The 144179-nt window shown below is 42.0% G+C and overlaps 1 long non-coding RNA gene across 1 annotated transcript; it reads right to left on the bottom strand.

The window, feature by feature from the left end:
• Positions 1–2672: 2672 nt before the first annotated feature.
• LOC309527585 lies at positions 2673–108432 on the bottom strand. The gene is made up of 5 exons (XR_014217263.1): positions 108279–108432; positions 100072–100257; positions 9746–9826; positions 7864–8007; positions 2673–3928 (listed from the first exon to the last, which is right to left on the bottom strand). It is a non-coding gene; the product is annotated as an uncharacterized lncRNA (long non-coding RNA).
• Positions 108433–144179: the final 35747 nt, after the last annotated feature.

The following is a 144179-nucleotide window of genomic DNA, read 5'->3' on the forward strand; positions in this document are numbered from 1 at the left end:
AGACTAGGGGCAATGAGCTACAGTACATAAATTTAGTAGTAATTGAGTATATGTTTCAACCCATTCCCAAATCTGGGATTCAGATACACTACAAATGCAAGTGCTTTTGTATGCACTTTGCCCAATATACACATTTTTCATTAATAGATGAATTTTAGTGTGCACTTTCTTCTGAATTATGGAATTTGGTATACATTTTTGCTTGGAGCACTGCACTGCAAAATTTGAAGAAGTATTTGAAGAAATTTTAAAGGCATAGCTATATTTCAGTTTGCCTTACTGGTTCAGAAAGTGCATATTAGGTTCTCATTAAAATGCAAACCAAATGAATTTCTCTCTATCCTTGTGACGCCAAGATGCTCCAGAGCACCACTGTCCATGAGATCTCCATAGCCATTCCAGTTAACCTCCACAGCCATATTCTCTGGACTGCGTTTGAACAAGTTTGGTTTTCTATCAAAATCTACAATTTATAGGCCAACTCCTGCTTCCCCTTTGCAGTAATTCATGGTCCTTGCACTATGTTGATATTACTCATGGCTGAGATTGTTCCAACAGCTTCTTGCCACTTTGAGGGTCATAAATTATGCTTTCACAGAGCTTTGGGGGACCCAGCTGTTATAGCTTTTTTCTAAATGACCAGCAAGCAAAGAATAAGTATTTTGTATTTGCTACTGATACCACATTTGCTTTCTTGTCCATGAATATCAACACATAACTTCTGGGATGGGGTAGGATAGAAACATGCCACATCCCCTAGAATAACGAGATGGCATCACAGCTGGTTCTGTACATTCTTTCAAACACACCAGGATGGACAATACATTGATTTAATGACATTGAAAAACTTAGGCTGAGCCATGTAATATATGTATGACCTGTACACTTCTGGTTGAGATTTGCATTAGATCTCACAGTATGAGATCCATCCCATTGTGGAATATAGGTCTTCAGATAGGGACATAAAAATGCAATAAATGGATACAATACTACTGTCTACAAAATGCTGCTGCAGCAACCAGAATATTTCATCTCCTTGGCTGGGTTTATAGTATGCTTCACTCTTGTGTAATTTGAATATTTTTAATATGTTGCTGCATATAAAATTGAATCCATCATATCTCCATAATCAACATGCTCCAATTTCTGTTTTCTCCTGTAACTGCAAGTCTCAGATTTCTGGTTCACTGGAAGGCTACTTCTATTATTTCTGAATTTATTTGTTTCCAGAGACAAATTTCAAGAGCATTAGGAAAATGCTTTTCATAGAAGAGTTTTAGAATATCCAAGTTGTTGCAAGCCCAGACATGGTGAGCCCACCACTCCTGAAGCTGGGGTGTGGGTAGAAGCAACCATCAGTAAAACCAAATGAAAAATTGTCAAGAATGGCTTAACGGAGGAGAAGGCTACAAGTCTTACATTGAAAACTGAAAAAAGCTTGGCTAAGCAGGCTCAGAATCCATTGGTGCTGAAATAATGGCGGTGTTGTCTTACCCGTAAAGGGAGGGCATTCCACAAATGAGGTGTCAGTACAAAATGTAAGCAAGCAGTACTGGCCATTACAAAATGTAGGGGTACCAGCACAAAATGTAAACAGTAGTGGGGTGGGGCAAAGATTGCTGCTGATAACTGAGTGGAAGGGAAGCAGAGGTAAAGAGGTGGGGTACAGGTACAGCATTGGGAGCAAAAGATTGTCTCTGCTGCTCTGTTGGCACCATGCCAACTGCTCCACTATCTCCTTCTCACCCTCTCAGTTACTGGCAGCAACCTCTGCTTATGATACCAGGGAGGCAATGCCACCCCATCCTGCCAGTTGCTTCTGAAGGTAAGCAGTTGTACATGTACTGTAAAAGTACAGACTTCCACTGGCTCGCTAAGGTGAAGTTAGTTCGGGAGCAATCAGTCGTCTCCTTTCACCTTTCAAACACTTATACCGCACTGTTATACTGGCAGCTCAGCTTCTTATTTTGAGTGGCCTTTTATTTTCATAGCCACATTTTGGGTTTCAGTCTCTTGAGTTCTCTCTCAGAATTCTCTGCCTCCTTCCATATTGGAGTATGACCGACAGGCTGAATGAGGTGAAGCCTGGTATTATGTGAAATATCATTTGTCTACTGGCAGCATTTCCAGATCCTTGACTGGTGATGCAACAAATAAACAGCATAGGCTGGCCTAAATAAGAACAAGGTGCACATGAAAGGCTTTCCTTCCATTCATTCTTTTACTGTTCCTCTGGTTTGCTCCACCCTTGTTCCTGCTGTTCTCCTTCTAAATTTCTGTTTAACTGAAACAATGTCTAAAATTAATTCCACAATTGGAGCGTGTTTGGTCTGTCTCAGCTTTCATTTCCTTTGCAACAATGATGATGCGACCACAGATGTAGCAGTATTGTGCTACCACACTCCGGCACATTGGCAAAACACCACAAAAAATAATAATGCTACAACTGTTTGTTTAATCACATCACGTTTGCATTTAAGCTGGTCCCCCCCCCCAGTGCATGTGCCATTTGCCTTGGTAAAATTCTGCGCAAAGGCTATGATCACATCAATACATAATAAGTCTTTTCCCAGAGGGGATAAATGACAATCAAATGAGAATAAAGGGAATAGACCATGAAGATTTATTTATTTTAATTCATTTCATTTATGAATCACTTCCCATGAAACATCCCAAAGCAATTTCACAATAAAAACACCAGCAATAAAAACACAGAGAAATACAATTTCTAGGCCAACACAGATAAGGACTGGGATAAAACATTCCACTTAAAATATTTGTTGGAAGAGAGAGGTCTTCAATAAGTACCAAAAAGGAAGTAAGATAGTGCTTGTCTGCTATGCAATGGAAGTTTCAATGCACAGGTGTCGACTAACTAAAGTTGCTTGAAGGATGACTCCAAAAATGAAGGAACTATGAAAAAGCATTACACCCTAGAACCTAAACTCTCAAGAGATGAGATGTTGACCATCCGTCTCCTGGATGTGCTTTTTCTTTTCTTTAGATGCTTGCTTTGAAGAGAGCCTTTGCCTTGGAAGTGTGGATTTACTGAAGCAATATTGGCATGTGTACTTGTGTATCTGTGCTGAAGACTTTTGGCACTGACCTTGGTTAGTCTAGTAAACAGATAGGAAACCATTTTTATTATGGGATTCCCCATTTGGTAAGCATCCTCACTGATCCTGCCTGAAGCACTTTCTTCTGCCATATGATTGTTTCTACCCACCATGTTGGAGCCCTGCAATATGTTCTATCACATTCAGAAGCATGGTTAGTTTGAATGAGAGACAGTATCTTTTCTGTTCTGGTGCTCAGGTTACAGAACTCTCTCTGTTGAGAGTTGCAGTTGATTTCCTCTCTTTTAAGCTACGATTTTTTTATTCCATCAAACTTTTAATGTGGTTAGGCTGCAAACCTATGCACATTTACCTGGAAGTAAGCTCCATTGAACACAATACTTATTTTCAAGTAAATATGCATAGGACTGCACTGTTCATCTGAAGATGTTTCCCAAGCTCCCAACTCATTTTAATCTGCTCTGATCTTACAATACCATTTTAAAGCAATTTTTGGATGTTGTTCTTGTTTTTATTTTTGGGATGTGTTTTACTCATTCCGTAAGCTGCCTGAAATTAATCTATAAAGAAAAGTGAGGGAGGAAAGTTTTAAATGAAAAAATACCTATGGGTTTTTGCTTTGTTGCCTTTTCCTGCTTTAGAACTTGTTCTCGTAAGAGCTGGCTGATAAGCGCAGAGGGCTCCTCGCATGAGTAATGTTGAAGAAAAAGCGCAGCAGCTTCTTCGGCGAAAAGGGCATGATGGAAAGCAGAAATTCCCCTTTTCTCCAATTTGCCACAAGTACCTTCTTTGACGCTACACAGCTCACGTGTGAGCAATTATTCATGCTTATCAGCCAGCTTAATAAAGTGCTGCATTTTTTTTTTAGTAGATAAAGAGCACAGGTACAGTTTCAGGTGAAGTATGAGCAATGAGCCATTGAAATTTTAGGTAATACCCATTTTTACCCGCCTCCCCATTTAAAAAAAAATGTTCCTGTTGAGAAATAAAATGAAATTGTTAGTGCCTTTCATTTCCAGATAAAGATAACAGCTCATGCATAAGATTAATGTATATTCATGAGTGGAATTATGGTTGTTCATGAAAGCACTACATTAGTGATTGGTAATCAACATCTACTTTATTTCCTTAAAGTTAGCATAGTTGCTAATCAAAGATAATTACTGCATGTCATTTACAGTGTTGATCACTCATTCTTTTGGGGAAAGAACAAACAGCGCAATTTACACTTTAACGCAAGCAGCACCAGAATGAAGGAATAACTGTGGGTGCAATGTTCTGTATTGCAACATGTTGTCAATACAGTTTAGGGATGTTTAAAATAATACTGCTAAGCAAGATGGACTCTGCGTTTTAAAAGTATTTCCCTTCCAGGATTCAGCTCCGATTAGAAATATTAATGACCTAGTTTTTACCAGCTGTGATGAAATGTGGTGAGTGGTTTACATTCTCAAAGGAAAACATGCAGTGCAAGAGAGATTTAGACTTCAATTTTATACCCACTTTCTGGGAAATGAATCCCATCAAACTCAGTTGGGCTTACTTTTGAGCAGACATCTATAGGATGTGTATTGACAGTCAGTTGTAGAAGATACAAAAATGAGACTCAAAATAGAAATGTTCTGGAAATATTGACTCCAAAATAAAAGCTTTGAAAATGTGCTTTATATCCTCAACAGCTGCACATTTGTGTCATTATCATTTAAAAGCATATCTTGTTATGGGCCTCTTATTAAACTAAACCTATGCCTTTAAAAACTTTGGGTGGTTTTCAGCAGAATAATTGCCCCAGTGGGATAACGGTGCAGCAGGCCTCTCCCCTTTCTCATGGGTGCCCCACACCACCCCCACATCTGTTCCAGGGTGTTGGGGCAATTCCCTAGAACAGGTTTAGGGGTGCATAGAATGAAAAATGGGGGGGGGAGTCCTGTTGCACAAACATAAGTTGTTGCCTGCAACCCTCCCACTAAAACAAAAGGCAGTGGCCCTCAAAGTTGGATCTCATTCTTTGTTTCCAAATTAAATCATCATGTTATATTTTCCACTGGCCTAGCTTTGCATGCCAAACCAACCAAGCCACCTGGGCCATGCAAAGCTAGCAGCTCCTAGATTGGTCGTGGTTAGGTAGCAGAGAGCTTAACCATGAGCCCAGATTGGGATGACACACTAAGCTGAACCTTGCTTTAGCTCAATGCGGCAGTGTGGGCTTGGCAAGTGATAGTTTGACTTACAGCGTCATGGGGACCAGGTAACTCATTCTTACAATGATCTGATCTCGTATAAAGTGTTGATGATGTCAAAATATATATGTTTATTTATTTATTCATTTCAGAAATGCATAAAAATAAACCAAATAGGTGCCATTTGGTAGCATCCCGGAACTAATGGTTGCTATTCTTTCCCCAAACTTCTTTTCTATGACTTTTATTTTTAACTAGCTCATCTAAGTTATGGACAAATGGAAGAAACAGCAGGAAGGGGAAATAATTTTTCTTATCTTTAGTGTAGGAAAGGGAGAGGCCTTTTCTACTTTAACAGATACTCCAGACCTAGACATCTTCTTAGACTCAGCAGCTTGTGGAAATTCTTATTTCTTCCTGCATCGGAGCCACCATCGGCTACCATTTCTCATTTTGTATACTTTCTTATCTCTAAATATTTGTCAGTGTTCCTATACCACTCTCTGCAGCGCCTACATTGAGTAAAAAGAACAGTAACAACTCTTTCTCATTTCTTGCTGACATGGGTGCCATGCTGTACTTCCGCCTAACTCTAAAAAGCCCTATTCAGGGGTATAAATAAATTATTATTATTATTATTATTATTATTATTATTATTATTATTATTCATTCAGTCACACATAACTGTCATTGTGGGGCTGTGCAACTCTACCCACCATTCGTCCCCTGTTGGCCCCTCTGCAATTCTATCCATGTGTTGATGGTATGCCTATAGTGAGGCTGCTTCTTGAACATGCATTGGCTCTTCACATGAACAACAAATGCACATTTGGGAGGCTCTCCCCCTGCACTGATAAAGCGCTGGCGCAAGGATATGAAGCTTTATGCTGCCCTGCTCTCAGGCATCACACAATGTGTGGGGATACTCCCAAATACTGAACCAAACTGCCCCATCTTTTCCTCTGACTGCTAGCTTGCCCAGGGTGTCAAGAGAAGAACCCTGTACATCATGCCGCCTTCCTTTGCTATTCACAGTATAACAATGCTGCAACTTCCTTGCCAACTCCTTCCTGGATGGGAAAATGGCAAATTAGCCTTCATTGCAAGAAAATTTGCCCGAAGAATGAAAATAATGGGGGGTTGGGGGCTGGATTCACCTAATGAGCCCTGTAAGTAGATACCATGCATAAGAACTTCTGTTTGGGCAACCGGGCTTTTCCTTGGCTCCTCCTTTTGTACCTCTCCAAATGGTGGTGGGGGGGAAGCCCCCAGAACAGCACACAGGGTAAGCAGGGGGGTTGTTCCATCTAGCAAGTTTGTGCAGATGGAAGAACTGGAAGAGCACAATGCCTAATTTCACCTTTACATGCTAAGCATTGTATCCAGTGTTTGATCTCTTCAGAGAAGGCCTATTGAAATTAATAGAAATTGCTAACTTAGATCCAGTAATTTGAATGGGTCTGCTCTGAATAGGACTTAGTTGGATACAACCCCAAGAAACTTATTAAAAGTCTGCAACATGGTAGACAAGATTTGGAGTTGTACAAAGCAGGGTATCTCTCTCTCTCTCTCTCTCTCTCTCTCTCTCTCTCTCTTTCTGTGTGTGTGTGTGTGTGTGTGTGTGTGTTAAAAATTAGCAGCATACAAATAAACCGATGATGAATGATGCTAATAATGAGTCCAGACTTTGCTGAAAGTGACCAAAGGGGTTATAGGGCAAGCAGTGGTTAGACAGAGGAGGTGGTGGGACAGAGAGAATTAACATAATAAAAAACTTCTAAAAGTTCATTTCATTATGATGCCTTTGAAAGTCTTACACATGCAACAAAGAGATGGCTATGATACTGGTATCCATGCACTTCAGTGCTCTCACCAGCTTTATGTTACAAGCAAAAGCAACATTAGCAGCCATAAGTCTTTTTAATATGCCAAGAAATAATGACATACAAAATGTATGCTATAAAATCTTAATACGGACATTCATACGACATAAATTTTGCATACATTTAAATGAGCCCGAGATACAAATGATATTGAGCCTGTACCCCAGGGCATTATCCATTGTCATCTGCAGTAATCCTAATTTGAATATATATTTTTTCTCTATTTTCGCTCATCTTAATTTATCTCCAAAATGAGGCTGTACAGTATGGGGCTGATGTTCACAGATACTAAACTGCTGAAACTCCAGCTGTCTTTAATCAGGATTAAGAGTGAATAGTGCCTCCAAAAGATATGTTTCCCCTGTGCAGAGCAATCCGCTGCCAGTGATCACATAATACATGAAAATGTACCCTGCTGGTAAGACCACTTGCCCATTCAGTCCCTTAAAGTAGCCAAAGCAATGTACAACAATGCAGCATTCTGTTCCCAGACTTTGAGCCTCTAGCCCCTGAAGGTACTTTCCTATAGATTAAAGTACTTTCCCATATATTAATAGTATATTCAAGGAATTCTTTTTGAAAAATCTAATATTTGTAATGATCAAGTGCACACCCAAAGCTGTGAATTCTGCAAGGCATTGACCTCTGTGAAAGAACCCCTGTCTGGCTATTCATTTCCCCCCAAGAGTGCTTTCATATCAGACAAAATTTCAGGATACTTACTTTTGTTTCATGTTTAATGCAATACTTCATGTCAACAACGTTGTTCCAGGCTAGCGTCCCTTTCACTATACAATTGACATGTTTCTTTTAGGGTGCCTCACAGTAGGGGTCCTTGCAGAGAACATTGCTGTGAGCTGGCTTCACCTAGCAAAATATCAAAAAGGGTGGATGGAGAGGGAGAGAAAGAGAAAGAGGTGGATAAGTTTTTCTGGGATTTGCCAGCAAAATATTTTGCACATTTACAGAACAAGATTTCAGATTGCTCTTGATAAGAAGGTAGCTTTCTTCATAGGGAAAGACTTACAGAAATAAATGGGTGGGTGGGTGAAATAAATAAAAATAGAAATAGAAAAGCAAAGCAAGATATATATTTTTAAGCAGTAGACTCATTTGCTATGGCTTACAGCTAGGAGGTGTTCATGAATATGAAAAGAAAATGCAGTCAAGATAATAAAAAAACCTTTGAGCCACAAAATTATTGTGAACAAAAGAGGATGGGTTGAATTCCTTGTGAACAATGGTGGCATTTTTATTGACGCCACTTCCTCCCAGTTTTCTATTTCTAGTTTACTGAATCAATGTGAATAATTTAGAAACAGGATAATTAGAAAAGGCACATATCTGGAAAAGGCAGTGCTGGCCCTACCATTAGTAGATACTGGTGGGTTGTGATGAGGTTTGGAAGCACTGAGCTGTGGGGCTGTGCAGCCGGTGGCAGAGGAAGGGGGTGGGGGACAGTCCGCCCCGGGTGCCATCTCTGATGGGGGTGACAAGAAGGCACCCCACCAGGGGCTCGCCCTGCCCCTCCTGGGCGCGTTGGCATGAACCACTGCCATTGCTCCACTGCAGCCGCATGCGGAGAATCCTCCGCTTGTGGCTGCACCCTCCGCCACCGTCCGCGCAGCACTCGAGCAGAACTGTCAGCAAACTGCCCAGTGGCGCATGCACGGCAATGCTACTTACTGTGCTGCGCATGCGCCCTACGTACGGCGCGCACGCATGTCCCGCCCCCCAACACCCCACACCGAGTGCCGATTCCCCTTCCTTCGCCCCTGCGTGCAGCTTGTCTTGTACCCATGAACTAGCACCAACCACCAGTTCTATCAGTTTCAGTACATGAAATGGGAGAACGAGCGTAATCTTGCCCTTCTCCTTGGGCAGCAAATTGTCTTGGGCTGGCTGCACTGTTTTGTCTGTAAACTCGGCATCACACTATCAGATGCAATGGATATCAGATGCTTTCCCCAGCCTAGTGGCCTCTAGGTGTTTTGGATTACAATTCCCATCATCCATTCCCACTACCTGGGGCTGATTGGAATTGTAGTGGAAAACATCTGGAGGGCCATAGATTCCCCATCCTTGTTTTATTTTCTGGCAAGAATTGCTAACTATTTTTTACAAAAAATATATAAATCAATAAATGTTTCCCCTACATCTTTTCTCAAGATATTATTGGGAAACTGAGAAACAGGAGAGAAGTAACAGAGAGTCCCCATTGGGGCAGCCTCCGAAAGCACAACTGCTCTCTGTATTTTAGGAAATGCTAATGCAGCTGGTTGCAAACGCCAGAAAGGCAACACAGACATCAGCCTGGGATTTGATTTCTCAATCTGGAGCTCACTGTAGATCGGTCCTGGGTGGGTTGGCTCACAAGCAGCCCTGCGGTGGTATTAGACTATGGAGAACTGTTATGTGTCAGCGTGCATTTTACACACACTCCTCATAATGAATTATGAAGCGGCAGGACAGCATCTTTGTGGGAATGGCAGCGATGAACAGAGCCGGTGTGCGCGCATTAAGAGCGAGGAGTGAGAAATGGGAATAAATATCACACCAGCTCGCTGAAACACAGCTTGATCTTCTTGAGTTTCCATTGGCTCACCTGGGAAATGAGGATTACAACAGCCTCATTTGGAACGCTGGAGTCTTCCTCAATTAAAGGAAATGGCAAAGAGCAGGAGATCTGAAAGAGAGTAAAACTTTGTCAAAGTCAGCACACTAACACCATTGCGTGTTTCGCTTCTCAAAGGTTCTGTTTTCAAACAGAACTGGCAAGAATATTAATTCTTCATGCATTACATCGCCATTGTTTCTTTTGAATGCTCGTACTTAGGATGGAATTTAATGTAGTACTAAGGAGATTATTCTGTCGGTGCAAGGATTTCTGGCTGTCTTGTGAAATAGCGGCCCTTTCCACCACCCATATGCTGTTCTGGGGTTTCTCCTTTAGAGTGTATGTTGGGGGGGGGGCGCAAATATGGGTGTGGGTAGATGAAAGCCCTATTGCATGAGTGGCAGTCCTTCTGCTGGTTCTTGCTAGCGGAACCAGGTGCATAAATAAAAATTCCATTTTAAACAGAATATATTCTGGTTCTCAGGTCTTAGTGATTTTACTGTTTAAGTCTCCCCCCCCCAATAAATATTAGTGTCTTTTAAAATCACATAAACTGCATGAGGGATTTTATTAAAGGGCGTGGTATGACTTTCTCTGACAAACAAGCAAGCATAGGTTGTGCATCATAGCGCTCTATCTGAATGTAGTCAATGGAAGGTAAAAGAGAAAGCTGCCCTCCCACCCTGCCCACAACAAAATGGCAGGGCACAAGGCGCAGCTGTTGCTTTGCCAGTATATCTCTTCTTCCCTTGTCAGAGTGCTCTGTTAGGCTGCAAGCCTGTGAATACCTTTCTGGGAGTAAACCCCATTACGTAAATCCATTGGGACTTGCTTCCAGGTAAGCATGGCTAAGATTAGACTGCACAAGGCATCTCACTGGCTTGGGGAAAACTAAATTGACTATAGATTCTTTTTTCATATCATTAATCAAATGAAGAAGTGCTTTGGCAGTGATGGATCTGTTAGGCAGGCCTCCTTACAGAGGTGAAAGCAGTTGTTACAAGAGTTGAAAGTTTTTGTTTTTTTTATCTTTATGCTGTAGATTTACTGGCTTACTCAAAATCAAAAGCTCCTATAGCTTCTAAAAACAAAAGAGTTGATTAGTTATTCTGCAGGCAAATATTTATTCAGCACTGTAAAGGTTAGGCCTACCACAGGCATGTTACACCAAGCTCCCTAATCTATCTACATTGTTCCATGCTGGGAATGGAAGTGATGTTTTCAGGCCCAGCCCTACTATTAGGCAAGGTACAGCAGTGAGACCTGATTCAGGTGGCATATTTTGCAGGGTATCATGCAAAGGCAGCAAACTACCAGCTATTTTATTCATTTATCTTCTCCTGCAACAGGTATTTGAATTTTCTGCATCATCCAGCAAAACATCTTTAGCTAACTCTGCATCCACCTTCTGAGTATTATTGTAAAAGTTTATGTTGGAATAATTTTGTTTGTCGAAGTATCTAGCATTTCACACATTGTTAGGGCCTTGTATGAAACACACTTTCTTAGCGAAAGTATGCATTTCAAAGTGCAGTGAGCTGTGCAATATGGCCATTTTAATTATGCAAGGCCGTAAGTGACTTTATGAATTACATTGCAAAAAGGCATTATAATTCCTCAGTTGCAATTATACAGCAAATGAAAAATCTCATAAGGAAAATGAGGTTCAAAGGGAGGCCAGAAGAAATATCAACATGTGTATATACTGTATAAGGACACAATCAATATTTAATTGTCTCAAATGATCACAAATGTACATAGATACCTGCTGTTTCCAGGGCTGGATGAACCACCTTCCTAAGCATTTAATAGTGCCAGGTTCTGTCTAGGTTTGTAAGGCTTTATCGAGATTTGGGCCTTTATTATAGGTTATAGGGGGCTCCAGCATAGAAAATATGCTATACTTGCTGCCCGCATAGAAAAGACAAGTGGCTTCCTTATTTCTTGCAGCATATAAATGACAACAAAATGGCACACGAAACAACATAATTGTGCTTTCTTTGCCAGAAAAACATAAGAAGCCATTTTAGGTTTTATCTCTTTGGTTGCATGCAGGGCCAGCCCAAGACATTTTGATGCCTGAGGCAAAGGAAAAAATGGCACCTTCACTCCATTCCATATAAAGAAGTCAACCAGACTGGCAGCTGAATCTTATTTCAGCAGCATCCGGGGCAGCTGAAGGGCAGTCAGCTATTAAGGAGCACATTGCTGGCCACACTGCTCTGTCCTCCAACAGAGGGAATGCTCAGGGGACTCGGAAGGAATGGCCAGGATACTGATGCTGCTGCCATTCCCATCCCCCAGCATCGGCCACCTGCCATGGCTGCTTCACTCTACTTAATGGTAGGATGGCCCTGCATGAACAGTAACAGAAGAGCTATGCGAAGTCCTTGAGGAGATACATAACTCTACATGGCTTGGCCCAATGGGTTGGGTCCCATTGTGCCCACCACTGAAGCTCTTTGAATTAGTGGAAGCTTCAGTTGGTGGGAAAGGGTGGAACCAATTTTCACTGGCTCTCCCTTTCCCATGCAGCCCCCTAGATTTGCTCTAAAGATTTGGAAGAGTGTGGCAGGTAGCACAGAGGAGTGCAGAAGGAAGGGAGAATTTACAAAGAGCACCTCCCCCATGCTTTGTTTGGCTTATGGAAGCTTCTGCTGAGCCAAAGATTCTTCCATAAGTGGATGGACAGAACCCCAGTGGGCCTGCGGTATTTTGTAACCAACTATCAATACTCAAATACAAAAAGTAGAGACTGAGAACGCCGGCTGAAGAGTTGAAAATATTCTCTGTCATTCTTCTCTCTGATTGGAAGATCTTTACATGTCAAACTTCAGCCTTCTAAAGAGATGTTAAGATGTTTGTTAATGTCATTATTGCCTAAATTTGCATATTTAACATTGACTTCGAAATGGAAATGCTTTTTAAAAGATGAGAATTTTCTTCTTCCAAAGATACTTCTGCACACCTGGTCTTCCTAAGTCAGCAAAGGGGAGAAATTAAAACAGTATGAATATGTAAAGAAATTTGCCAGAGCCATCCGTGCATGAAAGCCATGTGTTAGGAAAATGAACAAGTCTAAATGCTAAATGATGTATTTGAAAAATGTAAATGTTATAAAATATTACCTACATTATGTGAACCTCGCATCTCAGAAATGGCTGATTATCTGAATCTACCATGTGTCTCCCATCTAATTAGCCTGTGTAAATAGCACTGCTATATAAACCTCTAGTTATTAAGTTATTTGCATGTTCCACAGCCATTAAGTTAAATGATTCCCCCCTCTAAAACCAAGACGCTCCAATGGAAGTATTTAAAAGTTTCTGGGGTGTGCCTACCAAAAACTGAAAAGGAGTTGTGCTATTTCATTAACAAACAAACAAACAAACAAACAAACAAACACCATACCACCTGATCCACAGTACGACTCATGTACTTATTCATCTTACTCTCTGAGCCTGAGGGCTGGTTTAAAATGTGATTGATGGAAGTGCCCCTGTGATGCCTGTAGGTGACATCCCTTCTCCATAGGGAGATTTCTCATACTACATCATACCATTGGTTCAGCTAGCACAGAACTTTCTGCTCTTAATGACAGCAAATCCCCCGGGTTTCAGAGAAGTCTTGCTCAACCCCATTGGGGAAATGTTGGGGGTTGTGCCTGGGCCCTTTTCCATGCAAACCAGGAGTAGCACCATTGAAATGTGGCTCTTCCTGCCCTTGACCCAGCCTTGCAGAATCTAGAGTGTATGTGCTTTTCAGATCCTAGTACAAATAGAATACATTGTAATAGTGTACATTGAAATGGATGCACTGGAACTAGGCAGCTTCTGAACCAATTAGAAGAACAGCCACAGGTAAATAGCACTGCAATAACTCAGTCTTGAGGCAGCCATGACATCGGGTCCTTTGGGAGGAAAAGTGAGATATAAATTTAATAATAACAAAATAAATTAATGGATCACTGTAGCCAAGCTATCCCTATTCAAGAAAGGCTAGAAGGCATATCATAGAATCATAGAATCATAGAATCATAGAATCATAGAATCATAGAGTTGGAAGAGACCACAAGGGCCATCGAGTCCAACCCCCTGCCAAGCAGGAAACACCATCAGAGCACTCCTGACATATGGTTGTCAAGCCTCTGCTTAAAGACCTCCAAAGTAGGAGACTCCACCACACTCCTTGGCAGCAAATTCCACTGTCGAACAGCTCTTACTGTCAGGAAGTTCTTCCTAATGTTTAGGTGGAATCTTCTTTCTTGTAGTTTGGATCCATTGCTCCGTGTCCGCTTCTCTGGAGCAGCAGAAAACAACCTTTCTCCCTCCTCTATGTGACATCCTTTTATATATTTGAACATGGCTATCATATCACCCCTTAACCTCCTCTTCTCCAGGCTAAACATGCCCAGCTCCCTTAGCCGTTCCTCATAAGGCATCGTTATCAGCCTAAGCTAGTGAAAGGAATGACCTGTTGTGAAGGCCACTTGAGCTTCCATCAACCTTGCTAGATCTTTCCTTTTTCTGCTATTGCCAAGTTACATATTCAAGCAGACAACTACAGTGGCTTCCCTCTCTTTCCCCTCCCCTTCTACTTATTTAATGGCATGGAAGCCCCAAAGAAAAATGAAGCAAATAGTATATTCCATCACACTAACATGCCTCCATAAGCAGCTGCCACGTTAATCGGTTCTCTGCCGTTGACCTTTTCGGAATGGCCTTATTTTGCTACAGCATTTATCACTGGGCCAAAATGTCATTGAAGAACAGGGTAGCAGCACTTACAGCAGTTTGCATATATTTCTGGAAATATCACCTTTGCTGATGCCCCCATAAAGATTTCCTCGGACAGGAACAAATAGAAATAGGCTAGGAGCTGATTTCTTAGCCATTGTTTCCTCTGTATAAAGGCAGGCAACCTGATTAGAAAATGTCAGGGGGAAAACTATTGCAAAATATATTATCTATAAAGGCAATAAGAAAGTAGCAGGAAAGGCTAAAATAAGCTCTTTATTCAAGCAAATGCAAACGACTCTTAAAAAGGTGCAAAGTTTCTTGGCTGTTTGTTCCTGTCCTGCCAATGAACTGAGCCAGTCAAACAATTATAAACACTTGGATAAATGCTTAATTGTTTTCATCTAAAATAGCACCCCTGGCATTCAGGGCACTTTCCACAAATGGGTACTCAATTCTAAACACATTTACTTAGAATTTACTTCACGCTCCATGAAAATTACATCCAGACACAGGAGGACAGAAGCCCAGAATAGGTGACTTGTAGACAGGGACACTTTGTTTATACAGCAGCTCATTCCAAGGAAAATATAGCCACAATACACACATTTGGGGGTCAATTAAATATAACAAATCTTGGGTTTGGACCCACAAAAACTGCCCAAGTTCCCATATTTTTAATGGCCCCGCTTCTGCCTATAACAGCAGCTGAATGTGCAGAAATCTTCAGATTAACTTGGCAATGAAGTTCTTGCCAATAAAATAGCAGGAAAAGCTTCACTTGCTTATTTTATTTTTATTTTTTTACATTTGTATCACATTTTATTGTATTACATTTTTAGAAGCTGTGAAAAAGCGGAACTCTATGTTGGGGATCATTAAGAAATGGATCAAAAATAAAATGCCTGTAGTGAAATGTGATCCTGAACAGACCACAGTGGCTTATGCACTGCAGTGGTACCTCAGGTTACAAATGCTTCAGGTTACAGACGCTGCTAACCCAGAAATAGTACTTCGGGTTAAGAACTTTGCTTCCGGATGAGAAAAGAAATTGTGTGGTGGCAGCGGGAGGCCCCCTTAGCTGGTACCTCAGGTTAAGAACAGTTTCAGGTTAAGAACGGACCTCCAAAACGAATTAAGTTCTTAACCCAAGGTACCACTGTATAGGCAAGGTTTTATAGAGTGTGTGGAATGGAAAGTGAAACTAGAACGGAATGACTGAAATGCAAAGATGGTATGTGTTAGTGAGTTTATTAGAACTGTTCTGTTGTCATCATTAGACAATAACAGAGTTGGTTAAAATGTTGACGTCTCTGTCATTCATTAGAGAATCTTCATATAAATATGTGGTGCAGCCACACTTGGAATACTGTGAGCAGTTATGGGTATCTCCTCTTCTTGCTCAGTTCCAGTTTGCACTGGCTCTCTCGGTCCTACGTTGAACATGGCCCCTTAAACATGCCTTCGTTCAGTTCTGTTCTCAACAGAAGGGGTTTCAGGAGTCCAGTCCCTGGCTTGATAACACAGTGAGCGTAGTTAATTAAAAAGGATGATTTATTGTCAAACAAAGAAGTAGCTCCGGACGGCTTTTACACAGCCTCCACTCTCATCAGTCAATATGACCCTTCTGAAGACTGCTTCCGGCATGACCAGGAGCAACTGAACTTTCGCTTCATATGCCTTTTGTTTTGCTTCCTATCTTGCAGCCCTCCCATTCATCGAGACCTCGGACTGAGTGGGTCAGCTCCCGCCTCTTCCCCATTCTCTGAGAGGCTATCTCTTAACTCTTTCCCACCTGTTTGTGCTTCCGGTGAGCTTTGGAAGAAGAGTTTGGATTTGATATCCCGCTTTATCACTACCCGAAGGAGTCTCAAAGCGGCTAACATTCTTCTTTTCCTTCCTCCTCCACAACAAACACTCTGTGAGGTGAGTGAGGATGAGAGACTTCAGAGAAGTGTGACTGGCCCAAGGTCACCCAGCAGCTGCATGTGGAGGAGTGGAGACGCGAACCCGGTTCCCCAGATTACGAATCTACCGCTCTTAATCACTACACCACACTGGCTCTCATTTGACTGCGTTCTAGCTTGCTCTCCACCATTCCCTTATCAGCCGGCATTCCAAGGGGCGGGTGAGTTGGCACTAGTTGATGCTCATTCTGAATGGCAGTTAACCCTCTCTGTTCTTGGCTGCTTTCTTCAGTTAGCAGCAACCCTTCCCTGGGAGCTGGCTCATTCATATCAGGGGAGGTAAAAATAGCTTGTTTCTGTGAGTGCAGTGGTGGCTGATGTAGGTATGTTTTCCCCACTGATGGGAGTCAATGGAAGACATGCTCACATCATCTTATGAACCTCTCTCTTTTCCTGCTCTTTTAGAGGTGGTAGTCGTTTTGTCCCTAGCAGACTCAAGAAAGTTGGTGACTTCTGGCCTATACAGAGACTGAAACCATATGGAGCAGCAACACCCAAACAACAAAAATTCCCAGTTTTGTGTCACAGACCAGCAGTTTCTGACACTCCCTTGGTTCAGAACGATATTACAAATTATATTTCATATGGCAGTAGTAGTAGGTGTAATGAAAGCTTACATTAATGGTCTCAAATATATACAACACAATGCCATTTTGGAAGATAAAACAGCAAATAGGACATAACAGTGTATAAATCACACTCAGTGTGATTACCTAGTCAACATAAAATGCCATATTTTAGCTTTTTTAAAAAAAGTTTTTTTTAAGCTATAAAGAGCCATAAAATAAGAGAACTTGTAAATCAATATATCTTTTCATTTTATGCTACCATTGATCCTGTACAGTTATGGAATAATCACAAATGGCGTTTTGACTGACTAAACAATTATTAGTTCAAACTTAGCTAGTAAAATGCTTTGCTTCATATACTGCAAAATGTGATTTGCACAGCTTATTACAAAGAGCACAATGATAAACTTGATCCAAACCCTATAAAAATGTATGGGAGACATTTATGTGACTACTGGGCTATAGATGAGGCTTGTGCAGTAATAACTAGTACTGTTTAATAGCAGGAACAATAGCAGCAGCATTTTAGTACATGTATTTATCCACCCTTAATGGGGATTCATTGCAGAAATAACATGAAAAATATGGCTGAACTGAAATGTCTACCCAGCTTTACATGTAATTTTATTAGCATTTGCCTATTTTGCTTTAAATATTTATAGCCTGCCTTTCGATCTGAAGATCCTCCAGGCTAGCTTACAACAGATGATACTCCATGGTCATCCTAAGTTCTATACCACTCTCCCACAACTTTGCACCCAAAGCAACTTGTAAAACATCAAGTGAAGAGCAATAATGATTTCTAAAAATAATAAGAATCATTACAAATCATCATAATGTCAATAAATAAAAGAATCGTTTAAAAAGATCAATCCATGAAGCACTGTAAGAAACAATATGAATGAACTACCCTAATTTAACAGTTTAAAATGAAGCAGGAGAAAGACCCTCCAGAATAACATCTAACACAGAAATAATAATAAAAAGTACTATAAAAGCCCCCCCCCCACGTGCACTGTATTTCTTGTCATTTCCTATTTGCAGTTTTATCTTCCAAAAGGAAATTGTGTTGCGCGTATCTGAGACCATTTAAAATATTCTTTCATGACGCCTATTATGAATTATATCTTATATGGCAGTAGTGGTGTAGCTCTGCACCAAGGAAGTGTCAGCAGCTGTTTGTTGGGCACCTAAACTGGAATTTTTCTTTGTTTGGTTGAATAATCAATCCTTTTTCCAGGGTACTCTGGGAATTGTAACTCTGGGAGAAGAGGAGGGGTCTCCTAACAATGCTCAGCACATTTAACAAATGACAGTATACAGGATGCTTGTGGGGGAAGATCTAACTGTATAAAGTAGTCTGATACGGCTTTAAATGTATAATGCCAATGGGGTCACAAGTTCAGAAAGTGCTACTGCAACCATGTCCTGTTATGGGCTTCCCACAGACATATGGTTGTACACTGTGAAAATAGGATGCTGGTCTAGGGGGGCCACTGGCCTGATTCAATAGGCTATTCTTATGTTCTTACAGGGACGCTGGTGGCACTGTGGCTTGAACCACAGAGCCTAGGACTTGCTGATCAGAAGGTCAGCGGTTCGAATCCCCGCAACGGGGTGAGCTCCCGTTGCTCGGTCCCTGCTCCTGCCAACCTAGCAGTTCGAAAGTACATCAAAGTGCAAGTAGTTAAATAGGTACCGCTCCGGCGGGAAGGTAAACACCGTTTCCATGTGCTGCTCTGGTTTGCCAGAAGCGGCTTAGTCATGCTGGCCACATGACCCGGAAGCTGTACGCCAGCTCCCTCAGCCAATAAAGCGTGATGAGCTCCGCAACCCCAGAGTCAGTCACGATGGGACCTAATGGTCAGGGGTCCCTTTACCTTTACCTTATATTCTTACATGGTGTACAAGTTAAGGTAGGAGACATGATGAAGATTAAGATGAGGATGAGGATGATTATCCTTTTATTGCTTTCACACAATGGATGTTGCAACTTTCTAGGGAAAGCTTTTCCCTAGCTTTTAAAAAAAGTATGTGGTTAAAATGAGCACACATCAAACTGGAACTTAGGTGTACAAACAGTTGAAAATAGGCATCCTCTACTCCTGCCCAAATATTTTTCCAATATAGTTTCAACATAATCACTGTTATGAGGAACTTTATTATATGGTTAGATTATTTAAACAGTATTAGTTCAGCTTAATTAGTTTGTGTATCAAGAGATCTCTCCACTTTAAACACCAGATTAATTATGTATCAATCCTGGGCAGTTTTGTATAGATTCAGTGCTCTTTCAAGGTGAAGCAGATGTCATCTGCTGTGTCCTGGACTGAGCATATCTCTCCTGAAGACCTTGAAGGGAAATGTAGATAGCTTCTATTTTCTGAAGCAAAACTTGAGTGTTTTTGAGCCAAAGTAAGACAGAAAAAAATTAGAGTATAGAATCATAGAATTGGAAGGGACTTCTAAGGTACAACCCCCTTCAATGCAGGATTCTCAACTAAAGCATCCATGATAGATGGCCATCCAACCCCTGCTTGAAGACCTCCAAGGAAGGTGTGTCCACAACCTCCCAAGGGAGCCTGCTCCACTGTTGAACAGCTCTTACCATCAGAACGTTCTTCCTGATGTTTAGTCAAAATCTCCTTTCTTGTAACTTGAATCAATTGGTTTGGGTCCTACCCTCCAGAACAGGAAAAAAACAAGCTTGCTACATCTTCCATGTGACAGACCTTTAAATATTTGGCTATAGTATCTCTGGAGCTTTTTTTTTTGCTGCTGCATCACACTGTGGACTCACATTAAGCTGGGGGTCTACTACAACCCCTAGATCATTTTCACATCTACAACTGACAAGCCAACTGTCCCCCATCTTATATGTGTGCAGCTGGTTTTTCCTGCCCAAGTGCAGAACCTTACATTTGTCCCTACTGAAATTCATTTTGGTAGTTTTAGCCCAGTTCTCCAATCTGTTAAGGTCATCTTGAATCTCAATTCTGTCTTCTGCGGCATTAGCTACCGCTCTCAGTTTTATGTCACCTTCAAGTTTGATTAGCATCCCCTCAATTCCTTCATCCAAGACATTTATAAAGATTTTGAGCAAGAGACACTCCGCTTGTCCCTTTTTCCCAGGATGATGAGGACCATTAGTGAGCACTCTTGCGGTTCAGTCAGTCAACCAGCTACAAAACCACCTAACAGCCACCTAATTTGCTCATCAAATAGTTATCAGGTTGAATCCAGAAGCTCCAAAGGAAGGCATCTTCTTCCAAGGAACAGAACATTCCTTCCCTCAGAAGAAGCTCTTTTAACAGGAGAAAATGAAACCTTTTGATCCAACCCTGTTTGTATGTGTGCATGTGCATATGTCGATAGCGAGATAGATATGATGCTTGAAGTGTGGTCTATTTCAGCGCTGTATAGTCACTTGGGATTCTGATTTATTAGTCGTAGAACACAAAAGCTAGTTTCAAAACTTTATCTCAAAATGAGCATCTAGTTTCATGATATCAGCTCATTTTCAGACCGAAGTTCAGATCTGCAGATAAGTGACTCATCGGAAAGAGATAACATTCAGAATGTGTAATCACGGCTTGTCACTTTACCTAACAAACAGCAACATCGCTGAAATTAACATGATTTACTCACATTAATTTGTGGGTGGATAATTACACTATTTTGCTCTTCGGTGTGTCATACTTCTAGCAGGAGGAAGTAGTTTAAACAATTGAAGCTCAGATTTATCTCGCAGAGCTCTGCGCTCCCCCAACCCTTTTCCACACATCTGTGAATATGTGAAATAAAAAGGTTTAAAGAAATAGTTACATTGACAAGGTACTCCCTCCCTTAGCCCTCCCCTGCCCCCACACTGTGATGGATGTATATTAACTGTTTTCAAATGTCATGAAGATGCTTAGACGAAGCACAGTGGCGAAGAGGAGGAAATGGAGATCAGCTTCAAAAGTTAATGTTTCCAATCATGCGTGGTAATGGCTCTTAGTAAATTGATATGTTGTTATTGCTTAATTTTAGTAAACATTCTTGCTGAAAAGTATTCTCTACATCACAGCCTATCTAAAATAAGCTCATTTATGCTAATGTATTTCTCCTTGACATTCGGTAAATTTCTTCTAATGCATTAATTATGACTCCAGATAGACCAATGATTATTTCATATATGCTAATTAGGAATCATTTCATTCAGTCTGCCATACACATCAGTAAACAAGTGGAATCAATTCCCCACAGAGAGGATAAAAAGACAATGATTTCCTTTCCACCAGCAGCTCAGAGTTTACCCCACAATCAAGAAGTAATTAGAGAAGAAAATGACGAGTTAGAAAATACTCTTACAGGTGTGAGAGCCAGTGAGTAGAGCCTTCTTTCCAGCAGAAGGGATAAAGGCAGACAGCATCAGCGCTAATGAGTTTTTACCATATATGATTAAAAGCCTTCATCTCCTTTCAACAAAAGTATATAAAAATAATTATCAAATTAGTTCCATTTCTAGGAGAACAGATTGATATGAAAGAGCCTGATTTTCATTGCCGGGCTTGCAAGAGATGTTACTACAGTCTGTGAAATTCACTCATCTGCCTTCTGAACTTTGAATATTAAGGCTAGCTCTAACATTAATAGGATAATTGACAGGTTTTTTTTGTTTTGTTTTTCGTGCGCTATTCAGACCCCTGTTTAAATCCCTAGCCCACAAATTAAGGCATTTTGGTACTGCAGTCCTCTCGGACACCATATACAGGTCAGGAATCCCCCCATGTAGATTTCACCCGGTTCTCAAATCCAAAGTATGAAGTCCTATATCATCAACTACAGCAAAAATTCTACTGGTACTTTAAAATATCATTATCTCTATTAATTGAAGCATATTAATGTTGGCATATATGTGCGAGACAGAAGGCCCTATACATTTCAGGACCAGAGAGACTGCCTTATCCATTATATATCCAGTAGGTCACTGTGTTCTGTTGTCAATTTTATCCTTAAAATCCCCCAAACAACAGAAGCCTGCTCCACATTCACTTGCAGTGAATTTTGTTTTGGAAAGCATTCCCAGCTAGATGAAAAGGTCTGCACCTTAGGCATTCATTTTGTAGTATTTTTAGCCTATGTTCCGTTTTAGAACTGTTTTTAAACTATTTTCACTGTTTTTATGATATGGCTGTAAATTGCCCTGTGACATACAGTGGTGCCTCGCAAGACGAAATTAATTCGTTCTGCGAGTTTTTTCGTCTTGCAAAGCACGGTGTCGGAAAAGTTTTGGAAAAGCTTCAAAAATCACCAAAGTCTTCAAAAAACCTCAAAAAAGGCTACCACACCACGTGCTATGAGTTGCTCCTCGAAGTCAAGTCGCAACTGTATTAACGGTTTTAAGAAAATGGAAACAAACTTGCAAGACGTTTTCGTCTTGCGAAGCAAGCCCATAGGGAAAATCGTCTTGCGAAGCAACTCAAAAAACCAAAAACCCTTTCGTTTTGCGAGTTTTCCGTCTTGCGAGGCATTCGTCTTGCAAGGTACCACTGTATATGCAAAAGGTGATTCATAAATTATTATTAATCATAATCATCCCTTTTAAAAATAGTGTGCTTATATATGTGGCAGCTGTATTGAGCAAACATAAAACTCGAAGTTAGATTTCGAAACATTTGAAAAAAGGTAACCTTAACTTCCTTCTCATTTCTTTTCCAATATAGTTTCAACATAACCTCTCTCATGAAGATCTCTGCAATAGGGTTAGATCTGTTTAGGCACTGTGGGTGGTTTTCAACAGAGTGAGCAAAAGGACTTCCGCTTTCCTCAGGAAAGCAATGGGACTCCGCCTTGCTTCCCCAATGTATGACCAGTGCTATCCCCAAATCTGTCCCCAAATCCAACAGAAACTGTTTCACACATGCAAAGAGCTGTTTAGTGCCACTTTGAATACAGCTCAGTTAGGTTTTGCATCAAGAGATCTCTTGATGCAGTAATCATATTGATAATGAGCAGCTTCAGAGTTATTCAAATGGTCTTCTGAGGCAAAGTAGATGTCCTCTGTGGCAACCTGAACTGAACTGTGTTGCTCCCAAAGCTCCAGTGCCATCTCAGAGGAAAACTTGATCGGTCATCCACATCAGACGGAAGATAGCTTTTCTCTTCTGAGGCAGAATACAACTGTGATCAGACTAAAATAGCACAGAGAAATTCAGAGAAACAAAGAGCAGAACAGAATATAGTGTGGAAGGCAACTTTGAAGCTGAGAAATCCCACAGAGACAGTCTTGGACTTTCCATCTCTATAACCTTTTAATTATGGAGCAGGTAGCATTTTGAGTGACAGCTGTACTTTTTACTTCCAATCACAATGCTTCAATTGAGTAGAAAACAAGAAGAAAAGCCTCAGATTATCTTTCATTCTACCCCCCTAATATCTACCCCTCTAATATTTTGCAGGTTACTTACCTAAGGGCACATCTATGATGTATTACGCTTTCTTACAAAGTGCCTTCCCTAAAAAGCATTACAGAGTAAGTGAATCCATTTCACCTCAACATTTTAGACTATCGGTTTTAAACTTTAAGGTTCTTAGTGTTGAAACCCATCTGCCTGAAATAGGGATGGGGGAAAAATCCAAATCAGTTCCCGTTTAAAGGTGAATCTATCAAATTTGTACTTTCTGAAACAAAACAGATTTTCTTGGGAAATTGCACATATCTGAATTTTGCAATGCAGTTATGCAATGCACTTCCTGTGTATTAGATATCTTTTTCTTCAGCTGTTTTTATTTCATTTTGCAATATATAATGGACAAGGCTGTTACAAACATCTTGACCATCTTTGCATTATTCACCCATAAGAGCATACATGCCACCATGAAGGAGATGAAATACATTGTCACCCCCATAAATATAGCCTACGAAAACATACTCTAATCTACTGTAATCAAGATAATAATAATAATAATAATAATTTATTATTTATACCCCGCCCATCTGGCTGGGCCTCCCCAGCCACTCTGGGCGGCTTCCATAAAAACCAAAAATACAATAAAATATCACACGTTAAAAACTTCCCTGAACAGGGCTGCCTTAAGATGTCTCCTGAATGTCAGGTAGTTGTTTATCGCCTTGACATCTGCTGGAAGGGTGTTCCACAGGGCGGGCGCCACTACCGAGAAGGCCCTCTGCCTGGTTCCCTGTAGCTTTGCTTCTCGCAATGAGGGAACCGCCAGAAGGCCCTCGGCGCTGGACCTCAGCGTCCGGGCAGAATGATGGGGGTGGAGACGCTCCTTCAGGTATACTGGACCGAGGCCGTTTAGGGCTTTAAAGGTCAGCACCAACACTTTGAATTGTGCTCGGAAACGTACTGGGAGCCAATGCAGGTCTTTCAAGACCGGTGTTATATGGTCTCGGCGGCCGCTCCCAGTCACCAGTCTAGCTGCCGCATTCTGGATTAGTTGTAGTTTCCGAGTCACCTTCAAAGGTAGCCCCACGTAGAGTGCATTGCAGTAGTCCAAGCGGGAGATAACCAGAGCATGCACCACTCTGGCGAGACAGTCCGCAGGCAGATAGGGTCTCAGCCTACGTACCAGATGGAGCTGGTAAACAGCTGCCCTGGACACAGATTTGACCTGTGCCTCCATGGACAGCTGTGAGTCCAAAATGACTCCCAGGCTGCGCACCTGGTCCTTCAGGGGCACAGTTACCCCATTCAGGACCAGGGAATCCTCCACACCTGCCCGCCTTCTGTCCCCCAAGAACAGTACTTCTGTCTTGTCAGGATTCAACCTCAATCTGTTAGCCGCCATCCATCCTCCAACCGCCTCCAGACACTCACACAGGACCTTCACCGCCTTCACTGGTTCTGATTTAAAAGAGAGGTAGAGCTGGGTATCATCCGCATACTGATGAACACCCAGCCCAAACCTCCTGATGATCTCTCCCAGCGGCCGCATGTAGATGTTGAAAAGCATGGGGGAGAGGACAGAACCCTGAGGCACCCCACAAGTGAGAGCCCAGGGGTCTGAACACTCATCCCCCACCACCACTTTCTGAACACGGCCCAGGAGGAAGGAGCGGAACCACTGTATAACAGTGCCCCCAGCTCCCAGCCCCTCAAGACGGTCCAGAAGGATGCTATGGTCGATGGTATCGAACGCCGCTGAGAGATCCAGCAGAACTAGGAAACAGCTCTCACCTTTGTCCCTAGCCCGCCGGAGATCATCAACCAGTGCGACCAAGTGCGATCTCTGTGAAGTCTGCCATGAGACTGTGGGGGGGGGGGGAGACTTGGAAAACAAGCACATTCTGGAAGATGGGTCTGTATTTAAGTTCCCTTCAGTGTAACCTGCCAACATCCTTCCAATTGACAGCAGTTCCATGTGGAGGTCATAATAGTTTGTGCTAGTCAAAAAGATTGCAAAGGCCAGGGATGATGGGAATTGTAGTCCAGGAACATTTGGTGGGCCACAGTGTTCCACCTGCATTTAATAAGATCCACCCCCCGGTTATTGCTTTATTGTCTTTTATTATTATGCTATGTAAATTATGTTTCTAATGTTGTACACCATCCTGAGAACTTTGGATAAAGGGCAGTATATAAATTGAATGAAAGAAAGAAACAACAACAACAACAATAATACCATTAATACCATTAGTAGCCACTGTCCAGTTACCAGCCACCTTAACAGACAGATATGATGAAGGTACTGTGTATGTATCTGTGCATGAATCTATTGTAGGTAAGGAAAATCTGGGCAAATTAGGCTTCATACTTGCAGACTTTCATGTACATCTTGGGAGCTGAGGTACATAAAAACTCACAAGCTATCATGAGCTAACGTGGATTCCTGTAAGATTTGATGATTTCCTGGTTTATAGCCCAGGGAAATGGAAAAACACTTTGATTAAATATAGAAGAGGTATTATATATACAGGCACACACAAAAGAGCACATTTTAAATATTTTATACTTCCCCCCCCTTTTATACTAGTGTTCCTATTAAAAAAACAGTTCCCTCTTCTGCATAATTTGGTTCTTATCAAGTCGAGCAGGTGCCTTCTGTTATTCCTATGGGGAGAATAAAGAGATGAGCCTGGTAACTACTGTATGAAACAACCCATTTAAGACAGGAAGTCAATAACTGTCCACTTAAGATTGTTGAGGCAACCCTACTGCCAAGGAATAATGGATGCTTGCATTCAGATTCTGTTGATGCCATACTTGTAATGGATTCAAAGTGGGTAATTTTGGAAAGTGCCGTGGAAATAAGCAAGCTACAGAAGTCAAGAGTTTTCCATCCATTCACTTTTTTATGTCTAGAAGTGCAGTGATTCTCTGTTATCAGGTGTTTGTTGAGGGGATGATAATGAAAAAGCAGAAAGGTGTTGAAGAGCATTAGCCACCATGGTGCTAATAATCAGTGCAATTAGCAATTTAATTGTTTGAAAACAGAGAATGGGGGATTGATTCTAGAACACCAACAGGATACAGCCAAAATTAAGCACTTGTGTCCCATTGAGTTCAATGGGAGCACTTCAAAATTGCTTAACTCCTGGTTAAATATGTGAGACTTTAAAGCAGAATTACAGCAAAGCAACATTTAGTAGTCTTTTTCACCCCTCAATGTTGGCAGTCTTCAGTATTTGTTCCAATACAGTACTTGTTCCATTCCTGCTCTGTCAAGACTGTTCTTCTGCCTACCACATTCCCTTTCTCTACCTTTGTCCTCACAACATTTGCTCACACTGCTGTTTAATCCTAATGATGCTGGCAACTAGCTGCTCGTACTGGTGATGTCATGTCACTACAACTCATGGCACAATCCTGCAGATGTTCATAAACAAAACCATGTGGGTCACGATGGCCAATCAAACTGAACAGCTGTGTTGGTCAAAGGACTGGTCTGAGCAAAGTGAGAGCAAAGAAGAAGAAATAGCACAAAGAAGAGTCAGTAGCTAGAGCAGGGGCAGCTAGCGTATTGCTGTCCATATGTCCTTCAACTCATATTCCTGTTATCCCTGGCCATTGGGGCTGATGGGAGTTGGAGTCCAACAATATCTGGAGAGGTCCATGCTGGCTACCCCTGAGTCAGAGGAGCAAAAGGGCTTTGAACAGTGACAATGTTTGGCATGCTGATTTTGTGTGTGGAATGTGCTGCTTTCAATGCAAGTATTAAATTAGAAATTATAAGAAATTAAATCTTAATAATATAATGTTGTCCTCCATCTGTCTCAAGAGACAATGGAGTGTGCCTCCTGGGGACAAAGCCACACTACTGCATTATCAGCACTGAAGTGACCTCCCTGGGGTGAAAGCCTGGGCAGTGTGTATGGAGGTCATGGGCTGCCCAGATGACAAAATCACCCTCTTGGCCCTGCTGGTGTGGTCCAAAGGAAGGCAGAGCAATTCATTTGGTACCAGCTTGGATGCATGAGTTGCCAGAAGGAGGCATATAAGGCGCCATCCAACTGTCTTAGAGAGTAAAGCTTATACAAAAGCTTTACTCCGTAGCCTTTTCTTCCCCAAAGATATCCCACAAGGCAAAGTTTAGGATCAGAGTTTACTTCTCCTAGCTGAGCTGCCTTCACAGGTTGATGAGCCCCATCTGCCCCTCATTTCCCCCCACAGCATGAGCAGAAACCGCCTTCTTGATCACTGGATCCACTATTGGTCTTGTCTGCTCAATCCGCCAGAGCCTGTCCTTGCATGAAGGGGGACTCTCTAACTCACTGAGGGTTTGACATGTCCCCCAGCAGAAGTACTAGCCCTCCTCTAACACCCCATACACTTTTCTGGAAAAACAAGATGCAAATAGAACAAAACTACATCTCATAACTAAAGCCGAGCAGAGTGCAAAACAGAGAATTAAAAATTGAGAGTATGAGTCGAGGAAAGCATGGCTAAATGTGCATTTTAAAGACGCTCTTCTGTTGCCTTTCCTTGGGCTCTAATTGAAGTGTGGGTAGCCAGGAATGCTGCAGAGTGCAGACCACTTGGTGTGACGATTTGTAAATGAAAGAAAGGCCACTCAGAAACACTCCTTGGAATGACAAAATCCCAGCATCTCACCCATAAAAATTTCATGGAAATGTTCTGTCCACTTTGATAATTTCTGAACGCAATTCCTTTTTTCATTAATTGATGGAGAATGGTTGCAGTGGGGTGGGGAGCACAGAATAAATTTGCAGCACAGCGCTAGGGGTTGTTGTTTTTGCACTAAGAATTCCTTTAGCTAATCAAATCAAATAAAGAATATGACCCGCCTTTCCTGCTTGTTCTTCCACACACTTAGAAGAAGGGCTTCAGAGAGCTCTGTATCTCTTCCCTTTGCTTCCCCACCACGAGAAATACTTTTGGCATGCCTGACCCTCTCATAAAGCAATCTAGGAGACAGATTGTGCCCCAAGTTTCCGAGTTCTCTTAAGATTTAGAAATGAAACGGTTCACTTAATGTTTATTTGAATAAAAGTTATGATTAGTAAAAATTCAATTAGCTCACGAATAACACATGGGAAAAATGATTAAACTTTAATTACACTTTCTCCGAGGTGGTAAAAGAGTGAGATGCCTTACTTGCTGTTCAATAATATCTTCTTCTGTTTAATGTACAACTCTTGCAAAATATTTAATGGGAGCATTCGAAAATTGAAAACGCCTGCTCATTTTCTTGTGTGAGCAGCTGTGCATGCTTTGTTAGGTGCACGTTAAAAAGATGCACGGATACCTAATGAATACAGCAGTATTTAAAATATTATAATAGTTCTTTCACATTATTTTTCCTTTTATTTTGCCAGCCTAAGCCTCGTGGTGATTTCACTTTTGTTGACCCTCACTTATGTTAACCTGGATCACATAAATAACTGAGGGAAAATTGATGGATGAATCAACAAAGTCATGGTTCTTGGAACTGCAGACATCCAGAAATAAAGACATTAACAGCCACCTTGATTAACGTCATAATAATGTAAGAGCAGCTTTTTATCTATGCACACCTTGAGCTCCGCCTAAATGAGTGGCTGTGTCCTACATGTGATTTTCTAACCTGATTCAACAGCTAGGGTTATATATTCACAACTCTTTAAAGGAAACTACTGTACAGTCCTACAGCTCAGCTGTTCATAAGGGGAAAGAGGACACTTTATTTTGTCTTTCTGATTCTCCACCAAACCCTTGATCCATATAATTTTCATTTAAAGGGCTACATGAGCAGCTTTGGCACGGTTGGATCAGGGTGAAAGTCTCCATTATTTTAAGCCTCCTTTTCTCTTTGTGCCCTTTCTAATCTCACTCTTCTTCAGCCTCCCACAACACAAACCTCAGCCTGCTTTGACTTTATCCTTTCCTTTTCCAACAATTTTATTACCCATTTCTTCACAAATAGGAAAGCTTGACCCCATGCAGTATTTTTGATCCCAGGCTTGTGAAAACACACTTAAAGCAAGATATTTTGTGGTGCTAGTCGGTGGCAGGATCTCAAATAATGCGAAAGAGCCAAGAAGTCAATACAAGCTTTTTATAACATTTACAATGCAATCCAATGAATTTCTAATCAGAAATAAGCCCCGCTGCTGTCGATGATCCTTATAGCTTTAATGTTATTTAACAATTGTGCAGCTCATTTTTTTTACATATTGACTAAGGAAAAACTTCCATGAGTTCCCCAGAAAGCAGGCATATGATTCCAGCTGTTCTTGATGCATTTTAATTTTAATCCTGATAATGTAATTAATATATATTTTTTAAGATCACTAGATTTAAATCCCCAAAATGGATTTATTGCAGGGTGTGTGTGTTTGGCCAGTTGTGGTTTCTCCTCCCATCTCTGAGATGGGTGAAAGCACCACTTGAAATTCCCAGCTGTATGCAATTCTTAAAACATATATCCTATAGAGCTCAAATTGTAAGTATAATTAAGGATCTTTCCATGGGATTGTATTTGAAAACAACTGAAAGTTTCATCCTGCTGCAGAACACTAAAAGTAAAGCTTTAAGTTTCTGCCAGTAATTTAAAACATTACCCAAGCTCCTCCTTGCAACTCTGGCTCCTGTAATTGACACTGATGTTTTAGTTCAACTTTATTCTTATATGCTGCTGTTCTACTGTTCTGTAAACCACTATGGCATGGGTAGGCAAACTAAGGCCTGGGGGCTGGATCCGGCCCAATCGCCTTCTAAATCTGGCCCGCGGGTGGTCCGAGAATCAGTATGTTTTTACATGAGTAGAACGTGCCCTTTTATTTAAAATGCATCTCTGGGTTATTTGTGGGGCCTGCCTGGTGTTTTTGTTAGAATTACTGCTCCATGATTGCAGTCATGGGGTTTTGGGCTATCACATGACTTTATATGTTTTGACTCCACAGAGTGGGAAGTGACGGAAACAGGATGTTTGTGTTACTGTGTTTCCTGAAGTGGGACTATTGTCCTTTGTTTCATTTTTCTCTTTGCTGTCTGATGCTAGAGAGAGAGGGAGCCGTGTTGCAGTGCTCCATGTGTGTTTATATGTAAATAAAAATAGATTAGTGAAAATGCTGAGTTGCTGAGGTTTGTCACGCAAGTTGCAAAGACTCTGTGGATCCCTAAGTGTGCCGATGTCAGTTGGCATCGGTCGCTATGATGTTCGGGCTGAAGAAAGCTTTTGAAGCTCCCGAAAGAAAGACCAGGGGGGAGAGAACATGCCAGTCGGGCATGTGTCTCTGCCAGGGTCCTACTCGAGTGTAGGCTGCACTACTGACAGTTTTTACATGAGTAGAATGTGTGCTTTTATTTAAAATGCACCTCTGGGTTATTTGTGGGGCATAGGAATTCATTCTCCCCCCCCTTCAAAATATAGTCCGGCCCCCCACAAGGTCTGAGGGATGGTGGACCGGCCCCCTGCTGAAAAAGTTTTCTGACCCCTGCCAGCTATGGTATGTCTTTGAAATGAAAGGTGGAATTAAAATCATTTTAATAAATAAGTAAATAAATACACATTTATAGGTATGTCTGGTACTTCAAGTGAGTGTAAAATGTTACGTGATCTCCTCAAGGTTTGGATGTGTTGGTGTATAAATTTACATTACTGGCAGAGAGCTAGTCTTCTACTTGAAATGGTTTACACATGCAGAATCTTTACATTCTCTCACTCTCACACACAGAGAATTTATATGCTGCCCTTCACTCAAAGGCCATCTCATAGAAAAGCTGGGCTGATAATTTTCATAAAGATGAGCCAAAAAGATGATGGCTCTTTGAAGTTAAGCATGAACAGGCATATCAATCCAACAGATCAGCCATTTTATTTCTGTTGACAAAACTCATGTCATTTCAAAGGGCGGCAGTCCTAAAGATGCAATTTAGAGCAGGCATTTGATTTCAGAATTTGTTTGTAAAGCATGAATAGATGGGGATCAGACTAGAAGCCTGCTTTATAAACTACATGCTGTATTCACAAGCCATGAACCCGCACCACGTCTCTGAGTGAATGTGATTGGTACTGAGTACCTTTGTGCCTCTGCTGTGCTCTGGGAGAAAACCAACCAAGAAGAAAATGGATTTCTAAGTCATTTATATTTATTGTCATTGCATTTATAGTCCTGATACTCAAAACTAGAATCTTTCATTTGTTCTTGTAGATTTCTTTATTCTCTATTGCCTTTCTACTCTAAATGTCTGCCATATCTGTTTCAAATTTTGTCTTTTACATACTGGGGCTTGCAAGGATATTATGGAGATTTCTTGTTGTTGTGTTAACAAATCACCTGACTAGGGATTGCAGGACTGGGAATTATTATAAGTTTTGATTCAGTAAATCAAGTGTCTTAATTATAAGTACTGTTTGCTATTTCAGAGACAAAGACCCCTCTCTAGACAAGTGCAATAACCACGGAACAGGGGCATTTGGGGCACCTTGTGGGATGGGTAATTGTATTAATTACTTGCATAATTACCTGAGTTTCATCCCTGTAATGATTGTTTTTGCTTTTTATCCATATTAGATAACCCTTTTAAAAGAACTGTCAGGCTTTGCTGCCTTTTTCTTTTAGTTGCACGGTTAATGGAATTCCATTGTATTTTTGAGAAGAAAAATCAAAATTACAAAAGTACAGCAGGTTAAGGGGTGATATGATAGCCATGTTCAAATATATAAAAGGATGTCACATAGAGGAGGGAGAAAGGTTGTTTTCTGCTGCTCCAGAGAAGCGGACACGGAGCAATGGATCCAAACTACAAGAAAGAAGATTCCACCTAAACATTAGGAAGAACTTCCTGACAGTGAGAGCTGTTTGACAGTGGAATTTGCTGCCAAGGAGTGTGGTGGAGTCTCCTACTTTGGAGGTCTTTAAGCAGAGGCTTGACAACCATATGTCAGGAGTGCTCTGATGGTGTTTCCTGCTTGGCAGGGGGTTGGACTTGATGGCCCTTGTGGCCTCTTCCAACTCTATGATTCTATGATTCTATGACCTAAGAGCAGTCCTGTTGGATCAGGCCAAAGACCCATCTAGGCATGGCATGAGAAGGGATAGATCAAACTAGAGTCTTTTGGAATATGACCACAAATCCTTCTAATAAAAGATCCAAATGTGGCCAACAAGGCAAAACTGATGTCTTTCCAAACACAAGTGGCCATTATGTAAGGAAATTACAAAGGAGGAGGGTTTGGCCCCCCCCCATTTCATTCTGGTTTTTTTTGTTATTGCCATTTGGCATGGCCTTCTGTAGTTTCTGTTAGAACTTTCTCCACAAGCCTTATTTGTCAAAGTTATGTGATATTATTCCAGTGCTAGGAAATACTTTATGTGTACCATTGGTTTCCTGGCCAGCAAAATCCAATTTTGGGGGTGGTAAAACACTGTGGTCTCAGCAAAACACATTAAGAAAATGGGGAGGCTGATTTAGATCAAAGTTCCTTTATCTATCTAGTAAATATTCATGGACACAAGGAGTTATGCTCTTCAGAGCATAAACATATAAATTTTATTAACCCCTTTCAGTTTCTGTATATCTATCTGCATGGTTACAGATAGTTCTGCTACAAAGTTAGGAGTCACTGTCCCTGAAATTGTACATTAAAGGTTTAAAGCCAAACACAAACCTCCATATTTTATAGATCAATAAGGAAATAAAAGTTAATGAAGTGTTGCCGAGGCTGAATACAGCATTATACAGGCATTTTAAAAAGGAGGCCAATATTCTGGGCAACTCTCTGGTCTCGTGTTAAGCTTCATTTGGTACAATTGGGTGAGGAAATAGCATTAATGGCTTGGCTATAAGTTACTATCTCCTTGAGAGAGGGTGGCTTTGGATGATAAAAAATCTAGTTTATGCCACCTCTCAGTGGCCTCCTGAGATCTTCTTCTTCTTCTTTTCCCAACAGCAGCTCACCAGGCCACTCATCCTCACTGGTTCAAATGAGCACTCACTGAGCATCATCCGCAGGCGTCTTTCTGTATGCACAAGAACACAAAACAACTACACTGAAAATTCACAATAGAAGAGAAGAAGAAGTGTTTGGATTTGATATCCTGCTTTATCACTACCCTAAGGAGTCTCAAAGCAGCTAACATTCTCCTTTCCCTTCCTCCTCCACAACAAACACTCTGTGAGGTGAGTGAGGCTGAGAGACTTCAAAGAAGTGTGACTAGCCCATGGTCACCCAGCAGCTGCATGTGGAGGAGCGGAGACACGAACCCGGTTCACCAGATTACGATTCTACCACTCTTAACCACTACACCACTCAGTAGAGTAAATTGTGTACAGTAGAGCAGAAGAGCATGAAAAAAGGGGAAACAAAATCCAGAAAAGTTCTACTGCTTCTGTAAATGATTGAACAAGAGCATGCACAACCCTTTGTTCAAGCAGCACTGCCACAGAATCTATGTATTATAGTGCTGGCCATAATTACACATGTGAAACAATTTGTAGGATGGTGCCAGCAGCTATTTACCTTCTGTTCATGGTTCTTCGGATCCAGCCTGCTGATCTTGTGTACAAGCATGACTGAAGCAGCCGCCATAGATTAATCACTGCAGACTAACTTTTCACCCACTCAGTTGTAATTCAAACACAATATTTTGTGTGTGTCACACATTTGTCATCAAGCAAAAACTTGGTGATCTAGGATAGTGACTGGGAAGCTGAGCTGTGAAGGAGGAAGGCCTCAGTTCAACATTTCTGTCATGAATTCAATATGCTGCTTTATCCCTTCATTATCAGGACAAGACTTACCTTAAAACCATTTACTCAATATGGGGATGATAACACTGACTAGACATTGCATGATACTTCATGGGGGGTGGGGACTTGAAATGCATATCTGACTCTATTTCGAGTCAAGTACAGAGCCTTTCAAGATGGACCTCCTTGAAAATGGGATTTTCAGCCTGCCCCTGGTGCTATTCAACCTTGCAGCTATGTACCCCCACCTTCATGCAATTTCTAAGACAAAGCAATCTTGGTTGCAAGAAACAATGGAATGTCATTTTCTACCTGGAAAGATCTACAAGTCCCATACTCTCCATTAGGAAAAGGGCAATAGCTCAGTGCTAGAGGATGTGCATTGCATTGCATTGCACTGCATGCAAAAAGGTCCAGGTTCAGTCCCTGGTGACTCCATGTTGGGTTGGGGAGACTTCTGTCTGAATCCCTAAAGAGCTGCTACCAATTGGCATTGAGCATATTGGGGAAGATGGGCCAGTGGTATGACTTAGTTTAAGACTATGTTCCTATGCATTTTCCATTAGGAGATGATAAATTGTACAGAGCAACATTTCTCCCTAAGTAACGCCATTTCCTGTGCCTTGTACTTCCCCACAGAAAGTCAGGTTTTGCTTGGAGAAAACGGGTAGGACAGGGATGATGGGGTGCATATTTGGGGATGTTTATGCATTTTACTGGAATGCTTCAAAAGCCCATTTAGCCCATTTTATATTTCTTTGTATATTGCCTATTTCTATTTTGCTTTACAAAACCAAAGTTCTCATGGAGTGAGCCTGGTGCTTGCACTGACTTCCTTTTCATAATTCTTATATGGATTCAATCAGATCTAGTGCCTAATAAGAAAAAACAACAACTAAGCATTCAGCTAATGCAACTATACATCTGAGGAAAAGAGTCATAACTCAGTAGTAGAGCACACATTCTGCATGCAAAAGGTGCCATGTTCAAGCCCTGCCTTCTCCAGGTAGAGAATACTGAGTTAGATGGTGCAATGGTCTTGACTTGCTTGAAGGCAGCTTCCTATGTTGCATGTTCAGTCAGGCTGAAGCATTATGACCATAATTCAGCAGAGAAAAATAAGTGAATGGTGACACAGCCACAGAGAGATAGATAGATAGGTGAAACTGTGAGATTCAATTTTAAGAACACTCTGAATAGTCAAAAAAATAATAATCAAAAAAATCCTTCCAGTAGGACGTTAGAGACCAACTAAGTTTGTTATTGATATGAGCTTTCGTGTGCATGCTGCTATCTGAAGAAGTGTGCATGCACACGAAAGCTCATACCAATAACAAACTTAGTTGGTCTCTAACGTCCTACTGGAAGGAATTTTTTAATTTTGTTTTGACTACAGCAGACCAACACGGCTACCTACCTGTAACTAGAACTCTGAATAGTGTCATTCAGAGTGTGGCATGTGCAAGAGATGTTTTCTTTTGAGGAAAAGAAAAAGGCAAGATAGAAATTATCTTCCAGCAGACTGTGTGTGTATGTGTGTGTCTGTACAAACACACACACAAATTTACAGACCACATTTCAGCCAACAAGGCCCCCAAAGCACTGCACAATTAAATTAAAAATTCAATATAAAAGATAAACAAACATAATAGCATGGATATCTCATCTTGGCACATCCCATAAGAGAACCATATTAAAACCAACTACCCAGGGAAGCAGGAAAATTAGCCTCAAATCAAAAGCCTATCTGAACAATATGGGCTTGACTAGGTTCCAAAAATTAAGACACCCCAATTAGACAGATGGATGAAACAACTGAAACTTGATTTGGATGGGTTGTGTTCTCCCTGAAGAACCAGGTTCACATCCTACAGTTGTGGATGGCAAGGCAGGGCAGTGGTACTCACCTGAGCTCTGGTCAATCATGTGCCACTTCTTATCAGGAGAGAAAGGGAAAGGGGCAAGATTGCCCATGTACCAACACACTGGTAGACTCTGATGGGACACGGAATTTGTGTATCCCCAGCAGACCTCAAAGAGTAGTCAGTTTCTGTGTCATTTTGAAAGAGTAAAAAATAATTGTGTTGCAGCAGAGACACTGGATTTCTCCTCTGCTCCCCAGCCATAAACCATGTGACCAAACTTTTGTGTATTCATATGTACCTAGAGCACTCAATAAAGAAACTTTCATTACAGTTCCACCTTGCCTATCCTAATAGCTCAAGGGGATAGCTGTAAATTAAAAGACCACCCCATGTTCAAATAAATTGGAGAGCTGGGTTTTCTGCACATAGTTTCATCAAGATATGTTGGCTAACACAGAGAATTAATTGATTGGAGGATGCTGTGGATTTTAGAATAACTGGCACAATTTGATATGATCTGAGCTACTTATATTACTTGGCAGCATAGTATCAATGATCAGAATATGAAAGTGATACTAAATTATTTCACATATCTGTACAGATATAGAGATATATATGCAATCATTTACATGGATGAGGGTTCCTACCAAAAGTGCACAGCTATTATTTTGAATTAAACTCTTTTGGAAGAACCCCCACCTCTGCCCATTGCAATGATCTGGGATCCAGGTTTTATACTTTTTTGTTTTGCCCTCTACTATTTTGACTGGATTTCTATTTCCATGCCTAACATTAGTGAGCATTGACAAGAAAGTGGCACAGATAAGAGGGTCCTTGTTCACCTATTTATTAACTGGACAGTAATTCAGAGAGATGGGCTTTGCTTAATCAGTACCTCAAAGAGTCTAGTTAAGATTCTGTCTGTATCAACAAATTGCTAAAACAGTTTCCGAACCAAACGGCTTGAGCTCAGGGAGGAAAAAAAAAAAAAGTATAAATCTTCCCACTTTGCTCATCAGCTACAAAGCCCCAAAGGCAAGCAAAAATCTAAAAGGCACAGCATTCTGAGAGGTCGCCAATCACATCTTCCACCCCATGCATGGCCAAAGAATATTCCCTTTGCTCATATTGGCTTTTATAGCAATCATAGATTTGGAATGGAACATCTGACCTGACTCGTATGGTGATTAGCAGATAATTACTTTTAATTCATCGCTAATGGTGATATTAAAAAAATAAGAGAAGGTGGATGGTGTAGAAAGCTTTAATCCTTTCGAGCATGGTTTTTGGAAAGCCCAATCTTTTATATGAAGATAGAGCCTCTATTTCTGGTTACATTACACCCTATTCATAGAGTATAAATCTTTCACGGATAGTCTAGTCTATTCCTAATGAAAGTCTTAAACCTTAGAATAAGCACTCAGCTGAAGTGCTTTAGAAATAGTATCTCATTCCAAGTGTGTAGGAGGCTGGCTAAGTACCTCACTGTCCAAATGACTTAGGGAAATTAATGGCCCAAATTAAAGTAAAAAATCTTTCCTTGCCACAAAATCAGGGCAAGTAAAATGTAGAAAATTGCCAGAAAGATTATATAAGCAATCAGCTGCTAAAAATGCTTTCTTAAGTGAGCTAATATATCAACATTATGTGGAATTTCAAGAGATTTATGGGAAACTACAATTATCAGTTAAAGTTAAAGGGATTTTAGGCTGTTTAGAACTTCAAGAACTTCCATTTTGTTATGCTGTAACTTTAAAAAAGCACAAAAAACCCACCAAGAACCACTGCTACAAGGCAACTGAATTATTTAGTTGAAAGTACTGACACTCTCCTGGATATGCAAAAAACCTGACCCAGATACTTATTATTTTAGCATTTGGAAAAGTTTGGTTTAGAGATGTTCAGGACATTTTAACCAGAAAGCAACTTGTTTAATTTAGCAACAGCGTCACTTTTTGCCATCTGTTTTGCTCTTAGTTGGGAAAGACTGCCTTTTGATATATGACAGATTTATTAATGGGAAATACTCTAGAATAGAGGTTCATTTTGGTGGAATGTCTAATTTCTCCTCTATCTCCATGTTCAAAATTTTTGACCTGATAATGACAGACAGGGTAAGAGCATAATGAACTGAGCATCAGTTGCAAATTTATTAGCTTCTTATAACCTCAAGCCAGCATAATTTACTCTGTTGACCTACAGGTATTATGGTGCAAAAGAGACTCTAAAGTCCACAGAAAATGTATTAATCTAACTGAGTAATCAAAACCCCAGTCCATTTTGGAGTAAACAGCCTCTCTTTAAAGGATTGTATGCTGTTAAATGTGGCTAGATGAAAAAGGATTTACAATAAGTAAATTCAGCCTAATTTTATGTATGCTCAGAAGAAAGTCCTACTAAGCTGAATTGAATTTCTCCCCAATCAAGCGGGCATATGATGGCAGCACTTGATGCAATAATTATAAATATTATCCACTCTTATGCAATGGTTCCAATCCACAAAGTCACCCACAACTAACTGGATTGGACCAATGACCATGTTGTATTAATCAATGTTTGATGCATGTCATAAGCCCCATTCTGGGGTTTGAATATGCACAGGCAGTGCTTTTTTTTTCTAAGAAAATGTTTAGGGGTACTCTCATTTTCCTACTCATATTGAAATACTGCCCCTCAATGAGGCCTAACTTAAATTCACAAAATGTTTAGGGGTATGTGTCCCCCCAGAAAAAAGCACTGTGCATAGGCTTAAAGTGGGTACAATGCAGAAGAGCATCCACAAACTCTGTCCCAATGTCCCCGGGTGTGTAGACTCCTTTTTAGACCTTTGCATGTTTAACCCAGAGGGAATGCACTTAGAAACTCTATGCAGACATTCTCACTAAACCCAGCAAGGTCGAAAAGAGGCCCCGATGCTTGGGTATGCTGGGCATGAGACTTGAAAGCACTCACCTGGCCCATCCCTACTTTGAATCTATGCAAATTCAGGAAACTACCTGAATTGGTCTGTAGTCTTATTTGCATCAGCTCCAGCACTTCTCAGGTGGGCACCATTGCCATTTGGTTCAGAGAGAGGATGGGGTGAAGTGGGGCATGTATATCTAGAAGGAAACCTCTATATTTGTGTGGCTGGATGATAGCTTACTGGACAAAGATTAATAGTCACTTCTGTTGTTCCATTCACTTGTTACCACTGATCCCACCCACTGCTGGCATATGGCCCCATTATGGGGTAATGTGGTCCTCAGGATGGTTCTCATCCCAGGCCTAATGGAACCCTGTATCTTTTTCCTGTGTCTTTTGGTTAACTGCCAGGCCTGGCTTCTTATTTGTTCTTCACACCTGCCTCCTGATTTGTCCTTTGGTCCTGATTTTCTCTTTGATGTCGCTTCCTGACTTTGTGTCCTGCCTCACCTCAGATTGCTTCCCATGACTCAGCCTTGACAACTGGTGGTTTCCCTTTCCCAATCTCTAAAATGCTATAGTGTTACCAACAGAATCTTATTTATTTATTTAATAGCAACAGGTATGTGCCCGAGAGAACTAACAAACAACAACAACAACAATTTACTATTTATACCCCGCCTGTCTGGCTGGGTTTCCCCAGCCACTCTGGGCGGCTCCCAATAGAATATTAAAAACACTATAAAACATCAAACATTAAAAACTTCCCTAAACAGAGTCGCCTTCAGATGTCTTCTAAATGTCAGATAGTTGTTTATTTCTTTGACATCTGATGGGAGGGTGTTCCACAGGGCAGCCGCCACTACCAAGAAGGTCCTATGCCTGGTTCCCTGTAACCTCACTTCTAGCAGTGAGGGAACCTCCAGAAGGCCCTTGAAGCTGAACCTCAGTATCCGGGCTGAACGATGGGGGTAGAGACGCTCCTTCAGGTTTACTGCGCTAAGGCCATTTAAGGCCTTAAAGGTCAGCACCAACACTTTGAATTGTGCTCAGAAATGTACTGGGAGCCAATGTAGGTCTTTCAGTCCTGGTGTTATGTGGTCTCAGCGGCCACTCCCAGTCACAAGTCTAGCTGCCGCATTCTGGATTAATTGTAGTTTCTGGGTCACCTTCAAAGGTAGCCCCACACAGAGTGCATTGCAGTAGTCCAAGCAAGAGATAACTAGGGCATGCACCACTCTGGCAAGACAGTCTGCGGGCAGGTAGGGTCTCAGCCTGAGTACCAGATAGAGCTGGTAGACAGCTGCCCTAGACACAGAATTGACCTGCGCCTCCATGGATTGCTGTGAGTCCAAAATGACTCCCAGGCTGCGCACCTGGTTTTTCAGGGGCAAAGTTGCCCCCTTCAAGACCAGGACCAGGGAGTCCTCCACACCTGCCCACCCCCTGTCCTCCATTAGAATGGTAACCTCCAAATCAGTAGCACATATTGCTTCTGAGAGATAGCAAGTAATTTCAAAAGGCTTTGTAGAAGTTTGGGAATTGAGAGAGACTGAAGCAGTCAACAGAGTTGCCACATATCAAATGTTTTTCAAGTTAACCCAGACATCTGTGAAGGAACTTGTCAAAGAAGATATCACCAACCAATATATCCCTTGATACTCATTAGAGGCAATTAAGCTTTCTTGGGGGATTTAAATTTGCCAGTAGTAAGCAAGTCAGTGCTATTGAGGATGTGAGGAACCAATTCAAATGTGGAGCCAAACCAGCCATGATCACTGGAAAGGGAATGTAAGAAAAGCCTAATTAATTCCATGTGAAATGCTTGGTATATGCTTGAAAGGCTTTCAGGAGATTCCAACCTTGTCAACAGCAAAATTTCCAGCTATTCATACATTTGGGAGTAAAGCAACAACATTTGCAATAAGTTACAATGGGGGAAGCAATAGACAGAAAGGCAGCATTTTCTACCCTAACACTAACTGATCAGAGGCTTACATGAAGTAAGCCTGTACTCAAGTGGCTTTGTTTGCCAGGAGTAATAAACTTTAAGTTTCTTTAGTCTTTCAACCAGCAGCTTTACCAGATTATTTCTGCACTCAGGTCTCCTTCCCACTTTTTAAAAGTAGGCTCATAATTAATTGTTACATTTTTCATTCCTGATTTCGCTTCAGAGTCATGCACTTTTTTATATAAATATTTTATTAAATTTTCACAATAAAATAATAACAAAAAAACAAAAATTCCCTCTTTCTTAATTTCTCATCTTCAATTAACTTATTTTCCGGACTTCCTCATGCCTCCCATTCTTGTATCCCTTTTTTAAAAAATTAATTCAGCAAATTCATGTCCAATTAATTTATCTGTTATTAATCCAATCTTACATTTTACTTTGTTGCTAAAGCCCCTGCGATTCATTTCAATGTCCTCAACATTCAAAAATTTTACAGTATTTCTGCAAATAAATTTTAAATTTCTTCCAATCTTCCTCCACCGACTCCTCTCCCTGGTCTCGGATTCTGCCAGTCATTTCCGCCATCTCCATATAATCTATTAGTTGCATCAGAGTCATGCACATCCTTCTGTGAAAGATCCATGGCACTTACCTCTGAGGAACATTACCTCATTGATCTTATTTGGGCTGAGCATAAAAAATGCACGATTCTCCTTAAGTTTATATGTGTTAAGAACATGCAGGTCACTTTATCAGGATAGTCCCTGCTGTTAAATTTTGTATTTTAGGACTTCTATAGCAGTTCGAAAGCACGCCAAAAAGTGCAAGTAGATAAATAGGTGCTGCTCCGGCGGGAAGGTAAACGGTGTTTCCGTGCGCTGCTCTGGTTACGCCAGAAGAGGCCTAGTCATGCTGGCCACATGACCCGGAAAAACTGTCTGTGGACAAACACCATCTCCCTCAGCCTGCAAAGTGAGATGAGTGCTGCAACCCCAGAGTCGTCCACGACTGGACTTATCGGTAACTCTCAGGGGTCCTTTATCTTTTTATACAGAGTTACCCTTGGAACAAGTTGCACTGAACATAGTGGGGCTTATTTCTGAGGGATTAAATCTCACCTTTCCAAATATTTGTGATCTAGGTGCATGAAACAGCTAATCCTGCAGAAAACTTTCTACAACTCTCAGAAATGACTATGCTTCATATACTTAATTATGGGCTTTAATATATTACCCTTCAACTAAATTCTGAGGATGAATCATCTTTGGGTGCTAATTGATTTTAAAAATATCCAAGTAAATATTTTCCCAAGTAATGTTTGGCACAGGGAATTCTGTAAAAAGCTGTTATATAACATATATTGTTGACTTGTGTAACATTATTAATTTAAGAGTATATTTACTCTGCAGATCCCTAATTTCTCTCTTAAAGCTACACCCCCCCCCCTGGGTTCTCAAGAAAGAGACGATAGTTAAACCACTTTAAGTCTGTATACCCAAAGGGGAAGGAGATGCAGGAACCACACATTACATATAAACATTTGTAACGAAGCCCTAATGGCTGCTTAGGAAAAGCAGCCTTGGGAGGGGTGATTTGGAGTTGTGTCCCCCCTACCTGCTGCTTCTCTGTTTAAAACCCAGAGTAATATCTACCCCCTTAGAATGGCAGTGCTTGCTTTTTATGGAGAACTTCATCTCATTGATCCTATTGAAGCTGTACATCATGCACAATCCCTCAGGAGAACTGCAATAATCCCCAAGGCCATTGCAATACAATTTGAAGACTATGTGGGAGGAGGATCCCGTCAGATTTCCTGTCAGTCCAGGAGAAGTTAAACCTCCCATTATGATAAAGCTACTATATTATTAATATTAGGAAAATGGGATATTCATTTTTTTGGTAACAGAATTAAGTTTAATAGTGCATTTTCAAGATCTAAAGCCCACAGCCCCACTTTCAGTAGCATGATGGTGAACTCTAAACCTTTGCTAGAAGCATTGGAGATGACTTTATACATGTTTTGTCTTGCAGCAGGCACACACATCTTTGCCTTCCATATTCATATTCAGAGCTGCCTATACACAATATATTTTTGACAGGATGTACTTCTAGCACATACCATTTACTAACTGAATTTGAATAGATATGATCAACTAACCATCTTTCATTTTCACTTCATGGAGAATTGCTAAAAGATATTGTCAGGAGAATATATAGCTGGACTTTTCAGACTGATTCCCAAAGACTCACTCATTGTTTGAATAAAGAACTCATTTCACTGAAGAGCTATGTCAATTTTCAGAAGTGTTCACAATCAGATTTCAGATGGATGTTCACCATGGAAAACACTGTAATATATATTACTGGGAGTGGGGGAAAGAGGAGACAATTCAATGTGATAGAAACAGAAGGCCCCATTCAGGCATTGCCACATTACTCACACGAATAGGGCTGGACCTATCATTATGCAAAGTGTGGCAGCTGCCTCAGAAAGCTAATTTTTGGTGTCTTGAAATGGCTTCTTAAAGGTGCAATCCAAAGCCAATATCCACTGGGATGAGACAGTTTGGATTTAGCAGATGTTGAGTTTTCACACTGATTAAGTCCCTCATCCTAGCCAAACTGGAGATATGCTAGCATAAATCTCCCACTCATCTGATGTAAATCCCTAAAAGAAGCATGGCAGGGTAAGGATTCCAAACCCTGTTCATCTTGTTAAATCACCTAGGCATCAACCCTCAAAACTCTGGCCCATACTCAGCTGGCAGTAAGATCACCAGTGTTGAAGCAATGATTCTTCAACATCAACTTCGTTGGACTGGTCATGTTGTGCGGATGCCTGATGATCGTCTTCCAAAGCAACTACTCTATTCCGAACTTAAAAATGGAAAGCGTAATGCTGGTGGTCAACAAAAGAGGTTCTAAGACTGTCTCAAGGCAAATCTTAAAAAAATATAGTATAAACACTGACAACTGGGAAACACTGGCCTGCAATCACTCCTGTTGGAAAATAGCCTTTACCAAAGGTGTCATGGGTTTGAGGACACTCAAACTCAGGATGCAAGGGAGAAACATGCTAGGAGGAAGGGACGCTTGGCAAATCCACACCATGATCAACTCCTGCCCAGAAACCAGTGCCCCCACTGTGGAAGGATGTGTGGGTCCAGAATTGGCCTCCACAGTCACTTATGGACTCATTGTTAACACTGTGTTTATGGAAGCCAATCTTACTCGGCTATGAGTGATCTCCAAAGAAGAAGATCACCTAGGGACCAATCCTCAAAACTCAGGCCCATACTCAGCTGGCAGTAGCTCCTTCCAGAGGCTCCTGAACAGAGTTTGGAATAGGGATAATTTATGCAAGTGTAAATTTAAAAGGTAAAGGTATCCCTGACCATTAGGTCCAGTCGCGGATGACTCTGGGGTTGCGGCGCTTATCTCTCCCTATAGGTCGAGGGAGCCAGCGTTTGTCCGCAGAGAGCTTCTGGGTTATGTGGCCAGCATGACTAAGCTGCTTCTGGCAAATCAGAGCAGCGCACGGAAATGCCGTTTACCTTCCCGCCGGAGTGGTACCTATTTATCTACTTGCACTTGATGTGCTTTCGAACTGCTAGGTAGGCAGGAGCTGGGATCAAGCAACGGGAGCTCACCCCGCCGCAGGGATTCGAACTGCCGACCTTCCGATCGGCAAGCCCTAGGCTCTGTGGTTTAGACCACAGCGCCATGTTAGCCTAAACTGGGCTGACTTCCTAAAGTTTGGATTGCGATGTTAATTACTATCGTAACTTTGTTAGCCTCAGTTGCTGCCTATTGTGAATGGAAAGGGGGAACATTTGCTTCTCTGCTTCAAGCAGCAAAATGTCTTGCACCACAATGCAAGATTCAGTTTAGACTCTGATTTGGAGCTTCAGGGGGAAAAGCACAATTATGTCGGAAGCACTTTGAGGGCTTTGGGTCCAAATCTGGATACTCATTCAGAAAAACAAAACTTCATACATTCCCCTTTCACTATCACAGGGAAATACAGTAACATATTTTTTTTAAAATCAGATACAGCTTCTTCTTTTTTTGACAGAATTGGGAAGACATTGCAGTCACTGAAGTCCTGCATGGATAAAGCCTCATACGTCCAAATACAAACAATTCTACTGAATTTCAGAAGGACAGCTGCGGTGGTTTTCCTGAAATGACATGCTTTAAAGTTTTGAGTTAGTTACAAAAGATTTGCTTAATCTCGTCTATGGTTTATGGGCAATTTGTAATGAAAACTGCATACACCAAAGTGGTATACCCCTAGGTAAGAAAATAGTCAAAATGCAGACACATAGACACAGGAGTTTTTGTGTGTGTGCTAGGCACCTTTAAAGGGTTTTGGGGAAGCATTAAAATGTCCTTTCCTTCCTGTGGTTTTTGGGCAATGGTTTTATTCTGAAAATGGCATAAAACATACATCATAGAGGTCCCCCTAGGCTTCAAATTTTGCAAGTAGTCTGGGAAAATTCAGAAGGATGAGGTCAGGAGCCATGGAATTATGATGAATGAAAAAAACACCTTCAGGCTTGTGCTCCGTTCAATTGACACCAAAGTCACAGAAAGTAAGTGCAATGATGATTTGACTTGAGTGGATGTGTAGGCATGTGTCCCAGAGGCAGTAGGGCTTGAATGAAACAACCACCACTAGCAGAAGTGGCCAAGAATGCAGAACAGACAGGAACAAGGTAATGCATTGCTTTATTATCCCTTCCTGAGAACATTGTGAGTAGAGCTCTTGTAATTATTCCCTCTCATTGGAAGCCAGACCTGTCTGTCACAAGAGAACTATCCTTTCTCTCCTCACCTTGGTGTTTTATTTATATGGAAGACAAGGAGAGGAATGTTTCATGTTTTCAGGGTTATTTTTAATCCAACTCTCCAAAGTGCCTTAAAGTACTTTGGGGGTTTTGCTGCAGTTTGGCGTGTTTTGGAAAGAGCCTTCTTTGGCTCAAACAAGCCTGGATCTGTCCAACATCCCGTTTTGATTCTGGACTCATCTGAATCTGATGCACACCCTAATATTTACATAAGTGTGTCCAGCAAGTTCAGAAGCACTTTCTCCTCTTTTACTGATATATTTTCTTTTTAGGGTTTTATGTTAAAAGTTAACTTGGAAACTTTTAGAATTTTGTTATATAGAACAAATGCTGCATCACATGTTCTTTCCATTGGACATTTCCTGTACAGCTGTTTCCAATTTCTTCAAAATAATGTTACCTCTTCTTTGGTTGCTTCCATTCTTCATCAGCCTATCACCAAAATGTTACAAAAGCTAAATTATATGTGTACATTGTACCTTCAAAACTGCATTTATAGATTCTAGACAACCACACCATGCATTTCTTGTGTATCTCCTTAATTAAACAAATGTCTTCCTTCTTCATTGCGGGATGCTCAACAAAAGCACCCATAGCTTCAAATACATGTTCCTCTCTAATGCTATGGCATGAGGAATGGATTAATATCTCAATTACAGGCTCCAAAATGAATAGGGGTTTGAAGAGCATCCTTTGAATGCTTACAATAGCTTGAGAGATTTTGCCAGCACTTTGACAAACCCTTGCAAAACCCTAATGTATTTGTGACAATTGAAATCAATGATATCCTAATTGCTTTCAACAGTACATTGAAAGAGGCATCAAAAGTGCTGGGTGAAGGCAAGGAGAGACTCAGCCTTGAAGACCCACTTGCTGTTTGTCCCCTGCCAGCCATCCACAGAAATGTGCTTGTTTTAGCAGGATATGCATTAGGAACACACCTGTTCCTAATGAGGTTCCAACGTCAGAACTACTGGAACAAAGTGGTCGCAATGCAGTTGGCTGAGTGGCAGATGTTGATTGATAAAGGTTCATAAACTCCTCTTTGAGCCACCGTGCTGCCTTGAAAGAAACTGATGATGCTGTCACACACTTCCAGTAGCAGGTGAGGTGATAACTTTAGTCTCAGCATCAGGAAGCTTGATTGCTGACTGTTGTGACTTCATTGGCAACAAAAACTATTAGCATGTCTGCAGAGCTTCTCCGAAGAAGTCATGCAACTTTTTTATCACCATCTCCTTTAGGCATGTTGAGGCATTTGCCTGAACAGGTGAACTCTGCATCTATGAATAATGGTGGTGGTATGGGGAGGGGCATACAGGCAACCCTCATCCCCAATGTCTCTGAGCACATTCCTCAATGCGCTTGGTCCCCAACCATCCCCACACTGAGTGAGGAAAATCTGCAGAGGTATTCTACTTGGGCTTGCTTGAGTGCAAGTAGTGCGCTCCTTGCAGCTGGGGAGCCTGACAAAGAATTCAAATGAATGCAAGTGGAAACCTTTTGCAGCCCTTGCAACATGAGGATGGTCAGGGATACGGGGCGTGAGGCATCTGAGGATGCTGTGTGCACACTTTTGCCCCTGTCCACATGTTGAGAGTTTATATGTCTTATGTAAGGGATATACTTTCTTACTGAATCTATTGAGATTTCTCAAAGCCAGAGGTGCTGCTTGCAGTGTCTTTGCCTGCCTCTCCTCTCATCACTTTGTTTTCCAGTAGCTATGAGAAATGAATAGGTAAGTTTCCTAATTGTACGCTGTCACACCATGACTGCTTATGATATTTATTTCCTTCAGAGCCTGACCTTTTTGACACATTCTCATTATCCCAACTAGCCTGCCTTATCCTAACTCTGTCTAAACCTAAGCTAGCTTTCAAGATGGTTTTGAGAAGCTCAATAACTGGAGTAACAAAATTTGCTGCAGGTGTGACATGAACACCGACTGTGCATTATTTAATTCTGCACAATGGAAATGGTTGTGGTTCTGACCATATTAGATGGTCTGATTTGGTGTTAGGCCCTTGTAAAATAGTCAGAAGTTTACCCTGTACTATCAAGGTGCAACTGGCCAAGAGTGCTTCCCACCAATGTCCTCCAAAGTCCTTAACTCCCAACTGCATCTCCATAAGAAAGTCCAGTGTGGAGTGAGGGCATCTATTGATTGATCAATATCTTCAGGGTTGTGCATCTTCACCCCATCTCCCAAGAAAGGAGTGGGATTCTATCAAGCCTTCTCCTCCTTCTTCATGGGCTCCACGAACAACATAACAAGAATCTCTCTGGCTGCCCCTTTGCACTGGATAGTGCATTTGACAGAAAACATTCCAGAAGCATGCCTCTGCCTACCTCTTGACCACCACAAAATTAGTTCCAGCATCTGCTTCTCTCCCTCCACCTTCCCATCAAGTTCTATTTCTGAGTTGAGATGACTTAGAAAAACTTACGTAACCAAAAAAAGCTTATGCAAGTCTAATCAGATCTTCATAGCATATGTTGAGTCAGTGTGGAGAAATATTACATATACTCAAATTAATTGTTGTGCAAGACATTTAAACCTTTTATTGTTATGCAACTGTAACTATATATAGCATTATGGTTATATAAAGCCATTATTAGAACCATGAAAGGAAGAAGAAGAACTTAGATTCCACCTAAACATTAGGAAGAACTTCCTGACAGTAAGAGCTGTTCGGCAGTGGAATTTGCTGCCAAGGAGTGTGGTGGAGTCTCCTTCTTTGGAGGTCTTTAAGCAGAGGCTTGACAACCATATGTCAGGAGTGCTCTGATGGTGTTTCCTGCTTGGCAGGGGGTTGGACTCGATGGCCCTTGTGGTCTCTTCCAACTCTATAATTCTATGATTCTATGAACCATAAGAATGAAGACTGTTTCTATCACTGAGATCAAACAAACCACTTGGCCAGGATGTACTTGCTCCATGCCATCCTGCATACCAGCCATGCATGGGCATAACATAACATATGAGCAGGGTTGATGCGCCCATTATCCAATGGGCATGATTCATATATTTGTGAAATCAACAGTGCCACTAGGCTTATGTGTCTTGAACTTTTCATGAAATGTTATGCCCATGTTTCTAGTGGGAAAGCACAATTTCACTTCCCACTGTCTATACAGGGAAAAATGGGAAGAAAGTAACATCCATTCAAATGTCAGTTTCTCTCTTGCAAGAAAAGAAGCACAGAGTAAAAGGGATGTGCTGCATCCTGAAAGCAGACCCAAAATACCACAGCAGGCTTGGCTCCATTTCTATCCATTTGTTTAATTGAAGGTATGTCATACTGCTAGCAGTGGCACTCACTTCCAAGTAAGTTCTCTTAGAATTTCAGCCTCTAATAAGAGGTTAGTTCCAGGTGCTTCAGCAAAAGCATTTTATAGCCCATCCACAAAAACACAGCACTTCATTTCTTATTGATTTCAAGCCTCCAATGGTCTAAAGTATTCAGAAACAAACTGGGCATGATTCAGCCAAAGCCAAGCATTCTTCAGTCCCATTGATTTCAATATGAGAGTTAAGACACGTTCAGAACTTCCCTATTAAAAAGACTTAACTTGGGCTAGATCATGCACTTTGCCACATGAAAATGCATGCTCTGAATACTTTAAAGGCTATTAATATCCTTGGCTTTGATTGAATTGTTTACCATCAAAGGCCATTGGCTATCCATAAATTCTATGCCAGAATGTGATCATGGGTGATGATGCCCACAGCTAGGTGAGGAGAACATCTTCAGGTGCCCTGCTGCCGTTAAAGCAGCACTAATGCTCAGCAGCTTCCAACACATGAGAGGAAAATCAGCACCTTGGCAATGGTGAAAGCCCCTTGCCCACCTACCCCCAAAAAACCAAATAGTTATGCTATGAAATTTCTAAGGGGAAAATGAAATTTTTGGAAGTCAATGGAGGGCTTCTGTCAGTCCCCTCCATTTTTGTGGGGCAGCAGTCTCAGTGCAGTTACTGGCAGGTTAGCACTGGATGCAGATTTAGATGCCACATTATGCAAAGTTATGCCATTTCTGCTTAGGTTCCTCTAGGCTACTACTGCCGGGTCAGAATGTGTATCATGGTAGCACTTATAGGGAAACCAGTAGCTTACAGAAATGGTTGCCTGTACCCAGGTAAAGAAAAAAGGGAAGGAAAGGTGGCCAGCAGAAATAACTAGCTGAGTGAAAGCATTCAGAACAAGAGATAAATGGCTGAAAGGGAGAGGTAGATGAATCACTAAAAGGAATATTGTAGTAACTGAGATGACGAATAACAAGAAGGGGGGAAATAAGAAAAAAATATATCAATAGACAAAGAAGATGTACTATGAAAGAGAAAATAAATAACAGATTTTGGAAACAGATTGGATCTGGGGAACAAAGGAGTCGCAAATTCATCCCAAGAATGTGCCAGGGCAGAAGGATGGATAGTGAGATCAGCACAGTTCAGAGAAACAGATTGAGAGAGAGACTGTCATGGAGAGAAACAGCAACAAGCAATTACATATTTTGGTGAAATCTGAGAAAATGGGAGGGTGTCTAAGGAGAAAAAGCAAATGGAAAATGAACAGGATCAATTCAGAAAAAGAATGACGGGAAGATATGGTTACAGACTGGCTGCATAAACGTGATGAGACAAGTTGAAGGATGACATGAGTGGGCAAAGGGGTAGGATATAGAGGGGGAAAGAAACTCTCAGGGCTCTTTGGAGCCCAGCGTTGAGGGGGCAGGGTCCCTTGCCAAAGTTGATGGGCATTGCCATTCATATAGGGTGGGTGTGCCGCACCTTGTGATCCTGCCTCTTCCCAATATTTTATTGAAGCTGGCACCTCTGACTGCTGGTGTAACCTGGGGCTGTGTGAGTGGCTGGAAAAGGGAGCAGACTGTTTTTGGGAGAGACTCATAGGTGAGTTCAGGGATGAACTTAGGCAATATAGCATCCTGTGTGAGGACAAAATCCCACCCCTGGTGATGGCGGAACAAGCATATAAAGAACAGGTTTGCTACTTTAAGGCTGTGAAAGAGCGAGCTTGGCTGAGGAAGACAGAGCTGCACTGTCTTGCTCTCCCTGCCTTCTTCTGCCTTGAAGTCAGTCAGGGGGATCTCTCCGGATTCCCTCCTTCCTCCCTTTCTATCCTTCTCAAGCAGAACGCAATAGTCAAAGCTTCAGAACTTCCCTCTTTTTTTCCTTTCCCCTTTTCTCAAATGACCGCTCCCTGCATAAAACGGGGGGCGCCCTTTGCGTGGACGCGCACAGCCCCTGGATCTGGAGCGGCTCCATCAGCATAGGCTTGGCTTCGCCTTCCCTCAGGTGGGATACCTGGAGGTCTCCGCCTACCTCAGTCAGCTGTCCAATCCCACCTGGGGGAGGCGTTGCCAAGGAGACTAGGCCAGGTAGGGGAGGGACTACCTGCCCACACAATAGAGGGAGGATCTTACCTGGGAATCTTCACTTGGCTCCAGAGCTTCTCCCACCCTATCCACCCTCAGTTAATGTCTTGTTTTGCAGGTTAACTTTTCTTCACAGGTTTTGCAGTTTAACTTTTCTTCACAGGCGCTGCTACGTCAAGGTCGCTGTTAAAGGGCTGGAAAGGAATTTCCCTGCATTGGCAGGTTTCGCCTTTCCCGTAGCAAAACGTCACAACTTTGGCGGTATCAGGCCTTGGGCGGAATCCTTTAGTCTATCTTCCTCTTTGCAGCGGTGATACCAGGGTTCCCCGTTAAAGGGGTTTCTGAAGGGAGGCTTTGACTGTATGCCAAAAGGTCGTCATTGCCCTCCCCTGCGGCGGCGCCGTAATGGGGGTGGCTATCTCTGCTTGAACATATGTTCTCCAGAGCCAGCCCCCCCCCACTGGATAACCCTGATACTCCCAAGGTCCCCGGCTGGGGACTGGGGAGGGAGAACGCCCAATGCCTGAGCCAAGGTCTACCCACATTTGAAATTTAATAAAGTTGTGGCCAATTTAATCCCATAGCACATTGTCTTGAGTCGTTATTCCACATGACGGGGGGCTGCTCGGGATCTGGGGGACTCCGCCTGTCCACGCAAAAACAAAAACAAACCACCATTCACTTAAAAAAAAAATTTCGAGCACAAACCTTTGGCTTCCAGTCTCCAAACCTGCCTTACTGCTCTCGTGCATTACATCTAAGAAGATAATTTATTAAAATAAAAATACATCTAGTCAAAGGGATGAGGGTGCTGGCTTTGTAAACCAAATCACATAGCTCTAGTTTTTGGGGTTGTTTTTTGGGGAGCAAGATCACACAACGTTCATATTGTATGTGAAACACTCTTTGGAATTAACCAAGTCAGGCTTTGTCTAGAGAAGGCCTTTTCATTGGCCCTCTAGATTTTATTTGTGAGGTCTTTTTTCCACACAGGGAATATCTGGGGAGCCTTAACCTGCCTCTGATCTGAAGTGCCTTTCCCCCTAATCGGGGGTGACAGTCTAGAGCAAGGAACTGAGGCACTGCCCTACTGGCTGAAGGCCAAAGAAATGAGATTTTCCAAATGAGGGGGGTCCACAGGAGAGCCCAGGGGCAAGCAGGAGGGCTGTCTGCTCACCACTCCTCTCTCCTCCCCTTGGCAGTGCCCCCTCTTTTCCCTTTGGTGTGCCCCCTTTTTGCTTGGTGCCCTACGCGGCCCCACCACTCACACTGCCTTAGATCCACCTCTGCTCAGTTTTGGAGTTCTGTAACCCAATAGTGTTTTGGAATGCTAGTTGCCTATTTCCTAAAATCTGAAGTGGTACAGTAGATTTGGTTGTCATTTGCAGCTAAGCTGAGGCTCCACCTGTGCTCCACCTGGATATTTGCAAATAAACTCAAATGCTGCAAAACACTATCTTATAAAACCAGTGACCTCCTTCAAAGGAAACTGAATTTGGGTAAGTGCCGCATCCCTGAAACTTCTTACTCCTTGAAGAGAGCACAGCAATACAAAGGGATCTGCCTAACATGAACAAATTTCTTTTTCTGTTCTTTTTTTTTTAAAGCCCTATTTTCTCCTTTTAAAAACTGAGCCAAATGAAAATAATTTTATTTACTTTTATATAAACCTTGGATTAAACAGCTACACAGTGAGGTCTGCTAATGTACCACTGCTTTTATAGAAACCTCAGATTATATTGCTACACAGTGAGGTCTGTTAATGTTCACCACTATTGTTGCAACCAAGTTAATATCAATGCCTTGAACTCTTGTTGAGAAAAATTCTATAGATATAGCTGTTTGATCAGGCTTTTTCGGTGTTCCACAGAAATTAATGGGAGGTTTGCAATGATATTAAATGCATTAAAATTACTGCTTTCATTCATTTGCAATTAAGCTGCCTTTTAAAGCAATAAAATAACCACCCACAATTGCATTTTTATTGATTCGGATTTTTAATTACACTATGTAAAGAGGATATTAATTTACAGATGATTATCCAGTTAGTAAATATTTATGGTAATTAGGAGGTTTGAGGCATTTCGAGGGCCATTGAAGAAGCAAACCTGTGATTAAAAGACTGGTAGCATGCTAGTATTTTAAATATACTTCCAACGTTTCTTGCCGCCTCTTGGGTGGTTCTTGCCAATACCTAGCGAGGTTTTTTTTTAAAAAAGTCTCTTTATTTCCATGCTAAAGACTGCTTTCATAGGGCTATTATTAACTGGGCTTGGAAAGCATTTCTGCAGCTGAAACTCACCACTCCACTCTCAGGAAGTTTTCCATTATGAAAAGGAGCATGCAGGCAGCATAGTAGCACTGCCTTGTTAGAATTAGGTGAGGGAGAGGAAAGGGAGAGTTGGTGGAGGCCAATTGTAAAACCCTGGCATGATCAGGATTCAAGATCATGTGGGGAGCGTATGCATGTAGAGCAGGCTCACCGCCTTTCTTGTTATTGAGACACATGTATAGAGTTGGCACATGTCCCAAATACAGATGATAGTCCTTTATTTGAAGCACTGCTGGAGCTGAGTACAGTCCTCTATTTTAAGGCATCTTCTATCTGAAGGCCTGTCCATTTTAAGGCTACTTTAAAGAATCATCAAAAAGGGAGAGCAGGAATCTTGAAACTGCCTACCCACAGTGAGCACCTAGACAGCAGACTGAGCAGGCAGGCACACAGGTCCACCTGCTCCTAAACTTGCTTCCTGCTATGGGGAGTTGTATTGTATTTCTATTTGAATTATAAAAAATATTTCTCAAAATTCATGCATACATATAGATTACCACCCGTGTTCTCTTTTGGGGTAATGTGTGCTCTCTGTTTAGCAGTGCATAACTGGCCAATAAAAATGCTGCCAAAAATCCACTTTGATGTGATTTTATGTATGGGTGGTTGCATCAAGGTTCTTTTTTGTGCTGCATTTTATTGATGTTCACTAATAGTCCTGAGCATTAGTAAAACAGCAGGCAAAAATAAGACTGAAGCTGCCAAACATGCAAGCACATCAAGACCGATTGCTTATGTAGTCCAGAACTAAAAGAGCCAACAAACTGTGTGCGCACACCACTGTGTGCAAGATTCAGATTATCATCATCATTATTATTATTATTTTAGTGGGGGACTTATGAAGCATCAGTTCCACTTCAGAAACAAATAACTGGGTTATTCAAAACTCTAACATCTGGACAGAAATTTGGGTAAGGATTGAAGGCACTTAATGACTACTGAATATTTTAACAGGTGAGAGGCCAAGTTTAGGAGGTTGGATTTAAAAACAACTCTGTGCTTGCCACTGGGCTTCTTAGGGCTTAGCCTCTTCACTCTGACTAGTTTCCTGTCTGAAGTTTTGTCAGGATATCTGAATAGGTGACTCACTCTCTCTCTCTCTCTCTCTCTCTCTCTCTCTCTCTCTCTCCCTCTCCAGGTAATACTTTTGTATTTTGCTGTGAAGTGCACTGAGATCTTAGGATGAATGGTGCTATACAAATTTTAACAAAACAACAACTCTACCCCCCTCCCTCTCTTTCTCCACCAAACTCACCTCAGTTCTGCTTGGCTCCTCCCTTCACAGCAAAGCTGTGTTTCCCAGCCAAGGCATAGCAAAAGGTGAGGTGCAGTTGGTTACTGGGTCCTGGGAAAAGCACTGCACACCTCTCCTTTCTTCACCAATTATTCTCAACTTCAGCAATGGCATTTTGGACTTGTCATGGTGTGTGTGTGTGTGTGTGTGACCACACAGCCAATCTTATAGGGGACTCTAGCTCCCTCTCCTGCTCCCTTATATGGTCTGTATATACCAATCATGGTATATATGGATGGTGCTGTGGTCTAAACCACTGAGCTTCTTGGGCTTGCTGATCAGAAGGTTGGTGGTTCAAATCCATGCTACGGAGTGAGCTCCCGTTGCTCTGTCCCAGCTCCTGGCAACCTAGCAGTTAAAAAGCATACTAGTGCAAGTAGATAAATAGGTACTGCTGTGGCGGGAAGATAAACAGTGTTTCTGTGTTCTCTGGCTTCCGTCACAGTGTTCCATTGTGCCAATAGCGGTTTAGTCATGCTGGCCACATGACCTGGAAAGCTGTCTGTGGACAAACGCTGGCTCCCTCGGCCTGAAAGTGAGATGAGCACCGGGGTCCTTTACCTTTTTACATTTTTAGTCTGTTGTGCAGCGAGAGATCAGTCATTCCTCTTGTTTACTGATGGTGGCCTAAGAGGTATAATAGGACCTTATACATAAACTAGAAGCCTTCTGTTTCTACATTTGATGTCAGCACACCAAATCAAATGTGGAAAGTTAAGTTTGAAGTACCACATCTGAAAAGAGTTTGTAAATGAGAAGAGCCTAACATCTCCATATAAGCTCCAGCAAATCATTTTTACCGCTTTGATTTTATCAGATGTAGTTGGAGTGTTTCAAGTCAGGTGCTCAGAGAAGCTGAATGTACTTTTCTTTTTTAAAAAAGAGAACTAGGAAGCAAAGCTTGCGTTTCTTTCTTCAGTGTTTCTTCATAAGCCTTAAAAAAACACACAATCCAATTCTTTAAAATAATCCCATTTTAAGATTTCTCATACTTTGATTTAGTTTAGGGAAATCAATTATGTGATTTATTTTAGTAAAACCAATTATGTGATAATATGCCCCTCCACCCGCTTCTAAAATGGGTTTCCTCCCTTTTGCTTCTAAAAACAATTTTAACTTTCTTCAATCACTTCAGTGCTTTCCGAAACAAATTACTGTGTTTAATTAATTTTATCCGCTCTTTCTTTTTCCTATCTCTCCCTTTCTAGAGAGTTAATAAAGGGGACAAATGCCAAGATGCAAGCATTTCTAAAACATTCAAAGCAATACATGGTTTTATAGGACAAGATCCATTAAGAAATATACAAACGGGGTTGGTTTAAACCTGCAGGAAAACCAATTAAATTTTGTGGGATTACCCACATTTGTACATGTACTGGAAAGTACAGCTATATTGAATTTCTCTTTCAAGTGTAATCATGAGTTACGATGTCTGAAGTCTAGTCTGTATAGTGTATGCTGCTGTCCATAAACTATACAATTTCTTGTAAAACTGCTATTAATGTGAATGGGACTACTCCAGACCAGGAAATGCAATTTAAATTACAGTAGACCCAAAACTTAAGTTGGGGTTATGTTCCAGGGGTCTGTGTGCAAAGGCAAAATCGTGAAAAATCAGGAAGAGCCCTGAAACCACCCTCCACCCCCTGCGCAACCAGACACACTTAGCAGGAGAGATCTCTGAAGCCTCAAAGGACCTTCCAGAGCCCCCCTGCAACCTTCCTAGAGGCTGGTAAGTGAGGCGGAGGGCTTAAAAATTATTTCTGCATCAGGTTTTTCTGTCACTGAAAGAACTTTTAAAGCCCCCCATGGCTCTGGAACATAGCTGTCAACGTTTCCCTTTTTTAAAGGGAAATTCTCTTATTCTGAATTGGATTCCTCACAAGAAAAGGGAAAAGTTGACAGCTATGCTCTGGAAACTCTTTTGAGATATTGCAAAACCCCTTCCAATGTTACCTCTCTGGCTCTCCTGTCTTCCTTTGATTCATTCATTCATTTGGCAAAGCATGCAAGACTGTGATCGCAGAAGTAAATTGGATAAAGTTTCAGGCCTACTGTACAGTGGTACCTCAGGTTAAGTACTTAATTCGTTCCGGAGATCCGTACTTAACCTGAAACTGTTCTTAACCTGAAGCACCACTTTAGCTAATGGGGCCTCCTGCTGCTGCCGCGCCGCCGGAGCACGATTTCTGTTCTCATCCTGAAGCAAAGTTCTTAACCTGAAGCACTATTTCTGGGTTAGCGAAGTCTGTAACTTGAAGCGTATGTAACCTGAAGTGTATGTAACCCGAGGTACCACTGTATAGTAAACTCCCCTCACCTGTGCTGTATCACGTGGAATCGTATCGGAGGGTTTGACTGGAGAGTAATCACAGAAACAATATATGACTTTAATCATTGACTTCCTACATTGCATTAAACTCAGAAAAGATTCAAGATCTCTTTATGCCTACTCTAGCGATTTAATACAATGCATTCCCGAGAAAAGTATTTAACCACTCACTTTTACATTTGGAAACCTGATCAACATAGTTCTCAATTTGGGAAATCAAAATGCTTTTGGGGAAAAATAAGATTTGTGACTGATAACAAGGATTCAGGTAAATGCAGAGGATACATCAATTAGTGATCCTCCTAAGGGGGATTCATCCACAGAATCCTACATAGGAGAGCTGTTCCTGCAGACTGGCATTCTAAACACCAGGGGTGGCTAACCTGTGACCCTCCAGATTATCTCCCATAATTCCTAACCATTTGTCATGCTAGCTGGGGCTCATGGGAGTTAGAGTGCAACAACATCTGGAGGGCCACAAAGTAATCACCTCCTCTAAACACACTTATCTGGGAGTCAGCTTCATTCAGTTCAGTGGGAGTTCCTTCTGCTCAAGCGTTGTTAGATTCTTTCTGTTTATAATCACCTTCACATAGATGTTTTTTGACACTGCAAAGTGAGAAGACTTGAAAAATGGCATGCCAACATACACACTCACAGTGAAAATGGTGATGAAAAGGAGAATGGATCTTCTGTTTCAGGGCTTTGTACCTGAAGGCAGCTGCAATACCTAGTGGTCTACCCCCCGAGGAACACAAAGTTTACCAGGTACCAGGTCCAGGTCCATATATAAAATGAAATTATTTTGATCTTGAATAAATGGAGCAGAGATGCCATAGGACTCAATGGCTTCTGGCCACAATAATAATAATAATAATAATAATAATAATAATTTATTATTTATACCCCGCCCATCTGGCTGGGCCTCCCCAGCCACTCTGGGCGGCTTCCATAAAAACCAAAAATACAATAAAATATCACACGTTAAAAACTTCCCTGAACAGGGCTGCCTTAAGATGTCTCCTGAATGTCAGGTAGTTGTTTATCACCTTGACATCTGCTGGAAGGGTGTTCCACAGGGCGGGCGCCACTACCGAGAAGGCCCTCTGCCTGGTTCCCTGTAGCTTTGCTATCTTCTATCTCCACTGTCAAAAGCAGTATGGATTCAGGTCTTGCTTGTGGCCTTCTCAAAGGCATCTGGGTGGCCAATAGCAGAAGAAGATGATGGACCATTGGGCTGCTCCAGTAGGCTCTTCTCATCTTCTTATGAATGAATGCTTAGGAAGTTGCCGTATACGAGGTCAGGTGATTTGTCCATCTAACCCATCATTGTCTATACTGAATGGTAGTGGCTCTCCAGGGTCTGTGGCAGAGCTTTCTCACATCACTTAAAATCTCCAGGACTGGACCTTCTGCATCTTCATGCACAAGTCATCCTCTACCACTAGGCTAGGGGCAAAGCCCAGGTTTGTCAGGAGTGTCACCGTTATTAAAGGAGAGTTGATTTGCATTTAGAATTTGGGCTGCTTAACGAGGGCAAATTAGGTGAAAAGTCAATGTTTAAATCCTCAGTGTGCAGTTTCGCTACTTTTCCTCCCTAAAAGATGAGGCTATCACTTTAGAGAGCCCTGTAAGAATAAAACTCAAAAGCATAAGTGCTTGGTTAAGTATCTCTTGTGCACAATTAAAACTATATAAGTCATTCAGGTTAACTTGCGTGGATAATACAGGGGGGGAAAGCTGTGATTTCCCCAACCTTACAAAGTAAAAGGTGATTACATTTAAGTGACTATTGCAGTAGGCTTGGGAATGTAATAAAAACACTTTCTCCCAAACAGAAATAGCAATGTGCTTAATTTTTAATGAGCTGGATTTTCATAGCAAGAGAAGGAATTTAGCAGCCAAACAACTGCCTTTCAGATGATAATGATTTTGAACATATGAGTTGAAGACACTTCATTTGCTTCTAATGAGACAGTTGGTATCAGATATTGGATATGCCTTTCCCTACAGTAATCCATGACAGACAAATGTCAAGATATTTCCTTAAAAACCAAAACAAAAAAACCTTTCCAAGCATAATTTCTCTGGGCCTGCTATACACTTGTAACATACACTCCCTTCCCCTCCCCACACAGTCTTGTCTGTTTTGAAAAACTGGAAAACTGATTGGGGCCCTTTAGCATCTGTAGATCTCTTTGTTTTAGCTCCTTGCATTTAAGGCTGCCTGATTTGCATTTATAGATAGGTGTATCTTGAAGGGTGATGACCCAAAGAGGATCATGTCCCTCTGACTTTCAAATTACAAGTCCTAGATTTCCTCACAAGATCAGTCTCTAGTCTAACATTGCTTCCATTTGGCTCCAGCAAATCTAATAAAATCTTACAAGATATATAGACTTCTCATATAGAAACAGGAAAATAATGTGAAGTTTAGTCTCAACGTTTTCCTCATGGTGATCGCTTTTCAACCTGTGCTGAGGCCCCATGTATCTAAAGGCTCAAGAAAAGTGTTACCTTTCCCTCCACCATGCTTGGACTCAGGAGAAAACTTCCATTATTTTCCTCCCTCTCCCCACTTGCTTATAGGAGCACTAGCCTTGTAAGCAAGGAAAGTGGGATTGAAAAATCAGTGGATAGAAGGACAGAAGTGGATTTGGGAAATGGATAGATCAGAAGGGGGATTCTTCTCTGGTTCAGATATGTATCAAATCTGTAAAAGAATCCAGAGGTCGTAATACTTGCATCACATTTGAGGTGAGCATTACAAGACCTGAAACTCATATCCCCCAACCTGGCACTACAAGTCTCAGTGACATCATTAAAATGAATGTTGTAGCTGCTCATGTCATAAAATTTTGAACATGTTTTCAGGAAAGAAGAAAGCTCTCTCATATTCTCTCCCTAATGAATTCACATTTTACAGCAGTCACAGGTTTATGGAAAACAAGTCTACAATTACTCAGAAAGTTTTAGTTGATTACTCTGGTGGGTTAAAAAAAAGGTAGAGGACCCCTGACAGTTAAGTCCAGTTGCAGACGACTCGGGTTGCGGCGCTCATCTCGCTTTACTGGCCGAAGGAGCCGGTGTTTGTCCGCAGACAGTTTTTCCGGGTCATGTGGCCAGCATGACTAAGGCACTTCTGGCAAAACCAGAGCAGCGCACGGAAATGTCGGTACCTATTTATCTACTTGCATTTTTGGGTGTGCTTTCAAACTGCTAGGTTGGCAGTTGCTGGGACCGAGCAACGGGAGCTCACCCCGTCGCAATGATTCGAACCGCTGACCTTCTGATTGGCAAGCCCAAGAGGCTCAATGTCCATTTCTGGTGGGTTATATTTGTGTAAATTTGCACATGAGTAATTGTAAAGCAGTCCACTGTTAGTATCCATACATTGTTGGTGGGTGTGAGATTGAGAGAGGGTGGATTACAATAGCCCTGTAATGTAGAATATTGTTACCATTCCCATATTAAAGAGTAGAGTGGACATTACAGCCATTCTGTGAGTTCCACGTTTTAGATAGAGGATGAGGTTAATCAATAGTGGCCAACAACACTATATTGAATTCTAATATACCACCTACTAGATCTTTTTTAGTATAATAGAACTCTTTCAGGAACAGAACTACAAAGTACACATGTTATCAGATTTTAAATGTCAGCATGTTCCATGAATGCTTATGCAATAATATATTTATTTTTAAGGTACTCCTAGATTGTTGTTTTTCTTTCTTAAAATAAATAATACAATATACTCCAACATTTCTCATAGGATGTCAAATGAACCAACTAGCTAACTAGCTGGGAACTTAGTACTTGAAACCTTGAATGAAGTCTTGGAGGGGGAGAGCCACTTTGAAAAGGGGGAGTAGGAAACAAGTAATTCCTTGACACTTTGGGATATTTTGATTTCTTGTGTCAGGGACTGGGCAGAGGAGGAGGAACGGTGGAGACTGCCTCCCCATCCTGACCTTTCCAGGTAGGAGGGAAAGGAAGACAGTATAGATTTACAACAGGGGTTTGTGGGAGGTAGCACCTCAGAGGCAGATGAGGGGGAAAGCTGGGGAATTATGGGAGAGCCAGAACAGCACCCAGCTGACACGTTGTCACTAGAAAGCTTTCCAGACCCTCTATCTCCCAGAACCCAGCGAGCCTTAAAAGTAGGGGAGCAAAGAGCTCAAAGACAGGGGGCACTTAGCGGCCCCCGTAGAGGAGGTGATGATGATGGAAATAAAGCAGTGGGAGAGACTGGGGTGTGGGGTAGAGATTCACTCAGGACAATACCATTACAGTCATACTTCTTGTTACATTTGCTTCAGGTTGAATTTTTTTGGGTTGCGTCCTGCGGCGACCCGGAAGTAACAGAATGGGTTACTTCCGGGTCTTGCCGCTCGTGAATGCGCAGACGCTCAGAATGATGTCACGCGCATACAAAGACATGGCGAATCACGACCCGCAGACGCAAGTTGCGTTCTGCTCATGATGTGAACGGGGCTCCGGAATGGATCCCGTTCGCATCCCGAGGTACCACTGTATCCAAAAGGCTGGGTTCTATAGCATCTCTCTGTAAAGTTTGAAATAAAAAAGGACTGTAATAAACTTTTCCTTGTCTTTATATGTTCCTCGGCAACCAGCCAGGAGCAGCTGACAGCATCCTGACATCTTGGGACTCTTAGGAATCCACAACAATCCATTGGTTTAGGAACTGTGCTTGTCAAAGTTATTTAAACGGAATGCAATATTCACCTCATTAATGTGATCACATATATTTTCACACACCTTTTTGTTAATTTTCTGAAGGCTTATTGAAAGGTGTAATAATATTTCAGACTATTCTGCACTGCATTTTTAATGGGGTGTATGCATATGCGTCTATAGCTACTGTCAAAGCTGTTGTTGCACAAAAAGTGCCAAACTAAGATATTGATGAGAGCAGACTGATTTAGCTAAGCTCCCTCTGCTTTGGATTAGGTACAGATATAAGGCAAATGCTCAATTGAATGCTGTGTGTGTGTGTGTGTGTGTGTGTGTGTGTGTGTGTAGAAGTGTTTTGCATAATCAAATATAAGTAAAGAACCAATTAAGAATATCTAATTATGTTTTCAAATTAGCATAATTCTTAGTCTCTGACCTACCATTAACAACCAGACATGCCTATTTTCTTTTTTAAAATTAAAGGTTACTCTTCCCTCTCTCCCATAGCAAATTTGAGCAATGAGTGCCAAAATAAAGCAACTGAGAAACAAAATGGAGTATTGGCATGCTTGGCAGAACCCAAGGGTTGTCCAAATCTCAGGGGGCAACCTCCCCCCCCCATACCCCAATGAGTGGGACGTGAGTGGCGCTGTGGTCTAAACCACTGAGCCTCTTGGGCTTGCCAATTGGAAGGTCAGCGGTTCAAATCCCCTTGATGGGGTGAGCTCCTGTTGCTCTGTTCCAGTTCCTGCCAACCTAGCAGTTCGAAAGCATGCCAGTGCAAGTAGATAAACAGGTGGTGGGATGGTAAACGGCATTTCCGTGCACTCTGGTTTACGTCACAGTGTTCCGTTGAGCCAGAAGCGGTTTAGTCATGCTGGGCACATGACCCAGAAAGCTGTCTATGGACAAACACCGGCTCCCTCAGCCTGAAAGCGTGATGAACGCCACACCCCATAGTCACCTTTGGCTGGACTTAACCACCCAGGGGTCTTTACCTTATACCCCAATGAAGGTTGAGCATGCTCAGTTGCCACATAGTGGTGCCCACCAAGTGTCATTTGGAAAAGGAAGATGGAAAATGGTTTCGGGGAGCTGGAATAGCCTGTTGAGCTCCACACAACTTTCAGTATTCTCGAGAAGAGAAGAGATAAGCAGGCCAGCAGTAAGCCCTGCTAAGAGCACTCCTTGCAGCAGAATCCATTTGTATTCTTTATATCAAAGTTGTGTTGTTGACATGTCATTAACAGGATTGAAGTAGGGAAAAGGAGTAGATCCTAAAACAGTTTTGAGCAGGGGTATAAAAGGGTGGTGTAAATTAAAATTTTTGGGGCCTATTGTCAAACATAGGAACCCAGCCACCCATCCCCAAGTCTAAAAAGCTGAAAATCTATAATCTTATTATTGAGACTTGATTTCCCGATGGGTGGCATTAAAAAGAGAGATCTAGGCTATCAGCTGTCTAAGGGGGAATGGTCATGTATTTAGGCTAAACCACATCTCCAATCCACCTTGGCAAGAATTCAGTTGTTGATATGTTAGCCATACATTCACATGGGATAAAGTAGAAGGATGCATTTAAATACACTCTTGGAATGATGGGGGAAGATGCACTCCATGTAACAGGGGTGACCAAAAGTCAGTGACTGTTTTAGTCTCTACCCTAGCAATGTCTTTAAATTCATCCATCTACCTTCTCCCATAACCTGATCTATGTTTAGGCCATGCAGTGAATTTTGGAATAAAACCTTTGATAAGGATGAAGTTAAATAGCAGGAATATGAACAAGCGATAGAAAAGCTGCCTTTGCTAGTCATACTCACGAAAATATTAGCAGGGTATGTGAGCAATCCATGCACCGTCCTGAAGTCAATATAGTTGTAATGGGCCCAAATAAAAGGAGGGTGTCAGGGCAATGTAGTACATCCAGGTGACAAATTGATAGAAATACATTCAAATCTATAATTCTGTGAGTCTCTGAGTCTATGAAATCAGGCTAGATTGTATCCTGGAAGGTGAGGCAATAAGTAAACAAGCAAAGTGAATGGGAGCAGATGTACCATAAAGCAGGGAAGCAAAATAAAGAGGAAAAGGAGAAAACTAAAGGAGTCAGATGAATGGGAGATGCATGAAAATGTACACAATGGTTAGGATTTCAATTACACTGCTGTTTGGTTTAAACAGCTGGGCTGTATCCTCAAACAGTTTACTCTGCAGCCATCTCACAGCCATCAACAGGATTTAGATAACTCCACACTGATGTGCTTCCCAAATAGAAGCTAAATTATATTTTCAAAGCCTTATACAAATGAAAAGACTGCGCTGTCAAGCTTATAACATTACAATGTGTTGCTGTGAAGCCATCTCTCTTCCTACAAGATATAAACTCTATAAACAGTAAGTCTGGGAATAGCAACCTATGCCAAACCTACTGTGTTACCTGTTAGGTTCTGTATACGCATCTATCTGGTGTAAATAAAGGGCACTATAGAGCTATGTTTGGGCATTCTGAACAAGTGAGGATGGGAGAGTGTGCATGAGTGCCCAAGCTCTTCCTCCATTCCCATCACCCTCCATGTGTTCCTGGGTGATAAATGGCAGCAATGGAGCCTTCTGTACTCATGGAGGGTCCTGCACATTTTGAGACTCTGGGAAGTTCTACTGCTCTGGGTAGCACTTACTCAGCTCCCTTCAAGATGCTCTGTTTCATTAGATGTCCTTGTCTGAAGCCACATTTGGATGCACTGCTGCCTTAAAGTGGCTCCTGATAAAATTACTTCACAATCAAACAAAACCCTATTTAACACCTGAACAATGAGGTGGGGATATGTTGCTATTATTATCCTCCCATTGGTTGCATCCAAGGGTTTCTGCAACTACAAAAACCTACCCCAGTCTGCCCCAATGTGGCCCTCAAGATATTGTTGGATTACAGCTCCCATAATCGCTGAAGCTGATGAGAGTTGGAGTGCAGCAACATCCAACACTGGGTTGGAGAAGGCTGATCTCATCCTGCTGGTTTTTCGATCAGTTACTCCAAGAGAGGTGGGTAGGGGAGTCCACCCTTTGGGCTACTTGAGTCCTTCAGGAGGAAATGTGCATATCCTGTGATCAAGTGTGGAAAATGTAAATCTCCCAGCCACCACTTATGTAGTGAAACTTCTACTGAAAAGAAGCAGTAGCAGCTTGTGGCCTGCAGCCTTGAGAAGTGCACACCCTACTGTGGCTGAATGACCAGCCATGGCAAAGAGAAAGCAAGGTTTCATTTCATAGGGATGGAATGCTTCTCATTTTAAGGAAAAGGACATGGGCTTGAGTATTCAACCACAAGCTGAGGACTGAATATAATTAATTGCTACAACTTTTTAATCTTAGAAGGTAGAGCTAGAAGGGACCATGAGAGTCATCTAGCCCAACCCCTGTGATGCAATGTGACCAATGTTGGGCTCAACTCCACCCCCCGCCCCCCGAGATTAAGAGTCTCATGCTCTACTGACTGTGCTATCTTCCTCAGTTCACTTGAATTGATTAGAACAGCCACCATGAAGCAAACATTTAGCTGATCACAAAGAAACTCATAGTGGCATTGCAATAGATAGACTGGGTTACAACACGTATGCAACAACCAATATGCAGTGGCTGAACCATGATCCCCATGGAGCAATGTGGCAAGGTATATGCCAGAGGAATTCAGCAAGATGTAAAGTTCCACATTTAGGGACAAGGGTGCAGGTATGGGATAGGTGAGATATGGTATATGTAAAAAAGGATTCCAGTGTCTTAATTTATCACAGCTAAAGACAAGCCTGCAGTGTGACGTGGCTGTTAAAAAAAGCAAATGCAATTTTTGGCTGCATAAATGTCAGCATAGCGTTTAGATCCTAAAAAGGAAACTGAACCAAACTTTATAAATCCAGACAAATCAAAGCAGCCGTCTCTTTGATGCCATAAGCACAAAGTTTAAAATCCCCGTGAAGCGATAGAGGCTTTTTTTATTCTAAGCAGTTTTCTAAACCTGCTACCATTTAATTTGGCCTACTATGACTCCCGTCTTGTTCTGTTTTGTAGTATCGATAGTCTCTTAAAAACCATTCAGTTCATATAATGCCAGCCTCAAATTGAAAATTTCTGTTAGTTACCCCTGGGAATTATAAAAGTCATCGCTAAATGATCCATTTTATCTATAATCCTGAAAGTAGCACTCAGTATTAAAAACCTCATCATCACTTTTTTTATTAGATCAGTATATATCCTAATATACTTCAAGGGGTGTTGAATAAACTGACTAATGCTTGGGTGAGAAAAGGATTTATCACAAGTTCAGTCACTTCTAATGCTTTCCCATTTGGATGCTCCCTGTGGAGCTAATCGGATCTCAATAAAAGTTCATGGGGAACCCGGCTACTAAAGTGACAGATGTACAAGCTTCCTCTGCCCTTCCTCTTGGGTGACCCATATTTCCTCTGAGTTTGCTTTCTCCTGCAGATGCTTTCTACCCTTCCCCCTGTCCTATCTCCTCAGCATTTTCCCAAAGTGTGTGTCTGCGTGAGAGTTGTTACCAGGTTTCACATTATTTTGGTTTCTCGTATAATCTTAACAGTAGTAACCTCAAGGCGCTGAGAGAATTTAAAAGGCTAATAGCAAAAAAACCCCTATCTTCCTTAAATCACATGCAGAGGCATTTCTCGAAGGAGCTCAGTGGATTATTTAAAGCAGTGGCTGCAGTGAAATGACCCAGTACTCTATTCTTGTAATACCATTGCTCTCATCCATAGAGCCACTAATGGTCCAGAAATCACCCCAACCAACACATGGAAACAGTAATACATGTTAATGAAATAGTCCAGGTCTGAATGCTTAATCTTAATTGGAAGATACAGACTGGTCAAACAATCCAGTTCTGAATGCTTAACATTAATTGGAAAACCAGCAAGGAGATATGTGTTGCATACAAATGTGTAAATAAGAGGATTTTCTATGAACAAGTTCTTATGTAATTAAAAATCATACTTAAGCAGCCAGATTTTTGTCTGAAGACTGCTTATTTAAAGATAGCAATTCACTGTTGTTTTGATACTGGTCATCTGAATCTGTCAGACTCAATTCAGTTAGGGTCTTCTCTTTCAGAGTATGGAGATACGTTTACTGAGCCCAGTGCATTTGAATTATTGTCTTCTGGGGCACATTTAGGTACAATCAACTTGAGGCTTGGGCCTACAACTCTGTTGCAAGATCCATTTGCAGTAGATTTTGCAGGCCAAGCCTAAACTTGGTACACCCAACAGTGTCTCTAAAAAGGGATATCTGAAAATTGTTGGGATCAATAAACATATTGCTGTGCACCTGGAGACTGCCCCTTCTTTCCCTGTATTTGGTGCCCACCGCTTGTTCTTTTTGATACCTGCCAACTCTGAATCTAGGGCATAGGGACCATCATCTGCCTCATAGTTTGGGCCCTAGGCCCACTCTGGTTCCACTCCACCACAGAAGATGTCACTCTGCTTCCGTGTTGTTGTTGTTTAGTCATTTAGTCGTGTCCGACTCTTCGTGACCCCATGGACCAGAGCACGCCAGGCACTCCTGTCTTCCACTGCCTCCTGCAGTTTGGTCAAACTCATGCTGGTAGCTTTGAGAACACTGTCCAGCCATCTCATCCTCTGTCGTCCCCTTCTCCTTGTGCCCTCCATCTTTCCCAACATCAGGGTCTTTTCCAGGGAGTCTTCTCTTCTCGTGAGGTGGCCAAAGTATTGGAGCCTCAGCTTCAGGATTTGTCCTTCCAGTGAGCACTGCTTCCATACCAGTTGCCAACTCTTGAAAGACCTATGAGTTGGCTGTGCCAATGGAGGGAGGGGGTTTCTTCTTTCCACCCCCTTGACAACTGCTGGATCACGGGCCATCAAGGGCAGAAGTCCCAGAACTAAAAAGAGAGAATAAAGCATAATCATAGAATCATAGAATCATAGAATCATAGAGTTGGAAGAGACCACAAGGGCCATCGAGTCCAACCCCCTGCCAAGCAGGAAATAAGCTTGATTGCTCATGGTTGCTTTGCAGCCTTATCTATTACTGAACTATGAATGTGAGAGAATTACATAAGGTTAACACTCAAGTCCTTTTTAAGGTTTTTCTCTAAATCTACACATGGAGGGAGACGCAGGGCTGCATTCCCACTGCATACACCATTTCAGGCATCCTGATGAATAGGTGGACATTAGTTGTGAGTTGGGCCTGTGAGCATGATGCTGCTTTCTGCTCCCAGATCATGCATGGAGGGAACATGTGCATGGGGTTTCAGTGGTGCATCGTCTTTAAAGCCCTTTATGGCGTAAGACCCCAATGACAATCCTGCTTGGATGTTGAAACCTTCAGGTGCCCTTCTACAGACCTTCTGACTTTGGAAGTGGAACAACTGGTGAACTGACAAAGGGCCTTTCAGCAGAGTTGTTCTGTCTCTTGGTATTCCTTCTCTAGTGGGGTTTGCCTATTTTTATCCTGCTTCTGTCAGCCAAACCCAATCCCTTTAGATATTGTTTTAATCTTGCTTGGCTCTGCTTTTAAGGCTAAATGCTGTTCTGCTGGTTAAAAGTCATTACATAGTCTTGGGGTGGTTTTTTTTAGTTGGGTTTAAGGATTTGTATAAGATGATATTTTTAGCTGCTCTGAAAAATATTTAGAATTACTTACACTACTTATAGGCCATCTGCCAACATAAAACTACATAAGGCAGTTAGAAAGAAATTTTTAAAACACAAGTAAAAATGACATGGGAGGTATCCAGCGAAGTGGTTTCATTGACCCAAGGGCTTCTGGCTGTACCATGAAACCTTAAAGATACATCTAATTGTGAAAACCACAACTGATCAAATATCCAGTGGAATTAAAGTGTTTGCACTTATCTCTGAGCAAACAACATGGGCTCAGAAACAAAGCGGTAACCAATGAGGTTTATAAGAACGGGTTTAAGTGTCCTTACCGATAACTAATAACAGATAGGCAGTGGCAATCTGCATCACCTTTAGTTTCTGAAGATTCTTCAAGGACTGCCCATGTAGAGTGATTAGATACAGTAGCCTAACCTGAACAGGTAGCCTAACCCAATGCAGCTTGGGAGGAAGGGATGTGTTTAATATGGAAGGTGCCTTGTCTCTGTAATGAAATACTTTTCACTGCCTCTGCGAACCAAAGACGAACAATCTATCTGTTTCATTGTGGGGACAAATACACCCAAGCTGCTTGCTTAACACCACTGCTTTATTATTTAAAAGTTAATAGTATATGTCTGTATGGCAATTGGTGTTAATGCCCGTTACTGTTCATAATAGACTGTGCAACAGCCAACAGCACTACATACAAATCATACAGCGGCACTGAAATGGACTATAGTCTCCTCCGCTTAATAGAACAACACCACTATTATTTGGTACTGTCGATAACTCTACAAATTAGATTCTGGTAAACAAATGGAAGTTGGCAGAGTGAAGAAGAAATGCTTCATTTGCAGCACCATTGAGCAAATTACTGATTTTTCACTCCCCACCCCCGTCTCCTCGTGTATGCATTTTGTTGTCCTTTAAAGAGCATCATGTCTTCTGGCTTGTATGCCTCCCGGCTGGTAATAAAAAAACCATGTGAATGCGTATTTAAAGGCATAATGTGGTATTTCAAAGCTCAAGGAAGATTAAAGCAGGAGTCCAAACAAAATAGGACACATCTACATGGTAGACTTTTATCATGTATATTCCTTCTTTAATTTACACAATCACTGCTGCTACTGGAAAAGAACCATTCAGGATCTGGACTACCTCCCCTGTTGGAGGCAGCATGCCTCTGAATAACAGTTGCTTGGAAGCTACTTGCAGGCCTCCCATAAGCACGCTGGCCCCATGGGCCTCTCCAGATGGGACTTTTAATGTTCATTCAGGGTGATTTGTGCTTTTGATGGGGTTGAAAAGAAGTTGGGGACAGTAGGCAGCTATGATGTGAGTGATTCTTGGCATGCTGACAGTGAAAAGGGAAGCATCACACTGAGGAAGCATCGTGAAACAAATCATGCAGTGGCACAGAGAGCAGGTGGTCCAGTATAAGTCTGCCTCGAAATCACCATTAATGTGTCAGTGGCATGTCTCAGTCCTGTAAACGCTTCACTCTGCTCCCAAAGTGAGCATCTTCACCAAAACACAATTAACACAAACTGCACCTGCCTGCTTGCCTTCCTCGGCTTCTGTGTGTTGCAAGCAGCCTACAGATTCCCAGGTTACATCTTGTGCCTTATGATCAACCTGTGACAAGTCATGAGACTTGTTGCTTATCCCACCCTCAATGGAAAACCCATTTTTTTGCAGTAGGCTTCCCATTATAGCATTTTAAACACAATATATTCAAGCACAACAGGTTATGTGCATTAAACGTATCTCTTTAGCAAGCAGCAGATAGGCCTTTACCCTGATCCAGCATGACTCTTCTTTCTCTTCTGGAAGTGAAAATCTACCTACTTCCTGCGCATTGCTTCAGAGACAGCAAACCTGTAAGAATGTTAAGAAGAGCCTACTGGCTCAGCCTAGTCCAGCATCCCTGTTCCCACAGTGGCCAGCTAGATGCCTCTGGGAAACCCGCAAGCAAGATTCAAGCACAGGATCATTCTCCTCTCCTGTGGCTTCCAGCAACTGGTATTGCGAAGCAGCACTGCCTCCGACTGTAAAGGCAGACCATAGCCATTACACTCTTCCAACTTTGTAGCTCCTCTTGTACAAACAAAACATCTGACGGGTGGCTGCCTCAAAAAAGAAAGAAAGAAAGAAAGAAAGAAAGAAAGAAAGAAAGAAGAATGAAGAACATTTTTTGGATTGGTTACTTATTATTTGGATCGGTAACTGTTTTTGCTTTGCTTTTTTGAAGAATAGATTTTATGTCTACACTGTCATTTTTATTTCATTTGTCTCTTGTCTCTCAAATATTTTGATTGCCTTAGATTGTGAGCCTGTGGGGGACAGAACTATTCGTGGGGGGAGAAGTGGAACTGATGTAAGCCACTCTGAGCCATAGGATAGATGTGGATATAAATCAAATATATACATACATTCCGGTTTTCCACCAGCTTAACTGACATGGCTTTGAAAAAAGAATGCGGCAGTTCGGCTAGGAGAATTCATGGTTAGAATGACAGAATTACATTGTTAGCCTTAACAGAACTACAATTCCCAGGGTTTATGAAAAGGCCATTAAACCTTTCTAAAGCTGTGCTCTAGATATGCCCTTTGCTGAAGGATTCATAAGAGTGGGGACACTCGACTTCTTGCCGCTGTATTATCAGCCTGCACGACTACATAACAGAATTAGAGATGACTAGAACTGATGTTTCATGCATGAGCGTATTTTTAATCTTGCTGTGGCGTTGGCTTTCTGTTGCCACAGAAACTAGCTCTGGAAAGCCTCTGAATCGGAAGGAACAGTCCAGTCCATCCCAAACGAACTACAGTACTCTTTGTTTTAACACGGTGAATCTCTATTATTAGGCATCCTTGTGGAGGTAGGGGGCATACCAGTTTCATTCCCATTAATGGCACAGCACTGACATCCCTTGACGTGCAAAGAGAAATCCCAGCAGCTGTTTGTGCATTTCATTTGCATATGCTTCCTCTAAGGGAATCATTTCCTTTTCTGCCCCATTTGGAGTTAAGAATGTTTGACTTGAGTAATGGCTACTTTTCGTATACTTTAAATGCTAGGTTTTTTTATTTTAAAGCACAGGCTGGAATAGGCTGTGTGCAGGAGAATGAGAATGCCCTGGTATAACCTTAGAGAAGCCGAGTGCTGTCTCAAGATAAGGCTGCTGTGTTAACAACCCCAGTGAATGTCAGCCCCTTTAGATTAAGTAGCTAAATCTTGACAGTCTAATGTGGTGCTGTAAGAATCCTGAATTCAAAGGCATGTGCTCAGGGAAGAGATTGCCTACTTTAGGCCTTTTCTCCTACAATCAACATCATCACTGCCATTTCTAGACCACCCATTGATCAAACTCCTCTGAATGGTTTGGAAAAATCAACCAAATACACAATTGCAGGAAATTCAATAAATCAGCTTCCCCGGTGCAAGTAAGGAAAGCCTAAAATGTCCTCCCACGGAATCCTATTAATACAACTTCCTTGGTATTAAAAGCAAGTAGGGAATCAGATGCTCTAGGTCCGCTTGAGATGATGATAATATTTTCAGGCTGCAATTCTAAGTGCACTTACTAGTGAGTAAGCCCCACTGAGCACAGTGGGGTTTACTTCTCGGAAAACATGGCCAGGATAGCACTGCAGAGCAGGAGCACAATGTGAATAAAGCAGAGGGAACAGTGGCAATCCTGCCAGTTGAACTTTGTGAGTTTTTCGGTTTTCACTTATGGGCAAAACATGGGGATAGGAAAAGGCATACTGATCATTATTAAGATTTTATTTATATGGTAATTAAAACATATTTGCTCTGCTTTGTATAGGATCCTCACGGCAATTAGTCAGACATAAATGTGCTTTAAAAAAAAAAACAAGGTTGATCAGCATTTATAAATTAAACCCCAATTGGCAAATTTTTGCACAATTCAGCAGGAGCACAACCACCCCCATGCAAACAACCACAATAGCCAGGTTCACCCAAGTCAAAAGCACGTTGAAATAATAACATTTTGACTTGGCATCTAAAGGCAGATGGGAAGGTTGAGGGGTGTTGGAGCACATTAACAAAAGAAAAACAACAAGAAGCCATGTCTAATTGAAACAATTCATTTCCTTCCCCCAAAATGAAGAGTAACTGTCAGTGTCTCCATCTGGTTCCACTGCATGGCTACAGTCCAGATATGTCAAAGGAGACTTGATTCTTCTGGTTTTTTTGTAACTCAATAGCTAGTGGCAATGAGATTTAAAGAGCAGTTGGCTGAGGGCCTTAAATCAATCTCTCTCTTTAAAGGAGAGCATCCCATTGGCAGCATCATTTTTAAGCATCGTGCTTGGTTGGCATCTTTAATTAACACAGTTAAGTGCCTTCTTGTACAAGTTTGTGCCTGCAGGACAGAATTAACAGCAATGAAGAAAAAGACTGACAGACACATTGGGATCTGCTCTTCAAGATGTTTCCATTAAAGAGAGGATGGGCAATCATAGGGGCAAGTGAGACCTGTGTCGAAATGTTTCAGTGTGGAGGATTCCAGATAGCCTGCCATGTTCTCTTCCAAGATATTCTGCTGTGGGAGTGTGCCTGGCCCCTTGTGGAGATCCGTGCTAGGAGCCAGTGCTGGTCCTTGGCCATCAACATGGGGGTGAGAGGCCCACCAAGGGAAGGTGCCAGGTTTTTTGTGACCGCCTCAAGGCAGCAGCACTCCTGAGCACATGCAGAGTGCATAACTAGTGACAAGGCTGCCTCTGAAGGGTGCTCTGCCTGCGGAGAGTGTGCAAAGGGTGTTGTTTCCATTCCCCTACCCTTGCCCTGCTGCTTCCTATGCTTTAAAACCCTTGACAGTCTTGATCTTGCACACAGTACTGCCACCTTTTTTTCCTATGCCTCTGCCTTGCCGTGCCCCTTATCTTCCTACTTTAAATTCATGCAATGCCCAGTTTGATTGATTCTCAAGTTACTTGGTCTACTTCAGGGGGTGGTTCTGTCTTCCCTAGTGCATGGAAAAGATCACATTCGTGCTGGTACAAGGCCACTTCTCTAACCACCTTATACAGCTCAGATCATAGACAGTGAACAGTGTAATGATGCTTTCAGTATTCATTTGAAGATCTCTCCTCTTGTAGAAGAGGACAATTGGAGAATAAGAGTCCTCGTATGAATTGGAGCAGAATCCTTTGTTGGATCCTGGCATGACACAAGGCTTGCGTGTCTTTGCACTTTGCTGAATATCAGACTCTGTCTTCCCTGACAAAGGCTCTGAAACACAGTGCATTGATCCAAGAGATCTGATAAATAAGGAAGAAAGATACTGGGTCTTCTGTAGACAAAGATTTGGATGTCTGTTATTTAATGAGAAAACTGCTGAATATCTCCTGCAAGTCCTTTGGCTAATGCAAGCTATAGAACCTGCTGATTAAAAGAGTGAAGTTCTGCCCCATCTCCTAGAGAAAAGTGCGGGAATCTTATCCTCGGAATCTGCAAACATTCAGATACGACCTCAGTTCTCTAATACTCTCGACTTCGCCCAGACCAACAGCAATGCAGTGTTTGAACCAGTGCCTGAGTAAGATGTGGTGAAACGAGACATTCAATTGCTAGTACAAGACATTTAAAACTGCATGGTTGCTTCTTTCTCCACATCAGAGATATCCACAACCCCTTCAGCTGAAGCCCAGGCCCTCAATGGTCAAAATGCAGGGCAGAGATGAGTGTTGTTGTACCCTCAGGCCCCAGGGACACAGGCAGCCCTCCAATCCTCTGTCTGATCCTCAGGATTCTTTGAGTCTCACACACACACATGAGCCACACTCTTTCCCAGCCCTGCTTAGCATCGTCTCTGAATGATTTTACCTGGGTGGAATGTGTCATTGCTTCTTGCTTGTTAGGGTACAGTACAGAGAGGGCCATGTGAATGTTAAGAAACTAGACTACTGCACAAAGGTGAAATTCACATTTATTGATTCACTCACATTTGCCTCTGGCCCCAACCACCACTAACATGGACCCCCGGCAGGTTGCCTAAAAGGAAATTTGGTCACCAGGATATGTTTCCATGCCTGGATGCAGTCTTCCCAACTCTTACCTAACACCTGACATTCCAGCTACAGAGTAGACAGAGACTAGCAGGGCTGTTCTATTGCCTCTGCTGAGATACCAGCTACTGTCAGCTGATGGTAGCCATTACATCATTGCTTTCTAACTCAGGTGGTCATTGAAGGCCCAGGCATCGTGCACCTCCATCTCCAACCCCCCAGAATAATTGAAGGACAACATAGATTGGTTTGGATCAAAACAGGCTAAAACTTTATTGAATACAGATGAAAGAGGTTTGTTTTGGGCATGGGACAATCAAATACTTCCGGCTCGCCTGCCAAAAGTGATGCCATAGGTGAGTCAGTTGACTTGGGTTCCTAAGACTTTCTTCGTATAGGGTGACCCCATCAGGGATCGCCATCTGGGGGAGCCCCATTGGCCCTGGCCCCCTGGCAGCTCCCCCTCCCATGGAACCCTTTAACGGGATACCTTAGCATTTGGAGCAGCAGACAGTAACTACAGGCTCCCCTCCATCCGGAACTAGGATTGCCCCAATCCCCAAAGCCACTTTTGATTATTGCCATGAAGTAGGCAAAACCACCAGGCCAGAGTCAATTTGCCTGGTGGACAAATTCCTGCCAATCATAGCAAGCCATAGCAATTATAGCAAGCCATAGCAAGGTCAAGGAACAGCAAACCTGTTGGGTAGGTGCATGGGGGGATTTGATGAGGGAGAAAACCCAGGCTCCGACTCCGGGTACGGGCTGTTTAAAGGCCTGGGAAAAGACCTGAGGGAAGTCCTCCTGCTCAATCAGCTCCACCCCCTGGCTCAGCCCAGCATCCAAGACTGCCCCCCTTTGGCCAATCCAGCAAGCAAGCTTGGATCCAGCTCCTGATAGGCAGCAGAGGCTTACGCCCGCACCGCCTGTCCAGGTTGGATTCCAAACCTGAGCTCTCATCTAGGGGCCTCTGGAGGAGGTGCCACCGTCCTGTGAAGCCACCGCATTGAGAGGGTGAGTGGACTTGTCAGAACTGATACCTGAGCTTGCTTTGTGCCTTCTCCTTCCCCATCTTCCCACTTCTTCTTGCATCATGCATTTTACATTGCAAGCCTAAGGGCACGGATTGCATTACTGCTTACCGGTGCAAGCCGCTCTGGGAGCTTTTTGTTGTTGTTGTTCAAGGGTAGGGTTAACTTTAAATAATTAAATACAGAAGCACACACAACTCCTTTGAGTACAAACCCCTTTCTTTCACAGATTGCCCTCCCTCATATTTTTGCACTCAATTTACTTTGCTTTTTCAGACACAGGGTATCTGTGATGGTTCCAGCAACAGGATACATGTGCAAATGTGTTGTGGGAATGGTTCTGATGCAATATACTCCTTCCCAATGAATCGACATGAAGCAATGAGAAATCTCATTGCCATGGAACCCTGTTTAAAAGGTATTTGAAGAATGCATCACATAACCATCTAGTCATTACTATCATTGTGGGATCAACCTCTGTGTGTGTGTGTTTTATTGCAAATTTGTTCCCCTATAGTCTACCACTACTTATCGTTTCTTCTCTCTTTACCATCAGAACAGTAAGGAGTTGGAAAATGAAATTCTATTGATAAAGAGAAAGCTTCAATTGATAGGATAAAGTTTTATATCCAGACTGACTTTGTAGTATTGCTGTCAACACATCATCATCTGCCGGATCCCATTTCCTCCCCTTCCCTTTACTAGGTAGTGACAACATTTGGAGATTCAGCTTTTCTCTTCAGTATGAGTAAGAGAAAAAAGCAGTCCTATCTGGATGGGGAAGATGTAGGCTCTTCTCAGCACTAAGCAGTTTATGTCTAATTATGCCATAAAGGAAAAGATGAGCTCTCCATGTGTGGATCTTTCTTAAATTGGATGTTAATAAGAAACTGCCAGTGTAAAACAGCTGTGATCTATTGTGGAGTTCAGAAAAGGTGAGTCTTTGGAATGAGGTCCATGGAACAGATACCAACCATTAAAGAAAAGCTGTGGTGATAATTTTACCACGTTCCACACAGCCAGCTCTACTTAATTTGGGGCTGGGGGCGGACACACAACAAAAGGACTAAAGAACAACAAAAAGATGAAAGGATAGCCCAGAGAAAAGCGCCAGGAAAGCTGTGAGATCAGTTATAATTACCCTCACACAACTGTAATATGAATGTACATTATATAGAAAAGAACATCTCTTTTTTAAAAAATGGAATGAGTGGAATGATTGTGTAAATATAATTATATGGATTCAGTGATTGGCTTATTTGCTGCAATGCTGATATTATCTCATCCACAGTGAACAGTATCCCAGTTAGCTCTAACTGCATAAAGAGTCCTAGGAGTCCTAAACATTTTCCAGTTAAACTTATTACTTGCACTTTGTTTCATTTGTTCCTGCTTTTGGTTTGCGACCTTTAGTTGAGTGCTGGTTCGCCCAGCCCAAAGTTGTGAAGATGGGAAGGCTTCTATTGGCAGGAAAGCAAAGCAGTCCTAAATAATCAGCAACAAAAGCAGGAGTCCTGTGGACCTTTCCAACGTAATTTCCTCCTCCCAAATGCCAGGCTACTCTGCAAAGTTCAAAGGTCAGCTCAGTGTGTGTAAAATGTTAGAGGCAATTCAGGTTCAAGTTTCAGGTGCTCTTTAACTATAATGTGGCTTGCTGAACAAGTTGCTGCTTCTAACATTAGTGTTTGAGCCAAGCAAATGGTAATTGGCTTTATTATAAGCAGTACTTTTTCAGGAAAAACTATGAAGCTGTTACAGTAAGCGCCACACTTTTAACATTTGAAAAAAACACATTTGAGTATCCCCCAAGAAAATTGATTATAACTATTATGTGGTTGATATTATATCACAGTCATTATTAGTCATGTTGTATTCTTAAATATTATCATAATAATTTATTGTTAATCGGGTCCTACCTTAAAGAGGTGGTGAGACCTGGAAACCGACACCCTGTGTTGTGGGTGGGTATGATTGGTCAGCCACAACACCTGATTGGTAGGTCCCTCGTAGCTGGGTGCAATCTGGCCAATAGGACGCAGTCCAAACCTATTTATGCCCATGCACATGACTCAGAGCTTCCTCTTTCAGCACATGCATTCAGAACACCCACCCACTTCTCCCTACTTTTAGAGTTTGTGCACTTGACCTTGCTATGCCATTGTGTGTTGTCTGTCGTTGGGACAGGGGCACGGCAGGAATTTCCCCACTTGGCTGATTGGCTGGTGCCATTTGGGTTTTATCTGCTGCGTAGCAAATCATCACAACTTGTAAGGTTGCGGATAGAGTCTGGTTCAGGTGATAGGGATGGGAGAATGCTCTTGCCGCCCCTATGTGAAGGGTATTCCATTAAAGGAATCCAGGGACTCGATGGTTTGGTCAACCCCTGAGAGGGGGTTGTGCCCATGCCTGAGTCCAGGGGAACATTTGGGTGGTGGAGATAGCCTTAGCCAGGTGTTCACCCTTGGCTGACCTATGCTGGAACCCTGGGTCAGCGCTACCTGCATGGCAGGGAGCTAGTCGAACCAGAGCCTATGCAACCATTGACTTTCTGTAATCAATAAAGTTCTGGCCTAAATTCTGCCAAAAAACCAAAACCAAAATTTGAGTCAAGGGTGAATTTATTGGGGGGGGGAGGTTTTTGGGTCTGAATGCACAACTCTTCATTAAATTTGTCAGTCACTTTATCTTACCCAAGGCAACCCAAAATGACTTACAACCAGGGCCGTCTTTATTATAAGCAGTACTTTACCCGGGTGCCGATTTCAGTTATAGGTGAGAGCGATTTTCCTCCCCCCCAAAAGCTCAACAACTTTGAGTTCACTTCCCCCCCCAATTTGGGGGTGGCTAAACTAAATCTGGAGGCGCTGGGTGGATCGTTGTACCCTGGTGGCGCATATGCTAAAGACGGCCCTGCTTACAACCAAACAATTTATTACCCACCCATCACTCTAAGATCCCAGGGTGGGTTGCAACATTTAAACACAATGTTAAAAACAGTTTAAAACTTATTACACTCCCAAGAAGAGTGTGGGCCCTATGGCAGGTAACACGTGTCTATTCTACTAGTCGCTCAACCAATTCATGCTGGTGCCACCTCAATGAGCAGGGTAACTGACACCCTGATCTTCAGTCCCTTAAAACTAGTAGAATTCCATCAGCTTCGGATGTAGGTCTGTGAATTTGAAACAGGACTCCAGAAACTACTGAAATACAACTCGGGCTCTTCACCATTAATTAAGGTCAGTGCCAGTCTATTCTGCAGACCAGTTAATCTAGAGTACTTGGATCTAATCCAATTTAGCCCTATGGAAGTCAATTAAAAGTAAGATGATATGAAGGCAAGCAGCTTCGATATAATCATTCTGGCTTAACTGGTTCATGGACTGTGCTGCCAGTGATTGTAATTAATGGCATAAAACTTAAATTATAATTCTGAAGCCCCAGTCCAAACTCTCAGCTATAGCGTTTTAACAATACTCCAATCCTTTTAACGCTGTAATATGCTGAGAATTTATAACACTGGTTGAAACTTTAGCTCAAAGGTTCAAAATGCTACTAAGATTTACTGTTTTGCCATGTAACTTTCCAATCTTATTATCTGGCTGCGGGGATTTTTTTCTTTTGTGGGGGTGAATGAAAAATTGAACACATTCTTCATGTATCCATAGAAAAAAGGACGGTATCCACATTGGGCTTTGTGCTCTGGAAGGAAATATTGGCCAGCAGTCCGATAATACTGGGGCCATGTACACCTAAGTTAGGATAAAAGGATACAGAAAGCAAGGAAGAAGGTAAGTTAAATGGAAGTGCAAAACTGCCCCCGAGGAATACATTCCATTATAAACAGCTTGTCTAAGTTTTTCCTGGATGAACAGAGTATGGCAAATGTTGAAAGAGCCTGTTCTGTAGTCTTGAATCAGGGGCCTCGTGATTGAAGACTAGGACCACTTAGAAAACTCACACAGACTCCGAATCCAAATTCAGGCACTGAAGGGACTGTGGATGCTCAGCTTTAACCAACGTGATGGGCAAGGATTATGTGGTCCATGGATTGGAAGCAGCCTTATGGTCTTCTCTTGTCAACAGGGCAAATCAAAGGGGAAGAAAACTGCTTGTTTATTGTGCTTCAGTACAAAGGGGCCAACATAAAAGTTACTTGCTGCATTGTATGCTAATGAGATATCATCTGTTTCCTACAGATTTTGGACTGCTACTTCTGCTGGTGTCGGGAGCAGGACTAAGCTATTCAGTCACACTTGCTTTGTATTCTCCGGGGCTGGTGGGTGTTTCCCTCAGATCTATTTGTCATTGGTTTAGTAAGAACACAAGGACAAGCACCCGCTCTAACAATCGTTAATAACCTTTTGCCTGTGACAGGTCCATCATGTGTGGAATCTATTTCATTCACATTTCACTGGTGATTAAACTTTTCGTTCTATTGAATTTCTGTTGCAATCTGCCAAGGCTTTTGTCAACATTAGTCCCTTTACACTGCACAGGTGCTATAATTAAGGGCCTCGTTTTGGCTAAATTGTTGCAGTAGCTTCACTCCGCGACCAAAAGTGAGAAAAGCAATTTATTTTCTTGACAGTACGCTTATGTTATGAGCTAACCACCTTTCTGCACAAAGCTATGCAAAACTCAGCTTATTATGGTTAGTTGTAATGTTCCTTACTGCAGTTATATTAATGTACGATGCAATTAATTTTCCTGTTTGAAAGAGGGTGGTGTCTTGATGCACTGTCCTTTACGATCGAACCTAAAAACACGATGACATTCAGAGTAAATTGAGGTTGGCTTATATTTGTTGATTTATTCATCAGCAGTCCACAAAGAGAGCAGAGTGTATTAATGCTGGCTGCAGACAAACTAGCAAGACTTCAGCTTCACTACCATCTTGATGAAGAAATCTTGTTTGCTTTACTGGGAAATGTTGGTACATTACTCTGGAGCATCAGCCAGTGAATTCTAATACACAATTGACCTAGAAGATTGCTGCATGGGCTCTTATAGCATATTAAGAGCTCCCAAAATTAATATTTTCATCTGCAGGCAATTTTTTTCCTGCAAAGGCCAGCAGTTTAGTTGTAACCTATGCACAGTGATCTCAGAAACAAATCCTATTTCTCTTAGATTTGCCTGTCAGTAATTATGTGCATTTTATTTATTCTTGCTTCCAACCTTGCATAGCCAGCAAAATAGCTCGCGCACCAGCAAGCAACACTGTTGTATTTTTCATTTTGTTATGCCACTGTCCAGCCTATTAGAATATTTATCAGACAGAATTATCTGGAAATTTGCTTACTGAGTAGAGTATTGCTGTTCTCTCTAGGTCAAAATCTAATAAACCAGGTACAGCAAAATTCAATCAGGAAGCAAGTCTGGGGGAAAAAAATCTGTGCAAAGTTCATTTTCATGGAAGATTAAGGAGAATAGGTCCTCCATAATTTATTCATGGAGGGTAGGCCTATCATTGAGTTTTAACCATAATAGCTAAATGGAACCCCCATACTGGGATGCAGTACACCTCCAGCTGTCAGATGCTGAGGGAAAGCAACACAGCTGATATATTGTCTATGCCCTTTGAAAGATTCTTCAGGGATGTAGGAAAATGCAGAAAAGTGATATAACCGGAGTATGGCTTTATTACAATAACTGTTTAGGTAGGTGCCCTCCAGATACTGCTGTGTTCTAACTTCCTTCAGACACAGCCAGCATGGCTAATGGTCAGAGGTGAAGGGAGCTGTAGTCCAATGAGGAGATAACTACACTAGTTAAAGTTCATCATGCTGAACCAAGCAAGCAACCTCTTAAATTGGCCACCCAACCAGTTCAGGTTTGTGTGAGAGAGAGCTTGGGTCCTTTATAAAATTTATGATACTATATTAGAACTTCTAGGAAAATACGGAGTGAATGTCTAAAACATTATATCCTGCATGTAAGCTTCTCAGAAGCAGAATCCTGGATTAGATGGTTTCTTGGTCCACCCAGCAGGGCCCCTCTTATGTGATTCTGGGGTTCATTTTAAATCCAAACTATTTTTTTTTCTTAAGAAATCCCCAAAAATGTTTCCTTTGGTGGTGGTGGGTGGCAGATGGATGCATGTGCATGTGGTTTCTAATTGGTGCCTATTCACTTTTAAATAACATCCATAATCAAGAAAATGAACTATAATTGTTTCAGTTCAAAATTTTTCAACGGAGAGATTTGGATGAGAACAGGAGAGGGTTGTGGGGCGGAAGTGTTTTGCAAGTGCAGTGTTTACGGTATAAAAGTTTTGGTATAGCGGCCAGGAAGGAAACACAGGTGTGTAATTTGTCCTCTGCTGTCCTCAGTGAGTCCCACAAGCTCACTAAGAGCCACCATCTCAGCATTCGCTAAGAATAGGTTGCTATGCCTTTGCAAAATTGATCCAAGAATTCAATCTCAGATGTCAGCACTTCCTACCTTCCACTGCCTACCTGCTGTTAGGGATCCTCATGCAGCCTCTGTTTGACAGAGTTATAGTTAACAGAATGCAGCATTCTCCCCATCACAAACCAGATTATCAGCCACTTCAGCTCTGTCAGCTGCTTTAAACATCTCCCCCTCACTTCAATACCAGTAGCCTGAAGTCCCAAGAGGTAGGGGCTCCAGCTGAAGCAGGCTGGGGGGACAAGGGGGGGCTACCCCCCCACAAACACTGCTTCTCATAACCAGCAAGTAAACGTAAAGGTAAAGGTACCCCTGCCCGAACGGGCCAGTCTTGACAGACTCTGGGGTTTGTGCGCCCATCTCACATCTATAGGCCGGGGGCCAGCGCTGTCCGGAGACACTTCCGGGTCACGTGGCCAGCGTGACGAAGCTGCATCTGGCAAGCCAGCGCAGCACACAGAACGCCGTTTACCTTCCCGCTGGTAAGCGGTACCTATTTATCTACTTGCACCCGGGGGTGCTTTCGAACTGCTAGGTTGGCAGGCGCTGGGACCGAGCAGCGGGAGCGCACCCCGCCGCGGGGATTCGAACTGCCGACCTTTCGATCGGCAAGCCCTAGGCGCTAACCAGCAAGTACAAGGGCATAATTACATTTAACATGTATCTGAGGCAAGAGATGTGGCTTGAGACTGGGTGGTGGTGGTGAAGGGGGAGACTATCTCCTCTTCCTCACTCAGGCCTGAGTTCATTCCTCTTGGGATTTCAGGCCACCGAACCTGAAAGGGGGGGACAGCGACCTTGTGCAGAGTATGAATTGGTAAGTTCTCCGCCACAAGAAAGAGTTCCAAAGTGTCACTGTAAATTGACTTTAAACTTGTTACTAAAGCACTGAAAATACAAATCTACACACTGCTCTTAAACAGCTAGCAATGCAGTCCAGTTTTCAAAGAACTACAGTGGTACCTCAGGTTACATACGCTTCAGGTTACATATGCTTCAGGTTACATATGCTTCAGGTTACAGACTCCGCTAACCCAGAAATAGTGCTTCAGGTTAAGAACTTTGCTTCAGGATGAGAACAGAAATTGCGCTGCGGCGGCACAGCAGCAGCAGGAGGCCCATTAGCTAAAGTGGTGCTTCAGGTTAAGAACAGTTTCAGGTTATGAACGGACCTCCAGAACGAATTAAGTACTTAACCCGAGGTACCACTGTATTCTCTTTCTGGTCCCAGAGAGACTCAGATAAGCAAGTTGCTTCTTCAGTACAGTCATACCTCGGGTTGAATATGCTTCAGGTTCAGCGAGTTCGGGTTGCGCTCCGTGGCAACCCAGAAGTAACGGAGTGCATTACTTCTGGGTTTCACCACTTGCGTATGCGCAGATGCTCAAAATGACATCATGCGCAGAAGCAGCGAAATGCAACCCGCACACACGCAGACACGCTATCGCGTCTTGCATTCTATTTGGGATGCGAAAAGGGCTCCGGAACGGATCCCGTTCGCATCCCGAGGTACCACTGTATAAGTGAGACCCAGACCCCTAGGGACAAGTCAATTAACAACACTGAAACAAAGACTCCATCTGTTTTTGCGGCTTTAGCTGGACAATAACCCTTTGCATCTGCCATAGTTCTCTGCGAAACAGGCACTTTGCAGATGTAAAGCTAGACATAACATTTTTGCACATGACACCTACATCTTTTGCAATATTTACATGGTCCTGAGTGTGTAAATAGTCCCATCCAACCTTAGCTCTACGACTCACTGGGAAACTGGACAGAGATGGCAAGCCACAGTCCACAGGCAAGTAGGCTGGGAGAACGAAGCAGGAAAGGAAACCAACAAGAGTCAATAATTCATTGCCAAAATCAAGAGCTGTGGATTTCAGTGTGGACGTGGCATCTTAATATTTCTCCCAGGGCAGCAAAACGTTTAGGCTCTCGTCTTAATAGACCATGAGATTAGCTGTAAACAGACTGGAAGTTCCCTTCAAGCTCTGTCCTTCCTGGAACCTGGAGACCCTGCCTGGCTCTCTTGGAAACAAGCTGGCTTGCTTTTTGTTTATTTCGCCAATTATTCTCAACCAATATAGATGCTTAAATAATAATAGCAGTGAAAAAGATTCACAGCATCCCAATTTTTGGTCTTCTGAAGAAAATCTACTTCAGCAAAGCTGTGCTACTCTTCAGTAGTGTTGGGTATTCAACAATACAGTATGTGGCTGTAGGAGGTATATTTGTCAAACCCATTACAGTGATTAATATTAATATCTGTCCAGGGCATGCTTTAATATGTAAATGTAGTGGGAAAGATGGGCCGAAAGGGAACATTATTTCTGGCAGATTTATTATTTTATTTATTCTTTATTTATTTCCATTTCATCAATACTCCTCCAGAAAAGAATAAGATAATTCTTAACAGGAAATGGGTTGAGCTTTTTAAAATACAATATTCCCCATTCAACTGCTATAAAACTCTTTAGTATGTGAAGAAATATTGCTTCTTCCCTTATGTAGCACACAGACTGCTAATATTCCTCCACTGATATAAGAAAGATTTATCAGCCAAACTCCTATATGTATGGAATCATCGGTGTCTTAAGTAGGAAATTCACTGAAATTCAATAGATTAGAAAAGGTTATTCATGGGAGAAAGGGGTGATAGTGTGATGGAGTTTTACAGACGTGTACATTCTGAAAAGTGTCAGTAAGATATCAGGGAAGATCCCACAAGTTTGCACAATGCATGTGAAGAAGCACATTTGAGGGAAATAACTTACTATACAAGTTCCAAGGAGATCTCTCAAGGTTCTGTTATGGCCAAATACTGATATCTTTTGCTCTGAGTTGAACTCCCAATGCAAGTGACAGCTCATCTGTCTATCAAGATGCTCTTGACAGTCCTTGACTTAACAGTGTTCACTAAATTCTGCTGGCTTTCTAACTCTTTTTTTCCACAGGCAAGGAGAGGAATTGAATGAAGGGGAGGAAATAAATAAAAAAGACACTTTGGCTATCTCAGTTGTAGTATACTTGTCAGCCTTGTGAACACTTACATTCCCTAAGGGTGGGAATAACATGGAAGGAAAATATCAGCTGCCTATACGTTGCTTGAACAACAGAGAAAACCACCAGAATTCTACTGCAGGTGAAATTTGGATTGGTGTCAACAGTCTTCCTAACTCAGGCGGGAGGTAGAAGTATTAGGAAAGGGATTAAGATGAAAGCATCCAGTTCCCAGCAGTGTCTGGATGTGGCACTGAACTTAATTTGATTTCAAGGACTAACTGGAATGATTTTCATGAACTTCAGTGAAAATGGACAAAAAGCACTAGCCTCTGTTCCATGTGATTTATTCTTGGGTAAGGCCACCCCCATCTTTACTGAATATAACTTTTTTTTACTTATATTGTTCACTAACTATTACAATTTTTATTTTTTTTTATTTCTAGTAGTTATATACTGTTTTTCATCAGAAAAGTTCACAAAGTGGGCCACATTGTTGTGAGGTTGAAGGGAGGGGTTAGCCTGTATGATGCCTGAGTCCCTTCTAATTCCTGGGGTCCTGGACCCAGCAGGTGTTCTGGATGCCAGGAGGATTCTATTGGTGAACTAGCCAGGCAAGATTATTGGTGAGTTGAGGGTCCTAAATTTGGTTGTTAGTCCAACAAAGGAAGCTGCTCTGTGCCAGAGGGCAAATGGGTGGGCCCCCTCCCTCACCTGCCTGGTAGTGAGAAATACAAAGGCCTGGACAGTTGAGTGTGTGAGAGCTGGTCAAGAAGCAGGCTGAAGCCACAGAGTTAGGGCCATTTCTACTGGAATCCAAGGCTGTGACTATGGAGAATGTGTGTTATGGTGTGTTAATGCTGTGAGCCCTTCCACCATAGGCTCAGATTGTATATATGTGTAAATAAACCATTTATTATAAAGGCATCACAATCTCTGCTGGCCCTCATTCCAAGGAAACTGAACCCTGAGTAAGTGCCTGGAACCCCTGGAACTTCACACTGCTCAGAGATTGGGGTGGTGTGCAACAATATGTATACCCCACCCTTCCTTGAAGGAGAGATGTCCATGGCTCTTCTTCCTCTCAGAACTCAGTAAAGTGGGTTAGACTGAGAGATTGTGACTGGCCCAAGGCCAACTAGCAAGTTTCATGGCTGAGTGGGTATTTGAACCCACATCTCTCTACTCCTAGTTCAACATGCTAACTTCTAACTATGACTATCGACTACTCACCAGGCTACACAGTAATGAGTCAGCACAGAAGTTGTAATCTTGAAAAAAAGAAACTGCTGCCCACTCCACACAGTACACGCTAGAATCTCCTCTGTCAAAAGTACTATTTTAATATCCACAAGTACAATTAAAATCTCCACAACAGGAATAAACTCTGTAAATGTGTCACGTGGCCATTTTGCACCACTGTCCAGATTATGCCTGAGCATGACCATTTTCATTTCATCTTGGTGCAGAACACTTCTGTTCCTTCCCATTCCCCCCCCAGCTTCTTCTTTTAGATTCCAAGACAACCATTTTTAAAACCTATTTCATCATATTTCAATATATTTGCATTGATCTTGTGTGTTTGTATTCACATATGTCTAGAATGGAGTCAATGCAATATTGGTGGCCATTTTCTTATTATACGCACTCCTAACCTTGTTGCAAAAGTGGTAGCTAAGGGACAATATTACTAGACTAAGGACTCAACAAAATATTATGCTTTCTTTTTTACTGCCTATTCAAAGGAACCGAATGGGATATTTGTCTCCCTGTGAGTTATTCTCTAATTCTCTAGTGACTGAATATTTACTTTTATTTATAAGAAGAAAGTTGTGTGTTGACTTGGGCCCTCCATGGGGAGCTGATGCTTTAATGCCGGCAAATGGAATTATGGATAGCTGTGTTCATCTAGGATTTGGCAGGTAGGGAGATGTTGATCCAACTAATCTTACTTTAGGCTAGGGAGATCCAGCACTAATTTGTGTCTCTCAATCTTTTCATCATAAGAAATAACTCTCAGTGATTGTGCATATAGCAACAAGCAACAGGGTGTGGGTTGCTGAGTAAACTTGCTCTGTGTTGTATTGGGGACACAAATGCAGACAATTCCAACAAGAAAAAAAGGGGGGGGAGGCATCTAAGGAAACCAGCGTGGCTGCATAAGGAGCTTGCAGATGAGCTGAGAATTATGTAGTACATGTATAATAAATGGAAGAAAGGGGGAATCGTAAAGGAGGTGTATACATGAGTAGCCAACAATTGTTGGCAGGGTGAATGTCAGGTGGACTAAAGCTCAGAATGAGCTCAGGCTTGCAAGATACGTTAAAAATAATAATAAAAGGTTTCTTTGGCTAGGTTTGAAGCAAGAAGAACAACAAGCAAGTGGTAGGGTCTTCTACATGGAGAAGATGGTTAATGCTATTAGGTGACAGAGAGAAGGTGCAGCCGCTTAACACCTACTTTGCTTCTATCTTCACTCAAAAGAAAAGCAGTGCCCAACCTGATGATAACACAATAAATGGTGTAAGGAGGCAGCTGCAGCCCAAGATAGGAAAAGAGGTGGTAAGGGAACACCTATTTGAATTCAAATCTCCAGGGCCTGATGAGCTGCACTTATGGGTGCTAAAGGAGTTGTGTATGTAATCTCAGAACCTCTGTTTGTAATCTTTCATAATTTTTGGAGAACAGATGAAGTCCCTGCAGACTGGAGGCGGGCAAATGTTGTTCCCATCTTCAGAAGAGGGAAAAAAAAGAAGTTCTTAGAACAGAGAATTAAATGGTTGGTCTTGGTCTTTGAGCACTTAGAAAATAATGCTGTGATTACTAAGACCCAGCATGGGTTTCACAAAAACAAGTCACACCAGAATAATCTCATTTCTTTCTTTCTTTTGGTGGATCGGAAATACTGTGGATGTACTGCATCTTGATTTCAGTAAGGCTTTTGACAAAGTCACCCATGATATTCTTGAGGAGGTGGTAAAATGTGGGCTGGACGAGGTAACTATTTTTGCCAATTTTTTTTTTAATTGATTTTCCAAATTTCAGCCCAATCTTCACAGATTATTACAAATCAATACCGAATTAATACAATTTTAATTAAATGACTTCCCACTCACCATTGTTGATGTGACCTTACTTTCTAATATTACCGCATTAAGTATTTTACATGGTCTCCAGTTACAATCCATTACCCAAAATTATTCCCTAATTGTCAGTTGTATTCTTAGCCATTTCCATTCGTGTTGAAACATTATTTAAAGCATTTACATACTTTTGTAAAACTTCAAATGAGAATATAATACTTCTTTTCCTTTCATTCTGTATATGACAGTTTTGATATATAACCTTCATATATAATCTTCATTGGCCTTATCCTCTGCCATTTATATCAAACATCTCCATTTCCAAAGATGACCTTCAGCAGCATTCCTTCTGGGTGCCTGCAGTGCTATTATGGTTGTTGTTCAGGGCATAGCTGGTATCTCAATGTTAACTCTGCCCCTCCTCCTGCTAAGCTGGGCACTTCCATCCCATAATACTCCAAGAAGTCCATTGTTGTCCAAAAATGACAGTCCTTGCCTTTGTTCTCAACAAGTTCCAAGATCTCTCCATTCTCATCTCCTTTAAATCTCATCAGTGCAGAGGGGGGAAGGTATTTCTCTTAGTACCACCCCACAGTTTGGGACCGCCTTCCCTTCCTGCTTTCTTCCAGCATCCTCCTCAAGGGACCGCCTCTTACTTGCGACTTGCCGAATCTCTCCATGTTGTTCACAGTCTATTCTCTTTGCGCCACCACACCAAGATTTTACTCTAGCCAATGGCCTTATCGAGAATAACAAGAGTTTATCTCAAATTTTCCAGATCCAAATTTCCACAGACTTTTCAGGGGGATAGACCCAAGTTCTCAAACATCCTCCAATCAAAACGGAATGGCTCACCCCCTCTTCTATTCTTTAAGCATTCCATACACAGATTCAGATTCTCACTTGTAGTCATTAATCATTATTTCAATAATCATTATTTCAGGAGACGGTTGACAAATTACCCAAGAGACTTCAAAATACAAAATATAACAAAGAAGCTCCCCTCTCCATTTTCCACTTCCCAACGCCTTTGGAATCCTTTCCAATCTCAAATATCAATCCTTTATAGCTGTTTAGTCCGCAGTTCCGATGTCAAGCATCTTCTCTGGCAAGGACCCTTAATGCCAATTGAGCTCAAAAATTACAAGGGTCATCCCCTGCTTTTGATGGCAGACCCAGGGGGCTTGCATCATGGCGGTGGACTTAGCACCCAGCACTTCCCTCCCACCCACCCCCGCTGTAATCTGCTCAGGAAGGGAGCATCAAGGCATTAGTGGGCCCCTTAGTCCTCCTGTACCGCCAGGAGGTTTCAGAGACCAATTTTAGCCCCATTTGCTCACCTCTCTGCCGCCTGCACCTCTCTCCAATGTAGAGAGCCTCCGCCATCATATGGACTGGAAACAGGAAGCCTGAACAAGGCAACTGTTAGGTGGATTTGTAGCTGGTTGATTAACTGAACCCAAAGAGGGCTCAGTAATGGTTCCTCAACATCCTGGGAAAAAGTGACAAGTGGGTTGCTACAGGGTTCTCTCTTGAACCAGTTGTTCATCATCTCTATAAACAACTTGGATGAACAAATTCATCCAAGAGGAGACTGAGAAGAGCTGAGAATTCAAAGAAGAGACTGAGAAGAGCTACGATAGCCATCTTCAAATATCTAAAGGATTGCCACTTGGAAGATGTAACAAGCTTGTTTTCTCCTGTTCCAGAGGCTAGGACCTGAACCAATGGCTTCAAGTTGCAAGAAAAGAAATTCCAACTAAAGATCAGGAAGAAATTTCTGCTGGTAAGAGCTATTCAACAGTGTTCAATGGACTCCCTCAGGAGGTGGTGGACTCTCCTTCCTTGGAAATTTTTAAGCAGAGGTTAGATGGCCCTCTGTAATGGATGCTTTAGTTGAGATTCCTGCATTGCACGGTGTTAGACTGGATGACACTTGATGTCCTTTCCAACACTATAATTTTATAATTCTAAGTACAACATTAGACATCATTTCAGCTACTGTGTTATTTTGAGAGCCACATGAAAGCTTGGGAAGCAAAACTAGACTGGGAAGCCAGCTGTTCTTCCCAGTTTTGTAAGCATCTGCCTTTAACAAGAAGATAATTCTATAGCTAATGGAGATATTTCTTCTTCTTTTTTTAAAGGAAAATGAAAAGAAGCTAGAGAGATGAGATGCTGATAAACAGGAATAATGCCTGTGGCCTGCGAATAAACCAGGAGATGAAAGAATGAAATGAAATAAAAAATACAGCAGATAACTTTCATTCTGCTGTGGATTTGTCTCTGTAATGAACACAGCTGAACAAATAATTCATGGGAAAGAATTTATTTGATTAACTGTTTGCATTTCAATAACTTATATCCAGCTAGGAGTTTTTATTGGAATAGGTTTTCTCAGGTTTCATCCTTTCATGAATCTGTTTTGCATTGCTTGAAATATAAGATTTTAACATGACAGAGGCAACCCAAGACCTCAGGCCTGGGATGATAAAAGACTGGCTAAGTGTAATTGTACTTACTATAAGTGGCTGCAAGGCCTTCTCTTTTCTTAAGTGAATAGTCATAACAGGGTGAGGAGGTAGAGTCCAGGGTTTGTTGGTTTGCAAGCCCCCTCCATAGAGGCTGGCCCCTCACACTGTCCTCGGAGCTTGCTTACCGGTAACCTTCTCTGGCTGATATCCAGACAGACCAGGGAGATTTTGATAGGCGACATTTTCCCAAGCGTGGGTAAAATGCACAACCCCTCCCTCCTGCTTCCGCAGGGGAAAGAAAATAAGTCAGAAATCTATTTACATTATGTTTATTTCTGACATTACAGCACTACAGAAAAACACGTCCTTTCAGTTCAGTTCTTCTAGCAAGTCTGACAAACTTCCTGAACATGCGCAAATGGAAGGTTTCAAATTACACTCTTCACAGAGACTTATCCAGCCAGTGAACGTCCTGGGAAATTCTTCTTTCCCACAGATAGGCGCATCATGTGATGTCAACAGGGTTGTCCTTTATTCAGGGGGATCCTAGATTGCAAAAATAGGAGCCTCTTTCTTCTGTATGGGAAAGGACCATTTACATGAGGGATGGCATTTATTTTATTCTCCTGGCATAACCATATTTTCAGATAATTTGTGCTGATGTCAGAGATTTGTAAATCATGTCCTTTGTTGTCATAGGTGAGTTGCTGCTTTTGGCTTTCTTCCACCCCCTGGCATTGCACTTTCTTTCACTTATCCACAAAACCTAATATATGTGGGCCAAACACATTACATCAGTTACATGTTTCACAAACTCATGTTTTCACAAACTTCACAAACTCATAGAGCAGGTCATTATATATTTCAGTGCCAGCAGTGATCATAGCCCAGTCCTTATCATGGATGACTGTGAAACCTTCATGGAAGGCATAACACTCGGCTGAAACTACTGTTACATGGGAGGGAATATGGATGATGGAACTGCAGCAGTTGACAGCAGCATATTTCCTCATCAGCACCTGTGTGCACAGTATCTAAAAAGAGTATTTTATATTTCTTAATGGAGACAAATAAGCCTATCTCCTGCAGTTCTCCCAGCTTTCCACCTGTCTAGCTATTATCAGCAGGCAGTGCTATGTAGACAGTTAATCTATTTTTTATTCCTCTGTGTGAAATAGCAGAAGAGATCATTGGCTCTTTCATCGCCTCTAGAATTCATTAATGACTTGAAACATTATTCAACTCTGGTAAAAAAAATTGGGGTGACTCTAGAAGAGCCATAGTGTACCTCTGGGCTTCTTTGGCACACAGAGAACAGGAGACACAAGAAATACTGGTGAAGCAGGTTAATGGACAATGTGTCTCCAGATAACTTTGTTTTTGGCAAAAGGTCAGGTTTTTTGTGTGAACTGTCCTAAGACCTGTGGGTATATGGGGGTATACACATTTAATTTAATAATAATAATAATAATAATAATTATTATTAGTGGGCACTCAGGGCTCTTCCACATGACCTGTTGATTGAATATTAATTCTAATTTGCTTTCATAAAGCTTATGCAGTGGTTATACAATGCCCACTTTTTACTAAGCACTCATTCTGTTTGGTTTGTGGGGAGGTCATACTATAATGAGCATCCACCTTTATTTGTTTGTGCAGTTGTATGTATTTCCATCCATCTTACACCTTTTAGTACATTTCCCCATCGATTATCTCGCCACAAAAGTATCCTTTTTTAAAAAAAACAATGTGGATCTGTTGCACATTTTAAAATCCACATTAATTGCACAAACCTAAGTGTCTGCTATGCGACTGAATAGTGACGACATAGTGACAGTTTGAAGAACTTCTGAACCCATTAATTATACTGTTGTGATGGGTCGAGGGGACTGTGCATAGGGAACACCACGGGCTAGGCTGGAATTTATTACCATTAGGTAAACATGTTGTCAGGAACGTGGGCCCCCAGGACCTGGCAGCGGAGGCAACCACGGTAAGTGAGCAAGAGGCTGCCTCTGCAGATGAGGGAGAAGTGTTACGTTTCAGAGCTGACAGCCCACAGCCCCTCCTTTCCAGGCCAGACACTTCTAGCTCAGATGAAGAGGGGGAGTTGGAAGGTGGCCAAGGTGAAGCTGGGCTGTAAACAGATAAGATGGGCTCAGAAACTCTGTCCACTGACAGTGGGGAAGGGCCAATCCAGGCTCTCGGTCCTCAGTTCCAGCAATGGGAAAGGCTCAAAGAAGAGTGAGAGAGGAGGGGTAGAAAGACGAGGTTCTTCCATAGTTCCTGTTGGGGGCAGGGTCAGACTAGAGGATTCAGACTAGAGCATCTATCATTGCTGACAGGGAGTGCGAAGCTCCACTCTGTTTGTTTGTTTCTGTAAATAAAACTATCTTGAACTGACGGGAGTCTTCCTACTGCTGGCCAACCGGCTCGTTGCCAGAGATCATTATACATGTCCCCACTAACGGGGAGAAGAGTAGTGTCTCATTATTAAAATTGGTTAACTAAAATATGGCTTACAGCAGAAATGTCCAAATATATTAATTTGTGTGCAGTAAGTGTAACCAAACTTTTCATGATTTATGTCATCCTTTTATAGATGATATGAAGAGTAGATATACAGTGGTACCTCGAGTTAAGAACTTAATTTGTTTGGGTGGTCCGTTCTTAACCTGAAACTGTTCTTAACCTGAGGTACCACTTTAGCTCATGGGGCCTCACGCTGCCACTGCACCGCCGCTGCACAATTTCTATTCTCATCCTGAAGCAAAGTTCTTAACCTGAGGTACTATTTCTGGGTTAGCGGAGTCTGTAACCTGAAGCGTCTGTAACCTGAAGTGTCTGTAACCTGAGGTACCACTGTAATTTGTATGTTAATTGTTATTGTTCATTTAATATGACACACACCTGTATGGGATGATACTGTAGTGATTGTTTGCTTCCCTCCACCGTTTAGGTTTTCTCCTTTTCTTTGAAACTTCTTGATAGCTTTTATTAGTAACTTTTAAAACAAATGATTTTTTTAATCTATCAATTTAAATTTATTCTTGGCAATGAGGATGCTGTCTCCACCCCCAAACAATATTATATCATAATGCAAAATAATTTGAAGAGGTATTCTGTTCAAGAAACACAGTGCAGTCAATAGTAACCAAGTCACTGTCAAGAATGTTTTAGGATTTGCAGGGGGTAGGGATGTTAAAAGAGAGATAAATCTCACACTCAGAGATTGGAGTTGTGTGCAAAAACAGGCATTTTCTTGGTATACTGCACTGTGTATAAACTGCCTCTTATGTTACTACGTTTTACCAAAGTTGGTTCTCATCTTCTTTTGGGTCACATATGGCTAACATGAATAGCTGAGTTGATGTTATGGATTTATTTCAAGACTTTTAATAAAGTTGTGCTGACCATCCTGTCCCCCTTTCAGTGTGGAAACATTTGGCCCCTGTGAAATCAGGTAGGATATTTAGCGACCTTGTGGGCAAGTAAATTTAAATAGGGCATGTGAATTTAAATAATGTTTATCTTTTCGGAGTGTTTACCCAGGGTTCAGTCTCCTTGGACAGTAGAGACTATGGTATCTTTATTATATATAGTTTATTTACACATATATACAACATGAGCCTATGAGAGAGGGACTTGCAACATTAACACCTCAAGAAGGTCTTGCTTCTGCCAGTCACAGCCTTGGGTTCAAGCAGAAATCAAGCATGTCTCTCCCTCTCCAGCTTCTGCTCACAGGCTGCTTGTAGCCCACCTCTCTCACACACCTTTGCCCTTGTCCTTCTTACCATCAGCCAGGTGAAGGAGGGGTTCCACCTATTTTCCCTCTGGCACAAAGCTACTTCCTTTGTTACTTTGTTGTTGTTGTTTAGTCGTGTCCGACTCTTCGTGACCCCATGGACCAGAGCACGCCAGGCACTTCTGTCCTCCACTGCCTCCCGCAGTTTGATCAAACTCATGCTGGAAGCTTCAAGAATACCATCCAACCATCTCATCCTCTGTCGTCCCCTTCTCCTTGTGCCCTCCATCTTTCCCAACATCAGGGTCTTTTCCAGGGAGTCTTCTCTTCTCATGAGGTGGCCAAAGTATTGGAGCCTCAGCTTCACGATCTGTGCTTCCAGTGAGCACTCAGGGCTGATTTCCTTAAGAATGGATACGTTTGATATTCTTGCAGTCCATGGGACTCTCAAGAGTCTCCTCCAGCACCATAATTCAAAAACATCAATTCTTCGGTGATCAGCCTTCTTTATGGTCCAGCTCTCACTTCCTTACATCACTACTGGGAAAACCATAGCTTTTACTATACGGACCTTTGTTGGCAAGGTGATGTCTCTACTTTTTAAGATGCTGTCTAGGTTTGTCATTGCTTTTCTCCCAAGAAGCAGGCGTCTCTTAATTTTGTGACTGCTGTCACCATCTGCAGTGATCATGGAGCCCAAGAAAGTAAAATCTCTTACTGCCTCCATTTCTTCCCCTTCTATTTGCCAGGAGGTGATGGGACCAGTGGCCATGATCTTCGTTTTTTTGATGTTGAGCTTCAGACCATATTTTGCGCTCTCCTCTTTCACCCTTATTAAAAGGTTCTTTAATTCCTCCTCACTTTCTGCCATCAAGGTTGTGTCATCTGCATATCTGAGGTTGTTGATATTTCTTCTGGCAATCTTAATTCCGGCTTCGGATTCATCCAGCCCAGCCTTTCGCATGATGAATTCTGCATATACCAGTAAGTTAAATAAGCAGGGAGACAATATACAGCCTTGTCGTACTCCTTTCCCAATTTTGAACCAATCAGTTGTTCCATATCCAGTTCTAACTGTAGCTTCTTGTCCCACATAGAGATTTCTCAGGAGACAGATGAGGTGATCAGGCACTCCCATTTCTTTAAGAACTTGCCATAGTTTGCTGTGGTCGACACAGTCAAAGGCTTTTGCATAGTCAATGAAGCAGAAGTAGATGTCTTTCTGGAACTCTCTAGCTTTCTCCATAATCCAGCGCATGTTTGCAATTTGGTCTCTGGTTCCTCTGCCTCTTCTAAATCCAGCTTGCACTTCTGGGAGTTCTCGGTCCACATACTGCTTGAGCCTTCTTTGTAGAATTTTAAGCATAACCTTGCTAGCGTGTGAAATGAGTGAATTTGTGCGGTAGTTGGAGCATTCTTTGGCACTGCCCTTCTTTGGGATTGGGATGTAGACTCATCTTCTCCAATCCTCTGGCCACTGCTGAGTTTTCCAAACTTGCTGGCATATTGAGTGTAGCACCTTAACAGCATCATCTTTTAAAATTTTAAATAGTTCAGCTGGAATACCGTCACTTCCACTGGCCTTGTTATTTGCAGTGCTTTCTAAGGCCCATTTGACTTCACTCTCCAGGATGTCTGGCTCAAGGTCAGCAACCACACTACCTGGGGTGTACGAGACATCCATATCTTTCTGGTATAATTCCTCTGTGTATTCTTGCCACCTCTTCTTGATGTCTTCTGCTTCTGTTAGGTCCTTACCACTTTTGTCCTTTATTATGGTAATCTTTGTACGAAATGTTCCTTTCATATTTCGATTTTCTTGAACAGATCTCTGGTTCTTCCCATTCTGTTGTTTTCCTCTATTTCTTTGCATTGCTCGTTTAAGAAGGCCTTCTTGTCTCTCCTTGCTATTCTTTGGAAATCTGCATTCAATTTCCTGGATCTTTCACTATCTCCCTCGCATTTTGCTTGCCTTCTCTCCCCTGCTATTTGTAAGGCCTCATTGGACAGCCACTTTGCTTTCTTGCATTTCTTTTTCATTGGGATGGTTTTCGTTGCTGCCTCCTGTATAATGTTGCGAGCCTCCACCCATAGTTCTTCAGGCACTCTGTCCAGCAAATCTAAATCCTTAAACCTGCTCCTCACTTCCACTGTGTATTCATAAGGGATTTGGTTTAGATTGTATCTTACCGGCCCAGTGGTTTTTCCTACTTTCTTCAGTTTAAGCTTGAATTTTGCTATAAGAAGCTGATGATCTGAGCCACAGTCAGCTCCAGGTCTTGTTTTTGCTGACTGTATAGAGCTTCTCCATCTTTGGCTGCAGAAAATATAATCAATCTGATTTCGATGTTGCCCATCTGGTGATGTCCATGTGTATAGTCGCCTCTTGTGTTGTTGGGAAAGCGTGTTTGTGATGACCAGCTTGTTCTCTTGACAGAACTCTACTAGCCTTTGCCCTGCTTTGTTTTGATCTCCAAGGCCAAACTTGCCAGTTGTTCCTTTTATCTCTTGATACTTAGATACTTATCCCTTTGTTACTTTGGGGCCATTAATTCACCAAGAAGCTGGCCTGGCTGTTCTGACCATTGAATCCTTGCTGGATCCAGAAATTAGAAGGGGCTCAAGCATACAGCCTACCCCACCCCCAGAAAAAAACACGTCACAAAACTATTCACAAGCCTGATGCTATATTTGCACCTTACAATCTGTTTCACCAGGGAGGCCTTTCTTTCATATTTGGGTCAATAACCAGGCACTATTTGGGCAGTGATTCATACCCTACTAATGAATTGTTAGGTTCAGTATATTTGCTGGCATGATACTGCCACGGTTATGAAACGTCATATACCAGAATCTAGGGAATAATATGAGATGATCTGTGGCTACATCATTTTGCTACATCAACATTTTCTTGCTTCTGGAATGTGCAAGAAATGTGAACTGTTGAATACAAGCTGGACTCAACTGCATGTAGCTATGGGTATAAGTTTTAGCCACATTTAGTGAAATTACCAGTCTTCTCTACCTGACTTTGCCATTCTGACAGATATAATTAAGTTTCCAGGAGGGAATTAAATCTTAGCTTTCAGATTTGTTATCCAAATTGAGACATTGTCAATTAATCTTATCCCTTTTCAAGCATTATTAAAAGAGCTCACTGATACATGAGGGAGGGAACAGCAGGGATACACACTAGTTCCACCCTTCACTGCTACTCCTGGCACTCTTCAAGCAGAGCTTTCCAAACTATGTATCGTAACTTGTTAGTGTGTCAGCTGCAGTTTGTATATGTGTCATATGAATGCTCCCTGTGCTCCTCCTGGGGTTGGAAATGGGTTAGTTTTACCTCTGGTTTGCTAGTAAAACTGAATCACTGTGTCGCAAAATGATGCATGCCTAAAAAGTGTGGAAAGTTCTGTTGTAGAGAGTAAACTTGTGAAGCAGGGGAGACTTTGCTATTTGTGGAGGTTCCATGGGTTAAACTGGGGTTGTAAAGTGGGGGTGGGGGCGGGGTTAGAAAAGGATCACTGCTTCACACCTTCTTTCTGATGCTGCTTGCCAGAAGAACATTTGGCCTATGCACCCTCACACTGATGCTGTCCACCTAAAGAAGAGAGCAAAAATGGCCAACGTGTCCTTACACAAAGGCCCTCACCTGAAAGAGAATGACATTGGCCTCCACAGTCACCTCTTGCCAAGCATTTTCAGGGGAAAGATGCCCTTTGCACCTCAGACAAGACAAGAGATCTCTTGGCTTTCTTTCTTATGCTCTCACTCTCTGAAATGCATGTCTCATCTCCACAGAGACAGGCATCATTGTCCACTAATGCTTTTTAGGAGATGGAATGACGGCACTCTGATTCCTGCTGGCTGTCATTTGTAACCTCCCCACTCTCGCCTCACCTCAAAACACTCCTCACTGCAAGACCTCCAGCCTGTGTTCTCTTCTTCCTTTTGGAAGTGGCTTGTCTGGGTCAGGTATTCCTGTCTCTGCTCTGGCGTAAGCAGAAATGCGTTAAAGACCTGTCTTTCTTTCTAGGCTGTTCATCTTGATTCATAGGAAGTGCTCTGTGTGATTTTTACGCTGGAAGAGGGCAAATAGAGACCTAACCTGGAACATCTGTTGTGGGAACCATTAAGGAGTAAGACAGTATGCAGATCAGATTAGCCTCAAGACCTACTGGTCACTGGAGCTGGTAAACTCACAAAACTGATTTGTTCCAGAGTAAGCACTTACACATTGCAAAGGAAGAAGAAGAAATGCAAGACAAAATACAGATTTGCAGAAAATTGCATGTGCTAATTTATTTGTATAGGTGCAAATTTAGAAATAATTGCTATCTTCAATAGAAATACAGCACCGCTTATGACAGTGTGAAGATTGTGACCAGCTGACCTGAATATCTCTGTTCAGGCTGACGTTGGACAGCTTGAAGGCTCCTGCTTTCCCCTCTTAAGATTACTTACTTTTCATCCAGGCTTGGACCGAGCAGGCCTTCAAATAGAGGATCCCTTCAAATAGAGGACTGTCAAGTTGAAAACACAGTCATGCTAATTTGTTCCCAAGGGAAAATGGTATCCTTTGCATTAGCAGAATGACTGGGATAAAGCAGATGGAGTTCAGAAGAAAAAAGGATCCGATCCTACTTTACTGAGGTAACCTGAACAAGAACAATATGTTGAGTAGACATATATAAGGCTGCAGAGTAGAAAAACTCCTTTAGACTCCCCCCACCCAACTCTGCTGTTAAATCTCAACCATTTTCCCAAATGGCTGATATCCCCCACTGACTAAAACCTCCAGCTAAGTAGAGACTGCTGTCATTCAGACCAATAACAAAACCAACCCCTTAAATGGTCCCTGCTGTTGCAATTCTAATGCTTCCAATACTAAGTACAGTAAAGTACAGTAGTTTAATCCCACCCTCCCACCCAAAAGTTTTCCCAGAATGGAATGTAGCCCTCAGTCTGTAAATTTTTCCCACCCTTGAAATACAACATGATGGAAATAAAAAAATCAGCAACACAAAGTATGAGGAGCAACATTATTCAAAGAGATAGCTACAGTTTGCTCACCTAACATGTTATTAACAGATTTGATGTCTGAGTCACAGCACAAATATATCACATATATCAGGGGCTATAGTCAGTGCTGCTACTTACTCCTCTGTTAGGATCTCAGACACTGCTGACCTGTGATACTAGGGAAGTTGAAATCAATCTCACTGATTTCATCTGGTTGCCAACTGACGCAGATCCTCAGACAAGGTGTAGTGATGTGTTTGGTTCATAATGGTAGCTGGATTCATTGGGAAGTCAAATTTGGCCTCTGGTCCAGATTCCACATTGAATATCTGTAGTTTTCTGTGTTTAAGGCCACCATATTTGTGTGACACACTGTAAAATTCTAATCCACAGCTCTCAGTAATGTCACCAGTGTCCACACCTCTTGGCTGCACATCAAACTTTTGCAATTACTGTGGAATGAAATTGGCTGGAGAATTATAATAGAGCTTTAAGAATTTAAATAAAGTTAAGCAAAAATAATAAAAAACTAGAAAGGCTGATACTGCTAATTAAAAATATTTGGGCTCTTGTTGTCAAAGAACATTAAGACAAGTGAAACAGACAAAGGATAAATTATAAGATACTGTAGAATTTTTTCCTATGGAATTATACAGCCTCCTGTGTATTAACATTAGAATGAATATGAAAAGAAGCAGCATTCTCTTGTCTATGATCTCTGAATTAATGGACTCTGTTCTCCCAGCGGAATAAAGGAGACAGAATACAAAAGAAGAGAAAGAAATACAATGTAGAAGATTTCAAATATAGCTTACTGTGAATATAGCTTTGACCAGTTGTCAGAATCTGTGCTGATGCATCCAGTGTGCCCAACATTGTGAGAGAGAACAGGTGGTGCTGGATGATGCTCAGAGGAATCATATAGTAGCCCGAATGTTGATAGATTGGCGAATGAATTAGGTGGCAAAAAGTCCATGTGTGTCTGAGATGTGATTGAAGGGCTGCAAAGAAGGTGTTTGAGACAGGATTAGGGAACTAAAGTAGACAATTGATATGGCAGGCCTCCCTTTGCCGGGAGGATGAAGGCAGCCTAATCTGTTTCCAGTTTTATTCCAAGCCTTTTCTATCCATTTATTATAAATGTGATATAAAATCATAACTCTCTTTAAAAACATTGTATGATATGTGAAATTAATTTTCGCCACTTTTTACCACAGATCTCTCCCTGTATCCATAGCTACAGTTCCAGAATGCATTTCTGAAGCTTTGCTGCATTCCCTGGAGTTTGGGATGTCTCTTTTTTCTCCCACCTCTCAACATTCTGTCTTAATCTGTGACTATTCATCACATATGGGTGTGACCAAGAAACCATAGGATGGTGCTATACAAATGAAGGGATGGGCTTGTTTCTCAATTAGGGTCACCAATGGCAAGAGCAGTAGCGCCTCAAAGAAATAAAGGAGAAAGAACAGTGTACCCAGTATTTTTCCTCACAAGACTGAATACGGTGTCCTGGGAGACACTCCTGCAGTGGTGGCAAAATTTGCCCTTCACTCTTGGTTTATGGTGTTCCAGCCTTCTTGAATGTCTTTTGACAGACACACCACACCCCCAACAGTAATACCAATTTATATCACACGTGTAAGAAAAACACTGGGGCCTAATTTGAATAGTAGAGTGCTTGTTATCTGCTGGGCGGGGCTTGTGTGTTTTGCTCCGGAATCAGCCCCTCCCCTGCCTCTCCTTGTTTTCTTGCCTCAGACTTCCCTCATGTTGTTGTATTTAGTTTCTCTCATCATCTTATTTTGTTACCGCTTTCTTCATTATTGAAGCTTAGTTCACATTTACACGAGCCACTTATTTTTCTCAAAGAAAAAGAAACTCTGCTGAAGAATGGTGGAATATACTAAACTTGAGTCCATGAGGGGATATTCCTAGTTTGCCAGGAAGATTGATTTTGTTAGTCATCCCCCACCTCCACAACAACAAACAATGGAAATACACAAGTCTTTCTGTGCGTGCATGCAAGTGTATGATATAAATCAGTGTGTGTGGAGAAAGAGAGAGAGAGAGACAGAGAGAAAGCCACTGCCTGTATCACACTGGTAGGAAGCTGTTTCCTAGGTGCTTATATCCCATTTTTCTTTCCCAGAGTGCAATAAAGGGATCTTACATAAGAACACATCATGCAATAAGTAAAAATACAATATAAAAGTACAACAACATCAAACAACATCAAATAAAACATCAATCATGGAGGCAAACGTCAAGAGAACAATCAATTAAAAGCCTTTTGCAACAGTTGAGGCTTTGCCAGATGTCTAAAAGAATAAATTGTTTGAGCTAATGGACCTCCCTTGGAGCAATGTGCTTCATCCCTAACTGAAAATAACTGCAGGTTTGTGAGGGAGACAACTATATTCCCCCAGTCCCAAAAAAATCTCAGGAATGATGTCCAAGCAGGCAGGCAGGCAATTTGTCTTAGTATTCTTCCCTTCTTGGAAGTGCTTAGAGGCTGAGATTGGTTTGCGGTGAAAAAGGGCAGGCCCCAAGTTTAGAACAAGCTACAACAGATAAAATGGTAGGATTGGTGGGGAAGAGATACTGTAGAACATTCCGCCCACCTTGATCTAGTTCAGGGATAGCCAATTTGGTGCCCTCCAGGCGCCATTAGACTCCAATTCCCACCTGTCCCAGTCAGAGCGGCCAATGATTAGAGATTATGGAAGTCCAGAAGTTGGGAGTCCAACAATATATCTGCAATCTACAGTACAACAATGTATCTGCAATCCATTCTTAGATACTTCTTCACAAGGACATTTGTATTTTTAATCTATTTAGCGATTTGAGGGGCTGCAAAGTGTTTCTGTACCACAAATTGTATAATATTTGTATACTTCTCATGTGTTTTTATGTACTATGTGGGTTTTGTACAATTTGGCAACTCTCTCTTTTGTGTTTGTACACTCTGCCATATTGACATTAGTCTACAAGTGATTGCTGAGTTTATCCTTCAAAGATCTATCACGATTTTGGAAATTATAGCATACTCTCCTAGGGGCTGAGACAGTTTCGCCACCCCCATTTTTTTTGTTTTTTTAAGGGACTGGGCGTTCGGAGGGTGTTCAGCTCCTCTGCCCCCTGGCTCCTCACAATGCTGCATGAAGAGGCATGTGCAACGTCAGGATGGACCCCTTCAATCAACTTGTGAAGATGGCACCTCTGATAGCAATAATGTATAACCAGCTATGCAGATAGCATCCACTCAGTGAACACACTAGTTCACCCATCTGAATGTGGTCACGTGTGCAGAAAAATTTCGTAGCTTCTGCCCAACAGGCAGGGCTGACCCAAGATATTTTGGCTCCTGAGGTGAACCACAAAATGGCACACACACCCCAGCCAGGAAAGAAGGGGGGAGTGAAGTTTTCATCAGGAACAGGGCAGGGGGGCAAATCAAGCTAACTGGGTGGTTGAAGTGGGAATCAAAGGCTGTTGTATGGGGAGGGGTGCTCTGAATTACAGAGCCCAGGAGACCCCAGAGGACAGCTCCTGCCATTTCTTCTCTAGGGGTGGAAGCAGGCCAGTAGAACATAAGGCAGGTGGATATCAAAAGTAGGTGGAGCAAGAACCAATGACAGACAGAGCCAATTCTAGTTTTGTTTGCATTGTCCTCCCTGCTGATTTGTACAAGTGCAACATTGAGACTAAGGAGGAGCAGGAAGATAACAGCCTATGTCACTGCCTGGATAAGTTGTAAATGAAAGGCCAAGCAAGTGGGGGCTGGCTGGGGACAGGGTGAGGCTGCTACAGCAGTGACCCAATTAGCCCTAATGGACTCATCTCCACTGGCTGCATCACCAATCCTTGGACTCCATTGCTTCCTGTTTAACCAGCTCAGTCACTGAGCTACAACGTGTATGTGCATGTGATTTGCGAATATTAGCGTACACATAACTGAAATGATTCAACATTCTTGTAAGGAAGTTCAAAAGTTAATTCTAATAACATCACAAATGATTTGACTTTATTAGAGTTAACTTCTAAACTTTCTGACAATTAAGCCCCAGGACAACATTAACTTTGCAGCATCATTTGGTATTGTTACTCTTTTAATTAATATGCAGATTTCTTGCCCTGGTGGAGCGAACACATTTGTCTCACAGACAATTTGGAGGCCGGAATGAGGCACCCATCGATTTGTCCGTATTTGAGTTAAAACCTCTTTCATACCTGGAGAAATAAAGGCAGGTGTTTATATACAAGAGCTTACCCTGCTAGCAAAACACCCATCCACATACTGTCTCTAAGTACAAATGGCCAACACTATTGTGGATACATTAAGTGTATATTTAGAACTGGAGGCTTACATGTGAAAGGAAAAAATAATGTTTTCTAATCTAGTAAACATACATAATTTAAGAAGTAATTGACCAACAAGTGTTATGTGCAACCCTGCTTAATGCAATTATGCAAGTCATTTATAAAGTGAGAAGATAGCTACTGCCAGAAGAACTATAAATAGTAATTAAGAGCAGCTAAATGTTTGCCTACTTTCATATCACCTCTGGCTCATTGCTCATCAGTTCTCATAAACTGAGCAAGTTTGGATTCCCTTTGCATTAAAGAGTCTTCCTATCAAAGTCACTTCAAAGTTAATGGAATCATACTCAAAGGACAGACCACTGCAAAACAACACAGGTTATCAAGAGGTAAAGCTGTGCTGCTCCACTCCTCGCCAATTTCTATTGAGTTAAACCAAGGACAACCTCACTTCCAGCAGGTTTTGAAATTAGCTCTCCATATCTTGTACAGCTTTATTCTTAGTGCTGTTACACAAGTTCCCTTACCTGGCTTTGTGGTATTGCAGTGGACTGGGTGGGGGTGGGGGTACAATTCCCAGGAAACTACAAACAGCATCCTTCCTTCCTTCCCTTAGAGGTCACAGGGAACCAGGGAGAGGGCCTTCTCGGTTGTCGCACCACCCCCTTCTTACGTATTTCTTATTTATCCCATAAAATTTATACGTGTGCATTTTTTAGCACTGTGATCTCGCACTTTTTTATGAGCCGTGCAGTTGACTAAACAGAGCAGTTGCAGGGTATGTAACATGCACAGATACACACACAAGACACTGTACACATTATACACACAAGACCTGATACACAGGATTATCTCTATGCAGGTAAAAAAGAGAAGATGTCTGATGCAGCACTTATTGGCTAGTTTCCCCCTTGCTGTGACTTTGTTTTGCATTCTTTCGTTTGAATAATGGCTGCACTTGTGCAATAATTATACTGAAGCTTAACCTTGCTGCTCCAATTGACTCGTATGCAGATATGACACAAGCGATGTAAGGATCTGCTGAGTAAGTTTGGTTGTCTTGAGACCTCAGTTCAGAAACCTAATCTGTGAGGCACACACTGCATCCTGGTATTTGGGTATGGTATTCTACAGTACACTGGTACCTCAGGTTAAGAACTTAATTCGTTCTGGAGGTCTGTTCTTAACCTGGAACTGTTCTTAACCTGAGGTACCACTTTAGCTAATGGAGCCTTCCGCTGCCGCCGCGCTACCACCACGCGATTTCTGTTCTCATCCTGAAGCAAAGTTCTTAACCCGAGATACTATTTCTGGGTTAGCAGAGTCTGTAACCTGAAGCGTCTGTAACCTGAAGCGTCTGTAACCCGAGGTATCACTGTATATGCATATACATAAGGATTCATTACTTGCAGTAGGATGCAATAGGATATTAAGACTGATTTCTCCTTTTTTAAAAACAAAAATTTCATTGGTGTATACATTGCTGGTACATTTATTCCAAGAATTTACACTTAACACCATGAACCGTATGAAAACGAACAGGTTTTGATGTATAGGGTTGCTGTTGTTTCCTGGGGCACGCCATCTGATATTTTCATTAGCTAAGAACATGCATGCATAATCCACACACAGTTATGAATGCTTTCTAAGCAGGTTGCCATATGTAAAACTCCCAGCTCAGGCCAAGAAAATTTGCATATTATGCAAATTAATTGTGTTAATTTGGTGAATAAGATGCACTCTGTGTAATTTTAGCAACTTATAGCTAACTAGTTGCTAAATAGATCAGAGAAAATGAGGGAAAGGAGAGTGGTGTTCTTAACCATTTTGCTTCCTACTCTGATGTTTCCCGGCTTATGCACAGCTTCTATACTCTGTGAACAACCAACACGGAGTGTCTGGCACTGCCTGGTAATTTTTAGAAACACACAAAAAATGTGATTTTTAAATGGATAGTGCAATTTGTGAGTTGGGACCTGTCATGCCAAAAAGCAGGTAAAATCATGCCAAAATCACATTTTAGTCCACCATCTTGATTCAAAATAGTGACTGGCAGCTAAACGTTGACAGAGACTGCCAACCCACCTCAGGGATGCTCATGCAGAGTTTGGCAATGGTATTGTGAGAGATTGGGACGCGGGTGGCGCTGTGGGTAAAAGCCTCAGCGCCTAGGGCTTGCCGATCGAAAGGTCGGCGGTTCGAATCCCCGCGGCGGGGTGCGCTCCCGCTGCTCGGTCCCAGCGCCTGCCAACCTAGCAGTTCGAAAGCACCCCCGGGGGCAAGTAGATAAATAGGTACCGCTTACCAGCGGGAAGGTAAACGGCGTTCCGTGTGCGGCTCTGGCTCGCCAGAGCAGCGTTGTCACGCTGGCCACGTGACCCGGAAGTGTCTCCGGACAGCGCTGGCCCCCGGCCAATAGATGTGAGATGGGCGCACAAACCCCAGAGTCTGTCAAGACTGGCCCGTTCGGGCAGGGGTACCTTTACCTTTACCTTTATTGTGAGAGATGGCTATGTAAAAAATGGGTGAAATCATGCTCAGGTGATATTTCGGACCACCATCTTGATTTAAAATGGATCCCAGTGTCCAAATGACAATGAAGTTTCCTGATCCACATCAGGAACCTTCTTGCCACGTTTGGGGCTCTCTCAAGAGGAGACCAAACCTATGCCCAAAAATGGGTGAAGTGACATTGAAGTCATGTTTTGATCTGTCATCTTGATTCAAAATGGCACCTGACATATAATGGCAAAGAAGTCTGCCCCACCCACCTCAGTGGATCTCTCTGTTGGGATTTTATATCTCACCAGCTGCGAGAAGCAGCACAATGGTTGTTGACATCATATGATGTCTGGGAGCGTAAGACAGGAAGTCTCTGCTTGTTTTCAGTAACTGGAGAGTTACGTTCACTTCTGAGTGAAGTAAGTGTCGAGTCGTACTTCTGTGCTAGCTGCTCAGGAGAGCAGACATGTAGGATGAGAGCTCCACATACAGTCTGTAAATAAAGTAATGAGTAGACTGACTACTGACTGTCTCTTTCTTCTGTAATGGGATACCAGAAGTCGAGTGTGCTCCTCTAAGGATGGAGGGGTCGCTTATTACCGGTCTCTCTGGACTCAGGGCAGTTTCCATCCAGAGAGTGACTACTGGAGAGACGCCTCAGTGTCTTGGGAAGGTAGCACCCTTCCCGGGCGTTTTTCCAACATTCTCCAGTGTTGATGGTGTAGTATCTCATGTTTACATAATGGAAGATAAGCCTTCTATTCAGCACATAAGTGTCTATTAGGGCAGATCTACAGTATACATTTAAAGCACATTTAACACACATGACTCCCTTCCCCAAATCCTGGGAATTCTAGTTTGTTAAAGGTGCTAGAAAGGCTAGCTCTTTGAGCGGAAAACTATAGTTCCTATGAATCTTTGAATAAAGTAATATGCTTTAAATAGTTTTGAATATTTTTTAAATGTGCAGTGTGGATCTGCCCCTTAGTCTGTTCTGTTAGTCAGTCAAAGGGAAGGACAGGTACTCTGGGAAGAAGATTAAAAATACAGTGGTACCTCAGGTTAAGTACTTAATTCGTTCCGGAGGTCCGTTCTTAACCTGAAACTGTTCTTAACCTGAAGCACCACTTTAGCTAATGGGGCCTCCCGCTGCTGCCGCGCCACCGGAGCACGATTTCTGTTCTCATCCTGAAGCAAAGTTCTTAACCCAAGGTACTATTTCTGGGTTAGTGGAGTCTGTAACCTGAAGCGTATGTAACTTGAAGCGTATGTGATCCGCCGTACCACTGTATCTAGTAAAAGTATCTGAAGTGATTTATCAGTTGGGAGAGAACAGCAGTTATGTGTGGGATGCAAGGCCGGGAGAATGTTTAAGAAAAGTGAGAAAGCCTGCAACTTTTAGCCAGTAGATTAATCAACTTAACATTTTGTTAATTAGTCTTTACTGATGGACCCTACTGAATTAGAGGCACAGTTGCCTATTTCCCCCCCAGTTATTTTGGTTATAGAAATATAATTGTTTTATTATTTCATTTTATTTCTATATTACCCTTCCTTTCATGGGAGCCTGGAGTGATCATGACCATAAAAATATGAACTACACAATAAAATGTATCCCAATAATATATTTCTAAAATAAAAAGTACAAACATTAATACCCCATCTTTCCATTAAAAACTATGAAGGTGGCAAACAAACAACAATGAACTCAATTATAAAACCAAGCAATCCACAAACAAGTAATTAATATCACACACATAGTGATAAAAGCAGATAAAAAAGAAAAGACGGCCAGTTGAAAAAACATAATCAAATTAGAACTATAGAGCAGCAGAACAAAATAAAACAGCCACTAGTCCAATTGCCTGTTTAAATAAAATGGTTTTCCCTGTCTGTGGAAGCAATGGAAGATAATATTACAGGCGGCCTTGTACAACGAGCGCTTGTAAATTGTAAGCTCACTATCTTAGAAAGACCCCTCTATTGCAAAGTTGGCAGCATATACATTATTTAGATTTAATCATATAATTAATCAATGACTTGTATAAGAATGTGGGGTAAACAGACAGAGCAGCAGCAATATCTAAGGCCTGAGGAGTGGACATTTTCCATTACCATCCCCTCAGAGCCCTCATAAGACACCAAAGCCTTGTAAAATAATCATATTATGTGTTCCTAGGAATTCATTTTCACTTACTGTCAGCTGTCTTGGAGCCCTGTTGTCAGGCAGAAAGGTTGTATATGAATATTTCAAGTAAATAAATAAATCGCAGATGATTAATGAATGGTGTATAATGGCACTTGTGATCTGAGCTGTGTATGATAAGGCATTGAAAATAGTTGCTGTAGCCTGGGAGAACTCTGTTTTTCCACTGTCAAAATGTTACAGTTTAGGAATGTGTGAGAACTGAAGGGAGGGGGTTACAGTTAAATTTAGGTTACTGAAATTCTAATCTCATTAGGCAACATTCAATTAATTTTGGCAGGCATTTGCTAGCATACTCCCCACCCTGCTCCTTTCGTTGTTTTTTTGTGTTTTGTTTTGTTTTGTTTTTTACAGCTGGCCATGGTAGTAGAAGTGGGAGGAGTGGGCTTTTCTAATCAATCCAGGCAGCCCATATTTACTTTTTCCGACAAGGTCCTGCAGGTCTCTTCATTCCATGGTATTGTGGGAAAAACAATATGGCGGCTGCTACTGAAATGATAGCTCCTCCACTAGTGGATATTATATTTTTCCTGGCAGACCATGAAACAATGCATCATCTGAAGCAGGCATGGCGAAATTTGGCCCTCCAGCTGTTTTGGGACTACAATTCCCATCACCCCTGACCACTGGTCCTGTTAGCTAGGGATGATGGGAGTTGTAATCCCAAAACAGCTGGAGGGCCAGGTTTGGTCATGCCTGATCTCAGACATTGTAGGAAAAACAAAATGGTGGCTGCCAGGAGAAGCTGTAGAATGAGCCTCCATTGTGCTGTCAGATATAGCAACAAAACATAGTAAAGCAAAGAGAGAAGTAAAAAGAAGCCAAATATAGCTACAGTGATACCTCGGGTTACAGGCGCTTCAGGTTACAGACACTTCAGGTTACAGACTCCACTAACCCAGAAATAGTACCTTGGGTTAAGAACTTTGCTTCAGAATGAGAACAGAAATTGTGTGGTAGCTGCGGGAGGCCCCATTAGCTAAAGTGGTACCTCAGGTTGAGAACAGTTTCAGGTTAAGAACGGACCTCCTGAACGAATTAAGTTCTTAACCCGAGGTACCACTGTACTTCCACTGCTAGAGAAGCTCCCCACACCTGATGAAATGGACATTTGTGTCCATTCATCCCCCCTCAGCAATCAGCGCAGGACAAACAGAGATTAAACCAAATGGAGCACATCTGGTTTGTTTTTCCATTTGTCCCAAAATGAATGCACGTATCTCTAGTACAATCTGAGCATTGGGACAATAAAGCAAACTCACCACAGGAGCTTTATCTTCAGAGACTTCATCTAGGGGCTTCTATGCAATGAATAAGTAACGTGAGTTTATTTTGTAAAAGGAGGTGAGGGTGGGGGGGAGGGGGAGGGGGAGAGAGGCTGTTTAACAGGCACAGAATAAACCTTAAATGCAGAGCTCTGTGATATTGTGAGAAGCTTAGATGAAAAGCGGTCTGTGTTTTTCAGATCCTGCAATTTCAGGTGGCATTTGTGAAAGTAAGCTGTGTCATGTTTGATGTGACTGCTTTCCTGTAGCAGGAGATGTGGCGGCTTTTCTGCAATAGAGAAACTTTGCACATTTGAGCCTTGCGTTCTCCTTTATTAGCAGAGTCTGTCAGTGGACTGAACGCTCCTTAGGGGGCTATGGTGATTTAGTTACTTCTGCACAGAAAGGATGCATTTGAATACCAAAACCTGCAGCGCCAATTCATCTTTCTGTCCTTTCAACTGCCATTATGAGAAATTTCTCCGGAGCATGGACACAATTATAACTTGGCCCATATCTAGACTGTGTGTTGATTTAAGACCACATGCTATGAGCAAACCATGCCTACCAAACCCTTTGTGAACTGAACAAACAACCCCCTCAAAGAAAAGCACACCAAAGAAACATCTTTATGTAATAAGCTTCTGACCTTCTCAATGAAGCATACCAGCTCTTATTTTCATAGAAATCAGACTTATATCATTGAGAGCTACTGCTACTCCCTCAGAAGGTGGTGAACTCCCCTTCATTGCAGAATTTTAAGCAGAGGGTGGACTGGGTGGGTATCTGTCATGGATGCTTTAGCTGAGATTGCTGCATTACATGGCATTGGACTAGATTACTCTTGGGGACCCTTCCAACTCTACCATTCTGTGATTCTATGATTCTATGTAAAAATAAAATTGCAATGTTTTCACATATTCCAGAGGGAAGGAAAAGGTCAGGGCATATTTGCCTGTGGTGGTTAATTTGCATCTGCGCATCTGCCAGTTGTCTTAACACTGGGAACCAGTCGGGTCAATTGAAAGCTGGGCAGGTTGCAACCCTTCATGACAATAACACGCTCTGAATGTCATCCTGCAACCCCAAATGGCTGTGCAGCAACATCTTCTGAATACTTAAAGCCAGATTGAGTTTTTGAGGGTTGATTTAGGAAAATGATTAGAAACTAAAATGTAATATTATGCCTATGCTTTCCTAGAGAAAAACCAAAACTGATATTTTTTCCCATAGCTACCTATAGTCCATTGAAGTCTTCCCACCCTCTGAACTGAGCAGTGATAGATTGGAAAAGTTCAAATGTTTTTGAAGGTTTTTTTTAAAGCTATAGCTACAACACACACACACACACACACACACACACACGCACACGCACACGTTTCCTCACAGTGATCTGGCTAACAAATTATGGCTCCAGGATGTGGTAAAGGGCCTTAGGGATTGGTTGCAGATGTGATCAGTTGGGTGGTGAACCATCAAAGGAAGGCCAGCTTGGGTGGTGGTTAAGGCATTGTGTCTGGATCTTTAACATTTAGGCTCACCAGCAGGTGAGCTGGTTAATAATGGATACATATCCAATGCCTTCGCCAAAACTGGTTTACATCTGTAATCAATAAAGTTGTGGCCTTTCTCATCCCAATACTTGGGGGGTGGGGCCCCCACCACTGGGCAATGTGCTGCTTGTGCTTGGGCCTGCGAAGCTACACACTAAGTTCCTTTGCCCAATGTTCTCTTAACTTGCAAGCGGAGGTGCCCTCCGCTTGCCTCAACAACTCATCTGACTCAAAGGTCCAGATCTTCCTCCTGCACTTACTTATTTACCCTATAGTTCTTTCTTCATGACTCAGATCATAGCTTATACCCCCTTTTCTATCTGCAATCAAATTTGGGGTGTCTCTATCCTACTGAGTCTCTCAATTCTATCTCCCCTTTGGTGACAGTCTTTAACTGGATTCACTGCCTGCTTTGGACAAGCTAAGCAATGGTTCCTCTTACACTTTGTCAAATTGTTTGACTTTCTGTTTCTATTCTTGCCCACCCTTTTCCAGGTTAATATTCACATCTGCTTCTGTGACTAACTGCTTGAACCAATGATTCTGTATTTTGTCCTCACCAAACCTTAGTTATTTGGTATGAATTGTTAGCCCATCTACTTTTCTCCTATAACGGCAACAAAAGGCTCTTGTTTCTGGTCAATGAGTAGTGTCCTTAAACTTGCTAGCTTTAATTGGCAGATTAACTGAAGCTAATTTTGATCAGTAGGGCCTGTATCATTAGACCTGTATCATTTCTGGGGCCATTTTTTTCTGGTTAGGTACTGTAACTCCCCTCTCCAGATCTTCTCACGGAATAGGAGAAGCTGATGTAAGACTGAATGAGAGACAAATTACATAAGACCTTAATGATGTGGTTCTATCTTTGAGTGTGGTTTTCCCCACAACCCACACAATGCCAGCATAGGGTGAGATTTGGATTGATACCCTAATGTGGCTTTAGATGGGCTTTAGCCCTTTGTCCCCTGCTGTGATTCCAATCTAAATCTACCCCACTCCTGCGCTTGTAAATTGCACTGCAAAAACAGTTCCCATTTCTTTCAATGACATTCTTGCTTTGGAGTTTGTTTGTTGCTGTGTTTTTTTAAAAAGAATAAAATAATTGTACAGTTGAAAGGGGCCCTGATGATCATCTAGCCCAACCTCCTACAAGTTGTCCCATATGGGGATCAAACCTGCAACCTTGGTGTTATCAGCACCACGCTCTCACCAACTGAGCTAAGAAGACAAACTTTGATTTAAATAGGCTGGTCCTGTCAATAAAGGAGCAACTTTCCCATCGCTTCACATGTTATTCTTGTGAATGAGGCATCATGGGATTACTAGGAGTGATTGAGTGTTCTGATTGCATGGAACCTTCACCTTCTCATGCAAAGGCTCCTTCCTGCAGATGAGCTCACTGTCAGCAACCATAGACCAACAGCATGCCCAACACTAGGGAAAGAAGCATAGATCCTCCTCCATTACATGGTGTCCCCTTCACATCACTAATATGTGATGAAGGCCCCTATTGAGCTAGATGGAAGGCTAAAGAATGTGGGCCAGCCTTTAGTTTATGGTGTGATAAACAGTGGCAGACTTTGGTCATCTTTCACAATATAGCGCCTTGTGCGAGGCCAAAATTTGGCACCTCCCAAATGGATCTTCTCAATTATGGATATTCTCAATTTTGTACCCCCTCGACTCGGCACCCTATGCAGAGGAACTGTTCATGCCACCCTAAATCTGGCACTGGGAAGAGATGCAAATATCACAAGAAAGGAGGGAAATGTCTTCTTGATTGACAGCTCCTGCCCAGGATAATATCCCTCACTTAATAGCTTGCATCTCCTGGCAACATTTTCTTCTAGTGTGCACTTGTGTCATTAGTAACTGACCCTTCAAAAACACAAAGCGGTTCAGTGGAACAAAAAAAACCAACCTTACTTAATCACCAAGTGAAGCGTTAGGTTAGGATAGAAATGCAATGTCAAGTACGAGTTTGCCTTTGCTAGATTTTTTGGCATTTAAGTGGTCTAAATCTTACTTCTTAGCACAACCATTAGAGACTTTTTGATTTCTTGTTCTTTTGCTGTTGAATATAATCCAAATTGTAATTCCCTCCACCTTTCCTGTGAGCTTTCAAATCAATTATTAGCCCCAATGAACTGGGCTTGAACCAGACACAGCCTGCATACAAGGCCAGGCACCTAAGATAAACAAATGGTCTGCTTCTATGGTACAAGGTTAGGCAAAGTAATTCCATTTGAAGAATTACTTTGTACTCAGCATGGTAGCATGTGCTAACTTGATTCTGAAAACGTTATTTATCTTTCCTTTGTCCGAGAGACGTGAACGGTTTCTAGGCATTGCTCTTGTTTGCTAGTGCATATCCCTCGGAGTGCAATATATTTTGCTGAGATGTGAACACCAATTCGGCTGCAAGAAAAGGCAAAGAAAGTTTTCCTTGTCCTTTCAATAACTATGGCAACATTTAAAATGTAATTGGCTTAGCACACTGACAACTCATTATTGAAAAGCAAAAAGGATGTTAGGCATTTAGATAATGAAGTGTCAATCAGCATAACAGATGTGTCACTTTGCCTAATATATTTTAGCTTCTGAAACTGTTTTGCCTTTCTTATTTATAGTTCTACATTGTGTGGATGTGCAGATAACTTGAGATCTAGCAAATCTGTTCAAGGATATGGAGGGTAGTGCTTAATTTCATAGACGTTAATAAATGTGAACAAAATATACACAAGGCAACAACACGTTCTAATATACAAGGAGTGCCTCAGTGCTGTAACAGTCCATTCTGCCACCCTCCTCCCCAATTAAGCAGTTCCGCTTAATCAGACCAGAAGTAATGGGTGCTGCATCTGGGGCAGAAGCAGAGAACTATACAAAAATGTTTATAACAGACATACAAACAGAGTATGGTTCTTTCTCTACTCTTAGAGCTTGGTACACTCCTGTCGGTGATCTTTTTCTCCTACGCCATTCTCCATTGTTTAAAGGGCTCTTGCTGAAAGCCAGATTATAATGGTTGGAGCCATTGATCCAGGGCCCTCGCTGGGTAGGGTCCCTGCTGCTGGCCCAAATCCTCAATCTTCCTTTTAAGAAACAACTAATCTCTAGTCCTTGTAGATTCAAAGATAGAAGACAAACTGTGTAGGCACTCTCCTGCCCATTTGTTTTGCGATAAACAAGCCCAGCCACACCTTTCAGTGTTTTCAGTTACAGTGGTACCTCAGGTTAAGTACTTAATTCTTTCCGGAGGTCCGTACTTAACCTGAAACTGTTCTTAACCTGAAGCACCACTTTAGCTAATGGGGCCTCCCTCTGCTGCTGCGCCGCCAGAGCACAATTTCTGTTCTCATCCTGAAGCAAAGTTCTTAACCCGAGGTACTATTTCTGGGTTAGCGGAGTCTGTAACCTGAAGCGTATGTAACCCAAGGTACCACTTTAATGAAAATAGCCACCACTTTGATTGACATTTAGGGAAGCAGTGATCCAGAGATATATATTAAAGCATAGAGTGAATAGGATATGTACATACTGTACCCCTAAAGCCCATTTAAAGCCCATTCTTCCCCCTCAAAGAATTCTGGGCACTGTGGCTTGATAGGGGTTGCTGAGAATTGTAATTCTGTGAAGGGTAAACTACACATCCCAGAATTCTCTGAAGGAGGAAATGTGCTTCAAATGTGCTTGAAAGGTGTCATGTGTGCTTTTCTGCAGAGGGAATTCCCTGGTTTATTAGGAAGCCTTTGGGAGGCATGGGATAGAATGGTTTTATGGAAGAAATTTCTCAGACCATAAAGTATGTAAATGGAAGCACTAACGTTTATACTGAGTTAAATTATAAAATATTGTTTTCAGGCTATCAGTGTGCCTTAAATTAATGTATATAGGCAAGTTATCTAGTTAAAAATATCATGGGCTAGGAACTATGGTGGATAAATTTGCAAGGCTGATTTAAAGACTAGAATGTCTGAGAACTACATCTCAAAAATTTGAGAAAGAGGTAGCGGCTTCTGCTAGTGTGTGTGTGTGTGAGAGAGAGAGAGAGAGAGAGTGAGAGAGAGAGTGTACACACACACACACACACACAACACACACACAAAACTTCATTTTATTTATTTGAAAAATGAAAAGGTGACAGCTACATATTTTTAGCTGAACGTGAAGGTTTTGCTCAGAGAAAGATGCATTGCCCTTGACATTGAACAGTGCTGGAAGCTGAGCGCTAGACCATCCAGCAAGGATTTAGAATGTGCAAATGAAAGCCTTTCCCCCCATGAATATTTATGTGAAGCCGTGTTCAATTTGAGGAGAAATGATAAGGATGCACCATTGATAATATGGTTTTAATAGTATTTCTTATGAAACCAATTTGAAAATACTCATTAAAAAATTGGAAAATGACTCAATTCAGGGAGAAAGTCACCATTTTCTAATGCTTGGATCCTGCTGGAGGTAAATATATATATACATTTATTTTCTGTTTTGTCCCATTTACAGTATCATCAGTGCTTAGAAGACCACCTCCTTATCCATATCCTGCTGTGTCCTCTTTGATTTATGGAGAATACCCTCTTAATTACATTAATCCATCTTCAACATGCTTAGACAATAAAAAGCCATGGGGAGATGTGTTAAGCGTTCTCTTACAACTATAGAATTCTCTTGCACTAAAACCTTAAAATTTTCTATGATCGGGGGGGGTTTCAGAGCCAGTACTATCAGCTGTAAGGCTGGTTGGACACCCACTTCAGAGAGACAAAACTCTTTTCCTTTTTGTCAGGTACTTGCGTTCCCCCCCCCATCTCCTCTTCCAACCATCTTTTCCCTAACTGAATTCTCCTCCCTAGCAACTGTTCCCTAGCACCTGTTGCTATGAGTGTTCCTGCTTCCACACATTCCATTTTCTTAGATACTTGTACCTATGTCCCTAAGATTTTTACCCTGTGTCACAGTAGGAAGAAGGGCAAACCAGCATAACATCTACTGCCCTTGCTTTTCCGCATGCAAAGCCCCGAAACCTTTCCTGCAAACAGAGATCAGGATTGCATCCCAGCCCTCTGCTATGTGAAGTAGCCTGTTTTGTTTTGTTTTTGACAGCTTCACAACAGGCTGAGAGACATAGCACATTGTCTGATTTCTTAACTACCCACACGTTGGAAGGAGCATAGAGGGTCTGGGTTTTAAAATGTCACATTTCACAAGTCATGTTGTTTGAGGAGTTTTGAAAAGCATTCAGAGCTTAAGATAAAAATTGTTAGGGTGGCAGATTTTTTTTTGTTTTGTTTTAAAAAATCCCAAGGAAATTTCTATTATGGAGAAAAGTTTGAAAACAGGCTTATGAATCTTTACTTGTCTGAGTGCCTCAAGAGCAGGTAACGTTGACATGAATTATTTTTATGCCAATTTGTTTTTCTGTTAAGAGCAGGGTGTTGTTTTTCAGCAGGCAAGATTAAATGTTTCCCTATCACTTCTTTCTGATTGGCTTTTGTTATCTTAGTTGGCAGTAAAGCATTGCTGCCTGCACACTCTTTTTATGATTTTATCCAAAAGAAAAGGAGAGGTGTTAAAGGTCTGGTGGCAATACAACAACAGATGATGTCTTTTACACATATCTCAAGTTTTGCTCCTACTTTCTGCAGAATTTGTTTTCCCCCTCTCAGTTTTGCTTAGAATATCCTAAGCTTTGACCTCCCTTTCCAACTACTCCGGAAAGCTCTGCCCTGAGTTTCTTCTGCTGCTGTGTGCTGAAGGAAACAGCTTTGTCATTTTCCACAACCATCATCTGTTTTCAGCAGCCAATGGAGTAAAAATACTCTATCCAAGTTGAAGTCCAACACAGCATGGGGACATTCCTGAAATGCAGGTGGCGTTTGTGCAACATGCCAGATACTTCTTCTATATAGCAAAGTGCAGACTGCAAATCCTAAACACAGTTACAAGGAGTGAGTCCTGTTGAACTGACTGCTATTTTAGGTTTTGTTGCTTTGATTTATTTATTGCCGTCACAGCACACTTTTTCTCCAATGTGGTACATGGCTCTCTTCTGCCCCCGTTCATTCCCCACAACAACCCTGTTAGGTTGAGAAACGGACTCGTCCAACTGAGTTTCAGGACTGAGCAGGGATTTGAACCCTGGTCTCCCAGCTCCTAGCCCCATACTCTGACCACTGTACCACACTAGCTCTTAATGCATTGGTTTAACAGTTGTGTGCAAGGAACTTGCTGCTAGTTTCTGAGAGATCCAGGATTTATATGCATTGTATACAACTATATAACAAGTCTGTCCAGAAATAACATAAACTTTTGTCTAAAATGTATGTTTTGTTATTAGAATGGGAAACAAAAGACAAGCTTGTTAAAGCCTCAATGACACACTGAGCAATAGATATAGGACACAAAATAGACTTTAACCTCTGGGGAAAACTCTGGGAAAGTGACTTGAAATTTACAGCATGTTATTCTTTGAAGGAGAACTACCTGAAAATGATTCAAAGATGGTATTTAAAACCGAGTAGGCTTGCTAAGATGAACAAGACAGAATCAGATAAGTGGTGGAGGTGTAAAGAGACAGCGGGAACGTTACATGTGGTAGACCTGTAAAAGGGTAAAAGAGTATTGGGAAATGATTAATAATGAATTGAAAAAAATGTTTAAAAGTACTCCCCCCCAACCCCCCCAGTCCTTTCTGTTGCTGTTGGGGATAATTCAGAATGAAATCTCCAGGTGTCGGAAAGGTTATTTATGTATGCAACAACTGCAGCACATGTTTTGTTAGCCCAAAAATGGAAAACAAGCAAGGTCCCAACCAAAGAATGGCAACTTAAGTTGACAGAATATGCACAACTTGCAGACTTAACATATAGAATAACATAACAAGAAGAACATACGTTTAAAGAAGATTAGAAAACATTTATTGAATATACGGAAAATAATTGTGTATAGATGAAAACACTGGCAGCGTTAAGAGAAATTCAACAGTGTAAATAAATTTTGATGGATGCACCAATGGAATACTGATTGTTATAGCGTTTGTAAAATATGGAGGGATTTAAGATATGTAAAATGAACCATGGAAAGAGAAGGGAAGTCATTTTAACGATGTAAAATGAGTATTTGAAATTGTAAAACAGAAAATTTAATAAAACATATATATAAAACAAGTCTGTCCATAAATAAGTCAGAGTAGATATATATGCAAGTTCAGTGATGCTCACCTCCAAGTAAGAGGGTATAGGATTGCAGCCTTGTTTATTCATTCAGCAATACCTCCAGGATGGTTTACAAAAGCAAGACAAAATATAATATTTTTAGCAAATTGACAGGATCAAGAGAGCAAAGCTAGTGACCTAAAAATTGAAAATAATCTCAATAATGGGTATGCATCCTGGCAATAGTACACAGCAATGTGGAAATATAACTATGGAAAATAACCTGAGCTGCTTCAATATTCTACTCACACTTAGCAAAGCTGCTGGATTTTTTGGGCACAGATAGCAGATAGCTTTCCTCTAAAGTCTGTGAGCAAGAACATAAGGATCCCCTGGTGAGCATCTTCTTAAGCTAACTACCACAAAGAAGCCATTGCTAGGTCTCATGATAAAATGCAACCACTGAACTTTCCTAATAGCTGATCCGTCTGCAGAGCTCTGTGAATACAGTGCTCATGTAGTTCAACCGGCAAACTCTTAGGGTGCACAATAAAAGAGTATTTAAAAGAAAGTATGAAAGAAAGTTGCTGGGTCACTGCTGGAAATTTAGCAAAATGTTTGTGGTGGGTAACTTTAAGCTTCCCCACATTGGCCAGTTGCTGTGCTAACCCGATTTGCTCCCATTTGAATTGTGTATTAAAAGCTATCTTTGCTGCAGTTTCTAGTGACCCATAAAAACAGAAAATGGTCTGTTATGTTTCCCTCCCCTTATGGTTTTGATCTATGGGCTACTTTTAAAATGAGGCTGCATTTTAAATTGCATTTTAACCTGTATTTTAAATTGGTTTTCCCCCTCCCTATTATGTTTTTACTGTAATTTTACTGGTGTTAGCCACCCTGAGCCCAGCTCTGGCCAGGGAGGGTGGGGTATAAATAAAATTTATTATTATTATTATTATTATTGGGCAAAAGAGTGTAAGGTGGCTGCTTTCACATGTACCGTAATATTAAGTCACAGCTGGAAATATTCAGCCTTGCCTACTCTGCCTTACCCTGTGGCTTAATGTTACATGTAGCCCAGGACTTGTGGTTTGTCTCAAACAAACCATGGCTGGTAAGCCAAAAACAAACCTTGGCTTGAGCTCCTGGCTTTTTTCTTTTTTGAGAAAGAGAGAAACAAACTGACTGTTTATTTGCTTATAATACAAAACCATGATTTGTTTCTTGGCTCTGGAAAGGGAGAAAATGAAGTGGGCATGATTGAGCACCAGTATGCTGTTAGTTCAAGTTTGTGCAAACCAGGCCATAAGTTACGTATTTGTCTTGTGCTATAAAAAAAGAAGCTCTTTCAAAGTTGAATACTGTTGATGAAAGAGGCTCTACCAAATTATACAAGGAAGTCTTTGATGATATTTTGCTTATCACTCACATAGGACTAAAAGCTTTACGGTCTTAGGATTTGACCTCCTCTAGAGAACTACTATTTTTGAATTATGGTGCTGGAGGAGACTCTTGAGAGTCCCATGGACTGCAAGAAGATCAAATGTATCCACTCTTAAGGAAATCAGCCCTGAGTGCTCACTGGAAGGACAGATCCTGAAGCTGAGGCTCCAATACTTTGGCTACCTCATGAGAAGAGAAGACTCCCTGGAAAAGACCCTGATGTTGGGAAAGATTGAGGGCACAAGGAGAAGGGGACGACAGAGGACGAGATGGTTGGATAGTGTTTTCAAAGCTACCAGCATGAGTTTGACCAAACTGTGGGAGGCAGTAGAAGACAGAAGTGCATGGCGTGCTCTGGTCCATGGGGTCACGAAGAGTCGGACAGGACTCAACAACTAAACAACAACAAGAGAACTATTATGGACTGCTTGTATTCAGGCTTCACATTCTTCTTCAAGGACAGACAGCATCAAGCATATGAATTGGTCACTACTAGGAGGTTCACCATCTGTCTTTGACTGGTCAACACAGCAGTGTGCCAGGGACTGAAGGTGTGATCCACGGAGTAGGACTGCATCTGGAAGAACCATGCCACCCGGGTGGTATAAGGAAGCAGGACCTATTGGGGTTCCATCAGAAAGCCTTAGTGGTGAAGACTTGCTGGCTTTAAGCATTGAGTGAAGCCTCTGCCACTTCAATGAGGAAAGTCCTATCTCAAATGGAGGAGACTTCAGGTCAATCCACCATCCCTTTCACAACAGGGAGGGAAGGACCTCCATTCCTTCTTCCCGACTTCCCAGCTTCAAGTCTCATATGGGCAAGAGTGGCAGCTGCTGCGGTTGATTACTGGTGCTTGGCTCTGGCTGGCCAACACCCAAGATAGAACTCTTCACACCGTACCTTCTTCCTGTGTCTTGGAAAAGGTTGTACCCTGGGCTAGGTGGGAAAAGTCCTACCCGATCTTCCTCTGTAGTCAACTCAGTTTATGCTGTTGAGTTTTGGCAGCTGTGGCTGCTCATAGCACAGGTCAGTTCAGCCACTGTGGGCAAGGCTGGCTACTACACTTGTCAGGATGCTACTGAGGGTTTGGAGTGATAAAATTTAGTAGTGGAAGTGGGAGAATGTAGAGTTAGATGGAGTCAGCTAAAACTTAAGAAGTGCTGCCTGAAGGCTATAGTAATACAACTAGCTGGATGATATTGCCCCAGAAGAACTCCTATTATGGTTCACAGTAGCTCTTTATTTCATTGTGCTAATCCAGGATACTGGTAAATAATGCATCGCAATCCCCCAAAGTGTGGCCATTTCATCCCCTTGTTGCAAAGATGTTAAAGTGAGATTCCTGTGGCATCTGTTGGTTGCATTATTACCTCTGTTATTCTTAGAGCTTACTAGTAATATATCTTTGTTCTGCCTTTATTTCCTCCTTCCTCTTTAAGAAATTATGTTTGTCCTTTCCAACAGTAGACTGCATGACTCTGTAAACAAACTTTGTAAAAGGTTCTCACTCTCTCTATGCAGAAGCTATCCTTCCACTTCAAGGCTTGTCTCAGCTTCTTTGGATGTCAGAGGGATAATGCTGGAGGTGGCAAATGCATATATAGCAACAGAAAAAACATGCAGTTACCCTTGGTGGACAGGTGCTGTGTACATCATACAGGTAAACCACATCCTCACTCCAAAAGATTCTGAGAACAGTAGTTACCCCTCACAGAGCTACAATTCCAAGCACCCTTAACAAAATACAGTTCCCAGGATCCTTGGGGACATGCTTTAAATGTACACAACCAGGTTCTTGTTTTGTAATTTTTTTTTTAAAGCAAAGTTTCAAAAACTCTTACTTAAAGAGGAATGGAGGCAGTGTGAAGAATGTAGATCTCATGCACTCAGTGAGATCTTGCGAGGTTTTCGCAGGATCGCACTAGAAACTGCTGCTGCTCCTTCTTCTCCACTGCTTGAGGCAGCTGCCTCACCCTGCCTCATCAGTGGGCCGGACCTGTTGGACAAGATTAGCAAATGTAAAATAAATTTTAAAAATCCAAATTGTCAAAACGTTCCAGCAGGCTCAGCTATTGTAAGAAAAGGAAGCTCAGGGCAAGAAGACATGTACTATATGAATGAATTCACCCTGCATTGATTCATTGGACGTGCTGAAAATAGTTAGCCGCTATAGATCCACATTGGTGTCTTACTTACATCTACCCAGGAAAGCAAATTCGACAGGCCAAATTCTGCTTTCCATAATATCGACAACCATTTGGAATAACACTATTTAGTGTTACAAAACCTCATCACCGTAAAGTCATTGTGAGATGTGAACCATCAATATTTCATAGGGAGAAACCGGAGGAAAGATTCGATCTGCACAGGCTTCCTTTTTAAAACAGCTTCTACTTTGAAAAGTCGCTCTCTGTATCTGTGATTAAGTGAGGCCATAGGGGTTAAAGTACAATTTGTGTAGGCACACCTGCAGCAGATACAGGACTCCAAAGGACTGGACACAAAACAGAATGGAGTACCATTCACATAAGTGACTCTGGCCATGTTCTCTGAGACTGGTGGGAGTTAGAATCCACCCAGCATCTAGAAGGGACCACATTGTCTTCTCCTGATATATTGTATTATAGTGATACAGTATAAGCAGTGTTGTTGTTGTTGTTGTTGTTGTTGTTGTTGTTGTTGTTATTTATTTATTATTTATTTATTATTTATTTATTATTTATTTTTTATTTATTTATTATTTATTTATTATTTATTATTATTTATACCCCACCCATCTGACTGGGCTTCCCCAGCCACTCTGGGCGGCTTCCATCAAAATATTAAAATACATTAATTTTCTAGAAAAAGAGGTGCTGAAACTCACCATGAACACCTCCCTTGTTATCTTATAATGGCAACGTTGCTCACCTAAGAGGTGTCAGAACTGAGTTCTGGTAAGTTCCGGCTGAAAAAAAGCTCTGAATGTAATTACATATACGTGTGTGTGTGTGTGTGTGTGTGTGTGAGAGAGAGAGAGAGAGAGAGAGAGAGAGAGAGACTTTCATTGTCCAGGGCATTAATGGGGCTTTGGGTTGCATACTTCTTGTCAGGGCATGTGCCCAGGTTTCTTAAGCCCTTTAGTTGGATGGTGGGCTGTTTAAGTAGAGAGTGGTTTTTCTGAACTGTAGAGGTCTTCAGAACTGGATGGGAAATGGTTGTGTGAATCTGTGCTCTATTGATGTCATGAGAGGGGCATAGCTCATCAGCAGGGCACAGGCTTTGAATGCAGAAGGTCTCTGGTTTGATCCTTGGAATCCTAAGTTAAGAGGACCAGGGCATGAGATCCTGGAGAACCACTACCCATTGATCAATCTCTATTTATACACCTTCTATATGGCTTAACATAAAAATATCTAATTGGTTTACAAGAAGGAATACAATCATAAAAACAGAAAGCTAAAACAAAAACCCACATGAGAGATACACAATATCAAAATGCAGTAAAATACTAAATTATAACATTCAGCAGTGCAATCAGGGAAAATAAAAACCCTTTCAAATAATCAAGGAAAGCTTGAATAAACAAGTAAGTTTTAAAAGAGTGTTTCAAACATGCCACAGTTGGTGCTCCCTGGGTGATACAGGAGAGGGTATTCCAGAGGGTCAGTGCCACTGTGGAGAAAGCTATCACAGGATGGCAGTCTACTGGTCATGGGGTCCATGGAAGTCTGTGAACTGGGCACAAAAAATGTCCTCCCCTCCCCCGGCAATGAAATGAAATAAATGGTATGCAAGATTTTGTGTGTATGTGTTTATGTGTATTTTTCTGGGGATGTGTCCATAGCTCCCATCAGATTCTCAAAGTGGTCCATGACCCCCAAAAGGCTGAGAACAAATTATTTATATCCCACCCTCCCTGGCCAGAACCAGGCTCAGAGCGGCTAACATCAGAAATATATATAATACATTAAGACATAAAATTCAGCAATCGACTGAAATACAGCTTAAAATTGGATTAAAATCAAAATAAGATCAGATGGCTACCTGCAAATTATAACTATAACTAAAGGGCTTTGGAAACTTAAGTACTCAACTGGCTCAGCTATTTGTATGAGCCGGTGAGAAGAGTTAGAGTGGCCACTTATATGCAGGGTCTTGCAAAAGGAGAGGGGTCAGACAGAGCCCCAACCAAAGGCCTGGCGGAACAGCTCCATCTTGCAGGCCCTGCGGAAAGATGTCAAATCCTGCAGGGCCCTGGTCTCTTGCGACAAAGCGTTCCACCAGACTGGGGCCAGGGCCAAAAAGGCCCTGGTTCTGCTTGAGATCAGTCTAACCTTCTTGAGGCCTGGTACCTCCAAGATGTTATTGTTTGCGGACCGTGAAGTCCTCCGTGGGGCATACCAGAAGTGGCAGTCCCTTAGGTACAAGGGTCCCAGATCAAATAGGGCTTTAAAGGTTAGAACCAGCACCTTAAACCTGACCCTGCATTCCACCGGGAGCCAGTACAACTGATATAGCACTGGTTGGATGTGGTCCCATGGCGAAGACCCCAAAAGTAGTCTCGCCACGGCATTCTGCACCTGCTGGAGTTTCTGGGTCAGCTTCGTGGGCAGCCCCACGTAGAGCCAATTATAGTAATCAAGCCTGGAGGTGACCATCACATGGATCACAGTGGCTAGATCAGGGTGAGAAAGATAAGGAACCAACTGCTTAACACGGCGGAGATGGGGAAATGGCGCCTTTGCTGTAGCTGTAACCTGCATCTCCATAGATAGGGAAGCATCGAGGGTTACACAAGGTGCTGGCACTAAGTGCGCCCCCGCAAGGGATGGGAGTTTACCCCCAACCCCATGTCGTCTTGACCCAACCAGAGGACCTGAATGATCCCACATGACCTCAGGTTGTGACTGAGAGGTGTGGAAAACAGTCACATAGCAGGAACTCCCCCACTGCTTAAGGTAGCAATGGCTGGTGTCTATAGATTTTAACGATGCAGCTCATCATGTTGAAAAAGCTGATAAGCAGGACCCGGGGAGTCATCAAGAGGTGTTTGCTCTCTCTGAATTATTACACACAGTGGCTGTTTTTTATTAAAATAAAATAAATATGCCAGGACTAGGGAGGACTTGATCTGTGCATAGATATACTATTAATGGAAACTTTATACATTCAAACCCTCTCCACCTTTTCATAGAAACATTTTAGTTGCTACTTGCAAATATTTTAGAACAGGAGAAGTGTTTTATGAAGTATTTTCTGTTGAATATTTTGCAAAATAAAATAAAATAAAATGGCTGTCTGTTGCACAGAATCTGTAGCACAGCCCTAAGCAGACACTTATAGTCATCCACTGGTAGAATCTACCCTGACTTCCTATCATACCTCATTTCCAGTGCTCATATTGTGAGTGCCAAATCAGTACCACTCAGCTGACTTGGAGGGGGACTGCTATGTTTACAAAATATTAAATATTTAGGGGGACCCCCCCAAACAATCCAGTTTGGGACATGCGTGTTTAGTAACCCAAAATGCCAACTGCTTCAGATGGGGATAGGAATTACTTAAATCTTGAGCAATATCATGGCGTATTGCAACATTTTGTTGCAGTTCTCACGTGCCATCTCTAAATGGCAACAGGGACATGTATCTTGCTTATAAATGAAAACTGGTGATTTACATCTTAGAGTTGCATTGGGGGGATCTGTGGCCGTCCAGATGTTGCTGGACTCCAGCTCTTATCAGCTTCAGCCTGTATTGCAAATGACTGGGAATTATAGGCCTTGTAGTTCAACAACATCTGGAGTGCCACAGAACCTGGAGAGAAGTATGCTTTTTGCTCTGGGGGAGTGATTAATACAGATTTCATGTACCGCAATGAACTTCTGCCTCTTATCTGCAATATCTCCTGCCTGAAAAGTGTAGACTGTATCATTTTGAAGGAGTTTGCAGATTTTGATGCATATCAAAAGATCTGCATCTTATGGTATTAGAGTGATTTGTTTTGGAAAGCTTACCTGAACAGCAGGTCAGCCCATGTGTAAATTTTTGTATTGCACTCCCCTATAGATGCTTGTTTGTTTTGTTTTGTTTGAAATGTCATGTTAAGATAAGATCAGTTTTCCCAGGAGAAGGATGTCGCATATGCAAAAAATAAATAGATCAATTTTATATGTCAGCACTGACACAAACCGTTATGTGCAGGGTTTTTAAAACATTTGGTTCCCTCAACTTGGCAAGTATTTTCATGAACATTCTAGTGGAATTTTAGCTGCCCCCACCCAGCAAAAAAAAACCATTAACACTTCCTGGATGTTCTTCCTGTGATTGGAAGTTGTTTGAGCTCCCACACTAAATGGATATAACTTTGCTAAATTGTACACTCAATCTTCTGTATGCTTACTGAAGGGCTGGAAGACCACATCTCATGCCCTTCCAAAGTCACAACTTCTCCAGCCCACACAGCAGAAGCCACTGCAAGGACTGCAGAAAGGATCTAATTCTCCGATTCTGTGCAGACAGTGGACCTCTGCAACTTTAGCAGCAGGGAGAAATGGGAGCCAAGCTGTGCTGTCAGTAGCTAGAGTGAGTAAACATGCAAAGCGATGACGCATCTTGTCACATTAAAACTTGCACACCAAAGTGGCCTTCCTTTCATAGTGCACAGCAGGATCCCTTGATAATTAGAAACATCCCAAGAATGAGGAAATTAGGATCTGGAAGCCTTGGCTTTTCCAGAGCACAATTGCTAGAAGGCTATGCCCTGTCTCCATGGTTGCATGCTTTGTTCTCTAAATGGCCCATCACCGAGGCTATCACCTCAACACAGGAGGCTAGCCTAGCTTAATTAGCTTTTAAAAACTTGCTGATTCTAGGAGATTAGACGTGTCTAGCACACAACTTAATGCACAGAGATCTGGCCTAATTTTAACACCCCAAGCCTTAATTAAATTCTAACACTAGCTTGATAAAGAAATTATAGGGGTCTGGTACCCAAAAACTCATAGCACTACCCCTCCCCCGCCAAAGAACCAGACTTACTGCTGATGAAACAAACCATGGGTGTATGACTCAGCCTGCAATCTTTTATATGCCAAGTGTCATTATATTCCATAGGCACAGAAGATAAGCATGGACAGAACTGTACCTTTAGTCACTTTGAACAGTAGAATGTCCATCTTATATGTCACTGCAAACTTCCGCATTGTGGGTTCAGTACCAACAGCTGACACAGATACAAGGGAAGGAATGAGCCCCAAAAGTGATTGTCATGTTCACTAGTTTTCATGTTTGATGGACAGCTTTTTTGGGGGGTGGGGTGGGAAATGCCATGCCAGCATCTCATTTACATAACTTTAGCAGTTAAGTTCGACAGGTAAGTCAAAAACCCAACTCCAATGAAATTCTCCTCTGGCTTCGGAGCAATTAGGCACTGCCAGGAAAAAAGAAAAACTTGGAAATTACAAATGCTCTAGAAATCAATACTGCTAACTGCAGGCACTGTGGAGTCTCTCAACTGCACATGTGTTGAAATTCATAGAGAGAAAGCTATTTATCCAGTTATGCCTAGACCCATCCTGCTTTTACTGGTAGCTGCGAACCGTGTCCCCTTCAGGGTGTAGTTGCAGATATAAGATATTAAGAGAAAGAAATAAAGAAAGCTATCTCCTTTTGAAAAATGCAGGTGGGATTTCTGGCATATCTACACCTTCTCCTACTCTATGACACATTACATTAATTGTGTGGCTTGCTGCATGTCCGGGGCACAGAGGGCTCCAGTTGCCATCGAAACAACAGCACATGTCTCCAGCAATTAATTTAGAAAATGGATGCCATTGATGTCCCAGCAGCCCCCGCCATCAGCATTGCCCATGGGAAGGTGGGAACTTTAGTTTGGGATCTGGAGAGCCATAGAATCCTAGCCCTGGTGTAAACCTACCCTTAAGGAACCTAGGCCATTATTTTGCTAGGTGACCCAATTAACAGAAGAGGAGAATGTTCTAGCCATGGAATGATTCTAACCAGATCACCATGTCCTGGTGGGACACGGAAACTGATCTTGCTAACTAGAAAAATGATTTTTGTTAGTCTTAAAGGAAGATCGGCCAATATTAGTAGAACTGCCACATTGACTTTGCATATTTGTCCTTAGAGGCAAGCGCACTGCATCAATATTATCTTTCCCCCTTCGCCCTTAAAAGCAATATACTAAGTTCAGACATTCATTTAGAATAGCACTCTGGAGTAAATGCTCCACAAGTACTATTTATCATGCTCCTGACTTTTAGGTATAACTAATATATGCAATTACTGTTTGTTGTTGCTGTTTTTCACTAGAGATATTTTTGATATCCTCTTTCGCGTCTATAGTTATGCTTCATTTCCTCCCGCTCATGAACTTGCATATTCCAGGCCATTTTGCAAGCCCTTTATAGTGTGTGTTTTATGTCAAAGCAGACAATACAATATATCATTGCTGTCTCTGTGGATACATCACCTATGCAATTACTGTTTTGCATTCGGTGCGCCTTAGATTTAACACTGGTCTTTATTGTTCAGCAATTATTTCTAAAAATTCCTGCAGGAATGTAAAAATCAAAAAGGGGAGGAAATCACAGAATCCGTTTTGCCCCTGTGGATAACAGGGCCAAGTTTAATTGTAATAAACACAGTTTATTATCAGTATGAATTCTGTGAGAATGCAAGATAAGGAAGATATAATAAATAAAGACTGAAGCATAGTGAGGAAATAGTCTATGATTCTGAATGGGATTGTGGACTGGATAACTGCCCCAGTTCCGCTCTAGTCACACAGTTACATGTGACTAATTGTGCTAGAATGTGGATTGGCTTCTCAATACATTGGAATGTACATGCATTTGAAAGCAGTATCATTGATGGACAATATCTACTTTTGGATGTGCCTCTGAACTAGGTTCCAGCATGGGATACAAGTATAAGCCACTCCACCCTGTATCTCTCTTTATCTGAATGCAAGAATGTTTATTTTTCACAGCTTTGGACCTGGATTCCAGGCTGTGGAGCAGTTCATACTGGTGAGTTTTAGTTCCTTCAATGTGGTACCAAGTCCTGTTCAAGGTCCTTCTCCTAATTTTATTGTTTAGTCATGTCCAACTCTTTGTGATCCCATGGACCAGAGCACGCCAGGCACTCCTGTCTTCCACTGCCTCCCACAGCTTGGTTAAACTCATGTTTGTAGCTTCAATAACACTTTCCAACCATCTCGTCCTCTGTCGTCCCCTTCTCCTTGTGCCCTCATTCTTTTCCAACATCAGGGTCTTTTCCAGGAAGTCTTCTCTTCTCATGAGGTGGCCAAAGTATTGGAGCCTCAGCTTCACGATCTGTCCTTCCAGTGAGCACTCAGGGCTGATTTCCTTAATAATGGTTAGGTTTGATCTTCTTACAGTCCATGGGACTCTCAAGAGTCTCCTCTAGCACCATAATTCAAAAACATCAATTCTTCAGCAATCAGCCTTCTTTATGGTCCAGCTTTCACTTCCATACATCACTATAGCTTTAACTATACGGACCTTTGTCGGCAAGGTGATGTCTCTGCTTTTTAAGATGCTGTCTAGATTTGTCATTGCTTTTCTCCCAAGAAGCAGGCGTCTTTTAATTTCGTGACTGTAGTCACCATCTGCAATGATCATGGAGATAAAGAAAGTAAAATCTCTCACTGTCTCTATTTCTTCCCCTTCTATTTGCCAGGAGGTGATGGGCCCAGTGGCCATGATCTTCGGGGTTTTTTTATGTTGAGCTTCAGACCAAACTTTGCACTCTCCTCTTTCACCCTTATTAAAAGGTTCTTTAATTCCTCCTCACTTTCTGCTGTCAAGGTTGTGTCATCTGCATATCTGAGGTTGTTGATATTACTTCCGGGAATCTTAATTCTGGCTTGGGATTCATCCAGCCCAGCCTTTTGAATGAATTCTGCATATAAGTTAAATAAGTAGGGAGACCATATACAGCCTTGTCGTACTCCTTTCCCAATTTTTAACCAATCAGTTGTTCCATATCCAGTTCTAACTGTAGCTTCTTGTCCCACATAGAGATTTCTCAGGAGACAGATGTCCTAACTTACAAAGCCCTAAACAACTTAGGTGCCTCTTAGGTCCAGGATGAACCCTTATATACCAGCTTGATCACTGAGACTATCATTGTTCCTTGTGTTGCCGAGGCTCATTGGACAACAACAAGAAACCAAGCCTTTTGCGTCATCAGCCTATTATTTGGGAAATCTCTGCCAATAGAGATTCAGCAGGTGCTTTAAGAACATACTTTCTTTCATCTGTACCAAATCTCAAAACATTCAGCTTCGATGGATGTCAACAATTGAAAAACAAACCATAACAACACTTTCCTAAATCCCAATTACGTAGTATTGCCAAATCTTCTCAGTAGTTTTCTCATGGTCAAAGTACAGCATTGTTACAATCCATTATTTCAAGTATAGAACACTGTCGCTCTTGCCAATATATGGAATCACTAGAAGTCCACCTGCATGAACACATGACTTTTTTATCCCATAGATTCTTAGGTAGCTTTCCTTAATTAGGGAGTAATGGAGGTAACAATTAACCCATTGAAGCTGTAATTGCTTTCTCTATTACAGCCACCTGCACACTGGGAATTGGACTGTGATATATAGTCATATTCAAAATATTACAGTCAACAGATGGTATCAGTGTTCATTTCCGATCATGCTACGATGGATTTTGAACTGTTGGCCTTGAGGTGAAGAATGATTGTCTACCATTGCCAGTGCAACAAGCCAACATATTACTCAAGAGGGCTTTTAGCTAATATTTCTATGTTGCTTTCATTATGCCAGAAAAAATGAGTGCACTCAGTGTTTTCCAAGTTTGCACATGTTCAGAATTTGAAGTAAATTCACCAAAAGTTTAAGGCAGTCAATAGCAGAATTTACAACTGAGAAGTGAATTTGGTCCAAATGTTGTATTTTTAAATTGATTTACTCTTATAGAGTATAACATTCACAGCTGTCAGGTTTAACCAAGTGAGAGCAGAATAATGATTTCGCATAATGAAGCATGCAGTTGACAAGCAAACAATATCTTTCTTATTTTATCAGGTGCCTTTATAAGAATGCTCTTCTTTCTGTTGTAAATTTATTTAAATGAAACTGCATTGAAGTAACACCAGTTGAACTTAATGACCTTATCAACCTGATCCAGAACTCAGATAACCCCAAAACTTCCATTCAAGACAACATAGTCTCATTTGTTCCAATCTAGAGATAGAGATCCATGCAAGTTCTTGGATGTAGAAGGAATTACTGGATCAGAGTGGATTGTTTCAGTGGGGCTAAACTGGTATATATCTAAAGGCTGGTTCATATGCATATACTGTGTAAATGCAGGAGTAGGAACACTGTTCTTGTTCCACCAGTTCGTCTTCACAGCACTGACCTCCCTGCTGCCTTGCACCTTCCACTGTTCTACCTAGTAGGACGCAGTGACCCACTATCCAGAAGGTCAGGCAAATGTTGCCCCCCCTGCTCTGCCATGGTAGGAATCACTCCCTTGTCCATGAAATACAAGAGAGGCTCCCAGAGGCTTGAGCCTTTCTGCCCTTCATGAGCAAAAGCCCACTTTTCAAAGCAAAATTGAGAGATTTGGAGCCCAAGATAATGGGAAAACCACCAAAATGGTGGAGGAACATGCTCTCTCAACAACACAGGTGTTCTTCACAGCCTTCTTTATTCCCTCCCCCCCCCAATCTTCTTTATTTATTACATTTATATCTCCACATGAGCTCAAGGCAGCATACAGCACTCTTCACCCACCTTTTATCTTCACAAGAACCCTGTGAGGTAGATTAGAGGTAATTGGCCCAAGGTTTCTCAGAGAGCTTCATGGATGGGCAGGGATTTGATCCAGATCTTATTAGTCTCCCTGCACATTAAGCACTACACTGCACAGTCTTTTCTATTGAACTCTTTTAAATGGAAAGGCCAGAGATCAAACATGAGTCCTTATTGTCAGAAACTGGGCAGAAGAGGAAGAGAGGAGGCTCCCTCCCCAGCTTGACCAGGGAGGAGGAAGAGGAAGACAGTTTAGATTTACAGCAGGCCTTTGAGGGAGGTCACAGCTCAGAATCAGATGAGGGGAAAAGTTGGGAAATAATGGGAGATGAGGAGGAAGAGGAAGCACCAGGGGGGCGACAGCAGATGGACACAGTGTCTTTAGAAAGCATTCCAGACGCCCTGTCAGCTTCGTTCTGGAGCTGACAGAGGCTGGGAATGAGAACAGACAAAGAGAGTTAAGGACACAGGAATGTGAGCTGGAATGTGAGAGGGAGGAGGGACAGCCTAGCACCATGGCTTCAGAGAACAGAGAGCAGGCAGCAGATAGCAATGGTAACCTGATCCCTGAGCATAGTGAACGGAAAGGGGAGCCAGAGCAGAGATACACAAAATAGCAGTCTGAGCTCAGAAACAGAGGTAGGAAGGCCGGGAATAGCCAGCCCCAAAACTCGAAGGCACGAAAAGGTCAGTGAGAGGAGCGGGAAAGAGTGAAAGCAAATGGGCTCCCTGTTGGAGGAAGAGGAAGGGGCGGAGTTTAGACTCAGCAACCGCAAACTTGGAGTCAGACACGGAGTGAAGGAGCTCCGGAGTGATTTATGTGTTTCAGCAATAAAGCTGAGATAATTACTACCGGTGTCTCGCTTCTGTGGGATAGCAAAGTCATTGCACCCACCCTCTCCCAAAACCTGGCAAGCCTTGAAAGTAGGAGAGCAAATTACTCAAAGACAGAAGGCATGTAGCAGCACCCATAGGAGAGATGATGTGAATGACGAATTAGGAAGTGGGAGAGATTCACTCGGGACAAGAGACTGGGTTCTATAGTCTCTCTCTGTAAATACTGACTAGAAAGTGGACGATAAGAAACATTTCCTTGTCTTTTTACATTCCTGGGCAACCAGCCAGGAGTCGCTGGCAGCAGCCTGACACTTATGCTTGCAAAGTATGAACTGCATCACTGTGAGTTCTCCCGTACAACTAGCTTTTAAGTGAGCATGGCTCAATATATACTTACACATACAAGACATAAACTCAGTTCATATACTTAGATAGCAGTTAGACTTATCTGGCAGATAAGTAGTGGGCACTCCCCTCTCCACCTTGAACATGCAGTATCACTTCAGGTGAACACACTACATGGAGTCCCATTTACCTGTGGTTCCCCCTTTGATTTGAAGGGGAAGAATCCCATGAATTACTGCCCAGGTAAGTGCCTGCGCTTGTTTGTTAAATGAAATCAAGTCTTCACCCACAGCATAGTTAAACTGTGGCACTTGCTCCCACAAGAGACAGTGATAGCCACCAACTTGGATTAGACAAATTCATAGAATCATAGAATCATAGAGTTGGAAGAGACCACAAGGGCCATCGAGTCCAACCCCCTGCCAAGCAGGAAACACCATCAGAGCACTCCTGACATATGGTTGTCAAGCCTCTGCTTAAAGACCTCCAAAGTAGGAGACTCCACCACACTCCTTGGCAGCAAATTCCACTGTCGAACAGCTCTTACTGTCAGGAAGTTCTTCCTAATGTTTAGGTGGAATCTTCTTTCTTGTAGTTTGGATCCATTGCTCCGTGTCCGCTTCTCTGGAGCAGCAGAAAACAACCTTTCTCCCTCCTCTATGTGACATCCTTTTATATATTTGAACATGGCTATCATATCACCCCTTAACCTCCTCTTCTCCAGGCTAAACATGCCCAGCTCCCTTAGCCGTTCCTCATAAGGCATCGTTTCCAGACCTTTGACCATTTTGGTTGCCCTCCTCTGGACACGTTCCAGTTTGTCCGTGTCCTTCTTGAATTGTGGTGCCCAGAACTGGACACAGTACTCCAGGTGTGGTCTGACCAGAGCAGAATACAGTGGCACTATTACTTCCTTTGATCTAGATGCTATACTCCTATTGATGCAGCCCAGAATTGCATTGGCTTTTTTAGCTGCCGCGTCACACTGTTGGCTCATGTCAAGTTTGTGGTCAACCAAGACTCCTAGATCCTTTTCACATGTACTGCTCTCAAGCCAGGTGTCACCCATCTTGTATTTGTGCCTCTCATTTTTTTTGCCCAAGTGCAATACTTTACATTTCTCCCTGTTAAAATTCATTTTGTTTGTTTTTGCCCAGTTCTCTAATCTGTCAAGGTCGTTTTGAAGTGTGATCCTGTCCTCTGGGGTGTTAGCCACCCCTCCCAGTTTGGTGTCATCTGCAAATTTGATCAGGATGCCCTTGAGTCCATCGTCCAAGTCGTTGATAAAGATGTTGAATAAGACCGGGCCCAAGACAGAACCCTGTGGCACCCCACTAGTCACTCTTCTCCAGGATGAAGAGGAACCATTGATGAGCACCCTTTGGGTTCGGTCAGTCAGCCAGTTACAAATCCACTGAGTGGTAGCAGAGTCAAGACCGCATTTTACCAGCTTCTTTACAAGAATATCATGGGGCACCTTGTCAAATGCCTTGCTGAAATCAAGGTAGGCTACATCCACTGCGTTCTCTTCATCTACCAGGCTTGTAATTCTGTCAAAAAATGAGATCAGGTTAGTCTGACATGACTTATTTTTCAGAAATCCATGCTGACTATTGGTGATCACAGCATTTCTTTCTAGGTGCTCACAGACTGTTTGCTTAATGATCTGCTCCAGAATCTTCCCTGCTATTGATGTCAGACTGACTGGGCGGTAATTATTTGGGTCCTCTCTTTTCCCCTTTTTGAAAATAGGGACAACATTTGCCCTCCTCCAGTCTGCCGGGACTTCGCCTGTTCTCCAGGAATTCTCAAAGATGACTGCTAGTGGTTCTGAGATCACATCTGCCAGTTCTTTTAATACTCTTGGATGCAGTTCATCCGGCCCTGGAGACTTGAATACATCTAAACTAGCCAAATATTCTTGTACTATCTCCTTAGTTATTCTGGGCTGTGTTTCCTTTGCTGAATCATTTGCTCCAAATTCTTCAGGTCGGGCATTGTTTTCTTTATCGGAGAAGACTGAGGCAAAGAAGGCATTGAGGAGTTCAGCCCTTTCTGTGTCCCCTGTTTGCATTTCACCATCTTCTCCTCTGAGTGACCCCACTGTTTCTTTGTTCTTCCTTTTGCTACGGACATACCCATAAAAGCCTTTTTTGTTGCTTTTAACCTCTCTAGCAAGCCTGAGTTCATTCTGTGCTTTAGCTTTTCTGACTTTGTGTCTACACGTGCTGGCTATTTGTTTGAATTCCTCTTTGGTGGTTTCCCCCCTTTTCCATTTTTTGTACACATCCTTTTTTAATCTTAATTCAGTTAAAAGTTCTTTAGATAGCCACCCTGGCTTCTTTAGGCACCTTCCATGTTTCCGTCTCATTGGTATTGCCTGACGTTGTGCTTTTACTATCTCCCTCTTAACAAACTCCCAGCCATCATGAACTCCCTTTCCTTTTAGTATTGTTGTCCATGGGATCTCACCCAGCACTTCCCTAAGTTTTATGAAGTCGGCTTTCTTAAAGTCAAGAAATTGAGTCCTAGTATGCTTGGCTGCTCCTTTCCGCTGTATAGTAAACTTCAGAAGAGCATGATCACTCGCGCCTAATGATCCATCCACATCTACCCCACTAACCAGGTCATCAACATTGGTTAGGACCAGATCTAAATTCATGGAGGAGAAGGCTAGCAATGGCTACTAGCTATGATGGCTGTGCTCTGCCTCCATGCTTCTATATGCCCTTTGCTGGAAACTGCAGGAGGGGGAAGTGTCCTTGTGTTTGGGTCCTGCTTGTGAGTTTCTCACAGGCATCTGGTTGGCCACTGTGAGAACAGGATGCCAGCTTGATCCAGCAGCCTCTTCTTAGGTTCTTATAAGCTAAGCCATGGTTGTATTGCCAAGAGTTAAATTCATCAGTAAATCCACTCACCAGAAAGGACGATGGATGAGGGGAAACATTTTCTCCCAAACTTTTTGAACATTTCCTCATTGACCTATTTCTTGTTGTCTGACCGGCACCATTTTCTTATGTTTTATTCACCCTTTGTGTGATAGAAATGCACATGCTTCTCTGCGGCCCATTGTGTTATTATGCTACTGGTGTAAATGGGTAAAGACCTCAACAGAAGCAATAGGATCTGCATTGTAAAACATCATATACAGCATGATTGTTGTTTAGGTATTTCAATACAGAGATTATTTACAGGAATTACTCATTATTCATTTTAATGCTAAATATTCCCCCATAGTCACCCTGGGCTTCTAGAAAATCCACCCAATGTCTGAAATCTATTGTCTGACACTAATACATATTTTATGTTTAATCATGATATATATTTTGGGGGCATTGAGTTATTAAGAATGTACATTTTTATGATGAATAAGCAATAGCTTGCTGTTAAGAAATATACAGCACCACTCAATGAATAAATTATTCAGCTAATATTGTTCAGCTGTAAAGCTGGTCAAATACAACGGATATTATTCATAGAATAATATTATTTTGCCTTAAACCCCAGTAAATGAAATTTGTGCAATGATTGCACGTGATGAAGTCATGCCCATAGTACTTTATTTGGGTAAGCACAGCAAGATTTGGATTTTTTAAAAAACAAAAAGACTAGTAAACTCTGTGTTTTTTTTAGTACCCTTAAAAATAATTGGTATTATGAAAGAACTTGAAAAGCTGGCCTTGAATTGGCTTTTTCATTTTGTCTTGTCTTTGTTTCTGGTAAATTGCAATATGGTATCACTTGATCTGACCAGGTTACAGCAGCGAACAAGAAGAATTGATATAAGCAGAATTAATTTGTGAATTGAAAAGTGAGTCATATTAAAGACAAAGACCACACTGGAGGTTTGCTCATGCTATTTGTCCTATATCAGAGTGTTGTTAATGCAGCTTAGAAAGCAGATGTTAACTACTTTATAGCTAAAGAGAAACACATTTGTTATGGCATAAGCTTTTGTGGACTAGCTGAAATTACAGCCACCCTGAGCCTCTTTGTCATCCAGCTTTCTGTAATGCACTGCATGCACTGAGCTAAATTGACACGGACATTCCTGGCTGCCTAATAGTGCAATCAAGGGCATGTCTAGTAAGCCCTACTGAGTTTAATTGTGTTCACTTGCAGGTAAGAGCATATAGAGTAAATTTTGAAGCAGGGATTGCAGTCTTATTTTAATTCCCAGTTTATGATTCAGCTGTACACTGTATGTGAAAAATGCATTTCCTTCCAGTAAGCTGAGGGGGGCAGCAGCGAGGCCCATACACTTGCTCTGACAAGGTTAAAAGTGGACTGAGGCCTTTTGAGTCTTTGCCTCCATTTCTCTCTTCTAGGCTTCGCTCTCTTTTTGAGAACCACACACCCTTTATTTGCATGATGCCTCTTCATGTATACAGTGGTACCTCGGGTTAAGTACTTAATTCATTCCGGAGGTACGTTCTTAACCTGAAACTGTTCGTAACCTGAAGCACCACTTTAGCTAATGGGGCCTCCTGCTGCTGCCGTGCTGCCGGAGCACGATTTCTGTTCTCATCCTGAAGCAAAGTTCTTAACCTGAGGTACTATTTCTGGGTTAGTGGAGTCTGTAACCTGAAGTGTATGTAACCTGAAGCGTATGTAACCCGAGGTACCACTGTACAATGCATGTATTGTGTCCAGTATTTTCCTGTCCCCTGATAGTGGAAGCCCTGGGTTGCATATGTATTGTTGCATGTCACCCCGATATCCGAGTGGTGCAAGATTTCAGTGGTTCCAAACAGCTTAACCAGTGTCTCCTTTTGAGAATGAGGCACAGTGGAGACTGTGGGGTCTTCATGCTATATGGTTCATTTACACATATATACAACCTGAGCCTATGGAGGAGTTCACAGTATAATCACCAATAGAGGGTCTTGCTTTTACCACAGCTACAGCCTTGAATTCAAACAACCATCAGTCTTCCTGCTCTGCCACTTTGTTGCTCTGTCACATTACCCCTAACTCTCCTATTCTAAACTCTGGCTTTATCTATTGAGGGAGAGTGGTCCCAACCATTTGCCATTTCACACCGAGTCTTAGTGGCCTATTACCACAACACAGGAGGCTAGTCTAGCTTAATTAGCTTTTAAAACTTGCTGATTCCAGGGGATTTGAGGTGTCTAGCACATAACTTCATGCCTCCTGGTTTGGCACCCAGTTTTAACACTCAAGCTTTAACTAAATTCTAACATTAGCCTGATCTAGAGATTATAGTGGTCTGACACCCACAAACTCATAACATTATTTCCCTTCTCAGATAAGGACACATTCCAGTTAGTCCTTCCTAGCTCTAGGCCCACACAGAGAGCCTTTAGGTTTTCCCTGCCAAACCCAGCCATTCCTTAGGGCTTAGTCTTCTGGTATCCAACCTTTGAGTAGCAGTTGCCTGAAGGCAACAGCAAAGGACAAGGAAGGTGGCAAGTCATTATGAAATGAGGATGGCACCTAATTTGTACCACTTGCAACAGAGCCTTATTAACACTGAAGGAGGTTCCTATTCAGAGAAGACTGCCTCTATTCCGCCACACTAACTTATTTTTAGTTCAAGATTTAATACATTGATAGCTTTTCTGGAACACTTTCATCATCCATCTACAGAACTGACAGCAGGAACCTGTGAGCTGTAACCTTCAAAATACAAATTGTTTTATTGCAGAAGGTCTGCTGATAACAACCGTGTCAAGTTGTTTTCCATGGATCTGAACCTGAGAGATGAAGTGCCCAAATGGCAGGAGAAATGCCGTTTTTTAGTCCTTGTTTTTGTTTGCATGCCTGTTACGCCTGAGTTGTGCTCAGGAAGCCTGAAGAATCACTTAACTGAAATCAAGTCTTGACACAGCAGGGTCAAAATCAGTTTAAGGAAAAGCTTTTCATTATTTGGATTTTTGCAAATCTACAGCATTCCTGCGTGGCTAGTGTCAAGAGGACGGCATGGAAAGAATAGCAATGGAAAACTGCTCTGCCCGTGAACAGCTTTGGATAGCCAACAGCATGATCCAGGAGCAGACAGATGTTTAATGGGGATCGGCTCATGTCAGGTTTTACAAACATCTAATAATTCCGGGGACAACATTTTTACATTGCAATCTTAAGCATTTTTACTCAGAAGTTGAGTCCCAAGAGTGCAGCACAGATTTACAGCATAATCCTAACCAGGTCTACTCAGAAGTAAAACCTATTTAATTCAGTAGGGATTCATCCAGAGTAAATAGCATTAAGATTGCAACCTATATTATTGGTCAACTGTGAATGATATTTTTGTGTTGCTTTGCTATAAATCAAACACCACACACAACCACACCAGACAACAACCTCCAAAACACACACACAACCTACGTTTTTGGGATATCTGTCCCTTGTTTTGGTGCTTCCCTTAAAGAATTGAAAATCTGGGAGTGTGAAGGCTTTTCAGTGGTGGTCGTAAACTAGTACAGTAAAGCCTTGGTTTTCGAACGTAATCCGTTCTGGAACACCGTTTGACTTCCGAAATGTTTGAAAACCAAAAACTCAATATGGAAGCCTCAATACAATAGGGAAACTCAAAACGGAAGCCGCATGGCATGTTCAGCTTCTGAAAATCATTCGAGAATCGAAGCAGTTACTTCTGGGTTTTCAGTGTTCGAAAGCTGAAATATTCAACTTCCGAGATGATTGAAAACCAAGGTTCCACCATAAACCAATGCTGTCTGCTTTGGGGTGCCAGGCAAAAATTTAAATGGGACCTTGTACCTTTTAAATATATAGTTGGATGAGTATTTTATTGGGGGGGGGTTGTTACTGGTTTTCTCTTATTTTAATGTCTTCGTTATTTTATTTTCACTGCTTAAATCACTTAGAGGCACTTCAGTGCAAGAATGCAAATACCCCGTCACTTCCGGGTTGGCGCCTCTGGCACGGCCACGGCGAGGCGGAGACCCATCAAAAACCACAGGCGGGAGGAGCCTGTGGACATGGGATTCGGCTGGCACCTTTGCACCTCCCCTACTCGCGGGGAAACCCTGTTTTGGGGATCCGGAGCGATGTGGGGTGAGTGGCGCGGTGCTTTGAATCGATTGCTTCTTTCACGGAGTGAAGCCGCATTGCTGTTGCCGGAGAGCGATGACTTTTTCCTGTGGACAATTGGACTTTAAACAACTACTTGTGAGTAAAACGGAAAATTGGATTCTTAAATACTTCAATTTGGCACTGAAACAGGAAGGTTATAAACAGGAAGTCCGCCTCCCATTTTTGTAAATAGACTGAAGCAAAGACGTTATAAGTAAAGCCTTTGAAAGCTTTTGGCAAAGGATCAAATTTCCACCGGTTTAAAGATACAAAACCCCCTTTGGAAGCAGGAGAAGAGGGGGAAATTTTGGATCTAGTGAGCCTGCAGGAGAGAGTGAAAAAAGCAAATTACCACTGCTCTGAACCTGGGAACGGGCTGCCAGATGACGTTTGGAGAGAGTGCTTTTGACAGAATGGATTTGACAGCTAGCTAAACAAGAGTAAGATACTGTTTCCATTGTCCCTTTCTGCGTTAAAAAAAAGAGAGGGAAAGTAACTGAAATTTTATCTTTACTGTTTGAAATTGTGCTTGAAAGAACTGATACAAGTGGAAACTGTTTCCCTCTAGAGGGAGCTTTTGAAACTGTAACAGGACTGTAACTGGGGATTTCCAGTGCAGAAAAGGAGTTTGGGAACCAGAGAGCGACCTTGGACTATTTAAAAATGTTGATAGGAGAGGTCATTGTGACTGTTCTATGTAAAATAAGCTGTTCGCTGGGACAGCTTCACAAGAAGATGGATGATATGACTCTCAAAGTTGATAATTTGGAACAGAAAGTGACCAACTTGAGTCAAAAAGCGAATACTAACACAGAAATAATTCAGGACTTGGTACAGGAACCCATTTTGGCAGGACAAATGGTGGAGGAGAAGGAGGAGAAGGAGAATGCAGCTGTTGTTGAACATAAAATAACACAAGTGAGATCTGTGGATTTACAGAAGCAAATTGGAGACTATAAGTTGAGGCCTTCTATGATTGAATTTAGAAAAAGCCAGACTCCGAGGAATGGATCCCGGTTTGGATTAAAGAAGGAAAGTTGGAAAGAGTCCTCTATGCAGGGGTTAACTGACTTTTGGGACATGGACTCGGGCCTGGAGGAGATTGAAGTTTTGGGGGCCTTTGGAATTGGAGAAATTTTGAAATATACCCAGAAATACTTTATGGGCTGCAGTCTTAACTATGGAAATTCAGCTGATTTGTTCAGCAGGAAGGAAAGGATTGACAGGTTGGAATTTCCCTGAGATTGGCTCTTTAGCATTAAAGAAAAGGAAGAAGACCCGCAGAAGGGACTTGGAAAAGAGTTAAGAGCCTCGGACATTAGATCACCAGGTTGATGGACTATATGGAATTGACAGAAAGGACTGGCAGAATCCGAAACCTGGGAGAGGAGATGGTGGAAGAAGATTGGAAAATTTAATGTTTATATATAGACTTATGGTAAAACTAATGAGTGATAGAAAAATGGTGGAATGATTTTTTGTTTTTTATTGGCTTAACAGAAATGTTATAAGGAGTTAAGTATATATAAGTGTCAGGGGCTCAGGAACAGAGGCACAGGGGAGGAAGGAAATGGAGAGCGAAGGGGAAGAATCTGAGGGCAGTGTAGGGGAGTATGACAGTGACCCGAGAGATTCCATGAGCTTCTCCAGTGGATCGGAAGATTCCCAGAAGGAGGCACCGATGGTCAGGGCAAGGGGGGTCCCAGGGGGGATGCACCAGAAACAAGGGGCCAGCGGGGACTCCCAAAGCAGCAGCGGGAGATCAGGACCAGCTTCCCCACCAGAGCGTAGTGGGGGGGAAGAGTCCCATGTGTCAGGGCCAGCGTCTCCTCCAGCAGGGAGAGAAGATGAGTCAGGGCTGACCACGCCTCTATCGGAGAGTGGGGGGACGGAGGGGAGGTCAGGTCCAGCTAGCCCCCCCGAAGGGGGAAGCAGTGACAGGAGCAGTGTAACGGTCAGGAGGAAGGTTGCCGACTGGGCGCGTGCGCCAAGTTCGAATGTACAGGCGTGTGAGACAGCAGAAAACCCGGATTGGGAACCAGGTCCTAAAGCCCGCCGGAGGGAGGGGGAAGATTCAGGGGACTCAGCGTCAGAAGAGTCTAGGAGCGGCAAGACACCAGCGGACGGGCGGAACCAGAGGAGGAGAGAGCAAAGGAAGAGGTGGAGCAAGGCCAGAGTCTTAAACTGGTGTCTGGGGGGAGGAGATTCAGACGGAGCTTCAGCGGTCTAGAGTTTCAGATGTAGAGCTGCGCGCTGCGGCTGTGAAAGCAGAACTGAACTTCAATAAAGACTTTTGTATATAACAACGAACCGGCGTTGGTCCTTTGTGAGCTGGGACCTCGGGCAGCTCTGACAATAAGTTATTTAGTTTTAATGTAAAATAAGGTTAAAATAATACGTTATTTACAATATCACAGAAAATGGAGAAAGATGGAAAGGATTTGCTGAAACAATTAATAGAAGTGGAACACAAAAAGGGACGTGTGAGGAGGTCGAGGAAACAAGGGAATGAAAGACAGAGTATGGAAAAGAAATGATGTATGTTTTCAAATTGTTTTTGTTTTGGGAGTGGGGTTTGTTTAGTTTAGCTTAATGAGTTTAGTTTTGAGTTTAGGTTGTGTTTTGTATTGTTTATATATTGTATTGTATTGTGTTTTTTCCCCTTCTCTTTGTTTTTCTTTTTTTCCCTCTGCTGTTTTTCTTACTTTTTTATCTTTCTTTGTAATCTATAAAAGTAATAAATATTATTTATAAAAAAAGAATGCAAATACCTGGTAAGTAATAATAATAATAGCAATAAAAATAATTATACTTTTTAGAATATGAAAAGAGAGGTGTCCCTGGAATACACCATTTTGCCCAGTGACTCATTGAGATAAAAATAAAAATTGTGATTTCTTTTTCCTTTTCTTTATACAGCTCTGATTTTGTCTTGGTTTCTGCATAATGCTAACCTATGGTTTATTAAGCCATGGTTTAGAGATTTGTGAATCCTGACTAGCAGCGCAACTATAGTTTATTTGCTGCCAGCAAACTGGGATCTGAAGCCATTGTTTGTTTCTGGCTTACATACTTTGGCTTGGTGTTACATGTGAAGCCAGAACCCTTCTTTTACCATGGCTTGTTTGACCACCCCATCCCAGCAGGTCTTAAAACTACAAAGGCATGGACAGCTGGTAAACAAACCACTTTGGAGAAACAAGCCATGGTACATAGCCTCCGTACACAGAGAAGTTAATCGAAATTATGATCCTGTTTCCCCACAGCACATACACTGTACATATCCAGAAATCACTCCAAAACAGACTGAGGATTTCAGTACACTAAGTGAAACCCAAAGAAGGTGCAGAATAATACAGATGGAGAAGGAGCTATTAATTACATGTTCAGTTTACATTTTTTTAAAATAAGATTTTATTAAATGGGTTTTTTTTTGTAATACAGTAAGATAAAAGAAACTAATCAAGATGGAAACAAAAACATAAAGAGAAAAGAAATTGCCTTTAGCCTTTTACAATGGACTCTTCTCAAAATCAGAAAGTAGCTCACACACCAGTTGTAAATTTCCACCGGCAGACAGAAAAACCTCTCGAAGTCATAAATTATAGAATAGAATCATAGAGTTGGAAGAGACCACAAGGGCCATCGAGTCCAACCCCCTGCCAAGCAGGAAACACCATCAGAGCACTCCTGACATATGGTTGTCAAGCCTCTGCTTAAAGACCTCCAAAGAAGGAGACTCTACCACACTCCTTGGCAGCAAATTCCACTGTCGAACAGCTCTTACTGTCAGGAAGTTCTTCCTAATGTTTAGGTGGAATCTGTTTATATCTGTTTCAGGGATAGTTAGAGGTAATTAGAGAAAGGGAAGCTTGCAGACCCTGTTTTCCGATTAGGGCTCTTACATGGTTGTTAGGCAAAATGTTGGTTCCTTGCTCTTAAGTCACCCACCCTCGTCTGGGTTCCCAGGAGCTGGCAGCTTCTCAGTCCTTCAACTTAGGTAGTGGCTTTTTCAGAGTGTTAGAGGTTAAAGCCCCATTCACTCTTATCTCCAGAGTGAATTTTGATAGCCAGGATTGTCTTGGCTAACATCAATCATCATGTGATTATCTCTGGTAGAAGATGGTCAGTCCACCATGATCCTCCCCAGAAGTTTGTTCAGTTTACATTTCTGAAATTTTCCCCAATGACTATAGCTTTGGAGGCTTCACTTTGTTTTCCTGATTTTCAGACTCCACAAATTGCAAAGCAGTATGACTCTGACTCTGACCTGTCTGACTTAAGATGAAATGCCATTGATCTTGGTGCAGCTGCTCTTCATCTGCTATGGTGACAGCAAGTTGTAAGTTGAAGTTCTCATCAAATGGAGAATTTTGCTTATCTGGTCTTTTAAAACTCTCCCATATTTCTTG

This window comes from Podarcis vaucheri (assembly GCF_965113315.1).
Source record: "Podarcis vaucheri genome assembly, chromosome: 1".
NCBI lineage: Eukaryota > Metazoa > Chordata > Lepidosauria > Squamata > Lacertidae > Podarcis > Podarcis vaucheri.